Raw genomic sequence first — 124,226 nt, forward strand, 5'->3', positions numbered from 1 at the left:
ACGTCTTGAACTTCGGTAGTTGTGACTGGTTTTATGTAGATACTATTTGGAGAAGGGTTACGTAGTGTCCCCTGGGCCCCACCAGGATCGAAAGTGGTCCTACTACTAATTTCAGATTTAATTTTTGGAGCGATGTTTGAGAAGTGATCATTAAATTTTTCTGCTACTGCTGCCGGAGTGCTGACTTGTCCGTTTTCGTCCGACAGTTTTATCGATGTAGGTTTGGCTGGTTTCCTATTCAGAAGTCCGTTAATCATCTGCCACTGCTTCTTAGAATTATCTTTGTGTTGTTCAAAGAATTTTTTTATTTTTTTTTTTAATTTTTTATTTTTTTTTTTTATTTTTTTTTATTTTTTTTTTTTTTAATTTTATTTTTTTTTTTTAATTATTTTTTTTTTAGTGTATGTTTTTGACTTTGTCAACGTGTTCGGTGCAAAACTTTTTCAAACGGTCATATTTTAGCTGGTTCCTATCAACTGGTTCCTTAACAAAATCATGATATGCCTGATTTTTACGTTCTATAGCTTCTTCAAGCCAGGGCAGTATCCATGGTTTGGGATTAACACGTTCATTTTGTCTGCGCTCGGACTGTCTTTTTGTCGGGTAGGCAGCGTTATAAATCCTGTTGTAAGCCGAATTTAAACAATCAAACTGCTGGTTAGCATCAGGGGTATTTGTTAGTATTACAGACCAATTTTCTTCCATTATTAAATCTCTAAATTTATGGTTGCTGGCCTCATTAAAACTACGTACGTTGGTTTGTGTTGGATTTTGATTATAAGATGCGGAGCGGTAACTGCTGGTGGATGTATTATCAAGATTAATTGTTGTAACTATCGCTAAGTGATCCGACAGATCTGTCGTTAATACGTTGCAGCTTATTGTATCTTCAAGATTGTTCGTGTAGATATGATCAATAAGCGTGGCACTGTGGTCTGTTATGCGAGTTGGACGTGATACAATTTGGATGAAACCGTAAGAGGATGCAATATCTATAATGCTTTGACATGCCTGGTTGCTACTGTGCTTCAGTAAATTTAGATTAAAATCTCCATGTAACGTCATATGTTTGCGAGAGTGTCTTCCCAGGTTGTGAAGCGTACTTTTAAAAATTTCAAGAAATGCTTCAGGTTTTCTAGCGGGAGAGCGATAAACATTTCCAATTATCTTTATTCTATTATATCCTTTACACTGGTGGATCTTGATAAATTGAAATTCGCCGCTAGTATTTGAGGGTTCAGGGTTGGGATTGAAAATATCAATTTTATCAGAGTCAGCTACACGTTTGTGTATGTATATGGCAAGCCCCCCACCTTTACCCGATGTGCGGATGGGATCTTGGATATACGGTTCATGGAATCCATTTAATGTGATGTCGTTTATTCCGTTAGGCAATTTTTCTAGTGTGCAGTTAGTTTCGTTAAAACACAATACATCATACTTATCATATATTTCTATATCTTCTCGTAGTTGATCAATATTTTTGAAAAGGGATCTGATATTCATGGAAAATGTTTTAAGTTGAGAGGATGTCGACCTTTTTACGTTACGTTGCTGTTTATACTGACAGTGAGTTAGGAAAGCCGAAATGTCACTCCATGTTGAATCCTGGTGCTCTTCATTGGTCATGGCGTCTCCAATAAGATTACATCGACTATTTTGAGCGTATGGATTATAAATAGCGCAATTAAGCTTATTGTAGTCATCGTAAATTTCATAGTAAGTCGCGTAAAATCCAGGAATAAGACTTTCACAACAGCTTGTACAACCTAAATTTTCCTTAAAACATTTGACGTGGACGTTGTTTTGGCACCATGAACAGCTGCGGATGTTTTTGGAAGAATAACACCAGCCGCTACAGCTACCACATTTTATTTTGATTTTATGACCAGAAGTATCAGTAACATTTCCATTCGCTGCCATTTTAAGTTAACTCTTATGCTTGTGGAGGAATTGGAGAATAAAAAATGTATAAATTTATAAATAACGTAAAATATATCTATACTAGTGCAAATCAGATTCTTTCACGAAAACCGGAGGTCCTGTATGCTACAGAATCGTGATCTGAGTCTTATCTACTTATTTGTTAAAAATATTCGCTAAATCAAATGTTACAATATAGTGCCCTTATCTCGATTTTCGGGCTTATCAGTATGATAATATGACTTTACCTAAAGTGTATATTAAGTCGTTGTGATTTGTATGTGTGAAATTGTTTCGTTGTGTAGTTTTGTGTGGTGATTTTTGCTATTTAGTTGTTTGTGAAGTTTTCGAAAATACTGTACGATGAGCACAGCTGTCCTCATATAGCTGCTCCACTTCTGACTTCCAGTTCACTAACATTCAGTTCTCTTTAAGTTTAAGTTCTTTGTTTGGGGGGGGGGGGGGGGGGGGGGGGTGGATTAGATATTAACTACAGTACAGCTGCACTTACACTCACATTCACAAGCATGCTAGCTCACCTGGTCCAATGAGCGGTAATCGGAGAACAAGCTCTGGTGACGTCATAGTCACGTGACCTCAGGCTCATAATCACGTGACCTCAGACCCAATCAACTGGGTTCTGGCCTGGTCAGCTCCCTGTTACCCGATCTTGAGGCTGCAAATTTTCTCATGCCAAATTCATAAGATTCTTAATGAGTTGTGCGAGATGACAAATGATACACATAGGCCGTAGAATTATGAGGACTACCAGATCCTGGTGAAACCTAAGCGATCCATGATATCACGACAGGCCCTACCCCTTCAGCCCAGACAATTACAGAGCGTTAGCAGTTGGCAGTTGTATGGATAAGTTGTTCTCTAGCAAGCATTATACTTGAACGTCTCTTACACTTCAAAAAGCTCTACTGTCCTGACCCAAAAGAACAGCTTGGACTTTCGAAGGGTGCCCAAACTAACGATCACATTTTCACCCTCAAGACAGTCATTGACAAATACACAAAAAAAGCTCGTCTTTATGCATGCTTTGTTGATCTAAGAAAGGCCTTTGACACTGTATGTATGGACCTCCTTCTGTGCAAAATTGCATTCCTTGGAATAACCGGTAACTTCTTCAACTTCTTCAACTGCTTAAGTGATATTTACAAAAACTCAATTGCCCATATAAAAATTTCCAAACTCTTGTCGCCTAAAATTAATATTGGCAAAGGAACGAAGCAAGGACACCCCCTATCACCAGACCTTTTTAAAATCTATATTAATGACTTTTCATCTCTCCTGAAATCTGCTGGTGACTACCCAGCTCTTGCTGATGTTCTGATATCACATCTGCTCTGGGCTGACGATCTTGTCCTTCTTGCTCTAAGTCCCAAGTCAATGTCAACATTTTATTTAATTTCTGTAACTCCATGGGCCTTGAAGTAAATATTTTAAAAACTGAGATTGTTATATTCAGCCCTCCCAAAAGAAAGCAGTCCTGTGAAACATTTGCATTGGGAGGTCAGCCCATCCAGCACACCGAAAAATACTGCTATCTCGGCATAATATTCCACAAAAATGGATTATTTACAGCAGCAAAACATAAAATTTGTTGGCCGGCAGTGCAACATGAACAATATGAGCTATTGTGCTGCAGCTTTGCTTTTTTTACTTAGATCTCATTTTTAACAGCTACTAATATAATGGGAGAAAGCTCAGACGAACAAAGTGATCTTCTCCAAAAGACGGACGATACTTGGACAAGAAAGGATGGGACAAGAAAGGATTGGACAAGAAAGGATTGGATTCTTCTTTTCTTGGGACTGCTCATCAATGTCGGGGATGGCATTGAGATATATTTACCAGGTATTTTGGGAATTTGACTTTGAGCTTCATAACAATGATAACTTTGAAAAAAACTGAATTAAAATTAACAGATTAAGCAGTTTCTTATAAACATTTTACATTACGCTACCATTATCAAGGATTTTGCATGACTCTGAAATTCTGCAGGTGTTTTAACACAATATGTGGCCTGCGAAATTGGAGTTAATGATTGGCAGGAAGGAATTTTGGGCTGCATTCTTTATTTAACAATGGGGATTACTACCTTTGCTGCAGCTCCCTTATCTACTCGGTAAGAGCTTCAGTGCGATTGTAATATTTAAATACTGAACTGTGAATACGAGGACTGGAAGTCCTCCACTCATCTTACCTCGCTCGAGGTACCTGTATACTTGTATACAGTGTACCTACTGTATACTTGTATACACTTACAGCGTACCGTTTATCATACTTCAAATAGCCAATTGTCTACGCGTACTGACTACTGAGCTGCGTGACGCGCTTAACTTGTTTTACAACTATAAGTAAATAGGCGGGCGCTACTGCAAGCGAGAGGGTTCTGGTTTGAGCCACGTTTATACTATTACTAATACTAGGCAACATCATGGTTTGGTGTTTAGTTGCTCATTTTTGGTTGTTGAGAACTGTTCAATTCCCTCAAATTATCCTAATTACAGATTCGGCCGACGAGAAACCATCCTCCTGTCCCTCTACGGTAGTATAGTGAGCACCATCGTCTGTTCTGTGGCGGGGAACTACCTGACTCTCCTACTCTCAAGGGCCCTCATCGGCTTCACTGTGGGATTAAACATTTCTGTCACCTACGTGTTTCAGGCCGAGAAAGCTAGCAGTAAGAAGATTGTGAATACTTTGATACTGGTTAGCAGCTTAGGTTACTCTGTAGGCAGTATCTGGATTCCAGTTATCGCGTATTTCAGTCTAGATCTGCTCGGCTGGAGAACTTTCCTGCTTATCGCCTCTCTTCCAATTTTCATTCCTCCAATTTTGATCCTTCACATTTTCTTAAAAGACAGCTCCAATTTGGAAACGATCACCCAAGCAGAACCAACTGAAAGTGGAGAAGTAGAAGCAGAACCAACTGAAGATGGAGAAGTAGAAGCTGTGGAGGTACCAAATTTCAAAATGAGACTATTTAAACTGTGCTTTTTTGCCATCATTAATAGCTACCAAGGCTGGGGGACTATTCTACTCTTACCTTCATTGATACGACTTTTCAACGTTAAAGAAGTTGGAGGAGAAGGTACCAACTGTGAAACAGTCACTCAAGGAAATCAATTCTTCCTCCTAGCATTTGTCGCGGGAGCAGCAGGACTAGGAAGAATTGCATCCCCGATCATCAGGAAGAAGATTAGATTTAGAATTTTGTACACCTCGCTTGCCGTGCTAATTTTAGCCAGCTACACGATGTTGCTGCTTATCGAAGAAAACCTAATCGTTATTGTGGTCACGACATTTTTAGGGAAGTTGGTATACGGGATGATCTCGATGGAAAAGAATTACATAAGCTACGACGTTCGATATTTCGGAAAAAATGGGATGGCTATTGGATCTGGCTTAATGCAAGGTGCAGGTTCGATGGCAGCGGTAGCAGGCACCGCTTTGGTTTCTTTTGCTTCACCTCAAATTGCTATCATCGCTGGCTTGGTGCTAAGTGTTGTTCAGATCTTAGTAGTAAATTCTATGGAAGAGCAAGACCAGTGGTAACCAAACCGGAAACTTTGGAAATCCGATTTAAAACTAAGGGCAGCCTTTATAATTACATTGGCATTGCGATGGTAGAAAAAACAGTGGATCGACTTCGACACAGCGAATTATTAAAGACAACAACATTTCAATTTCATGCATGATATAAGTGATAAATTTGTAAGTATTTTTAACTCTTCAACTACATTGTATTGATGTTCTAAATAACTTAAGGGTCGTTCACATATTACGTAATCAATATTTTAGCACTTTTCTCATACATGAGCAGTATGAAAAACATGGAACGCCTCATTTCTCATAAAATCTCGGAACAAGCAGCAGCTAATTTTTAAAAGGCCTAACTCAAGATTCCACCCCAAAATTAAAGTCATCAGGCGATCCTACGATGATTCTGGAAATTTCATGAAAAAATGTTGAAATATTGAGTTGTATTGTTTTGAGCGCAATCAGTTGCGTAAATATCGCGAACTGAGATATGGGCGATTTTGTTCATTTTTTGCGAGTATTTGTCATTTGAACACGATTCATATTAGACCAATTTATGGGCCAAATCGATCAAATTTGGTGCGTATGCCCAAATATGGGCATATAGTTTTTAGCTTATAAAATTCATGTACGAGTTCAGGGGACCAATTATTAATTAATTAATTAAATAGCTAGAAGTAGAGCACCTAAAATCTGGGTTTTGGGTTTGTTCATGGTATTTGGCTAAATTGGGCCTAATTTGGTCCAAATATGGGCGTGGCAGCCCCGCGGGCCGTGTTGGGCAGTTGGAGTCCGAGACCCCCTTTAAAGTTCTCCCCTAAAATTCGGTCACCGGTCCTAGTTTGTTGGTCTATCTCTATTTATGTAAACTTTTAGCTTTGTAATTTTAATTTTAGTTCCTACCTCAGTTGTCACTGATGATATCATGGTTTTGTATCATGATTGAAACATTTGTCTGACTCAACCGGTCGTTTCAATTTGTATCTAGATCTCGGCTTGCCGATTGAGCACTGTCAGTGCAGACGACGCCACCCACAATTACTTATTTACATAATATATATTATATACATACTAGTGTAACCCGGCCTTCGGTCGGGATTTCACTGCCGCAGTTAAAAAGGGTAGGAGTAATTACCCGCTGAGTCAAAACTTACCTGGGGACCTCAGGCTATTATGTTCATAAACATAATAGAGATTCGGCGGAATGACAGGCTGAGCGAGGCCCAGTAAAGTCAAAACCCGCATTAGGTGACCCAATAGTATCTGAAACAATAATCTCATAATCAGTTCATTCTTCTGGATAATTAAGTCATTATTAGCCATTAGGCACCACATTCCATGATCATAAGGTCTGAACACCGACTATTAGGGTCTGCCCACACTACGCCATGTGGCTACGGGCCACATTTAACCTACTGTGCCACTTTACTTGGCGTGGATTTAGCAAATCCGCGCCTCTATTCAGAGGCACGGATTTCCTGCCCACACTACGCCATGTTGCGACGGGCCACATGGCGTGGGTCATAAGGCACAGTGTGTTTAGAGCTCCCGCCACTAGTCACCGGAATCACACAACGAGGCGCGTAGTGTGTTTAGAGCTCATCGCCACATGGCGTAGTGTGGGCAGACACTAATATTTGAAAACACGCATAATATTGTCGTATGAACTCTCTCTCTCTGCAGTCCAAACAGACCCCAAACACTAACAGTCCCCCTCCCCTAATAAGCTTATGGTATAACATTACATTCGGAAATTACAAACAGACAGACAGACAGACAGACAGACAGACAGACAGAAAACACACATTCTGAGATTATTAAGGTGATATATACATAATTTAGTGGTTAACTTTATGTCTAGTGGTCAAGTTTTATGTCTAGTGGCTAACTTTATGTCTAGTGATCATGTTTATGTCTAGTGGTCAAGTTTTAGAGAAATTTTAGGCTAACAAGGTTACGTCCGCGGGCGAGTGGGTTCAGAAATGCTGACGGTTATCTCTGAAAGTGGATTCCTGGAAACCACTTTTCTCCACGGTTCATGCTAGTGGCTACCCTGATCATTATGAGCCGAACATATTATTTTCGGTTTTCTGAAGTCCGTACCTTATAGTACCTTCTCCCCGATGTACAATTTTGGCCTCGAGGCGTACCTCTTTTTGCGATACGAGCTCGAAAGCAGAAAGCGGGAGCCCTTCCTTCAGAGGTACGTATTGAGAATGACTCGAGTCAAAAATATTTTCAAAGCCTTTCTGGAAACTACATACTTTTGTTCACGTTTAATGCTACTCAGATATTTGGCCTGAACCGGGTTCAGTCGAATATACAGTCGGTTCCTATATATATACTAGTCCGAATCTACATTCGGACGGCTATGATTGGTTCCATATATTTATATAGAACGTGGTAATATTTTGGTCCCCAGATTTAAAGGAAAACACGTAGTACGTGCCGCGATTTTCGTTTGTCCTTGATTAAATGAGACACAATAACACGACTACATTGCTTTTATAACATAGACAGGGGCTACATCACGTCTTCAACCCAGGGGGGGCAAGGGGGCGAAGCCCCCTGTGGGGTCCAGGGGGGGTAGGGGGGGTAGGGGGGAAAATTTTTAAGGAAATTAGACAATTTTGACGCATTTTCCAGTACTTGAGGGACAAGAATTTACGTTAGCAGCAGGGGGGAGGGGGGGGGGGCTACACTACAGTGCAGTGGGGCTACAGAGCAGTGGGTGTATACCATAGCCGTCTGGTTTAATGTTATGTTGAAGAATAAATTTTCATGTTTTTGTAAACTTGTCCCCCAAATCCCAGGGGGGCAGCTGCCCCCCCCCCTGCCCCCCCGGTGATGTAGCCCATGATAGACCAACGAGGCAGAACCAAAACACTATTCAGTTAACTTTATCTTCTGAAATAGTACACTGAGCACGTGATGCCCATATTAGGGCACACTGAGCCGAAACTTACACCCTAGTCTAGCTAGCTGATCAATAGCTTTTAAAACTAACATATAAAATGTAAAACTGTGTGCTCTACTCCTGCAGCTACACTTGCTGCTTCCTTGAAATGAACTTATATTGGTACAGACAAAGATATCTTGATTACATTTTAAGGACATTATACTGATACAATACCTTTCCAGTCAACTGTACATTTGCTGGTCATTACCAACTCTTGATCTGAAATCAAACACCCATAATTGTTTATTCTACCCGATTGTTTATTCTACGACCTGACCATTGCAATGTTATTATAACTCTGCCAGCTCACAAAACTGATCACGTGACATTATCAAATCAGGAAGCAGAGAAACACTATTAATACATTGCCCGATAGGTCAGCTGAGACGTGGCTTATAACGGTGTATTTCAAGGCGGTATACAGATCACGTGACAGTGTGATGACGTCACGTGACAGTGTGATGACGTCACGTGACAGTGTGATGGTGACTTGTGAGTGGTTGTTGCCATGTTAACGAATTGAAAGGCGACTAATGGGTTCGTTGTTCCGTGTCGTTAGTTATATTTTTATAGCTTCAACTTCCAGTGTACTGCCACCGCTATAAATTGCTTGCTGTTGATAGTATCTCAGTGTGCTCGTTTGACAACATCTCTTCAGTTCACTCACTTCAGTTGCTTTTATTACTGCTATATAAGCTTCATTGGATTCAAATGAATTATACATTATTTAGATTTAGATTTCCAGGTTGGTAGGCTGAGACATTATGATTGATGCTGCATACTTTGTAAAACATTCAACGTTTTAACTGCGTCTTACTTCGCTATCTTGCTTTGTTCTTTCCAAATGTTATACAACATCTTTGTCGCATATAGCGGGGTAGTAAATACTGTGCTCCGTTTCGTTTTGTCAGTATGATATATATAGTGTATTTATATCGAGAAGGGTAAGAAGGTATTGGTTGCAGCTAAGATTGATATTTGCTTATTTGATACAGATGTATAATATCGTCAGTGATGTATTTTTCTGGTTTTCAGATTATAATTCAGTGTTTGGTTATCACAGTGCTGGCAAGCGCGATCACCGTTTTTTATTCATTTTTACAAATGTTCGATTGAAAAAATAAATTGGTCACATTAAGAGCATTAGTTCAATCTAAAGTAGTGTACTGTGTCTAAGTAGTGAGTATATCAATTGTCATATAGGTACTCACTACTTAGACACAGTACACTACTTTAGATTGAACTAATGCTTTTAATTGCTCTACAATGAGGTAATACTGATACACATGAAATAGAGTCACCCTTACATCTGAGCTGCCGCAAGATAAAATGTTAAGGCTAAATAGCTCCACTGTTTCATTGAAACACTTTTTCGAATCTTTATCACAATTCGTTCCTTGTTGTTCTCGAGTTACTTAGCTTTGATCCTTGGAAGAGGTAATTTCTGTGAAGTAAATCAGTAATGGAGTCGCTCCTCAACCATGTAACGAAACGTGGGTAATCCAAATAATATCATCATTCATTTCACAATAAATTCTTAATTTAAAAAGTTCAAAATCTGTCGCGAGGGTAGGTATTGTTTTAAATTTTACATTAGACAAAGAAACAAACAGCAAGCATATCTTTTCTATCATGAAATATTTTTCCCAACTTCTGTCTTTCCTCTTCCTTTTTTGATCTTCTTCTTCATCTAAAACTTACTGTGACTATATAATCTAACTCTAACCACGTGATAATCTTATAAGGAGTGTTTATATAATCTGTACCATATTTAGAAGAAACTGACGGTATGGGTAGCTGGAAACAACCGCTGTGGGGATGCTTCAGTGACATTGGTGCTTGTAAGTAGACAATTACTTGATAATTTTCTTAATTATATAATACTTACAGGCAATGGAAAGATAACATATTTGCTTGATCATTTTCTTAAATATATAATACTTAGAGGCAATTATAGAAAGATAACATATTTGCTTGATCATTTTCTTAATTTTATTATACTTGAGGCAATAGAAAGATAACATATTTTGCTTTTAAAATACAAATAACACTATATCAAAACTATAACGATAACCATTTAATAATAACGACAATAACTACTCTACAGGTTTGATCACCTACTTTGTGCCCTGTTGGACCTCTGGAAAGTTAGCTGAATCAGTCGGCGAGAACTGCCTGCTTCAGGGAATCCTCTCTGTTTGTCCTATCGTATACGGATACTTCAGGTACAGTTTATACGATATACTGACCTTATCGGTCGTTATTCGAACGGACATTGATATGAACGCTAGGGGTTCCAGCGACTAATTCATGTCCGTTCAAATAAAGTCCGATAAGGTATATTACCTGTAAACATTAAAACAAGTGATTTTTATTTAACTTCAATTTGTCTGAAAATTTCTCAAATGTATCGCTTGTCCAGTTAATTGCGACATTCTATTTTGAAATTAAGAAAAATTACCTCTCACATTCCTCCTTCCCGCAGAGCCCAAATAAGACAAAAGGTGGTTAAAAAGGCGGGAATAGATGAGAGCTTCATGATAAGCTTCCTCATATCATGCTGCATTCCTCTGTGCGGAGTGTTACAAGAGGTGTCTCAACAAGGTGTTAGTGTCATGCCAAGATCTTAATGGTCATAACATTTCGCTAAATTCTGGTCTATTGTCTTTTAAATCTGTTAAGAAAGGAATTAACGGACATCATCTACACGAATAATGAGGACTTTTCGATCGCTTTCATATAATTGGTGTTCAATTGAGTTCGTTCTCAGATGTACATGTTGTTGAGTAATGAGTTTGGAGTATCAAATCTTGAGTTTACAACATTCAATTTATCATTGTGATTCGTAACAAATTAATTATATTTTGAAAATTTCCGGTGTCAAACTATCATCACAGTATATTTTTTTATTTACTTCTTTTCTTGCTGCATCTGGAAGAGAATGCAGGATATCATGTGACTGATAACACACCATTCCACTAACCACCATGTGTGCATTTTGTAACCATTACTCTAGTAATTAACCATTGCTCATCAAATCCATTTACACGTGTCTCTGGATTAATGAATATTAATTGATGTACAAATTACGATTTCCTCTTTAAATTAAATACTTAAATACAATCAAACGGAAGAAATTGAACATAATTGTTGCGGTAATGTATAATTATATCTTTATATCTCATTAAATGAGAATAATATTATGTACATTTAGAGTCACCACCATGCCAAATTTCTTTAAAAGTAATTATTTAGTCATCAAAAAAGCCTCTCGGAATGGAATCACCCTCATCATCAGAACCACCAGAATCACCTACACCATCTTCAGTAGTGGTGTAATACATAACGATATCGGTAATTGGTTCATCTTTATCACTATCACCAAAACAATCCTTCGTCTTTCTGACCCTCATGTCTGCCGCTGCGTCGTAGTCATCGAATGAGAATGTTCTGGGAACGTCATCATCTCCTTCTTCTAGCTGAAGGCCCGTCCCGTACTGTATATTCACCTGGAGATTATTAACACATGTTATTTGGAGGCTTATAAAACTAAAGATCATGTCTCATCACCTATAAGATCCCTCCAGAAGCATATTGCACTGTAATATAAGATACATGATCATTCTATCTGTTATTAATAAAACAAATATAATAAAACAAATATTTATTTCTACGGCACAATCAAACAATATCAATAATAAATAAATCAGGGGAGGTTTGAAGAGGTTTGAAGTGCCGAAGGCCACTGCTTATCTTTAGGATTTGAGAGTGACCTGTGCTTAAAACCCCCTCAACCATCCACTACGTCAATATACTTATTAAGTTATTATACAAATATAGAAAAATATAATAATCTAAAATTACTTATTGGTTTAGTTTGGTGACACAGATTATAGATAATCCTATTGAATATGATGATAATAGCTACCTGGATGCACTGTGGTATACGGGATGCAACTCCATTGTGGCAACTAATCTTTCCTTCTCCTATCATCCTGCGGTGAAGCCAACGTAATTAAAGATATAATTGAAGATATAATTCCCAAAGGAATCCCTTTTGTGGTGAATTAGGGCGGTAACTACCAGAAACCATAGCCACTTATATGTCTGCAAGATAACACTAATAGGAAATTATGTTTGTTGACACTATAGTTATTATTATAAACTAGCAACTGAACCCCTCTAACTCTGAAGGTGATGCACAATTTAGCCAAAATTGGACAAAATATGGGCTTGGCTGTGCCGCGGGCACCAATGGGCGTCCGGAGTCCGAGACCCCTCAAAAGTTCGGTCGCGGGTCGAAGTTTGTTGGTCGACTGCCATCTCGATAAAGTTTCACAAACCCCCTGAATAAGGACTATAGTACAACAAACATAATTAGTAATCTGTAAAATGAAGAGAGTTACGTTTCGATGTCAAACAAAAATTATAAGTATAACCTCATGAGTGTTTTTATTCAGTTGATAAACAAGTAAACAGTCTACACGGTTATTATGCCGTTATTTCACCTGTATCCTGTATAGCACTCTATGTTGTGATATTTCCCATGTGCAATGATCTTTGTGTTGGATCTTTTAACGTATACTCCTCCACAAGGTCTTAGTGGCCGTGGACATCCCTTCTCCGTTCCCTCTGAACAATTATTTAATTAGCTTGTTAATTGGCTAATTAATTGGAGAAGCTGTTCTATAAAACCTTATTTCACCTCATTAAAATACAGCCATGCATTGCCGCTAGTACTAACAGGCTTTAAGACAAATTTTTATTTTAAAGCATATCCGATAAAATAACTAAATTAAAATGAATGTCTTAGTTTAAATTGGTAATTTTGCCTAATAGTTGTTCAATCAGTGGCACGAAGGGTTTAACTGTAAAAAGATGATAAGAAATCAGAAAAGAGGGAATCATTTTCACGGACAGCTTATTTTATAAATTTAAACATTGTACTACTGGATTAATGTGCAAACTAATAAAAACCTTTACTTACTAAAATTAGCAGAAACTGTACAGAAAGAGTACGCCAACTCGAAATTGACCTTGTCGTTTTGGAAATAATTCCGAGGAGGCCCGACGTCAAACCACTTAAACTCGTTTTTGAGGTTCTGATTGCTGTCGGGGTATCGGCACATCACAGTGTAGTCCTCTTCACCGTACCCAAAACCATCATTAGGCTGGTCCCAACCCTTGCCTGGAAATTGTTGTTGTATACGTTTATACTTTAACTGTAGATTCTTGATGTAATTAGTCTAATTATTAATTAATAAGATTACTCGAATTAAACACGTTAAGACCTTGACCCTTATATAGATTGGACCTAAAAAGTACAGTCAATAGTTACTTGTTTTGTGATAAGCCCAGTTAGTGTAGGTCACATCTTTACCGTTCATCCACTTCCAAATACCGCTAATCGCCTCATCAGTAAATCCTAAATAATATAAACAGATGTGTAGAGATTATGTAAGGTTTGACGCTATTACTGAATTTCAAAAAAAAAGTGAAGCCTCGATACAGAACCATGGTGAATAAGAAACAATGTTCTCGTATCTTCGTATGAAAATTACGCTCACATAATTAGAGCTGTGGAATGATAAAAGCTGCAGATAAATTTAATGAACAATTTAACTTTGCATCGCAAATGAACTAAAAAAGTACTCTAAGGAGTCTAAGGAGTCTAAGGAGTCTAAGGAGTCTAAGGAGTCTAAGGAGTCTAAGGAGTCTAAGGAGTCTAAGGAGTCTAAGGAGTCTAAGGAGTCTAAGGAGTCTAAGGAGTCTAAGGAGTCTAAGGAGTCTAAGGAGTCTAAGGAGTCTAAGGAGTCTAAGGAGTCTAAGGAGTCTAAGGAGTCTAAGGAGTCTAAGGAGTCTAAGGAGTCTAAGGAGTCTAAGGAGTCTAAGGAGTCTAAGGAGTCTAAGGAGTCTAAGGAGTCTAAGGAGTCTAAGGAGTCTAAGGAGTCTAAGGAGTCTAAGGAGTCTAAGGAGTCTAAGGAGTCTAAGGAGTCTAAGGAGTCTAAGGAGTCTAAGGAGTCTAAGGAGTCTAAGGAGTCTAAGGAGTCTAAGGAGTCTAAGGAGTCTAAGGAGTCTAAGGAGTCTAAGGAGTCTAAGGAGTCTAAGGAGTCTAAGGAGTCTAAGGAGTCTAAGGAGTCTAAGGAGTCTAAGGAGTCTAAGTAGTACTTACCTATAAAAGCACATTGTTGGCTGGCTCCTCTCATGAGCATAACTTTAACAGCTAGCAGGTTATCCACCTCTGATCTAATGAGATTATCAACAGTGATTACCTGTGATACCGACGGCCAAGCCCCTTCATTATTATGGGTCCCACGGAGTCGACGGAGATCATATCATGTCACCAATAAGTGACGTCGTAACTGTTAAATCGCGTAATCGTAACTGTTAAATCGTTTAATCGTAACTGTTAAATCGTTTATTTATTTATTAGTTGATTAAACTTTCAATATATAATTCTAGCGTGTTTTCTCTGTATTGTATTGTATTATCTCGTACGATCTCCGAGAGACACCTTCATATTTTAACACTTAACTCACGCATAGAAATTATGCAGCGTCTGCCTATTCTCCAAGTAGTGGTTCACGGCCGGTTCTGTGGTGTGGGAGCTACGCGGTAGGGCTTATATAAGGGCTCCTTTTAAACTTTTTCATTTGTTATCCAGCGTACGTATCTCCTCATATTATTGTATCCGCTAGTTTTATAATATTGTATCCGTCAGCTTGATTCTATTGAATTTATTAATGAAATTCTTGCCACATGCAGTCGTTTTCCAGTTAAGGTAACTCATTATTTATAAAATACCCCCTCTCATTATAACACCTGTATAATACCGAATTCGAGAGACCAGTTTTTTTCTTCACGTGAGTTCTTTATCACCTTCACCTATTTAATATGTTTTATAGGTATTTTATCAGGGTCTGTTTGACTCGTCCTGAATTTTTGTACAGTACATTTATTCATTATTCAAAAGTTTAAAAAAATCTTTATAAAGGCTATGCCAATAAACAAATTAAAAAACTTTTGCTCGGTGTATAACTGGTTCCTATAAAAGTATGAACATTATGATATAGTTGTTATCATTTTTATTTTGTTCTAGATTTTCTGATCTTCTATCTGCTACATTTTCGGGTAAACTGTCACAACTTCTCCTTGCGACGCGTTCACTCATGTTTCCTAGATACAGTGTGTTTTTCACCTTGTTACCTCGTCACTTCGATAATTGGTATTACTATTATCCCGATAATAACTGTTATAATAAGGGCGGGGCCAATGTAGGTTGTAGTACAAACAGGCTGTATTATTGTAGAAATTATTTTTTACGATCGTTTTCCGTGTTTCTTTTTTTGTCCCCTTTTTTTCTGTGTTATTGCCATTATATAAACTCATTTTTTTCACGACACCATCACCTTCATTTCTGGGGTTTAATTTGGGGGGAGGGGGAGCTACACCAAGTAAGGGCGGGGCCATTTCCAGATTAACAATGACTCTGCAAATTAACAGCAAATGCGAGAGGAATGAACCCGGGGAGGGCCTCATTGCTAATACTCGATCCCTATAGATACGAGAACCCCTAGGGACTACCGGTGGGTGATGAATAATTGAGAATCCAACAGGATCTTGTTCTCTTTATTATAGTAGAAGCTCTTACGGGCATTGTCTGCTCGATACGCTAGGGACCCCAGATACACCTTACTAGACGTATTTTTGACCGTAGAATCGATTAAAAGTGGTTTTAAGATGATTGGACTGACTTTTTGGGGGTAAAATTGCAAAAAACCGATTTTTGGGCAAAAAATAGGCCAAAAAACCATGTTTTTTGATATTTTGAACAAGTTAATTTTGTTGGCATGTCGGCAAAACTTGCATGGAGATAGCTAAAACACAGCCGCACAAGATGATATAAAAATTTTTAAAATCCCTCTATTTTTTTGGGGGTAAAAATCCAAAAAACTGGTAAAAATTTTGACTTTTTTGCTTGAAGTTTGAATAATTTTTGGCAGTTGTATTAAATCAATCCAAAAATAGTCACATCGTGTTTGCCTAAATTTTTCCTTTCCGAAAAGTACCCATTTCATATACTTTATCGAAGTTTGAATATTGTCACTCCGCAAGCGTTTTTGCCAAATTTTCGACGCGCACTACGCGCAAAAGCATTTAGTTGTTATCAATTGGCACCCGCGCGTTCATCATAAATTTCAAACAGCTATAACTCAGCGAGATTATGTCCGTTCTAGCTCATATTTTCACACCAAATAGAAAATAATGTGATCTTATTGCTGACAAAATATGAATATAATTACTCTATTTGCCTTAGAGTAATAGACTGTCAAAGTTTAAAACGCGCATTGGTATAGCACGTGACTAATAAGGCCAAATTTATACTTCTTAACATATTATCAATCCTTAGACATCATACTATTGTGTCCAATTAGCGGTTAGGTCTCTAAACTCGTAGCAGAAAACAAGTCTTTTTGCCCGTAAGAGCCTCTACTATTATGCTGATTCCGGGAAGCATTCGTTTTACGCTCTAATCCTATTAAAAATCGAGATATCGGTCATTGAAAAATGAATAATTATAGGCCTGTCAATGATTGCAGCCCAATTAAGAGCTGATCAGTTGCAGCTACTTGTGCCATATAAGGGATAATTGACTTCAGTTAACTGAAGTCACGTGACCGCCAATCCTATCACGTGACCTTGATTCGTAAATCCTTGGTCACGTGATCACATTCGTAACGTGTCGAATGCTGACTAGGATATCTCGTGACGTCACCAGAGCTCAAGCTTCCTGACCAGGCCTTATATGGAATAATATAGTGTATCAAGTGTAATTGGATCCAATTAAGATGAGCTGCGCAATTATCGCAGCATCTCGATCTGGTATCACCTTTTGAAACTCAGCAGGCAGCTGGGCCAGAGATTTTAAAATAGAAGGATTTTTGTTGATGAAAATCGAAGCGAAAATCATGTAACCCTATGTTTCCGAGGACGCCGAACACGATAAAACTGGTTATAATTATCATACTCAAGGGCAAATTGCTTTAAAATGCATTTGAATGTCGTAGATGTTATTATAAGCTAAGCGCCTGAGCGGCTTATCGGGTGGCACCAGTCTCTCTGCCGAATCTCAGTAATTGTAAACAACGACGCTACTAGTTCTCAGCTAATAATCGGGCTTATGAAGGAAAGATCTCAAGTTCAGAAGACGAAAGAAATTTATTCAAATATTTGCTTAAGATTAACGAATACGGATTTCAACCAATATCGAAAAGGACTACCAAGGATTGTATCGGGACTTCTATAAGCGGTATTTCAAGTCTTTATAACGGTTTAAGGATGAACTAACGGTATTTAAGGATTGTGCTAGGGCTACTTACGGATAAGTTGACGCTCCTTCATGAGAATGGTCCCCTTCCGTTGTACACTACTCATTGCCTTTTGCCTCAAATTTAAAGTTAACCTTACCTTTTACTTAGCATATGTAGTTAATATTACCTTGTATCTTACAATTAGAGTTAACCTTACCTTTTACTTAGCATATGTAGTTAATATTACCTTGTATCTAACAATTTGAGTTACCATTTACTTGTGCCTTAAAATCTAGAGTTATAATGTTACATTATACCTTATATATGGAGTTAACGTTCCATTATACATTACATCTAGAGTTAACATTACATTATACCGTACATCTAGAGTTAACGTTACATTATACCGTTAACGTTACATTATACCTTACATCGTGATTCGTGAGTTAACATTACATTTGTTGAACGAGGATATCAACGAGGTCTTCATTAATTTCTTCATAACTCTTCGCTGACAGAATCAGCATCAAAGAGGTCGAATAATAACTTCATAGACCATAGTTCGTAACTGACAGGATCAGTATTAATGAGGTCGAATGATTACTTCATAGCTCGTCACTAACTGGATCCTTATCTAGATGTAAGATATAATGTAACGTTAACTCTAGATGTAAGGTATAATGTAACGTTAACTCTAGATGTAAGGTATAATGTAACGTTATAACTCTAGATGTAAGGTATAATGTAACGTTAACTCTAGATGAAAGGTATAATGTAACGTTATAGCTCTAGATGTAAGGTATAATGTAACGTTAACTCTAGATGTAAGGTATAATGTAACGTTATAGCTCTAGATGTAAGGTATAATGTAACGTTATAGCTCTAGATGTAAGGTATAATGTAACGTTATAGCTCTAGATGTAAGGTATAATGTAACGTTATAGCTCTAGATGTAAGGTATAATGTAACGTTATAGCTCTAGATGTAAGGTATAATGTAACGTTATAGCTCTAGATGTAAGGTATAATGTAACGTTATAGCTCTAGATGTAAGGTATAATGTAACGTTAACTCTAGATGAAAGGTATAATGTAACGTTAACTCTAGATGTAAGGTATAATGTAACGTTATAACTCTAGATGTAAGGTATAATGTAACGTTAACTCTAGATGTAAGGTATAATGTAACGTTATAACTCTAGATGTAAGGTATAATGTAACGTTAACTCTAGATGTAAGGTATAATGTAACGTTATAGCTCTAGATGTAAGGTATAATGTAACGTTAACTCTAGATGAAAGGTATAATGTAACGTTATAGCTCTAGATGTAAGGTATAATGTAACGTTAACTCTAGATGTAAGGCATAAGGGAGTTATGTGCCTCGCCGGGCTAAAGTAGTGGATGACCTTGCTGTACGGCAAGTTAAACAAGGATCTGAAACTACTAGGTTCCGTACAGACTCAACTCTGCACCCGTGTCAATATGTTCATTATATGCAAGCCTCTTGATTTATAATGTAACGTTATAGCTCTAGATGTAAGGTATAATGTAACGTTATAGCTCTAGATGTAAGGTAGAATGTAACGTTATAGCTCTAGATGTAAGGTATAATGTAACGTTAACTCTAGATGAAAGGTATAATGTAACGTTATAGCTCTAGATGTAAGGTATAATGTAACGTTATAGCTCTAGATGTAAGGTATAATGTAACGTTAACTCTAGATGTAAGGTATAATGTAACGTTATAGCTCTAGATGAAAGGTATAATGTAACGTTATAGCTCTAGATGTAAGGTATAATGTAACGTTAACTCTAGATGTAAGGTATAATGTAACGTTATAGCTCTAGATGTAAGGTATAATGTAACGTTATAGCTCTAGATGTAAGGTATAATGTAACGTTATAGCTCTAGATGTAAGGTATAATGTAACGTTAACTCTAGATGTAAGGTATAATGTAACGTTATAGCTCTAGATGTAAGGTATAATGTAACGTTATAGCTCTAGATGAAAGGTATAATGTAACGTTATAGCTCTAGATGTAAGGTATAATGTAACGTTAACTCTAGATGTAAGGTATAATGTAACGTTATAGCTCTAGATGTAAGGTATAATGTAACGTTATAGCTCTAGATGTAAGGTATAATGTAACGTTATAGCTCTAGATGTAAGGTATAATGTAACGTTATAACTCTAGATGTAAGGTATAATGTAACGTTATAGCTCTAGATGTAAGGTATAATGTAACGTTATCGCTCTAGATGTAAGGTATAATGTAACGTTAACTCTAGATGAAAGGTATAATGTAACGTTATAGCTCTAGATGTAAGGTATAATGTAACGTTAACTCTAGATGTAAGGCATAAGGGAGTTATGTGCCTCGCCGGGCTAAAGTAGTGGATGACCTTGCTGTACGGCAAGTTAAACAAGGATCTGAAACTACTAGGTTCCGTACAGACTCAACTCTGCACCCGTGTCAATATGTTCATTATATGCAAGCCTCTTGATTTATAATGTAACGTTATAGCTCTAGATGTAAGGTATAATGTAACGTTAACTCTAGATGTAAGGTATAATGTAACGTTATAGCTCTAGATGTAAGGTATAATGTAACGTTATAGCTCTAGATGTAAGGTATAATGTAACGTTATAGCTCTAGATGTAAGGTATAATGTAACGTTATAACTCTAGATGTAAGGTATAATGTAACGTTAACTCTAGATGTAAGGTATAATGTAACGTTATAGCTCTAGATGTAAGGTATAATGTAACGTTATAGCTCTAGATGTAAGGTATAATGTAACGTTATAACTCTAGATGTAAGGTATAATGTAACGTTAACTCTAGATGTAAGGTATAATGTAACGTTATAGCTCTAGATGTAAGGTATAATGTAACGTTATAGCTCTAGATGTAAGGTATAATGTAACGTTATAACTCTAGATGTAAGGTATAATGTAACGTTAACTCTAGATGTAAGGTATAATGTAACGTTATAGCTCTAGATGTAAGGTATAATGTAACGTTATAGCTCTAGATGTAAGGTATAATGTAACGTTATAGCTCTAGATGTAAGGTATAATGTAATGTTATAGCTCTAGATGTAAGGTATAATGTAATGTTATAGCTCTAGATGTAAGGTATAATGTAACGTTATAGCTCTAGATGAAAGGTATAATGTAACGTTAGCTCTAGATGTAAGGTATAATGTAACGTTATAGCTCTAGATGTAAGGTATAATGTAACGTTATAGCTTTAGATGTAAGGTATAATGTAACGTTATAGCTCTAGATGTAAGGTATAATGTAACGTTATAACTCTAGATGAAAGGTATAATGTAACGTTAACTCTAGATGTAAGGTATAATGTAACGTTATAGCTCTAGATGTAAGGTATAATGTAACGTTATAGCTCTAGATGTAAGGTATAATGTAACGTTATAACTCTAGATGAAAGGTATAATGTAACGTTAACTCTAGAAGTAAGGTATAATGTAACGTTATAGCTCTAGATGAAAGGTATAATGTAACGTTATAGCTCTAGATGTAAGGTATAATGTAACGTTATAGCTCTAGATGTAAGGTATAATGTAACGTTAACTCTAGATGTAAGGTATAATGTAATGTTATAACTCTAGATGTAAGGTATAATGTAACGTTAACTCTAGATGTAAGGTATAATGTAACGTTAACTCTAGATGTAAGGTATAATGTAACGTTATAGCTCTAGATGTAAGGTATAATGTAACGTTATAGCTCTAGATGAAAGGTATAATGTAACGTTATAGCTCTAGATGTAAGGTATAATGTAACGTTATAGCTCTAGATGTAAGGTATAATGTAACGTTATAGCTCTAGATGTAAGGTATAATGTAACGTTATAACTCTAGATGTAAGGTATAATGTAACGTTATAACTCTAGATGAAAGGTATAATGTAACGTTAACTCTAGATGTAAGGTATAATGTAACGTTAACTCTAGATGTAAGGTATAATGTAACGTTAACTCTATACGTAAGGTATAATGTAACGTTATAGCTCTAGATGTAAGGTATAATGTAACGTTATAGTTCTAGATGTAAGGTATAATGTAACGTTATAGCTCTAGATGTAAGGTATAATGTAACGTTATAGCTCTAGATGTAAGGTATAATGTAACGTTATAGCTCTAGATGTAAGGTATAATGTAACGTTATAACTCTAGATGAAAGGTATAATGTAACGTTAACTCTAGATGTAAGGTATAATGTAACGTTATAGCTCTAGATGTAAGGTATAATGTAACGTTATAGCTCTAGATGTAAGGTATAATGTAACGTTATAACTCTAGATGAAAGGTATAATGTAACGTTAACTCTAGATGTAAGGTATAATGTAACGTTATAGCTCTAGATGAAAGGTATAATGTAACGTTATAGCTCTAGATGTAAGGTATAATGTAACGTTATAGCTCTAGATGTAAGGTATAATGTAACGTTATAGCTCTAGATGTAAGGTATAATGTAACGTTAACTCTAGATGTAAGGTATAATGTAACGTTATAGCTCTAGATGTAAGGTATAATGTAACGTTATAACTCTAGATGAAAGGTATAATGTAACGTTAACTCTAGATGTAAGGTATAATGTAACGTTATAGCTCTAGATGTAAGGTATAATGTAACGTTATAGCTCTAGATGTAAGGTATAATGTAACGTTATAACTCTAGATGTAAGGTATAATGTAACGTTAACTCTAGATGTAAGGTATAATGTAACGTTAACTCTAGATGTAAGGTATAATGTAACGTTATAACTCTAGATGAAAGGTATAATGTAACGTTAACTCTAGATGTAAGGTATAATGTAACGTTATAGCTCTAGATGTAAGGTATAATGTAACGTTATAGCTCTAGATGTAAGGTATAATGTAACGTTAACTCTAGATGTAAGGTATAATGTAACGTTATAGCTCTAGATGTAAGGTATAATGTAACGTTAACTCTAGATGTAAGGTATAATGTAACGTTATAGCTCTAGATGTAAGGTATAATGTAACGTTATAGCTCTAGATGAAAGGTATAATGTAACGTTAACTCTAGATGAAAGGTATAATGTAACGTTAACTCTAGATGAAAGGTATAATGTAACGTTAACTCTAGATGTAAGGTATAATGTAACGTTAACTCTAGATGTAAGGTATAATGTAACGTTATAGCTCTAGATGTAAGGTATAATGTAACGTTAACTCTAGATGTAAGGTATAATGTAACGTTATAGCTCTAGATGTAAGGTATAATGTAACGTTAACTCTAGATGTAAGGTATAATGTAACGTTATAGCTCTAGATGTAAGGTATAATGTAACGTTAACTCTAGATGTAAGGTATAATGTAACGTTATAGCTCTAGATGTAAGGTATAATGTAACGTTATAGCTCTAGATGTAAGGTATAATGTAACGTTATAACTCTAGATGAAAGGTATAATGTAACGTTATAGCTCTAGATGTAAGGTATAATGTAACGTTATAGCTCTAGATGTAAGGTATAATGTAACGTTATAGCTCTAGATGTAAGGTATAATGTAACGTTAACTCTAGATGAAAGGTATAATGTAACGTTATAGCTCTAGATGTAAGGTATAATGTAACGTTATAGCTCTAGATGTAAGGTATAATGTAACGTTAACTCTAGATGTAAGGTATAATGTAACGTTATAGCTCTAGATGAAAGGTATAATGTAACGTTATAGCTCTAGATGTAAGGTATAATGTAATGTTATAGCTCTAGATGTAAGGTATAATGTAACGTTATAGCTCTAGATGTAAGGTATAATGTAACGTTATAGCTCTAGATGTAAGGTATAATGTAACGTTATAGCTCTAGATGTAAGGTATAATGTAACGTTATAGCTATAGATGAAAGGTATAATGTAACGTTAACTCTAGATGAAAGGTATAATGTAACGTTATAGCTCTAGATGTAAGGTATAATGTAACGTTAACTCTAGATGTAAGGTATAATGTAACGTTATAGCTCTAGATGTAAGGTATAATGTAACGTTATAGCTCTAGATGTAAGGTATAATGTAACGTTAACTCTAGATGTAAGGTATAATGTAACGTTATAGCTCTAGATGTAAGGTATAATGTAACGTTATAGCTCTAGATGTAAGGTATAATGTAACGTTAACTCTAGATGTAAGGTATAATGTAACGTTAACTCTAGATGTAAGGTATAATGTAACGTTAAAGCTCTAGATGTAAGGTATAATGTAACGTTAACTCTAGATGTAAGGTATAATGTAACGTTATAGCTCTAGATGTAAGGTATAATGTAACGTTATAGCTCTAGATGTAAGGTATAATGTAACGTTATAGCTCTAGATGTAAGGTATAATGTAACGTTAACTCTAGATGTAAGGTATAATGTAACGTTATAGCTCTAGATGTAAGGTATAATGTAACGTTATAGCTCTAGATGTAAGGTATAATGTAACGTTAACTCTAGATGTAAGGTATAATGTAACGTTATAGCTCTAGATGTAAGGTATAATATAAGGTTAACTCTAGATGTAAGGTATAATCTAAGATGAGAAGTACGAATGAGTCGGACTTTTCAATTTACTCGTATCGTACGTACTTTTAAATTCTACTGAAAAGTTCTTCTTCTAGAAATCGATGGAAGAGTTCTAAATCGCTTGTTACGGACTAATATAGAGCGTTTTCAAAAACTTGTGTTTCTATATTCCAATCTTCGATTAACTTAGAGTTTAACTTTAAAAGAAACAAGCTGTTTAAATAAGTAAATTGTCTAGTAATTTAGTAGAATTTTTGTTTTACTTTTAAATGCTTGCCTGGCCTAAGAATTCTGTGTTTAATTTGTTCGCGAACGGTATATTTTGTCTAACATCGGCAATTAACAATTACATTTTACAACGGCCCCGATGATAATAATTCAAAAACAAAAAAATTCTATCTGAATCGTACGTCGTATGAGTCGGACTTTTCAAAGTTGCGTACAAGTACGTACTTTTCCCCCTAAACGAGTCCGTACTTCTCATCTTAGGGTATAATGTAACGTTAACTCTAGATGTAAGGTATAATGTAACGTTAACTCTAGATGTAAGGTATAATGTAACGTTATAGCTCTAGATGTAAGGTATAATGTAACGTTAACTCTAGATGTAAGGTATAATGTAACGTTATAGCTCTAGATGTAAGGTATAATGTAACGTTATAGCTCTAGATGTAAGGTATAATGTAACGTTAACTCTAGATGTAAGGTATAATGTAACGTTATAGCTCTAGATGTAAGGTATAATGTAATGTTATAGCTCTAGATGTAAGGTATAATGTAACGTTATAGCTATAGATGAAAGGTATAATGTAACGTTATAGCTCTAGATGAAAGGTATAATGTAACGTTATAGCTCTAGATGTAAGGTATAATGTAACGTTATAGCTATAGATGAAAGGTATAATGTAACGTTATAGCTCTAGATGTAAGGTATAATGTAACGTTAACTCTAGATGTAAGGTATAATGTAACGTTATAGCTCTAGATGTAAGGTATAATGTAACGTTATAGCTCTAGATGTAAGGTATAATGTAACGTTAACTCTAGATGAAAGGTATAATGTAACGTTATAGCTCTAGATGTAAGGTATAATGTAACGTTAACTCTAGATGAAAGGTATAATGTAACGTTATAGCTCTAGATGTAAGGTATAATGTAACGTTAACTCTAGATGTAAGGTATAATGTAACGTTATAGCTCTAGATGTAAGGTATAATGTAACGTTATAGCTCTAGATGTAAGGTATAATGTAACGTTAACTCTAGATGTAAGGTATAATGTAACGTTAACTCCAGATATAAGGTATAATGTAACATTAACTCTAAATGTAAGGCACAAGTTAATGTTAATTGTTAACTTTAGATGTATAAAGGCACAAGCTAATGTTAACTCTAGAATATGTAATGTATAATGTAACGTTAACTCCAGATATAAGGTATAATGTAACGTTAACTTTAAATGTAAGGTACAAGTTAATGGTAACTCAAATTGTAAGATACAAGGTAATATTAACTACATATTATGATAGGAAAAAGTTTAAGGTTAAAGGTAAGGTTAACTTTAAATTTGAGGCAGAAGGTAACGAGTAATGTACAACGGAAGGGGACCATTCTCATAACAGGAGCGTCAACTTATCCGTAAGTAGCTTTGAACCGTTATAAAGACTTGAAATACCGCTTATAGAAGTCTCGATACAATCCTTGGTAGTCCTTTTCGATATTGGTTGAAATCCGTATTCGTTAATCTTAAGCAAATATTTGAATAAATTTCTTTCGTCTTCTGAACTTGAGATCTTTCCTTCATAAGCCCGATTATTAGTTGAGAACTAGTAGCGTCGTTGTTTACAATTACTGAGATTCGGCAGAGAGACTGGTGCCACCCGATAAGCCGCTCAGGCGCTTAGCTTATAATAACATCTACGACATTCAAATGCATTTTAAAGCAATTTGCCCTTGAGTATGATAATTATAACCAGTTTTATCGTGTTCGGCGTCCTCGGAAACATAGGGTTACATGATTTTCGCTTCGATTTTCATCAACAAAAATCCTTCTATTTTAAAATCTCTGGCCCAGCTGCCTGCTGAGTTTCAAAAGGTGATACCAGATCGAGATGCTGCGATAATTGCGCAGCTCATCTTAATTGGATCCAATTACACTTGATACACTATATTATTCCATATAAGGCCTGGTCAGGAAGCTTGAGCTCTGGTGACGTCACGAGATATCCTAGTCAGCATTCGACACGTTACGAATGTGATCACGTGACCAAGGATTTACGAATCAAGGTCACGTGATAGGATTGGCGGTCACGTGACTTCAGTTAACTGAAGTCAATTATCCCTTATATGGCACAAGTAGCTGCAACTGATCAGCTCTTAATTGGGCTGCAATCATTGACAGGCCTATAATTATTCATTTTTCAATGACCGATATCTCGATTTTTAATAGGATTAGAGCGTAAAACGAATGCTTCCCGGAATCAGCACAATAAAGAGAACAAGATCCTGTTGGATTCTCAATTATTCATCACCCACCGGTAGTCCCTAGAGAACCCCCCTTTACTTCTTAATGCACAGCTATGATATACAGAGTTGACATGTGAACTCTACCCTGTATCTAGCCCATTTCTAGGTCAGTTAAATTCTACTGATGGATCACATCACTAATTATACGTCACTAATTGGTGACAAGGATTTCAAGGATTTTAAAGGATTTCAAAATAAAATGATCATTACAATAAACATTGTGTCGGATCTAAATTGGTGACATGATCTGATCCCTTGGGACCCCTAATAATGAGGGGGCTTGACCTGAACGGGCTTCATTACCTGAACCTCTTGATTAAAAATAAATTCAATAACCAATTTCTAAAATCACTCGGTATAATTTTGAAAATTTCAAGGTCGATTGAATCTACTCACAATATTATACAAATTTACAATTAAATGACCCAGGCTGAAATAGTTCAATGAATGGTGATTGGTATTTTCAAAACATAGTGGGTACCTGATGGTTGCAAGATTTCCCCCTTGACTTTGACAATAAGCTCTTGCATTCTCCAAACTCTTGTGATGGGGGACGAAGAAGTTGACTTCTGTAAAAACGTATTGTAAAATATATTGTAAATATTAACTGAAATTTCCTAAAACTTTGTGAGCCCTATCAAAAGCAATAAGTTGGCAACATTAAAATACATTTAACAATACAAATTTCTCCATCATCTAAAAATTAATTTAATCATTAATTTATTTGTTAATTAATTCTATTTATTAATTAATTTAATCAACATTAGCACCGTTAGTTTTCAGGTCCTCCGTCTGATCACTGCAATCCTTGGACCAGTCCTCATCAGGATCATCACAGCCGAATGCTTTATACTGCAGGTGGTTTAACTTTAACTAATTAATCAATTATTTAATTAGTTGATGAGTTGATTATTAAAAAAACTGTCTAAACACGGTGGTTCAGCAACGTGCGAATATACAAACATATTGATTTTAGTTAATTATGTTGAATAGTTTTGATTGGCATAATTTAAAATACAAAAAGCTTAATACTAATATGATAGTATTATTGCGCATAAATATTGATAATATGAGAAAAACCTCGTTATCACAGTTCAACACAACGTAGTCTCCCTCTTTCAGAAGATCAATGCCATTAACGTTATCATACCCGTACAAATCGTGGTTAGACTGAAATGAAAAGGCGATTTTTGATATAGAGAAAAGTGGTCTAATATAAGGAACGAATAATTTTGAATTCAAGACTCGCCCGTCTCTGTTTCTGATTTTCGATCAGTGATAGGTAACATTATTTTAGTAACATAAAGGACAAAGTTAAATTCTACAAAGTTACAAAGTCACCATTAAAGCATTAAACCTTAGAACTACCAATAAATTTTTACAGAATGAAGTTCATACAAATGGATTAAAAGTTATCCAAAAAGAACATCATTGCAAGACTTTTGAAACACCCTGTACAATAAATCTAACACTTACAGTTCCTATATTCTTAGTATCGCCGTAAAGGGAATTATAGTTGGTTGGCAGTTGCCAGAAGCCTGGAAAGGAAGATGCAGTCGTTAATTCGACTGTGATTCAATTGTGACAATTAATTTGTTCATTAAACACACTGACTAGGACCATGTATTATTACCTTTATCAAGAAAATTAGACAATAAGTACATCTTTGATTGACGAATCAAATCAAAAAACGAACTTGCAGAATTTAGACACCCGTAACCACTGTCATGAGGACATCTTATCAAGTCATGTCCACTTTTACTACAGCAAATGTTCGCATCGCAGTTGTAATAATTCTGAAATAATTAAAATTAAATCAAATGATTAAAACAATCAATGCTACTCAGTTAAACTTTAACGTCATGGAAGGTCCTTCCTGATTTCTTACGTAACCAATAAGACTGGCAAAGTTTATATATATATAAGACTGCCGACTGGCAGAATCTGATAATCTTCCACAGAATGGGCAACAAAATATGTGGCAAAAATAATCATAGCAGACTATAAGACTATTAGCTTATTACGAAGCCCAATAAAATGACAGATTCTGCGTTAAATGGTGGCATCTGCAAAGTACGTGCTTATTGTAGAGCTGAAAGGTACTTACCGAGTTAGCGTACTTACCGAGTTAGCGTACTTACCGAGTTAGCGTACTTACCGAGTTAGCGTACTTACCGAGTTAGCGTACTCCTGTTTATATTGGACCCAATTGTTGATGTAACAGCACCAGCTCCCCCCGTACATGGAGTACGGGTAGTCTTGCGGACACGCTACGAAAATTATAGATTTGAACTAAACATGTTAAATTAGCATAGTATAAAGAATAAGATTGGGTCTCATTAAACAATCATAAGCAAAAATATGTAGTAAGCTTTTTTAATTTATGGACAGAACGAAAATCTCACGCAACGAATGATTAAAAAAATTTAATTCAAATTGTTGTAAGTGATAATTCATTGAAGGTGCTGTGGAAACATTTAATTATAATCACATAATCACATAATTAATGCACTACAACAGCTCATTTATCTAAAAATATGAATATCCAGTACTCACATGATTTGGTGACTGGTTTCATCATGTCGGGTGTCCATATTGCAACAGCACGGCGTGTCACACGTGGTGGTAGCTTGCAGAAACCGTCCGGTCCCGTATCACCGCCTGGAATTAAAGTAAGGCCAAGATACACACAATTCTTTTAAAAGATAATATTCTTTTAGTTCTAGGAATTTAACTTATTATAAGCGCTTACCACTAGGAGGATCTTCACAAACAATCTGATAAACGGTATAAGCGGAGGGTCCTCCCCTTCCGTACCCGCTATAACAGTTGTTTGACTGTCCGTATCTCTTGTACGTGTTTCCGGCATCTCCAGACGTGACGCATTGTGTGTAGGACTGGACAGCAAAGAAGGAGTACTCCTTTTGTACTGCATATTTCTGGCATTCCTCGATCGGGTTGTCAGAGTTGAATCTTACTCCGCCAGATATTGCACCCGCCCACCAACAACCACGACTTACTCGTTTACATGTTTCTGGAAAAATTAAGGTTCCGGTATCAAAACATGCTTGTTTGTGAACTACCCTAACCCTAACCCTCACCCTTATACGTAAACCAAACACTTATCCTCAACCTCATCGCAACCCTCACCCTTACCCTCACATTTAACCAGAGGTCCCCGACAACCCTCACCCTTACCCTCACCTTTAACCAGAGGTCTCCGACAACCCTCACTCTTACCCTCACCTTTAACCAGAGGTCCCCGACAACCCTCACCCTTACCCTCACCTTTAAGCAGAGGTCCCCGACAACCCTCACCCTTACCCACACCTTTAACCAGAGGTCCCCGACAACCCTCACCCTTACCCTCACCTTTAACCAGAGGTCTCCGACAACCCTCACCCTTACCCTCACCTTTAAGCAGAGGTCCCCGACAACCCTCACCCTTACCCACACCTTTAACCAGAGGTCCCCGACAACCCTCACCCTTACCCTCACCTTTAAGCAGAGGTCCCCGACAACCCTCACCCTTACCCTCACCTTTAAGCAGAGGTCCCCGACAACCCTCACCCTTACCCTCACCTTTAACCAGAGGTCTCCGACAACCCTCACCCTTACCCTCACCTTTAAGCAGAAGTCCCCGACAACCCTCACCCTTACCCTCACCTTTAAGCAGAAGTCCCCGACAACCCTCACCCTTACCCTCACCTTTAAGCAGAGGTCCCCGACAACCCTCACCCTTACCCTCACCTTTAAGCAGAGGTCCCCGACAACCCTCACCCTTACCCTCACCTTTAACCAGAGGTCTCCGACAACCCTCACCCTCACCCTCACCTTTAACCAGAAGTCGCCGACAACCCTCATCCTTACCCTCACCTTTAACTGCAGAAGTCCCCGACGTTCTTTAAAAAAATTAGATCTCCGAGCGTGAACCACATATAACAACTTATTTTCAGGAATGTACTATTACTATTATTATTATTAGAGAACTTTAAGTTCTACATCTTGCTCAGGGCGTGGGAATACGTTGAATAATTTATTAAAAGAGATACGTACCGAGTATTAGTAGTAGGACAAGCTTATTAGTGACTTACTCTGTGACTCAGTGACATATTTAGTGACCTATTAGTGACTTACTCTGTGACTTAGTGACATATTTAGTGACTTATTAGTGATTTATTATTGACTTAGTGACATATTTAGTGACTTAGTGGCTTAGTGGCTCAGTTGGTTAATCCGCCTGGTATCATGCTTGAGGTACCAGGTTCAATTTCCGACTCTGTCACTAGCCGTGGGGTGAGCGTCGTCGACGCTCAGCTAAGGATCCTGAGTGGTCTATGCAGCCCCCCGGTCCACTCAGCCAAATACTCGAGAAATCGGGTGTGAGGGTTAAATGAGGAGCTGCCCATTGCAGCAAAGTCTCGGGCGAAGAAAGTATGGTACACACTACCTTAGTACCTTAACCGTCACTGGCCTAATGTATAATTGAATCCTTCGTCTTCCTGTAATTGGCTGGTTACACACTTGTGTAACAATGTGGCTGTTGGAATGTCCGAAGTAACATAAGTGTTGAGATTTAAAAAAAATTAGTGACTGACTCTGTGTCTTAGAGACATTTTTTTATAATTTTTTTATTTTTTTATTTATTTTCTAATTTTATTTTTTTTATCTAGACACTTATTTTACTTCGGAGTATTCCAACAGCCATATTGTTACACAAGTGCAACCAGCCAATTACAGGAAGCCGAAGGATTTGTTTTTAGCCAGTGACGGTTAAGGTAGTGTGTACCATACTTTCTTCGCCCGAGACTTTGCTGCAATGTGCAGCTCCTCATTTAACCCTCACACCCGATTTCTCGAGTATTCGGCTGAGTAGACCGGGGGGCTGCATAGACCACTCACGATCCTTAGCTGAATGTCAACGACACTCACCCCACGACCAGGCAGGCAGTGGGATTTGAACCCGCAACCTCACGATTGCAAAGCTGGCTAACCAACTGCGCTACCTGGTCGTATTTAGTGACTTATTAATTACTTACTCTTGGTGGGAGTAGAACCGCTGACTGGTCTCACAGATGAGACAGCATCATTGTGCTTAGCAGCATATGCCACATTCTCAATACGAGTCCATTCAACAGGTCCAGTAGCTGTAAACAAAAGACGGCCCCCAAAGTTTGGTCCGTCATAGAACTCCCATTTTCCGTTACCATCTATTTTATACCGGGACGCTATGTTGTTGAAGTTTCTCTGTGTTAGATCCTCCACAGGACCACTGATTGAGAGGGTTCTGTCCCCTCTTTCTGCAGATGAGTAGTGCATACCTAACGTCAGTACGCCTGAGATGAAGCGATAGTTATATTACGTTGAGCTGGTGAAACCCTTAAATTAATAATAGTAGGATAGTAATAGACTTGATCTGAGTCAGCCCAGAGTCCAGACTTACTCGCCTGAATTTTTCGATCAAAGGAAATCAAAATATGGAGTATACGATTTGACCAAATTATAAAATTGAAGATAACTGACTTGCTTGAGAACAAGTTCCACTAGGACATTGTACGGACACTCCCGCACAGCACAAACTGTCTCTCTGAATCACACTGCCGTCACATTTGTTACCCTGTAGATAGCTGAACTGCTCCTTGTTCGAGTCACAACAGTAATGTCCGTTGTAGTAAACGTTGGGATGGGAAGCAGGACATTGAGATTCTGAAATGTAAGCAATACATTATGTTTTTATATATCTGTATTATAATTCAGAGGTGTTTGTTTTAGTATGCCCGCCCACATTGAAGCATTTCTTAAATCAAAATTTAGTCTTATACTGACACACGACAGTGCTTTCTCGGCAGGCTTAGAGCGGAATATAAAATGAAATGATGGGTTACGTAAACCAATTGTTTCAATCATAAACAAAGCATGATCTCTTTAGCGACAACTGAAATAGGAACTAAAATGCGAAAGTATAACTGGTTTCATTTGGTATTCCGCTCTTTAAATATATTGAATTAAAAATAAACCTACTGAACAACTTCTGATGAATCTAAATTATTAATTTAAAAAAATAGTTAATGATCTATGGCAATATGTTAAAACCAAGCAATTCAAATTTTGTGACGGAATCCTCGAATGAGTAGATAGCAGTATGTCATCTGCAAAGCAACAAGTCTCAAATATAAAACACGGCGGTGGTGTAAAACCCAACGTATGTACACTGACTTTTGCCTCCCTCCTGTATATTATGTAATAACATCTATAAACGAATTAAGAGCACATAAAGAGGCTCAGTGCTGGCCTATTTACACTTTCTAAGACTCCTCCTTTCAATATGTCTCATAATTATAGAAATTATCATTAAATTCCAGTATATCTGAACAATAATTAAATCACTTACTGTCTGCTCCATCAGCAAACGACAATGCAAGGAAAAGAAAAGCTAGAAACACCGAGACTCCCGTCATTGCTAGCAAAATATCAATAGACGACAAAGCGAAAAACCACTAGAGACACGTCAAATACATGGTTTACTGAGGGTCAACATTTCGAAAACCCCGTTAAAAATGAGAATAGGATATTTGTTATGTCTATGTTGTGAGTTTGTTTTTGGATGAAAGTCTTAAACCGAGATGGTTGGGAAGTTTGTTTGAGATATGAGTTTAAACAAAGTTTAACTTATTCACACAGGTAGTGCATAATCTTTATACATTTTGGTGATTTTTTTTATCGAAATCTTTCAAATCGATCAATTACATACAAATTTACACTATGAATGAACAACATTAAATATTCTCAAAAGTATAAGACTCCGATAAAATCAGATTTTCTAGGACGAAATGTATGTAATCAAAGGACCTGAGGGTCACCAAAACACAGATGTTGAGAGCAAAAAGCACCTCCTGCACAATTCAATCAATAACTCATGGTAGAGGATAGTTGTAGTAGTAACGACAAATAATAGGCGGTTATAAAATCGTTCAATGTAGTGAGGTTCAAATATTTCAGATTACACCAACTGATACATTTCTTTGGAATACAGGGATTTCTGGTTTCCTATCTTCATTCTTTCCCAACATTCGGCTAACCCTTATAATATTCTGCAGCTACTCACTTCTTAATATAGTATGTTTCTTAGCTCTCCCCCGATCACTCTATAAGAGCTCGAGTCAGCTCAACAGTATATATTTAGTTTAGTCAATGCACCAGAATTCGCGACATAAAACTTGAAGATAATCGCAGTAGGAATGTGTTTTGGGCTCAAGGAGGATGTGAGAGAGGAATAATAAAATGAGCTTGATTGGGAACCGGAGTGGAGGGCGGAGGACACAACTAGGGCTTCATCAGACTATAGTTAACTGCCACGCTTAGGAGTTGTGCGAGAGAATAAATCTTTCCTGACAAAGCTAATTTGATGAATTAGTACTGCCGCTGGCAATAGTCTGGTACATCAGATAGCGAGGTTGTCTCAGTGATATATCAAACAGTTAAACTAGCAACCTGTCCTATAGTTTTAGTATTTTCCGGATCAGTCATCTGATTAGGTTGATGAACGTCACGAACAGGAGGTTCAAGGAATCTTCGCAAATTTAATTGTCAGATGAGCTAGAGTCTGTAAAAGGAGATGGTGTCGTATTATCTTGTAATGACAAACTGGTATAACTTCAGTCATAAGTTAATAAAACAATAATAAATGGATTGGTTTTTACCACATTTATTTTTAGGCTCTAAGTCTAACGACCACTAATAAAGTTATAATACATAGGTATTATGATATTGTGTAGAGAATGATTGCTATAACCTTATTATTGTTTATATAATATATAGTTGTAGGTATATATCGTATTGTGATTTGTGTCTATTATAAGTGTGTCATCCCGAGATGGTTCCACGCCCAATTCACTATACAAAATTTAAGCGACCCAAGAAGTTGGTGACAGCAAATCCGCTACTTATTGGTTAAACTCGTTCCTAGTTAGTTCCTTATATCTAGTATTGACTTTAAATTTGACACGACTTCAACAGTCAACACCTCAAAGTTGTATCCCAGTTACAGTACCAGTGAGGCTTCACCTACCTCTATTTCTAACAACGACCAATCACAGCTTCATACATGCAAGTCACGTGCCACCCCACCCATCACTCACAGCTCCGTCTGGCCTACGTGGAAAGTTTTAAGACAAGTTATTTTTGTTACCGACGAGAGTTAGTTTTAAGACAAGTTATTTTTGTAACCGCACAATTACCGCCTTATTCTGACAAAATTATTCTGAGTCACAAATCAAGCCCTCGTTTTAGCTCGAAATCTAAAATAATGTTGTCTATTGATCGAGCCGTCAAGATCCCTGCAGCCCCGACATTTATGTAATGTGTGATTAAAAAGTGTTTTAAATTTGTTCAGTCTTCTCCAGACCAATGTCGCTTTGACATTCAGCTATTCTAGTTTTCATGTCGATTGCTGGTATTACTATTGGCGGAAAAACAAATTACTGTCAAAATCTATGCACCAATTAAATTATTAGAATATCGTTGTCGTAAGATCAAAAATCTGAAGAACACTTAAATTATCATAATATTTACAAATGAGATAACCAAATTACATCATTCTTTCAACGAAGTAAATTTTTGGAGCGGGAAAATGGGTGAGATTAGTCTGCAAGTGGGTCGAAACTTTATTCAAATTTTAAACTAATTACAACACTACAAATCTATTACATTTATTGAGCAATGTAAGGAGTTATTGCAACGTCTCGTCCATGACAACGTCGCGTGTGACGAAGCGTCGACAACATTTTATTTATAACACTCATCTTGCCCCAAATAATCGAATTTATTCAAATCAACACAAAATTATCCTTATCAAATAAACTTCGTGTCTCGCTCAATCGGCATCATTCGTGTTCTCGTATTACATTAAATACAGGGAGACCGATTCATAAGAATAAGATGTTTCTAACCCGCCCTGTAGTAGTTACTAGTATTACTATTAGTATTAGTAATTAGTATCGTCATTACTTTTATCAGTGCGTATTTAGGCTGATTTCCTTTTAACAATCTAAACAACCTTTCGTATAATTTGTATGTTTCAAGAACCCCCCCCCCCCCTGGCCCCTTCACGATTTCCTCACCTTGTCAACGATTCTGCATGATATTTTAACAGCGTCCCAGCAACATCACCAATTAGTGTAGTTTCCTACTGTAATATATAGCTGTAAGCTACATTTTGTCGAGGGACTTAATATGCATGTTAATAGTCTATATACTAGCTTACTAGGTATATGTAATATTTTATAGCATAGTCTGTGAGCTCTAACTTGGAAATTGAATATGTTTGAATCAAGTTCAGCTATTAAAAAACATAGAAAACATTTGGTTACGAAGCCACACTATTATCATGATTAAAAAGTTGGTAACACGATCGCCACCCAAGCAGAAGGACCGGGTTCAAATCCGGTCGGATGCAAATCGGTCAGTTACCAAGCTGTGATTTGGTACAGCTTCGGCTGGTGATACACACTCTCTGGCTCGTATGACTAACCCCCCTACAGCTAGTATAGTGCCTCGGCACAGAGTGGCTTAGGGTTACTGAAAAGGAGATAAGAACCTCAGGCCATCCTTGTATCTTGTATTGTGTTGTATAGCGAACAGTAACAAAGTGAGACAACGATCCTAGCCTACTAATAGTAGTAGTGTCTCACGTTGTCTCACGTTGTACTATAAGTTTAATGGCAGATAACAAGGGTAATATACTATATAATGTTCCATGTCTAATATTATCCTTTAACATCACACCCAAAAACCATAGAAATAAGTTGTGAGTCTGTAAATGATTGCCACAGCAACGCCCCACGCCAGTATTGAGCTTACCATATTTCTGTCGATTACTAATCCTCGTTAATTTCTGTACATCAATAATAATCACTTTTATTGTGACACTTTCCCTGGTTTGTGCTTTTGCCTCCAGTAATGACGGACTGGAGGTCCGAGCTCTGTCATTTGGTCGAACAACAGCAGATTATGTACAATTCCAACCTGGTGATATGTATCCGTTCTTTACTTCCTTTAGGCTTTATCATATGCTCATGGATGAAGAGACTTCATGATGCGAGTACACCGATAGTGTTGCATTACTATCCAGGAAATGTCATCGTCGGAGACAACAGATATTATAATTATGTTAACATGCACCTAGATCTAAAAAGAAAGTTCCCAGAAGCTAAACTTATAGGTATGCAATGGTATATTATTCGTGATGGGTAAAAATTATAATTTATACTCGGAAAAAACCACAAAAATGTTTGGAACGATGATGATTGGCATTGATAATATTCAGGATTGAAACTTTATTAAAATTCCCTCACCACTAGCCGAGATAATAGGTTTATAATTAGGTAATGGGTCCATTTCGGGTTCATACAGGGTTAGAAATGCTGCAAATGCAATGGGAAACAATTACAAAAATGCTTGAACGGCTGCAGATGATTGATATTGATAAGATTAGGGTAGGACTTGAACCTGCAAGAAGCTGGGAGTTTCATACAAATCAACTTAACATTCTATACAGGTCAATTGCGGCCTAACAATACCTGCCCCTATTAGTAGTGATCATTCGTTTTGTCGTCAATATTCTTTTGTAAACGCGTCTAAGATTGGTGCTGGTAGTGATTCTCTTGATTTTTTCCTAGAAATCTTCCCAACATCGTTACGGGTTCATACTTGCAATATACTTTACACCCCAGTTCCATGGCCGGATATTATGCCAAATTATTAGACGGAGATCGTCTACTGATAGTTCTCCGGATATTTCTCCGGATTGCAGTTTCACGACCGGAGACCATCTACGGTAATTTTTTTGATTCTGTATGATTCTGTATGAATTAATCTCCGAGAAATTCCCGGAGAGCTTCATCTCCGTCTAATACAGTAGACGGAGCCGGAGAATCATCTCCGGAGATGATCTACGGGAAATGGACCTCCGTCTAATAATTTGGAATAATATCTGGCCATGGAACTGGGGGGTTAGACGCACTCAATAAGTTAATTATGAACATGATGACTGATGAGACACAACTATAAATATTATCAAAATGTTGATGACTGATGTTATTGATACTGTGCTAACTTGCTAAATACTTAAATAGTTATACAATGTGACCAGCTCTTTATACTTGATATCTCAATTATTTTACCTCGATCAATACCTCAGTCAATAACTTGAATAGAGAGTAAGAAAAATTGGTTTAAAAAAAGTAATACAGCGAAGAACAGCATGTGATAATACTAGTGTGCTACTTATTCCGAAGTAGAACAACAAGCAGCAAGGAAAGTTGGAAAACTATAGATTTGTTCATTTTTGAAATGGCTGATTTGTAATTTTTAATCGGTTCGATCCATGTCTATTGTCTACTGTAAATTGTGATTAGTGTCGACTGTCGTCGCAATAAGTGTTTTACATTTTCATTTACGATGCACGATGACTCACTCAGTTTCAAAATGCGTATTCTGATTTTTAAGATATCCCGCTTTCATCCTGTTTTCTGCTAAGAATCATTTATAAACAAAAACCTAATTTGTGACGATTCAATTAGTACACGGATCATGGTTGAGGGAACTTATGAGTGTTACAAAACTGCCCCAAGAAATCCATTTAATGGCCTTTAAAATTTAATAAAGTGATAAGGTCTTGGTAATGACATTTTAGGATATTACTCGTAAGATCATTGCCCGAAATATGGCGTCGAAAATCCAAACATTCTGCAGCCGTACAGGGTGGCTGACTATTGATGGAATATTCTGATATTGTGATTTTCTATTAACCGTTAGAAGAGGTCATCAGGTTGATCTTCAAGTTGGAGTATGGAATATTCTTTGATCGACTGTTCCAGATATACATACATTTCATTTTAAAAGTTGCATTGATTCTAGTCGTGTAAATTACCTGCTGTATTATTATTTTAAGAATCTAAAATTTATAGTTTGTTGATTTCAATGATGAAATAAGAATCAGTAGAGTTTAGGATTGCAGGTTGCTCGTAGAACTTCACCACGTGTTACTTCTCTTCTAATTTTTGTTTAGAATTTATATTAAAAGATTATATAATTAATAACCAAAATAATACTAGGACGTGACATAAGTCATAACTCTGTCTTCATATGATGAGCTGCTCTACCCTTTATTTAAAATTATGTAGGTGATAGGTATGGCTTATAAGTCATATTAGCGCACGGCAGTTATCATTACACTAGATACTAGAATTACTATTGTTCATGAGAAATAGTATATTTATCAAGGATTAAATCTTAAAGGATTACATCATAAATTTCGATCAAATTATCGAAATAAACCGATAACGATTTGACCCAATTATCTGCAGGCAATATTGATGAAATGATTAATTACTGGATCTTCTTCTGCCAATAATTAACTATTCTTAGCTATTTCGCGTTGAATGGCGTGACTAACTTTCTAACTTTATATAGGGCCGCTTCATTTCTTATTTTGACTGACTGATATCTTCACCAGAGAGCCGGAACAGACCGGCCGCATGTCGTAATGGCTCACATTTTGCAGACAGTATTATTTCTCTCCTTTCTGTTCATCGCAACCTCAGGTTAGTCCTTTTCTCATTTGTAATTTTAACGCAACTCGCAAACAATTTGTGTATTTCATTTGTTGTGAGTTGGTTATGAAAATTGTTGAAAGAATGTTAAAATGTGGAGAGTGAGTGAAGGAGTGGTAATTTAGTTGCCCGGTAATATAACCTACTATTATAATAAGTATAACAGTTAACTAACCAATCAATCAATTAACGAATAAAAAATCAACCATTTGTTACTTAGCTTTAACCTTATTTGTAGAATCTTAAACGGTTATTCAGTAACCTTACTAATACTATAACTTACTCTATAATAAAATCTCTACAGATGACTACACCCTACACGCCCGGCTTAAAACAGTGACACTAACCCACGAAACTGGCCCTGGGCGCTGGGACGGAAGTAGAGAAACAGACTTTTACTTCACCCTGGTGGGCACTAAAGCTGAATCAGAAGAACAGCTCTGTCATGCTAACCGAGACCGGGGCTCTGCTGGTACTGTCATGATATTTATTACTGATATTTATTACTGATATTTATTACTGATATTTATTACTGATATTTATTACTGATATTTATTATTGATATTTATTATTGATATTTATTACTGATATTTATTATTGATATTTATTACTGATATTTATTACTGATATTTATTATTGATATTTATTATTGATATTTATTACTGATATTTATTACTGATATTTATTACTGATATTTATTACTGATATTTATTACTGATATTTATTACTGATATTTATTACTGATATTTATCACAGATATTTATTACTGATATTTATTACTGATATTTATTACTGATATTTATTATTGATATTTATTACTGATATTTATTACTGATATTTATTACTAATATTTATTGCTGATATTTATTACTGATATTTATTACTGATATTTATTACTGATATTTATTACTGATATTTATTACTGATATTTATTACTGATATTTATTACTGATATTTATCACAGATATTTATTACTGATATTTATTACTGATATTTATTACTGATATTTATTGCTGATATTTATTACTGATATTTATTACTGATATTTATTACTGATATTTATTACTGATATTTATCGCTAATATTTGTTACTGATATTTATTACTGATATTTATTACTGATATTACTTCACACATCTACGTTAGTGTTCTTCTTGGTCATTTCATGTTTAATTCATCTACTTCACATCTACTTCACGCTCTCACTACAGGCACCTGCACGTTTGAGTTCGACGCTAAACTGGGGAAGTTGCTGAGAGTAAAGATAAGAAATGCGGGAGATAACCTCTGGGCGGTGGTTAGCATTGATGTTGATATTAACGGGAGGAAAAGGGGAACTTGGGATGGGTTCAGGAAAGTGATGAAGTTTAAGACAGTTTCCATACTTGTGGAGTCGATTGAGAACGAAGAGTTTGGTGAGCTTGTGTTTGGACCAGCGCAAGGTGAGTAAACTCATTTGAGAGATTCTATTCAGTATCGAACTTTGTGAAACTGTACTTCATGGTAACCACTTCTTGGTTTATTATATTAACAGGCTAACAAAAGGCCAACAAAAATAGTATCATATCGATTTAATAATAGGATCTATTACGTGTATTTCTATTCTAGTTAAGGACCATCACCAATATTTATATAGAAATATACTTTATATCTAAACTTAAAGTATGGCAAAACTTGATGTCCATCACAAACTTTCTAAGCCACTTGAAAAAACAACTTTGCAAGGAATGGGTCACTATAAGCGGCAACTATAAAAGTATAAAACACTAACTCCGTACCCAAGATTCCCCAGTTTCGTGTGTGGCGGGAAATTACGCGTTGAACGGGGAGTGCGTGGAGTGCGGAGAAAACACCTACAGTTGGGAGGGGTCTTACGCTTGTACTGAGTGTCCGGAGGGAATGTTCTCCGCTGCTGGCTCTACTGATGAGAGTGATTGTGAATATGGTAGGGGTTTGATATATTCTTGTTTGTCGAATATCTTTAGTTGTGAACATCGTAGAAGGCTGTGAATTCATTGACGGTGTTTATTTTATGATTTATCATTAAGTATATGTCAAACAATTAACTATTTGTTGTGGCTTCTTGACACAGTTAAATATCCCACTTCCCAGAACTATGCTCAGCCGGCTATTACTGGACCTTGGCTGGATGCCAGCGATGTTGGAAGAACACTTACAGTGAGGATGGAGCCTTCCTTTGTACTGATTGTCCTGATGGATCGTTTTCAAAGCCTGGCTCTACTTCTCTAGCTAACTGTAGATATGGTAAGAGTTAAAGAGTCGATTATTGGTATTTTAGTTCGAATTTGTATTTCACGGACAGGTCTGTATTAAGCTTGTTACGTGGATTTTAATTTTTCAGCCTTAAAACAACCTATAATATATATTTAAATATTTTGGAAACTTGGGAGCTCGTTATTATTTTTTCTGAATGGATAAATCATCAAGTGATCAAATTCAATAGCTTAGATAAACTTATTTCATAGTAATTTTTTTAATGAACATTTAATTGGTGTTTCCGTAATTTATTATTTTTACTGATGTTCTAGACTTCTTAGATTTGTACGGCAAACAGTATTGCATGTGTATTCTACGTTTTAAATTCTTTATCATGCAATTCTTGTAACTATTCTTTCAGTTTAAAATCGTTTAAAAAAATCTTAAATTTAGAAAAAAACAGAAACAATTGTTTTGTATTCAACCACATCCTTTTAAAATGTTCAAAACATATGACTGCTAAATCAACTCTTAATTTCAGAATAAATAACAGCTAAACCAACTCTTAATTTCAGAAGAAATAACAACATATGACTGCTAAACCAACTTTTAATTTCAGAAGTTATAACTACATGTGACTGCTGGACCCCGGAATGCGGCTACTGTGCCAACCCAAACTGTACCATCAAACAAGACCTTCAAAACTCTGATCACGGCATCGAGATTTTAGTCCACTCCATCGTTAAATGGAGGAGATACAGCTCAATTGTGTTGTACGACGAACATGGACGAGGGATTGGGAAGTTCCAGTGGAACATTGGCAGATTGTTTCTGACTGGCTGTGTTCAGTGTCGTACCCCTCCAGCCTTGAGGAAGGCAATCGTTAGAAAGGGGGAGACATCATGGGGGCTGTTCATGAAGGATGGTGTAATTGAGGTTAGCATTAATGGAGTGACTCTTTACAAGCAGGAACTTGTTGGTGAGTGTAAGGAAGTTTACGGGAAGGTGAAGAGGTTTGCTTTCTATGATATGGGGTGTTCTAACAAGTTTTCTTATGTTCCTGGTGAGATGGAGTTGGGGGACAAACTGACCAGCACATGTTCCGGGAGGTGTAACCAACAAGGGTGATACTTCCACTTTTTATGTAGGACTTCTTTATAATGAACTTTACCATTAAAATGTTACCATTAAAAATGTGTTTTTTTATGATTTATTCTTTGGGAATAATCGTTAATTTTAAAACTGTATCATATTTCAGTTTCAGGATTTGCATTGGATTTTTGTAAATTTTTGTTTGAAGTAATTTGTAAATAAAAAAATTATAGTGACCATTTCCGAAATAATGAAGAAACTTAACATAAAATTAATCTATACGGTAGTGTCTACATTTCATTCGCGAACAATCCTCAATTACGTAACGTATATGCGTGCAAATAAATGGATTTCCCCAGCCACGTCAACTCATGACATAAAAACCTTTCATAAGACCAATAGGGCTCCCTGCTCCCTGCTGTATTAATCAGCAATATTTCTTTATGAACCGGCCACAATGTCATACGTGGTATATTACTTTTCTTGGCCTTCATGCTGGATATGACGTCACAATAATGAATACTCACGTCATCCACACGTGTTGGCTGACGAACGTGCCGCACGTGATGTCACTTGGTTGTCATATTGGTACCTACACGTGATGTCACATGATACCTGCACAATAGGCACATGCTGTAGTCCTCTTCCTGCGGTCCCTTAAACCTATATTAAGATATTACCTTCTCACGTCAGCCCGAGACAAATCTTAAACTTTTAAGGGGGGGTTCACCCTGATTTTTTTGTGAAACTTATTTTCGAGACCAACAAACTAGGACCGCGGCGACCGAACTTTCGATAGAGTACCGGACCCCAACCGCCAAACGGTGCCCACGGGGCAGCCACGCCGATATTTGGTCCAAATTAGGCCCAATTTAGCCAAATACCCTGAACATGCATAAAACCCAGATTTTATGTGCTCTACTTGTAGCTTGTGGTCCTCTGAAGTCTGAACTCCTATATGAATTTTCATCAAGATTGGACAAAAAGTGGTTGAGTTATAAGCCAAAATCCATCGATTTTGGCCCATAAATTGGTCAAATATCCATATTTTTGAATGGAACTTTATATGGAAGGTAAGCCTATACTACACATTCTCTATGATTATCAGCTCAATATCTACCTAAATGTGGATTCTGTGTTCAAATAATCGCAAAAAATGAACAAAATCGCCCATATTTCAGTTCGCGATATTTGCAAAACTGACTTCGCTCGAAATTTGATTCTACGTTGATTCTTAAAATTTCATGTAAATATATTGAAACCCTATCGAGTTCTATTGTTTTGGTCACCGGTCCTAGTTTTTTGATCAAATCTTATCTCGAAAACAAGTTTCACAAAAAAATAAATTGCACCCACTTTAATTAATAACATATCTTAATTGAGCAAGATGCAATAACAAAACCCAGTATAAGTTATAAAACTTAGTGATCTTGTGACTAAGTAGGCGTTAACTAACGCAGTGCAACCCTAAAAGCCTTCAGCACGTGTACCAAATCAATAAAGTGATTCGGTGACAGCCGAGGTTGCCCGGCACCACCATGACTCCATGATGTTGCGATATCAATAATAGATTTCTCCCTCCGTCGTCTTTTGGAAAAATGACGTCATCAAATCCGAGCTGATCGGTGATTGGTAGAAAAGTGCTGACGTCACGTTATCGGCTGACTCCCATTGGTCTGCTTCATGACGTACATTACGTCAGTTAGATTTGTCAGTTCCTAGGACAGGTATTATAACTTTAAGTGTTATATAACTTTATGGTTTTATTGCTTTCATTATACTCAAATGCTGGCTCAAGTAGTGCTCCCTCCCCCTCTCTCTCTCTCTGAAGGACTCACCGTGTGTCAGGGGAGACCGTGTGTCACCAGGCTTTCCACTTCAATATCGGACATGTTATTAGTGCACTGTGTTCTGGTGTGGGGTAGAGATTATTGGCAGCTGCTTTTAGTCAATTGTAACGTGATTACTGTTCAGGGCTCACTTTCTACGTTCTGTACCCTGTTTTACAATTAGTAGATGCTTTGTAAGGTTAATTGGTGAAGATTGAAAATGGAATTTGAACTTGTGTTGATTAGTAAAATGGTTTACAAAAAACAGCATCTGAATTTCAGTATTGGGCATCTTGTGCACTGTGCAGGTATATTATTAGTGTTGGTGAATGTTGAGGGATTGGAGACGGATCGGAGAGGGATTGGAGAGGGATTGGAGAGGGATTGGAAAGGGATTGGAGAGGGATTGGAGAGGGATTGGAGAGGGATTGGAGAGGGATTGGAGAGGGATTGGAGAGGGATTGGAGAGGGATTGGAGAGGGATTGGAGAAGGATTGGAGAGGGATTGGAGAGGGATTGGATAGTGATCGGAGAGGAATTGGAGAGTGATTGGAGAGTGATTGGAGAGGGATTGGAGAGGGATCGGAGAGGGATTGGAGAGTGATTGGAGAGTGATAGGAGAGGGATTGGAGAGTGATTGGAGAGGGATTGGCAGTCGCGTGGTATTGTTTACTGTCGTGTGTAGTGTTCCGTGATACTGATGAAGTGGTTGAGGGTTTGGCTTTTACATTGGCTAATTTTTCCCGATTAATATAAATGTTTCACATGCTTATTGCTTATGAAACACTGTTTATTGACTTTAATTAAATGATGAATTATACGTGTTTTGAGTTTATAATCTTCGGCTGTTCAATTACATTGAATTATATCGCGGTTGATACTTATAGAGCATTATTTCTACACTCTCTGCATTAGCAACATCTATTTCTTCATTGTTTATATAATTTATTTGTTAATTTGTTGATATAACACTGATAACGTCCATTATTAGATCACAAACAAACTGGCTTCCTCACCTAACCCGGCCCGCCGGCTGCTCATCCACATTCAGGTAATTATTATTAATATTCAGGTAATTATTACTAATATTTAGATAATAATTATTGATATAATTATCAGTAATGTTTCTAAATCTTTTATCAGAATTTATCATAATTTAATTTTAAATTAAAGATTAAAATGAAAATATGATTTTTTAATAAATTGTTTCATGCTTTACAATTCCATAAACTCAAATGAAGCGAACATTTATCAAATTTGAAATAAATTAAAATAAAGTATCAATAAGTTGTATCTAAAACTGCTGATAAAATTTGACTCTGCAGTATTTTAAACTTCTTATTTACTAACAAAACACCACTTCAATTATGACGTTTATGTTTAATTGGCTTACCAATTTCAATCGTTCATCTGCGATTAATCGAAAAGGTTACACTTAATAAACCGAAATTTCTGTTTTGCTTACAGTTACACACAGTACTAAACAGTAAAGAATCAAATTATTCATCATTCATTACATTTAGCTATCTAGTGTGTTTAATTTGTGTTATCGCCTTACATTTGAATGTAGAGATATCATATATTATTCTGAAAGGGCCCCGATATTTGAAACCAACTTGGATGGACAGTCCTGATACCATAGTCCCGAATCACCCCACATAGGATCAGCGCTGACGAATGCTGATTGAACAGTTATGATCAGGTGCCCATTTAAGGAAGTTATGATGATTGAACACTGAAGTTATGATCAAGTGACATGCCCATTTAAGCAAGTTAGGCCGAATTTTTCATTAAGTCATTAGGGTAAAAGTTTTGGCAGACATATGATTGGGCTATGGATTAGATTTAGGGGCGTTCGTTGGTTAGGCACAGCTGTGAGCGTATATATATAGTGATTGATCATCATTACTATAATCTTATAATGTCATGTAGGTGGCATCAAAGTAAGCTGGGTTGTTAAATGTCCTCGAAAAAAACGAAGGTTTAGAATTAATTTCTTCATGATTGATTGGTCTGGACCTTTGCAGCTTGTTGAGTTTCTAAAGATCAAGCAAGAAGTAAGAATTAATACCCTTTCTTTTGGTCGGTATATACCTCCAATGTGGAATCATTTGAGAGTAAATCACCTGTTAAATATTTTAAATGTAATATCGCTCCAACACTTTTTGAGAGTAATATGGAAGCAAAAGTAGAAGTATGGCAGGGCAAATTTAGAGCTATACTAGGCGACAAGTTCTCAGCTGTTAGACTTACTAGTACTGTCACTGTCAGAAACTTTTGATCTTTATGATATTTTTGTTGATCTTCAATGAAAAATATGATTGGATTTTGAGATAGCCTGTACCGCTTGGTAGAAAGAAGACGGATGTCATTAATATTTGCCCTACAGTTATACAGGGTGGGCCAAAAGTCAGTACCCATACGTTGGCCTTTATAGCTCAGTCACTGAGTGCCCAATTTAAATACTTCTTTCTGGTATGACTTAGTACCACCACTGGTTCGAGGAATTTGTCAACTCGAAAAATATTCGCGTTCATTTTTTTCAAATGGAGGTTCATTTTCACATTTATTTGATAGTTTGGATAGTCGGATCAAGCTAAATGTTATTGAATTGTGTTCGGCCATTCGAATTACGTTTGTCCTGAAAGAATTAGAACTGCAGCTTCTCAGATGACCAAGATATGAAGCATAACGAGTTTGTTCATTACGTGTGATCAGGTGATTGGTTTACCTAATCACGTGATAAGGTGCCCCCGTTAACTACCCCGTTAAACATTATGGGAATTGTTAAGGGTGCCCAATTAAGGTGTCGTGTCACGGTGTCACATAATCACCTAGTCAATTTTGTTAACGAGATACAGAAAATGCTTGATAACTTCGTCATTTCTAATCCGTTTTGCATCATATTTTCAGATCATATGCAACATTTGATAATCTACCGTCTCTGAAAAATTAGGCGTTCAGCATGTTCAGAGAAAACAATATAGGTGTTTTAATATTGAATGGGCGTGGTCTAAAATATTCGAATTTTCAAATTTTGACGACGGAATCCTCGAACCAGTAAGTACAGTATGCCATCTGCAAAGCAACAGCTCTCAAATATAAAACACGGCGGAGCTATTAAGGCCAACGTATGGGTACTGACTTTTGGCCCACCCTGTATAATACTCCAACCCTAACACCTAAATGTGCACCGCCTAACAGTATACCCTAACTGAAGCCCCTGACGTAACCATGGTGACCAAAGATCACATATGCGCGACACCGGGATCACTTTTATACCGTTTCTAATGTGTCGTTAGAGCTATATATGTGACTGGTGTCTGGTATGTGTGACTGATATGTGTGATTGTAGTCTAGGAAAGCTACCATATACAAAAAAACCTCGTTCGCTAACCCTTGTCCTTGACTCTTTTGTGCCTTCGGCACTTTGAGTCATGGATCGGGAAAAAATCTAACAATGAAGAAAAGGTTATGAGTTATTAGACTTCAAACACAAGAAAAAAAATTTCCCTAGCAGTGATTGCCTGCGTATACATGAATTGGATGATGATAGTTATAATCTAAATAACTGACTATAATTTCATAACATTTGCAATTTTTATACGTGTATAAGTATAACAGTGCAACAGGGACCACAGTAATCAGTCCTTACTTCAAGCGTCCTAAATTTAACATTATAAGTCCACATTATGTATTCATGCTAGTATAATACCCAGTAGCAAGGTGCAAAGGTCAAAGGTGACGGTTTAATTCTTCCAACTCCCCAAACCTTCTTAAACGGAAATCTCAAATATCACGCCACTTCTCCCCCGAAAGTTTATAACTCTCAACAGCAGCCCCCTCACCACCAGAGTCCTCCTATTAATAATCTCGACCCCAGCAATATCTCACCCTTGACACATGTCAATATTATGCACTGACGTTATACCTACAGTGTACCGGCGCTTTCTTGGCAGGGGAGGTAATCCGTTTTAGATGGGGCAGTCACGTCGCCTTTTTCTTTAGCTTCGTGTGAGGTGCGTCTGAAGTACAAAGAGGGCCGTCCTGCGGAGTACCGTTCTGTTATATCAGTATTATTAGTTATGATATGTTTTATTTGTTGCACGTTTTGTTTTGGTGCTATTATAATGTGTAATAGACAATGTATATGAGAGCTAAAATGCCGATGGTTGCTGGATTGTTTATGCTTTTGTAGTAACGCGCCGCTGTGCAGTTGGAAATAGTGAACTCTGATAATAATAGACCGCCCACGTTCATGATCATGCCAAATATTGAATATCTAAGTTTAGACTTAAGCTTGCTATCAATAATAGTTGACGACATATTGTACCACGAAAAGAAACAATTTGTAGTCGTGAGAGCACTTGCAAGTTCTTGACAGTGATAATCAGTTTAACGGGCGGATTCGTTTAAATTATCATTATTATCCTACCTCCATGTGAGGGCCAGGTAACTTTATTAATTCATCTTGTTGCTTTATGATTTAAGTTCTGTCGCACGATTTTGGTTTATAATTTGTTCCTTGCAACTCTCCTTTTTACAGTGAAACGTCGATTTACCGAGGCCCTATTTGACACTTAAACCTTCATATACCGCGGACATTTCACCCACTCCTTCCCCCCTCCCCCCAAATTCCGAGGTAAATCGGGGTTGTACTGTACTAAACACTTATTGAGATAAACGCCGAAATTTTAAGATCAAAACTCTCGCTCAGTCATGTTATCAGTACATTAAAATTATTTATTTTTGTTGCTCATAAGACAAAAATAAAATGATACTTATATTTTACATCGAAATGAATGTGAAATGAAAAAACTTAAAGAATAATAATCCTAACTCGTATAAGCTAGCTAAATTAATCTACATGATACGAATATAATAAGTTCAAAGCTTAAGATTCGAAATAGAATCATTTAAAACATTTAATTATAGTTATTGCAACAACCTTCGCCAATTTCAGGGTAAAATGGGACGATCTCATTCTACTGGAATAGAGAAACGAAAAAAGCTCTACATTTCTTACAACGAAAATATCGAAACTGTGAGAAATTAATTTATATCAGTTTTTCATCATAATTGAATGGTTGATTAATTAATTAAGCGAATCATATATCTGCCTATTTCAAACGACGAGCATATAATTTAAATTGTTTTGTTTAAATGAAGTCAATGCTCTGAAAATGATATTAAGAGATACACAATGACCCTGATTTACGGTAAACTCGAATTTATTTTCCCAATTCACATTTTCTTCCAAAATGTTTTAAAAATAATTAGCGCCGTTGAAACCATATCATCAATATACAATATCATATATTTATGAGTCATCAATTGAAAGAGGCTCAGAATTATCCAGTTACTCTCTCCTATCTCAATATTCCCGCCTCCCGGGTTGTCCTGGTCCCAGCCTAAAAAATTGGTCCCGGTTGATCCTTACCATCTAATTAATTATCATAAAATCAGCAAAAAAGTCCTCTTCGTCATGTACCTCAATACTCCCCCTATTTTCAGATAGCATTTTCTCCGTCCTGTACGTCACACGATGTGAAGGAGTTACTTATAGCTGTGTGCTGTGCTCCCCACAACAGTTCCCTGAAACTGGTCGACCACCAGGGACATCTCGTACCCATCTCACCTACCCTCGACTGTAACTCCCCCGAGTAGGTGTCACGTGTAGGTGTCACGTGTAGGTGTCACGTGTCACGAGTAGGTGTCACGTGTCATCACTACTCACAAGAGAGTTTCACTTTTAGGAAATTATTCCCATGCGGGTCAGAAGGCGACAATGAGAAGGGATAACAATGATTTATTATAGTTACAAGGTTTTTGGGCAATAAAAGCGATTTTCCCAACTATAAGCGACAAAAATGTAACCTTATCCTCTGCAGTAAGCCGTATCAGCTTCTTGTTACGACAGCAAGGAGAGACTCAATAATGGAGATAAAAAGACTTATGGCAAATATGGGGGAAATATTTGAAAGGTACGTTCTTCTTTCTTGGTTATGTTGTACAAGTTAAGTATTATAAAAAACTTTGACAATGCAGGACAGCAAGATACTATGTCATTATAGTTGTTGAGTGCCAACTGCCAATGGATCTACCAAAATAGGTTTCTCAGTAGACCATACAGAATACAGATGTTTGTTACTGTAGATAGGTTCCGACAACAAGAGTGCTGCGGCAAGTATAATATCCGTTAGGTTACTTCTGTATTCGTATTTGCTACTAAGTTATCTTATTAGAGCACTGTGTCGGAAGAGAAACGAGCAGAATACTGAATCATTATATAAATAACATGGAAATTTTTGTTAAATTGTTAATGATATTTTATTCATGGTTATGATAAATCATCTCATACTTTTAAGTTTTAGGGTTGTGGAGTGCAGTGGAAACCATGACGATCTGATGAAGAAAATAGAATACCTTGAGTCACAACTTCAAGGTGAGTACTGAGTATTTTCCTCAAAAATGGCTCCCGAAAGTAAATAACAAGATAACATAATAGGAAAATGACGCACGTGAACTTAAAATTACAATAATGGGAGAGGGCTTATACATTTTCAGAATGTTACAATTTTACCTAGCTCGATAACATTTTGATATTAGTTATTGCAGTGGAAGGTTTCCAAGCTATCGAGTTGGAGAAGTGCAAGAATGATCTGATGAAGTTAAAGTGCAAAATTTCAGACGAACTGTGAGTTGCGAAATTATTTTTGTTATAAAAGATGAATTTGACCGTACACAACAACATAATATTATGCAGTTTACACATGTTGACTAATTATGACCATCGACTTGGGATTGTTGCTAGTAATACTCTGTGTATCATTTCGTTAGATTTCTGTTTACCATAGTCCAGTACGATCCCCAGGACGGGATTGCACGTGACTACCCCAGTTAGCGCTAAACGAGACGTCCCGCTGTATCCCAAGGTAAAATAATGAGGTATTTTAGTTTACCAAGGTAACATAATGACGGCATTTTAGTTTACCAAGGTAACGTACTGATGGCATTTTAGTTTACCAAGGTAACGAACTGATGGCATTTTAGTTTACCAAGGTAACGAACTGATGGCATTTTAGTCTACCAAGGTAACAACTTGATGGCATTTTAGTTTACCAAGGTAACAACTTGATGGCATTTTAGTTTACCAAGGTAACGAACTGATGGCATTTTAGTTTACCAAGGTAACGAACTGATGGCATTTTAGTCTACCAAGGTAACAAACTTATGGCATTTTAGTTTACCAAGGTAACATAATGACGGCATTTTAGTTTACCAAGTTAACATAATGATGGCATTTAAGTTTACCAAGGTAACAAACTGATGGCATTTTAGTTTACCAAGGTAACGAACTGATGGCATTTTAGTTTACCAAGGTAACGAACTGATGGCATTTTAGTCTACCAAGGTAACAACTTGATGGCATTTTAGTTTACCAAGGTAACGAACTGATGGCATTTTAGTTTACCAAGGTAACGTACTGATGGCATTTTAGTTTACCAAGGTAACGAACTGATGGCATTTTAGTTTACCAAGGTAACGAACTGATGGCATTTTAGTCTACCAAGGTAACAACTTGATGGCATTTTAGTTTACCAAGGTAACAACTTGATGGCATTTTAGTTTACCAAGGTAACGAACTGATGGCATTTTAGTTTACCAAGGTAACGAACTGATGGCATTTTAGTCTACCAAGGTAACAAACTTATGGCATTTTAGTTTACCAAGGTAACATAATGACGGCATTTTAGTTTACCAAGTTAACATAATGATGGCATTTAAGTTTACCAAGGTAACAAACTGATGGCATTTTAGTTTACCAAGGTAACGAACTGATGGCATTTTAGTTTACCAAGGTAACGAACTGATGGCATTTTAGTCTACCAAGGTAACAACTTGATGGCATTTTAGTTTACCAAGGTAACGAACTGATGGCATTTTAGTTTACCAAGGTAAGTGTAACGAACTGATGGCATTTTAGTCTACCAAGGTAACAAACTTATGGCATTTTAGTTTACCAAGGTAACATAATGACGGCATTTTAGTTTACCAAGGTAACATAATGATGGCATTTAAGTTTACCAAGGTAACAAACTGATGGCATTTTAGTTTACCAAGGTAACGAACTGATGGCATTTTAGTCTACCAAGGTAACAAACTGATGACATTTTAGTTTACCAAGGTAACAAACTGATGGCATTTTAGTTTACCAAGGTAACAAACTGATGGCATTTTAGTCATCACATAAATATAAAAAACTCTGCATATCCTTCAAGCTTGAATTCAACGTTTCGAGAGGTTTAATCGATTGCACAGTTTATGAAACTGTCTTAACAAACTCTACCCAGTACGTCCTGTCGGGAGAAACTATAGCCTACCTAAAACAGCCTACATTCGACATGTGGAACTGGGAACCTAACGAGATGCTGGCCCTGCTGGAGCACATGTTCACCGACCTCAACCTTACTACTGAGTTTAAGATCAACAACATGGTTCTCAAGAAGTGGCTTGTAGGTCGCTTTTTACTGGTTTCATTTAATTTTAGGTTTGGATGAGGTTTAGAAATAGTCTATTCTTTTATTATTGTCTGTGAAGGATGATTCTCGGATTATGAATTATGTTTGTATCCTGCTTCGATTGTAATTCCAACTACTGATACTTTTATATTCTATTCTACATTTTAAGTTGACTATATTACGGTTAGAGTTAAGGTTATAATGCTGTTATAAAATATGTACTATAGTGCTATCGTAAAAAAGTGCGGGAACCTTAGACCACGTTATTCTTCAGAAAGCAGTGCAGAACAAATACCGCAACAATCCCTTCCACAACTTCCGGCACTGTTTCTGTGTAGCTCAAATGGTAAGCGGCCGTTGTTAATACTTAATAAACATCAGTACAGTATATATTTGGCATTAATAACTATCAATATATAGTAATAAGTATCTATATCTTATATTACTTTACTCGGGAATATTATGACTGGGATAAAGTGGTGGGATTTGGAAAATTCCGCCATATTTTTCCCGGTCAAAAATTTTACCAGTCATAATAAAACCTGCCGAGTCAGATTATGGGGTTTTAAAGGGGTGGTGATCATCATATTTTACCTGAAGTCTCATATGTGCTAGAGAAGACTTTTGAAGCAGTGGATGGAGGGCTGTAACTTTATTGGCTGTTGCTACCATAATTTCGTTATAAAAATCACAATTTGGTTATAGAAATCAGATTTCAGGATGGACCGTGATTCTCATTTCTCTTGCCCATGAATCAGTGAATCGTATAGACGTGTCTTTTTTTCTATTTCTGAGTAATATCAATAACTGTAAATTGAAGTATCTTCTTTAACAAAATATAACAAAAACAGAAATTTCGATTGAAAATTTGTTGACCTCTAAAAAAATTAAAAGGTCGGCCACCGGTAAATTCATGACCGGGATAATTTGGCGGGTTTTGGGAAAGTCTGCCATATTTTTCCCGGTCATTAATTTTCTCAGTCATAAATTAACCCGCTATAATATTCCCGAGTAAGGTATATAATAATAAGCAGCATCAATATAATATAGTGATAAGTATAAATGTATAGTGATAAGTGATGAGTATAAATATTAATACATTTAAACCCATATTTACCGCGAACCCCGATTCACCATCACAGTTGTTACAAAAACAGTGTACCATACCTTACTCGGGATTATTACGACGGGTTTATTAACGACCGGTTGAAATATGGTTCGGGAAAAATATGGCGAAATTGCTCAAAACCCACAACATGTTCCCGGTCGCCATTTTACCGGTGTCCAACCTTTCAATTTTAGATTCAAAAATTTTGTCTCAGATGTAAATTTCCTTATTAGAGATAAGCAAGTTTAGAAATTTTCGCATTGCTAAAACTTGTGAAACAAGTCGAATTATCAATAATTGTTGAAAGTAGACAGAAATAATGACTCGTGGTTAATCAAACTAGATGGAAAATAATTTTTAACATTTGAAGCGTAACAACCAGATCGATATTAAGATAAAGGGAGAGCTGTTTAGTCTTCCAATAAGTTGTAATCATCTTCGTTATCTTCATCTGGATCATCCCTTTCATCAGTTTTAATTAATTCAAGTTTTAATTTAACTGTTACTTTTACTTTGAGTCCTATCTCATTATGTAGAGATAGTCAATACCTAAGAAATTAAAAATTGGCCTATTTAAATCAAATTTGACAATAAGGATATATGACAAGAATTGGGCAAAAAGGTGAATTTTTTGCAATTTTAGCCAAATGAAGTCGAAAAACCTACAACAAGTGTCCCAATAGTCTTCTTTAGTGAATATAAGACAACGATTAAAATATGAGCACCCATACCCCTTGGGAACCCTAAAAGCTGAGTAGGCGGGTTTATTAACGACCGGTGAAAATGTGGTTCGGGAAAAATATGGCGAAATTACCCTAAACCCACCACTTTATCCCGGTCATAATAATCCCGAGTAAGGTATTCAGGCAAATTTATTTTTACGACTTTTGATAAAATTATCATAAGCAGATAATTTTACTACTTACAGATGTATGGAATGGTGCACTCATGTAACCTGCAAAAGAAGCTTAGTAGAAAAGATCTAGGAATTCTTCTTATTGCTTGCATCTGCCACGACTTGGATCATCCAGGCTTTAATAACACGTAATAATTAACAAATTACTTATTATTTAATCTAATTAATCATCGATTAATTAATTATCTCATCATATATCAATTAATTGATGAGTTTATTACTTATTCTATCAACAAACTTCAATCTGGATCAAAAACGCAAAACAATAGCTAGTCAACTCACCAAAATTATTAATATTTTTTGATGCAAATTTATAACCTAACATTGTTTTAAAAATAATAATACATCCTAACTTTATAGTTTATATTTTACGCCCCAGGTATCAGATAAACGCCAGAACGGAACTAGCAGTGAGATACAACGACATATCGCCTTTAGAGAATCATCACTGTGCTGTGTGCTTCGAGATACTTTCTGATGTAAGCTTACCAATCTTAGAGTTTTAAACTAATTACACAACTACAAATCTATTACATTTATTGAGACATTGAGGAATGATGTAATTGAGTTGATATATTTTAATATTGTTTGAGTTAGTGCTGTCAGGGTCAATGGAATGGATACAGGTTAGTTTGATGTCTACTCGGGTACTGGGCAAGGTGATATACAGGGACCACCAGTCTTCAACGTTTGTGTGAATTTTTCGGCATACCTTATGGAACTGAACAAGGTCATTAGTAAGGGGGCTTCATTACATATGGCAGCCCCCGGGGTAGAAGAGAAACATCTCTTGGACACTGATTACGCTGATGACATGGCCATGTCTGATAATTCAAAAGAGGGGCTGCAGGAAACCACTGACCTTCTATGCAAATACAGTGCCTATGCGGGACTGAAGATGAATGCTGGCAAAACACAGAGCATGGTTGTCAGTAAAAGTGCATCGCAGAGGCCGTATTCTAAAGACGACACTATGGACATCAATGTGGAAGGTCTCCCAATACAGCAGGCCAGCAATTTCACTTACTTGGGTGCTATCATCAGTGCGAATGGAACAATTGACAAAGAATTATCAGCTCGAATTCAAAAGGCCTCTGGGGAATTCTATCAGCTTAGCAGTATATGATACAGTCGCAACATCAAGACACCAACTGAAATCAGGATTTACAAAGCTTCTGTCCTCAATATACTGCTTTATGGAAGTCATGAGGTATGGAATACCACACAGACGTAGATGAAAAGATTTGATCTGATGGTTTGGCCATGTGGTGAGGATGCTAGAAGAAAGAATACCTAACTATCTTCTGCACTGGATCCCAAAGCATGGTAATAGGTCAAGAGGTAGACCTCGGAAAAAATGGTTGTCGTGTGTCCGGGAGGATGCAGCAATCTTCACAGGTTTCGATAACATATATAGAATATAGAAAGATAAAAATGGAAAGATAGAAGATACAGAACAACAAACAGGGTACAAACTGCAAAAATAACACGAGTGTATATGCCTGGAGTTGCGTACCGACTATGCTGCGGGGAAATATGTACCGAATGGACCGTGGCCGCACCGCAAAAGAAAAGGAGATCGGCCCCTCGATCTTAGCTTGCTAGGTTCGCCATTGTTGTTGTTGTTGTTGTTGTAATATACCGGAGAAAGGAGTTACTATGTGGTGCAGGCCACTCCAACGACTAGGAGGAGACCTTTTCAAGTACAAGTAAGTAAGTATTGTAGAAATTTGTAATCTACATCCCTTCCACTCACAATAATGCGTAGCAAAAAAATAAAATCTCCTTTTCTGATGTTAATTTCGCAGCCAGAGACAAACATATTCGCAAACGTGGACAAGACCGAATTCAAGGAGATACGACAGGGCATCATTGATCTGATCTTAGCTACAGATATGGCTAGACATGGAGAGATAGTGACACATTTCAGGACTATTTCCAAGTGTTTTATATGGGAAAATCCTACACACATCAAGCAGGTGGAACTGAAACTGAAACGCGCGTTGCATTTTACAGACACTTTCTTGCTTGCCTCCGAGTTTTGTTTTTGTTCTTAGCTGTTAGTGTTGTGGCTTCAGTATATCTTGTTGATATTCATGAATCAAATATGAACATTTCTTGAGTGTAATCTACAAAACATTTTTCAATTCAAATTAATTAAAAAATATTTCAGCTGCAGTCTATCATGATTAAGTGCTGTGATATATCCAATGAAGTGAGACCATTTAGCGTTGCGGAGCCCTGGCTTGAGTGCTTACTGGAGGAGTACTTCACTCAGGTTTGTAGCTTCCTGTTTCTCTTTCATTCTCTTTCATTCTCTTTCTTTTGCCTCCATACTTATGTACACAAACCGACGGCTTTTTCCTGTAGCGATCTTCTTTTACAATTAGTATTACCTTGGCTCAGGCTGGGCCATAACATAAAATTAATCACTTGCTACATCTTCGTGTTTCTAAATTAACATTCTTTCTCGATAGAGTGACCGTGAAAAGTGCGAGGGTTTGCCAGTCGCTTCGTTCATGGACCGGAGTAAAGTCACTAAACCAACAGCTCAGATAGGATTTATAAAATATGTTCTTATTCCTCTCTACGAAACGTTATGTGAGGTAAGGTTCATAATCGGTCGGGTAATTGGTAGATAATTGATTTATAATTGGTCAAGTTTCATGGTGCACAAAATGGTATGTAATAAGAAATGAGCCTTATTTATTTACCCTTATCTGTTTACTTATTTTGCCGTTCATACTCTTTATCGTGCTCCAATCATATATCACCGACATGAGCAATTCATTATCCTAGCTGTTCCCGGAGATCGAAGGAACAATGTTACAACCCCTCAAAGATGCCTATGTGTATTACGAATCAAAGAAGCTGGAAGATGACCTGGCTAAAGATGACCACAACAGAACCAAGGTATATAGAAAAGTAGTAGTTTGCCGAGGCAAGCTTTAGAAAATTAATATGTCGATCCTTATCAACGTCAAGAACTTAAGGAATGTTGATTAAAAATGATAATCCTTTAACCGATCCTTTTTTTAGACATGTCAGGCGCTTCTAAATGAGAAACTAGAACTAGAGAGGAAGCTGGCTGGAGCGGAGAAGACCATTTCAAACTTGGCTGTAGTAGTCACTAACAGGTACACAAGCTTATGTACACCATTGATTTTGATAAACTAAAAGCGATATAAATAATTAGGTATATAAATTATAATATTTGGCGTCGATGACGCCAAATATTATATACTTAATACCGCGCGCGTCATCCGAAATTCGAAGATTGGGAGGCCGATATCTATTTGAAATACCGTAAATAAAATTTGGAATAAGTAAATGATTGTAAAAAATTTTGATCACGAGACGTGTTATTCAATCACCCAAAATTAATGACAGATGACGGTATTAATATTATTATATAAATAAAATCAAATTTCTCACTAGTTTTAAATGTCTCCTTTTCAGTGACAACACCACCACAAAGATTCAGTAGTCAACTAAGACGGCACGTGCCTTATCACACGTGTCATATCACGTGTCATATCAAGGAACGTGAATCAAAGACTGTACAATCTGATACAGCTATTATTAAATGGGAGATCTTGTGTTTGAACTTTTTGCTGTTTTCTGATCCCGTTCGAGAAACAATCATGTTGCTTCTATTCGACTCTGATCTGATAACATCAGAAATCGTGATCACGAGAAGAATGTTTTAGACAATTCTTATGATAACGTTGCAATATTTTAAGCACACTGAGTGAAATAGAACTTATCAGCGGCATGATATTTCCTTCCCAAATGTACGGACTATACTTCAAATTTGAACGTTTTTTAAGAAATGAAATGCTTACTAATATTACAAGTTTTTGTTAATAATTTTTCGAGCAGAAACTTTTTGTTCTTTGCGTAAAATAAATTAGACCTCTTTTATCCACAATAAATATTGGGTTATCATTTGAAACTCAACGATAGATTCAAGCATGTTGATGTCACATATTTTTTTTCATGAGCAATACACTGTGATTCAGTGATTGAGAAGTAAACTGACAGAGTTTCACCAAGTTTTGAAGGCCCGTAAAAGCGACCAATAACACGCGGGTATATTGTTATGAATGATACTGATAGCCAAAGGTTAGTAAGAAAGTTAGGCGGATCTTGCCACTCATATGTAAATTTGGTTTCTTGGAATACTTTTGTGAGTCATTGAATCTTTCAAAAAAGTGCTGTCGACATTACGGCGATGAAGGGTGGGCGACAATCGACCCCCGACAATAATTCACCTACATGCTATTCTCCCTTGTTTACAGATACACTCCAGAGAGGGTTCCAATGACCGAAAAATAATCCTAAGCAAGCATAAAAGGCTCTTCATTGTACACTAATATATAACCCCTTATGTTTAAAGACTGCTTCTTTCCTTACCGCACCAATTTACCAAAATGAAGCTACCTGACCATGTACAGTGCACACTAGATCATATATCTGAAGTCCTTTCTTCTCTCCTTAACTTCTTCGGGTACATTAACTATCGCCTTGTCTGCCGACTCAACTAAGAAAAATGCTGCCAAAGCACAGAGAAGCGAAAGGACAGCGAGGAGAATCCAGGGAACTGCTCTAGTTGTAGCTGGACCCAAGTTGTTGAAGATATAGGGTCCGGCAAAGCCTCCAAACTTAGCAGCTCCTGACCCAATAGTGAAAGCAAACCCTCGATGAGATGTCGGAGCAAGCTCTGACGTCCACAGGTAGATATTATAAAAATTCCCGGTAACGATCGTCAAACCTACCAGAGAACAAACACTATCCAATCCCCAATCGTTGCCTAAATCCACATCCGCTACTGCAATCAGGAACACCAGGGCCGAAAGAATCTGGAAGATAATCATGGCCCTTCTCCTTCCCATCCATTGTACCACTGGTATGGTAATCAGACACGCTATAGTCTCTCCAACTGCTGCCATCAGATATCCAGAGTAAAGGTTCCAAGGCAGAATCATGTCACATGCAAAGTTAAACCCGTAGTAGAACAAGGTGATGAAGAACCAAAGAGGTACCAGGCATAGGCCCTCCTTAAGAAGTACAGGGTAAGTCCACAGGTCTTTCAGCTGCTGGATGGCAGTCTGTTCCCTTGCATTCACCTTCTCCGTATCTATAATCTCAATTCCATCTACGTCCAGATTAGCTGTAGTTAGAGCAGCTAGCGCTTTCAACGACTTCTTTGCTGCTTCCATATCGTTATTGACGAGGTGAAACCGCGGTGACTCGATCAGAAACACAAATACGTGAAGATTACAGACAAGAGCTACGATCAATTGCCGTTGTTAGGAACATGTAGTTCCAATCGGTATTGAAATATCCGATCGCTACTGTGATTGGATAGCCAAGTGACCATGATAGGCCCCCCAAACCATTAACAAGGGTTCGGTACTTGACTGACGTCAGTTCCATTTGTAGTATGTATGTTCCAGTGTAAGTCATGAAATCTCCGAAACCAGTGAAGAATCTGATCGCAAGGAGGAAACCGTAATTATGGCACCACGTTCCCAACAGATGCGCAACGATTGTGATACAAATAGCAAACATCGCTGCCCTCACTCTCCCGATATGGTCCCACGCGTAACCTCCAACTATGAGTCCAAACAGAGATCCTACGAAGAACATGGAGGCTACAAGTGTTTTTCGTGCACTTCGGGATCCAACATCGCAGTACAAATCAAACTCTGCTGAAAATGAGGTGCGCTCAAGATGCCATATTATGTCCGACGGTTCAAAAACCAACTCTACGTTGCCATCCACAATTTTGGTGATGTCGCAAGGAAATTCTTCTAGTAATGTGGGATTAGCAGTCGTCATAGACTTGCATTTTTCGGATTTGCAGGACCAAATGTCGCCAGGCTCCGGATCAATTCCTGAATTTACTCGGTTAAGTAGTCATTATAGCAATTAAGTAATTAAGTAATTAAGTAATTAAGAAATTAATTACTTAATTACTTAATTAATTAATTAATTAATTAATTAATTACTTAAGTAATTAAGTAATTAAGTAATTAAGTAATTAAGTAAATAAGTAATTAAGTAATTAAGTAATTAAGTAATTAAGTAATTAAGTAATTAAGTAATTAAGTAATTAAGTAATTAAGTAATTAATTAAGTAATTAAGTAATTACGTAATTACGTAATAAAGTAATTAATTAATTAATTAAGTAATTAATTAAGTAATTAATTAATTAATTAATTAATTAATTAATTACTTAATTAATCAATTAATTAATCAATTAAGTAATTACGTAATTAAGTAATTAAATAATCATTAGTCGATGGAATGATTATAATTTTCATAATAGCAGATAGCTTATCACAGTGCTGGCAAGCACGACCGTCGCCCTTATACTCAGTACTCACCATACTATTATGCCCTTTTACTGTTTTTCAGGCATTAAGACTCGCCGAAATTAGTTCAGCAGGCATATTTTAAGTTCAAAACATTATAATTCAATGTCAAAGATGGCAGGAATAAGAAATAGTAAAGTTAATTTTTAAGAAATTTACGCAAAATACGCGCCAGCACTGTTATACGAAATTTGGTAAAAACCCAAAATCTCCATATTAAGGTGCCTTAAAAACCATGTTAAAATTGAGTTAGAGATCTGAAATTTTGCAGGGCAGCTAGATGTTGACCAAATCGATTGTAAAAAAGTTTCAGAAGTATCGGGAAGTGGGTTTTCTGGAACCTCTGTTTTACAACAGATTGTCGTGACTCGTGAAGTATATGTATCTAATATCTATGTATCTATGTATCTATAAGCTTATATATAAGCGAGCGACCGATTTCATTCTCGGTATCATTTTGCATTTGCCGACGGTTATTCAAATTAATATCATTTCCTTTTGTTTGGGAAAGAGAGACACTGCCAGCGGTCCACTCTACCCATGGGTTTTGGTCAAATTTAGATAAAATTTAGTTAGACGTGCGCGTGATTGTAATGATAATTGAGAGTAATGCCAGTACCTGCGAATGAAGTAAGGTAGGCACTGGTAGAGGAGTAAAACTGAGTGATACAGATAGACAGGACCAGAAATGTATATTTCCATGCCCGGTGCCGAACCAGCTCCTCGATAAGATCGTCAATCCCCCTCTGATTCTTCTGATTCTTCTGAATTGGGTCCACCTCCACCAATACCATGTTTCCTGGTACAAGATTTTGCAACGTTAAAATGACAAAAATGGACAAAACGTTAAATTATAGCTTAAAAAGTGAACAGTAAATGTAATGTGATGGTTGTAATTCACAATTTGACTTTGAGTTAGACATGGTCAGACTGCAGACATCGATTATGCGACTAATTTTTGAGATCTATAATTGGGTACTTGGATCTGGAAAATAAAATCATAGCGGTTCATTCAAAACTTATAGGTATCGACTCATAATCGCATTTCCACCTTATTGTGGGAGGCGATTTGGTGGCCACATAGTATTAGTATATTATATACTAAAGTATAACGTTACGCCACTGGTTGTCTCACGTCGTGACCCTCATCGTCATTTTATTAATATGTAATACAAAAGTCATGATACGGTCTACAACGTGAGGCAAGCCACTGGCATGCATTAAGATGCACTAATTGCACTGAACAGGTTGTTACTTGTTAATCTACTGGAAATTGGAATTCTATGCTTTCAAAAACTGGTCATAACAAGTACAATATTGCTTTTTAAAATTTGTAAAACTTTTTATTTCTCATGTAACAAATATCTTCCATATTATGTCGGACAAATTTACGAAAGTCCACTTCCAATATCTAAAACATGAACATGTTAAATGGCGGATGTTTTAAAAATTGTACAAAGACAAACCTATAAAGCTATAACTGATCACGCGCACATACAAATTTATGGCAGTGTTACCATGGTTACATAACTTTATAATATGGCAGTGTTACCATGGTTACATAATTCTTTATAATATGGCAGTGTTACCATGGTTACATAACTTTATAATATGGCAGTGTTACCATGGTTACATTACTTTATATGGCAGTGTTACCATGGTTACATAACTTTGTATGGCAGTGTTACCATGGTTACATTACTTTATATGGCAGTGTTACCATGGTTACATTACTTTATATGGCAGTGTTACTATGGTTAGTGGTTGCATTACCCTTACTATAATAGTTACCATGAACCGAGCTTCGCTCCTAATCAATACTTAAGTAAACATTTAAAAATTAACATAAAGGCACATTTAAATGAAGGCTAAATATAAAGTGACGTGTCGAAACGTTGAAGAAGAATCGGGAAGTTCAAAAGAAAGTTAATCATGTTATAAATTGGAGGTCTATATTGGCTAGTATATAGTAGTAAGTTTTAGGGGGTGCACGATAAAAATAAACTTGCTCGGATTTTCAAAAAATTTTTGTACGTACCATTTTCGTACCATTGTTTTCTAGAGACTGTGAAAATTTTCACAGCACCAAATTTGTTATACCTTTTTGGAATGATCAGTAAGTTTCGCTTAGGTGCCATATTTGATGGTGCGCGGCTTTTGGAGCAAAATTAAGTGTAAAAGTCGCGTTATTTGACGAAATTTGTTGATTTTTGTCGTATTATTCTGTCATATTTTTGGTCCCTGGACATGAATCATGCTAAAAATTTGTCAGAACCTTCTAATCATATTTACCTACCGAACCTAATTAGTTGGGAGAGATTGGCTTTGATTAAAAGGTCTAAAAATGACAAAATAGGTATAAATTCGTTGATAACTCAAATTCTGACCATCGAAATTACTCAAACTAATTTAGGTTCAGTACATAAATGTTTACGTAAGCTGATCAAATTTCAAAAAAATGTTATATGGGAATTATTATAACTTTTTGATTGTTTCCAAAATAATGTGCTGGCCGAAATACGAGCTAAAAAAACCATTCAATGTTCAAATTCAATATTGTGCAATGGTCAGCGCGCGCGTTTTACGGTCGATGGCGCACGGCCTAGTAAGTTTTGTTCGTGAGCTGGATGTCATCTGTAGCCCATATCTAAAAACATGGCTGTGCGTGATTGAAGCTTTAACAGATAGCTGTGTGCAGAAAATGACTTCTTCAGAATAGGTCTGAAATAAGCTGAGCGGCTAATTGGGTGGCATTGGCAATGTTCACTCCGCCAAATCACCGACAATACAACAGGCGACAGTTATAGACAACCTCGTGTAATGAGATCAACAGGTATCACGTCCTTTTAACTTTAGATTATCAATCCCAGCCGAAGACAAAACCGGTGATAGTGTAAAACACACTGAACACAACGTAATGACAATATAAACCATCATAATGTCGTGCCAATAAAGCCGTCATCTTTGCATGACAAACGTGCATTTGTGCATTAAATTGCCGTACTTACAACGATGTAAATTCCAAATTTCAGACAATGCGTACACGTGAATGCTAAATATTTGGCAACTAACAGCAAATTAAAATGCTCCTGCATTTGCTTAGTACTCGCACAGTAAACAAAAGCAACTCTGAATTTGCAGTTTGCACATGGGCGATCGCAGGGGAAAACTTTGAATTATAAGAGTGACTCATTCTCGAATAGTAGTTTTTAATATTCTTTGATTTTTTGATATTTTGATATTTTTTGGTATTCTTAAGCCATTGACTGGACCAGTGATTAACGGTCGAGGGCCATCACTAGGAAAGTGTTGCGGGCCATTTTCCTCTCACGCCCAGCACTTATTGATAAAATAAAACAATCGATTGAGAAATGGGGAATCAAGATGTTTACTAGTAGTTAATACCAAGTTTGAAATAAAATTTTCGAATTGTTTTAATTTATAAATAAATCTCAAAATTGAAAAAACATATTGAATTTTCAAACGTAAAAGTTGTATAAAAAAGGCAGTATCCAAGAACCCGACCATAGGTATTCCGCAATCCGCGATAACCCTTACCATAAACATAACCATAAACTTGCATGGAATTCCGCTTGTTGAGCTTCTTGGGTAGTGCTAGCGCCTGCACAAGTAACTCACACTAAATCTAATGAAGAACAAAAGCTCGGCGTGCCTCCGCGTACGAGGCCCCTCTAAAGTCCCTTGCCATGGCTTCCAGCTCCATGGCCCTTCGCCGCTCCAGTAACTGAGGAAAGTCCTGTACCTTCTTCCGCTCTTCCCTCCTCAAAGTAACCCGTGGAACTGTACCGTACCGGGCCATCCGTCTCGCCAGGTCCTCCACCTGCTCCTGAAACTGCACCACACCATACCCCAACACCTGGTCCACTAGCCCTGTATCCACTGCTGTCTCCGCTAGCACAGGCTCTGCTGTGTCCAACAGTTGACTCGCCTCCGCCTCACCCAACCGCTCAGCCAGGAAGTAGGTGTGGTACTCTGATCCAGTGAGATGCATGCGCCGGTAATGGGGGTTCAGTATCACCCCCTGTCGTGCCACCACCATGTCACTCGCAAGTGACATCATGAAACCCCCCGCTCCAGCGTTACCTTGCAGAGCTGAGATTGTGATCTTGCTGCTGGTTGCAATACGGCGCACGACGTCGTTAATAGCGTTTATGTTACTCCACGACTCACTTACTGGATCGGACGAGCTTTCAATCGTGTTCAGGTTTATTCCGTTACTGAAGAAGTTGTACCCACCCTTAAGAACGATAACTTTGCAAAGACCACTCTCTTCAACTCGTCGTAGAATTGACTCCAAATTCTTGGCCTGGTAAGTGCTCATGGCGCCGTTGTAGAAGTTAAAGTTAACAAAGAACACTCCGTCTGCGGTCATGGTAACCCAAATTTCCTGGAAGTGGAATGTTGCTGGGGTCTGACCGTACGGCACTAAGGGAAGAGGTGCCCGGCTGTCTGTAAGTATGTTCTCTTCCAGGACTGGGATGTGGTCACAGTGGGGGTTTTTTCTTCTAATCCAAGTCATAGCAGGGAGCTTGATTAGGTCACATTTCAAATGCGAGAGCCACAAGGCTCCCTTGCCACATTTTACCAGGATGGCGTTATCACGCTGTCCTAAGATTTGCCCCGGCTCTCCCTTTAGGTTCCTCAGATCCCCCGTCTCCAGATGTGCCCCGAAGGCCCGGAACAATTCACTCCAGAACGGCTGGCTATCACTAGTCAGTTGAAAGCTGGCAATGGCGCCCGGAGAGGAGTCAGACATTTTTACACGCAGAGCCACACTCTCCTGCTCCTCGTTCCAATTGATGACACGGTCCTGTCGTCGCATGTTGCGTACAAGTTCACCCTGCACTTCCGCTCTGCTGTAGTCCAGGGTCCGAGGAGGGGTGCTGTTGGTGAAGTGCTCTATGGCTTGGGTCATGCAATGAGCGGCTGTGTCCGTAACTTCGTGCCCGTATACACTCGCTTTAGTCAGGGTATTCTGGTCAGGACGGTTCATGGGAAAGTTTCCCGTACTCCAAATGGGACCATGATCAAACTGATCATCAGCCTGTAAGACGGTGGCACCCCACTCAGCCCTCTTGTCTTTGATAGCCCAGTCCAGAGACGTGGCTCCACGGTCCCCCTCTATTCCCGGATGCAGGATCAAGCAGGGCTTCCTACTCCATAGTTCCCTGGGGATCCTCGTCTTCAGGAAGGGACAGATAATCAGATCGGGATTTTCTCTCTGCTCAGCGGATATCATGCATTCTCTTGTTTGAACTTCCTGGATTTTGATGTTGTAGTTTTTCCGTTGGAGTTCCAGTGCAATTCGCTGACTGAGCGCGTTGTGCTTGGTGGACATCAGCAGTATTTTGAGCGGTTTGGTATACTCGATTCTCGTCAACATTTCACTGCGATGACATAACATATTATGAAATAAGAGAGGTATGGTGGCTCAGACCCGCCATCGTTTTAAAATCGATTAAAAAACTGATGTCAAATCGTTTTCTATTTTAATATTGAAATTGAATTGGAATTTTATGGCTCAAACCCGCCATGCCGTTTTAAAATTGATTTGAAAAAGAAAAACCAATGTCAAATAAATTTCGATTTGATACAGGGTGGGCCAAAAGTCAGTGGACATACGTTGGCCTTAATAACTCCGCCGTGTTTTATATTTGAGAGCTGTTGCTTTGCAGATGGCATACTGTACTAAATGGTTCGAGGATTCCGTCGTCAAAATTTGATGGAATATTTTAGACCACGCCCATTCAATATTAAAACACCTATATTGTTTTCTGTGAACGCCTAAGTTATCAAGCATTTTCTGTATCTCGTTAATTTAATTGACTGGGTGATTATGTGACACTGTGATACGACACCTTAATTGGGCACCCTTAACAATTCCAATAATGTTTAACGGGGTGGTTAACGGGGTCACCTAATCACGTGATTAGGTAAACCAATCACCTGATCACACGTAATGAATAAACTTGTTATGCTTCATATCTCGGTCATCTGAGAAGCTACGTTCTAATATTTTTCAGGACAAACGTTATTCGAATGGCCAAACACAATTCAACAAAATGTAGCTCGATCCGACTATCATAACTATCAAATAAATGCAGTTTATTAACAAGTCAGTAAGATTGAAGATGTGATAATATACGAAAACAACCATACCCGTAGCCAGGGAAAGCATTGGCCCACTGGGGCCGGGGGAACGTGATCTTCCCTTTGGGACAGGCACTAGGCAGGGAGCACTGCTCCCTGCCGGCCCTTGAGAGCACTTTTCTGAATTGAATTCATTAAAAAAAAGCGTAGGCGCTAGGATTAAGGACAATCTAGAACATATGGAAATACGGTCAAATTTCACATTGTATAATGCTCTCCGAGCTTCTAGAAAGCCATTATCTAGCGAAATTTTCCGGGGGCTTCGTCCAAGTGCTCCCCTCTTTCCAAAAAGCTGGCATGAAAACAACTACTCAGGTTTGGTATACTGGGGACTACGAACCTCCACCAGCTTATGAGTTTTTCGATCGTTTTGATCGGTTTTTTCGTAATTTCGTTGTGTGGAGTTACCTAAGTGTTTTCCGGTGTTTTATATACAATTATCGGCTATATCTTCTGTTGTGATGAATATTTTTTGATACGATAAAAACTTACTATCAAAGAATGCTATTTTCTTCTTTCCTGTGACCACGGGCTTTCTACATATATATATATATAAAGTAATAAGAGTACTACTAGTATTACTAAGCACACTAGCGCTGTAGTATTAAACTGCCAGTCACTTATGGAAACAAATGTTGCTATTTAAAGAATTATGAATTACACTATTTTAGGCAACGAAAAGTTCGCAATTTTGCTTTTAACTTTAGAAGATAGTAGACTTAGACTTGTGGCAAAGCTCACACACTATTATAACAGAAGAACGACGACACTAAAGTTCGAGAGATGCACCAGCCCAGGCGAAAAGCAAAAAGGACGGTAATAGTTTTGACGTATTAAATTAGGTGGAGTGGTAACTGCAGGTGAATTGCTTCGTTTAGGAACTGCAGTATCAGAATAAAGAAAACAATGTAATCATAATAAGGGAGGAATGCAGGTATAGTACGAGGGGCAATTTTTATTATTAAATTATAAAGAGATTTCTCCCGGAAATCAGATAAATCTAAAATCAACTGTCACCAAGATGTAACACTCCTAAAATTTAGGGTACTACCATTTTCATGACAGGAGAGATGTACGTGACGGAGAGATGATTTCACGACTGCGGCAACTAATAAATATAACAAAAGAGGCTGAAACTTTACTGGCATTGCAGACAGAGAACTTCTGTTGATCCAACAGATTCAAATTGAGTCATTTTAGAAAATCACAATTAGATATTGTAGTTAGCAACAGTTTATTGTTTAAGCGTGTACCTACAATTTGTTGGAATAAAATTTGTGTAAGATAACACAACTATTATAAATTCCGTGTGTTCAGGGATCACTTGAAAGTCTACGCGGTGTTTTGTTAAATCATGCTAGATATAAATCCAGACGATAAATATTATATAAGATAACTAGAAAACCCGTGGTCACAGGAAGGAATCTAATATTGATATTATTCTTTGGCAGTCTGTTTTAATCGCGTCAAAAAGTATCCTACACAACCGAAGATACAGCTGATTAAAATGTTGCTCGCACTAAACACAACGTAATATCAAAGTATCAACAAAACCGATCAAAATGACGTTAAAACAATAATTGCACGTGCACGTGCGTGTAACAACCCCCGTTACTATGGTCACTATGGTCACTATGTAACTTCCTATTACTCGTCTAATTTGCACGTGGGCGGTCGTACAGACTTTCTACAGACAGCATAAATAATTCTCTGAATTACAGTAGAGACTAGAAAACCCGTGGTCACAGGAAGGAATCTAATATTGATAGTAATCTTTGGCAGTCTGTTTTAATCGCGTCAAAAAGTATCCTACACAACCGAAGATACAGCTGATTAAAATGTTGCTCGCACTAAACACAACGTAATATCAACAAAACCGATCAAAATGACGTTAAAACAATCATTGCACGTGCACGTGCGTGTAACAACCCTCGTTACTATGGTCACTATGCAACTTCCTATTTCTCGTCTAATTTGCACGTGGGCGGTCGTACATACATTCTACATTCTACAGACAGCATAAATAATTCTCTGAATTATAGTAGAGATGACAGATATATAGATATAGATATATATATGTTATTTAATAAATATGTGCTAATTGCAGGTTAAGATTTTGATAGTCTTTTTTCGCTCTTATATGAGTGGGTCAATCATTTATTTTGAATTGTAGTTGACGAAGTAAGAGTCTCCACTCAGTGTAGTAAAAACAAAATTCTTTGTCGACGTTTGATAACTTACGTTTGATAACTTACATAGCTGCAAAATTGCAATGTTAAAATAATCTATCAATACTACGACATATTACAACAACAAATAAAGAAATAACATCTTAAAACCTAACCAATCAAAAAGTAACAACACGAATCAACCACGTACTCATCACAGAAAATCCACATAACCCAAATACAACCGGCAAAATCACGAAACAACGATCACAAACTTCAAAAGAAACATAAATAACGGCTAAAAGAATCCACACCGCACCAAGCCGTGAAACTGAACAACACAATGAGATGTGAATTATTACTTCATAAGTTCATATATACCTCAATATATTGTTCCCAGCCCGGCACGCCGCAGACCCCCTCCCCCCCCCCCCAACCGCCACTCCCGCTTCTTCCAAATTCCGCAACTATCATCTCACGTCACCGCCAGTCACATCCGAATCATATAGACCCCCTGCAACAAAATCGTTAAGATTTTTATTTGTTAGAAACCAGTTCAGATTCGGATATTTTACATAGCTCACGAAATTTCGTATATTTTGCTGCTCTTTACTTTAGTGTTTAGACATGCTATTGTCAAAGCATAATTTAAGAATGTTCCAAGCCCGCGTTTGTCGCCAAAATGTACCTTTAACTTAACCAAAAATATATTTTTCGGGTGTTCCTCTTTTATAGCTGCTGGTTTCTTGAGTTCATATATAAATTTTATCAAAATCTGACGAAAAATGACTGAGACACAAAAACTTAATAGGTCCTGTCGTGATATCATGGACCGCTTAGCTTCCACCAGGATCTGGTAGCTCATAATTCTGCGGAGTCTTTGTGTCGTCATTTCGCACAACTCCTTAAGAATCTTAAGTCATTGGCATGTGAAAATTTGCAGCCTTCCAGACATTGATTGGGTTAACGAGGTGTCGTACGTCACCTCGAGATCAGGTAACGGGGGACTGGCGTAACGTTGCCTGTTAATCGTCCTTTTATCTTAACGATAAGGTAGAATCAAAGAATCAAGAATGTAAGCTGTAAACAATACGTCGAAATAATCAACGAATCGTATCAGAGTCCATCAGCAGTTAGTAACAGTGAAATGATTTTTGAAAAATATTTAATGGAATTTAATTATATTTGGACGGACCTTAAACGGCGGACATCATTTGAAATTGAACGGACATTAAGATGAACGTTAGGAGTAGGGCCTCAATTAATGTCCGTTCAAATAATGTCCGATAAAGTAACTTACAAATGAATATCAGGGTGTTACGCAAAATTATCTCGCCGAGAATTTTGATCTTAGGCGTCATCTCAACGAGTCTTTTAGCTTTTTAGGTAATGTTTGAGAAAATTGAAGAATTTTTCCACATTATCCAGCATCCTGAACACAGAAATAGCTGTAGAACCTTATTTTAGCCTTGAAAACATAAACATGTTCGCTTTTTGGGAAATATTGTCAGGGTAGGCAAGTCGATATTGTCTAGGTAGGCTAAAAGTCCCATTACTGGCTACGTGGCAGTGGTTTTGATGTCTGATCCTCAACCAAGCAACATTATGTCAACGCAATTTGCAAATCAAGATATTGTACTAATAGAGTAATAGTAATGTAATGAGGATTGTAGGTGATGTGCTAGATACTACATATTACAGCTTACATACTTTATATTATTATCCTTAATTGACCGGAAATTGCGTGAACGGAAAAAAATTACACAACGAAAATCTATAAATGATAAAATTCAATAAAAATTACAGTATAATAGTTTTTGCACATGATCAAATTAAAGATCTTACCTTATCGGACCTTATTTGGACGGACATTAATTGAACGCTGGAGGCCCTAACGTTCATCTTAATGTCCGTTCAAATAAAGTCCGTTTATTTAAGGTCCGTCCAAGTTAAAGTCCGTTGAATTTTTTTCAAAAATTTTTCCACTTCGAACATTTTGTCCAGAATATGACAACTATGAGAACTTTATTGTGCCGTAAATTAACGACGGAAAGGTTCTCCTTGGTCTGCCAGAGGCACAGAAAACTCTACTAGTGTCTAGTATATGATGTTTTCAAGGGTCACTTGGTGGAAAAAGTCAACGAAATTATGGCACTCAACAACATAGTTCATGAGCTAGTCCCCGCCAACATGACAAACTTGTTCCAGCCTCTAGATATTACGGTAAATCGTGCTGCCAAGGACATTGTCCGACGTTGTTATAGTCTATATTACTGAGGGGAGGTAATGGAACAGTGCTAGGAACGCTCCACGTGATGTTAAGGTTAACCTAAAGTTGTCTAAGATAAAACCACTTCAGAGGGTAATATTGCTCATTATACCTCACTACATACTTAGAGTAGTTTTAAAGTTATATACTTATAACTCAGTTTGGTTGTAAAGCTATATTCACTTTATAACTCAGTTTGGTTGTTAAACTATGTATATTGTATATTCACTTTATAACTCAGTCTGTTTTCAAAACATTATAACTTTTCAACACCATTAGAGTCGGTTCATTCAAGCATGCATGAAGGTTGCCGCTCTAACTTTAAATAAAGTACTTTAAATAAAAAGAAATAGGTGCAGAATATACGAGCATTTTACCATTGGTCAACTGCTCTGTTCGGAACTGTGCAGTGATCTGAGATTAATTGTTTTTCCTGTAGGGATGGAAACAATTGCATTATAGTACTATACTAACTGTCAAGATAAAATCACGTGACTAAGAACATGCCACCACGCTCCCTCCATTAGCTGTACCATGACCGTAAATTAACAAAAATCTAATTAAAAAAAATGCTTTTTGGGAACACGTTCTGGTCCGCTGAGATGGTATTTAAGGAATGAACTCTGTTCGGAACCGTGCAGTGGTCTGAGATTAATTGTTTTTCCTGTAGGGATGTAAACTTGCATTAGTACTATACTAACTGTCAAGATAAAATCACGTGACTAAGGACGCGCCACCACGCTCCCTCCATGTTAGCCGTGCCGTGACCGTAAATTAACAAAAATCTGATTAAGAAAAAATGCTTTTAGGAACACGTTCTGGTCCGCTGAGAAGGTATTTAAGGAATGTCCTCTGTTCGGAACCGTGCAGTGGTCTGAGATGCATCAGTGGTTCGACGGACAAGTATTCTAGCATCCGCCTTCATCAAGAGAATTTTACCTGTTCGAAATATAACTCGTGTTCTCTCGCCACTTCTCGTGCTCTCTCGCCACCTCTCTTGCCAGTTGCCGTTACTATGACACTGCTTACTATGCTACATGACAGTAGTTGCAGTTACCATAGCAATGATTGCACGCAAACAAACTCTGTGTTATTACTTAAGTTAAGACGAAGTTAGGAGAGTATTAATTTCTACCATTTGCTATTCCTTACTTTCCTAATTAGATGTTGAGTGACTCTTAGCGGGGAAGGAATCTCACTTTGTTCTAGAAACTACTGTACCTCAGATTTTGAAGTTCTACCGTTGTTTTGAAATGTCTCCTAGTATCATCTATATTGTTAAAACCGTGTTATGTATTTAGACCGAGTTTTGCTCTATGAACTAGTATTGAACTATTTTCATGTTGTTTCTTATATTAATTCGATTTTTACTTTAGCCATGGAATCGACAAGCCAGGAAAAGAGATATACGTACGTTAATTAGGGGCAAATCAAGTTCCTTCGCAATAAGTCAACTAACAACGGCAAACCAATGCAAATGTTTGCCGTTGTAGGCGAGCACACTAAGGTGTGTTCATACTTTCCTGATGAAGAAGACCGATTCGTGGTAAGTCTTAGTGGATATTATATTTTTTTAATACATGATTCACAAATATTGACTTTATTTATAATAATAATAATTAATCCTTAAATAAATATAAGAAACTTTAATGAATAAACAAATCTTCATCTTAGTCAGAAAAATGTTATCTATGTTGTATCCTACTGAGAGAAAAGAACATGTTTTCTCATGAATAAAAAATTTCAGAACGGGGACCTAATTGAAGGCATTGCCGCCACTACGAATGGGTATGTAACCCTGAAAGTGTTCGAAAAGCAGCCTGTCACTGCCCCGGCTATAAAAAGAAAAGAACACCCCGATTACCCGCAGCTACTGCTACCACTAGCAAAGGAAAGTCCCTCGTGAGTAACTAATTGTTTTCTTTCTAAACTAGTTTTTTCATGACTTTGTTACAAAGCACATATGTATATACACAAGTAATACTGTTATATTGACGTTTATTCAGAATGAGTTGAATTTATTATAATTCAACTATAGTATACTTATTTCAAATAATATTGTTAAACCCGGTTATATATTTCAGGATCTCAACGCCTTTTTGGACATTGATTTTTAGTTTAACCCCGCTGCCGTATCCCGCTGCCCTGAAACAATCGTCTACAACCCTGTTGCCGAAGTTGTATCCTATCCTGCTGGCAAAGTCGTATCCTGCTGCCCGAAACAATCGTCTAAAACCCTGTTGCCGAAACTGTATCCTATCCTGCTGTCAAATTTGTACCCCGCTGTTGAAATATTTGTTTATAACCCCGTTGCCGAAGTTGTATGCTATCCTGCTGCCATCGAAGGTTTAATCGTTACTATTATTTTGTCTTAAATTAAAGGCAAAACTGCAGTCTTTTTTATGTTTTCCCCTTTCAAATGACGAGAAACAAAATAATAATAAAAACTAAAGATAACAACAATTGCAAACTGATTATTGAAAATATAAAACAAATGAGTACGGCTAGTAGCTATTGAATAAAAATAAATAAACGAATGCACTCAGCATTTCTAATTCTAGCTGCTACCATGCGCGTGTTTTTTTTGGACAGTACTTTTCAATAAACATTTAAATTTAAAATTAATAAATACATTCTATGACACCTTCGAATTAAAAAAGTACGACTAGTCCGTACTTCTCATCTTAGATGTCACTAGTATTCAATATATCATTATAAGTACACGTATCAAGCTACTCAGCTCTTTGACAAGTACTGCAACTCACACTATTTGCATATACAAAATTTGACCAAAAACCATAATAATGGGTAGGGTGCTGCTGCTGAACTACTTTCGACGAGTCTTAATGGCTGAAAAACAATAACGGGGTATATAATAGTAAAGGGGGTATAATAGTAAAGGGGGTATAAAAGTTAAGGGGGTAAATAATAAAGGAGGTAAATAATAAAGGGGGTAAATAGTAAAGGGGGGTAAATAGTAAAGGGGGTAAATAGTATTGTGAATATAAGAGGCACGGTCATGCATTGTGATGGCGAGCTGGAGGCCAGTCTTACAGGTAATAACGTATCAAAATTCAAAGCTATTTCAGCTAGTGAGTTGTGTCCAATTGAAGGTTAAGACTGGATCTGGACGAGTCATTTTAGAACCTACGAAATAATTTCCACCTGTATTTTGTCTAATCAAACATCCTACGTACCGTAGGGTTTTATGCGGACGTATCAGAGGTTTTATGCGGACGTATCAGAGCTGAAGACGAGTTACACATGTATTTTTAAAGTTCCTGCTAAAAAAACAAACTTCTCGTATCTCTTATATGTCTTAAAACAAATCCCCCTCCAGGTATCAGAGTTGCTTCAGCTCGTAACTTTCATCGAAAAAATTTAGAGCGATCTGATAATTCTTTGAAGTAAATCCATGTCTTCCATCACGTACATGTACTTGTTAATTCAATAGCGGCAGTTATGACTTATGATGTAGCGATAAACGAGAGATAAGAGAGTTATGATTATCAAATCGTAACAAAACTGCATATTATCTGTATTCCTTGTATTCCTTGTATTCCTTGCGGTTTTTTGTATTTCTAGCATTCCTTGTATTCCTTATATTCTTTGTTTTCTTTCTTTTCTTTGAATTCCTTGTATTCCTTGTATTCCTTTTATCTATTGTATTTATTTTTGATTGTACACTGTTAAGTATTCCTTGTAATCTTTGTTAAGAGATGGTATGGAAAATGATGATGTGTTCACTCAAATAACTGCGGTACGTTTGATTACATATTTTCTGCTCGATGAGATTTATCACTGAATTGTTTTTGACTTATATATATCCTTATAACTACAGCTAGGGTGCCTAGCTCTTACTTCTTAAAAAGTTGTACATAAATTAGCTATCCTTTTTCTCACAATACAAAGACATCGTGTATCAGCTTATGTATAATGTATAATGTATAATGTTCTATGTACTATGTACAATGATCCTAGACCTAAATGAAGAGATTGTAATCTTAGATTTCATATTTTTTAATTTCCTAATAATTCATTTAAAATTTAAACAGTAATATGATGCACTGGGGCACTAATCTGCTATCAGTTGGAAATTTCCGTACATATTTTAATACAGGCATACTTGCATGTCCTAAATGCTTTTAAAGACCGCAATATGAAGTAAGCCGAAACTTTCACAGTGTTATCTTAGACGTCATCAAATACTTCTGTAAAGTTTCCAAAACTGCAGTGCCAGAAAGGATTGATATGAAAACAACTATAATCAGTAATATCGGAAAAACCTTGATTACAACGCGATAAGAAATTGAAATTGAGCAAATTAATTCACATGCCGTACCCCAAAAATGGTGTGGCACATGTCCGCTTGTAATTACCTGAAAGTCATACCGTTTACAGAAACAATTAGATTAAGGATACTGCACCATGCATTTGCAGAGGACCAATCATGTGACCCCTCACTGCCAGTCACGTTATAAATCAACTTAGCAGCACGTCGGCAATGTGATTTCTGTGGAGGGAAAACTTTTTGAGCCACCCAAGAACTTGTTTTGTGAACTCTCTCTTTTGCAATTAGACTTAGGTCTTTTCACGGTTTTATTTAGTATAACCGTGCGCAAAATTAACTGTCTTGATACCTATCTGAGCCTTCCAGTTCAAATAATTTTACCATGGTTGATGGAATTGTGAGTGCCAGCTTTGGATTTATTTACTTAACCTTTAAATTTCTATTGACACTGTCTTGACTTTCAATGCAATTTTAAACAATTTTGAAACAAAAGGTCTGTCAATTACTTAACATCAGTCAAAAAATGAAGCCATTATTGATTTAAAATATGCTTGGTGAATAAATTATTTGCTCAGCTTATCATATCAGCCCATGTTTTATCCGTGAGTCAATTGTTATTAAGTCACTTATCATTAATACACGATCGTTCCTAGTCACGATAGTCAGTATTCAAAATATTGCAACTGTCAGTGTTCAAAATATTGCAACGTTAAAAAATTAACGTTAAAAACGAAAACTTTCGTTAATCTTTAGATATTTTGCTTGATGATGCTTGGGGTATGTTTTTCTTAATTTTGGTTGCCCATGCTCATGAAAATAATCGCTCTTCGTATGAATCCAAACAGAAAATTTTAAAAGTCACGTATTTATCTGAGAATATAACTGTTTGCACCTTTAACAAAATTACTAGAACCTGTGACTTCTGATATGGAAAAGTTTAAATTACATGTCTTATAATCTATGATTATGACCAAGACCTCAGTTATATAATACGAGTATTAAGTTTCCACTGTTATCGAGCTAGACTGTATATCATATCACATGATGAGTTAAAACTGTGGCTGTGTCTTCTGCGATAATAATAAAATGTTTTACTGATAACCAGGGACAAAAGAAAATCGCGATTATTTTGCCCAAAAAATCGTGATTCCGCACATGCCGCGATTTCCTTTTTTCCCTGCTGATAACTGGACTAAACTATAGGATTTATTAGAACATTAAAATTCACTGATAATTAGACTTAACTATAGGATTTATCAGAACGTTAAAATGTGAAAGACAAGTTTGCTATGCTGGGGGACTACGAACCCCCTCCAGCCAGTTTCAAGGTTGTCGTCCTGGTTACACTGTAGTGTGGAAAGTATTAAAACAGTATTATATTTCAGAAGCTGAAGCGTGTTAGTCAGTCAGGACGTGATTTAGAGATGGAGTATGAGCTTGAAGATGAGTACGAATCTATTGAAACTTCTCTCCTGGAGGGTGAGTATGAGTCTATTGAAGCTTCTCTCCTGGAGGGTAAGTATGAGTCTATTGAAGCTTCTCTCCCGGAGGGTAAGTATGAGTCTATTGAAGCTTCTCTCCTGGAGGGCGAGTATGAGTCTATTGAAGCTTCTCTCCTGGAGGGTGAGTATGAGTCTATTGAAGCTTCTCTCCTAGAGGGTACTCCAACAGCAGCACATTTTATCCCAGATTAATGATAAATTAGCGATACAAATGTCACAATGCTCTTTATTATGCTTTACTTCTTCACATTAACACTCCTGATTTGTAAAAGTTTTCCTGGACAGGGAAATCGAGTGTTGATCCCGGAAAAATGGGGATATTCGCCACCGCACTGTTCATCGTCGGAGAAATGACTGGATCTGGAATTTTAGGTAAGTTGTATGACAACAAATATGTTTCGTGGTTGCCAGACATCTGAACATGATTTTCTACATTTTTTCATAAATGTTTACATTTAAATTCTTAACTGTGCACGATAAATTATGGTTACATTCACCAGGCATGGCTAAACAAGTTTGAGTTGCTTGAAATCTAAATCTTAAACCCATCAAATAACACAAATATCTCAAATAACACAAATATAACAGAAATAACAGAAATAGCACAAAACTTGATCTATACCCTCCCGTCTATGCAGGAGTGCCGCAAGCATTGGCCTACTCTGGGTACTCCGGATTCGCCCTAATGTTCCTGTGTGTAGCTGTTGCCACCTATACCGGCCTTACTCTCAGTAGAAACTGGATGCATGTCAGGGATCAGTGAGTGTTCAATGTGTTTAAAATATACTTAGAATATGTTTCAAAATTAAAAAAAATAAATCGCGATTTTCTGGAATACATTTCAAAGTTCAAACGAATTGTTTAATCAACTATCCCAGAATCGTTGAAGAATTGTCTGATTCAAAATAAGTTTTTCTTCAGGTATCCTCGCTGCGCGAAACCATACCAATGTATCGGAAATTCTGCGTTTGGAAAGTGTGGCGAAGTTGCTGTACAGGTTAATACTTAATTATAATAATTATAATTATCCAGTTGAACTTATCTGGTTGAGAGCTTCAAATCTAATAATTACACTGATTTTAGGTGATGTTTTAGATGATGGTTTAACGTTGGAAAATCAAAAAAAAATACCGATTGTTTGGTTTAAGACGCTTATTCTCTGGTTCATAAATTATGTTCATATTCGGATAAAACCTACTATTTCAGGTGTGCGCCAATGTTACACTAGTTGGCGGATGTTGTGCCTATATCCTCATTGCTGCACAAAGTCTGTCCCGATTTCTTTTCATTGTAAGTGTAACTATTTATGTTTCTGAGTGGGACATTTTGTTTTGATTATAACTACCCTTTTGAACTTCGAACTTTCTTCTCCATATTCAATTTTATCTCAACATTTAACCTTATTTTCATAGGTAAAATTAGAGTATAACATGACAGAGCCCACCTCAAAATCTAGATATAAAGGACAAGAACAAATAATATTGAATAAACTGATGTTCGACAATATTACATATAGCTTTTATACTCTTTTTTACATCTTTCAGGAGTTTGAGGTGGATTGTATTGGTTACCGGACATGTGTTGCTATCATGGCTTTGGTGTTCCTTGTAGTCATTCTCTTTGGTATGCTTAAAATACAGACTTAATTTAGTTTAGGGTTCTGAATAATTCAAAACTCAATCTTTATTTTTGAGATGAAATACATTATCTAAGTGCGGAAGTATGTGTTCTAAAACTGCAATGAAATATCGCCGTAAAAGTAAGCATATCTTTGTTAACTAAAAGCTAATTAACTGCTAATTATATGATATTTAATTTGCTAATTAATATTGTTACTCACTTTACTGACAACTTTGACAAAGCTAATTAACTGCTAATTAACTGATATTTAACTTGCTAATTAATATTATTAATGACAACTGTGACGAACCTTCCTCACAGGGTCCGGAGGGGACTCGCTCCTAGTCCCTGTACTAGCTACAGTTCTCTCAGTTACATTTACCCTGCTTATCATATACGGAATCTTCCAGACTGGAAAATCACCCAACTTCCAACCGTACCAGGTTTGAAGTTTTACTATTTAATTACTATTTAATTATTGTGAATCACTATTTAATTACTAGTTCTTTCATTCAAATTCAAACTTTTAATTACTGTTTAGAGATACATATCGGGATGTGATCCTAGCTGAGACTTGGTGATTGCCTTTGATGGCTTGCAGTTATTACTGATCACGCTATCTTAATTTTGAATTAAAATCTTCAATTCCATTCAACATATAGAAGTCACTTTTAGAAATGAATATCATTGTTACTTTCAGGTAACTGCGAAATCATGGTTCCTGAGTTTCGGGAAGTTCCTGTTTGCGTTTGGAGGACACTCAGCGTTTCCCAACTTTCAGAAAGAAATGAAGAAACCCAGGGACTTCCCTGGATCAGTCATTATCGCTTTTCTGATAAAACTTGTCCTCTATATCCCTGTGGGTATAACCGGGATGCTGTTCTTTGGGGATTGTGTGAAGCCTAATATCCTGCACAACATTGATCCTCAATTTAAAGGTTTTTAATATATTTTACATTTTATATACAGGGTGGGCCAAAAGTCACTGGACATGCGTTCCAGCCTTATAATAGCTCAGCCGTGCTTTATATTTGAGAGCTGCTGCTTTGCAGATAGCATACTATACTGTACCTTCTGGTTCGAGGATTCCGACGTCAAAATTTGAAAATTCGAATATCTTAGACCACGTCCATTTAAAATTAAAACACCTATATTGTTTTCTCTGAACATGCTATGCTGGACGCCTGATTTTTTCAGAGACGGTAGATTATTATATTAAATGTTACATCTGATCTGAAAAAATGACGTGAAGTCTTCTGTATCTCGTTAACAAAATTGACTGGGTGATTAATTGACACCGTGACACGACACCTTAATTGGGCAGCCTTAACGATTCCCATAATGTTTAATGGGGTGGTTTAGTTAACAGGGTGACCTTATCACGTGAGGTAAACCAATCACCTGATCACACGTAATGAATAAACTCGTTATGGTTCGTATCTCGGCCATCTGAGAAGCTACAACTCTAATTTTTTTCAGGACGAACATAATTCGAATGGCCAAACATATTTAAATAAAATTTAGCTCAATCAGACTATCCAAACTATCAAATAAATGCAAAAATGAACCTTCATTTGAAAAAAATGAATTTCTCGAACCATTGGTGGTAGTAAGTCGTACCAGAAAGAATTATTTCAATTGGTCACTCAGTGACTGAGCTATTAAGGCCAACGTATGTCCAGTGACTTTTAACCCACCCTGTATCATAACTCTACTCACGTCCGAAAATGGCATTTTTATATATAGACACGCGGCACGCAAACTTATCAATATCTAATATTTCAGATATGTTGATCAGTGTAACTTTAAGGCTTCCCTCTCCCTTTTAAAGTAAGAAGTCAGAAACCGTTGACCTTAACAGAGAGAGAGAGAGAGAGAGAGAGAGAGAGAGAGAGAGAGAGAGAGAGAGAGAGAGAGAGAGAGAGAGAGAGAGAGAGAGAGAGAGAGAGAGAGAGAGAGAGAGAGAGAGAGAAACAGTGTAACAGTGTAACAGTGTAACAGTGTAACAGTGTAACAGTGTAACAGTGTAACAGTGTAACAGTGTAACAGTGTAACAGTGTAACAGTGTAACAGTGTAACAGTGTAACAGTGTAACAGTGTAACAGTGTAACAGTGTAACAGTGTAACAGTGTAACAGTGTAACAGTGTAACAGTGTAACAGTGTAACAGTGTAACAGTGTAACAGTGTAACAGTGTAACAGTGTAACAGTGTAACAGTGTAACAGTGTAACAGTGTAACAGTCCCTGTTTCAGCTCTGAACGCATGTATCCTACTGCTCGTGGCAGTACAGGCAATAATGTCCGCCACTATCCTCGGGAACCCTGTAGCAGCTATGATAGAGGGAGCAATTGGAGCACCACACAAACGTCAGTGTGATTTTTATAAAATGTTGCTATCAATCAGTGCGATTTTAATGGAAACATTCTAATCGATTTCTTTCTTAAGACCATGTAGTTTGATTGCCATTATTAATATTATACTATTATAAGTAATTCCACATGATTCTCTTTAATCTTGCCGTTCTTGCGCTTAACCAGCTCTGGATTTCAATATTTCAATATTTTCAATGACCAGTAATTTGGGGTGTGACGACCCCACCCTGACTAATAACTCCATATCCCGTGCTCAGAGCTGTTTAGTGCTAAACGTGTGGCAGTCAGGATAGGCTATGTGGCGGTAGCAATAGTCGTATGTGAAGCTATCCCCAGGTGGGTTTTACAATTTAAAATCCTGTCTGTATTTTAAATACTTTAAATACTTTTAAATAGTTGGTCGTTTAAAAGTTTAGTTTCGGAGAGGGCAAGATATAATAAAATTAAACATTTCATCACAATATATTTGTGACATTAAATACCACTTTATCATAATCGTGGGTTGGGTTAGTCAAGTATAGCACTGGTTATGTGATTTAAACGAAGACTTTAAGTGCCTAGTAGAAGCAACTTATTGAGTTAATGCGACATTATGTAAACGATAAAATCAAGTACAGCCGCCCAGATTGGTTCAATGTGGTTATATAAAGATTTGCTACTGACCATGACTTATCTAAATTAACAACAATCTGAGTGTAGATCTCAAAACACAGGCCTGATGATGAGCAACCATAATACTAATAATTTCCTTGTGTTTCAGATTTGACCTGATAAAAATTTCCTTGTGTTTCAGATTTGACCTGACAATAATTTCCTTGTGTTTCAGATTTGACCTGATAAAAATTTCCTTGTGTTTCAGATTTGACCTGACAATAATTTCCTTGTGTTTCAGATTTGACCTGATAATAATTTCCTTGTGTTTCAGATTTGACCTGACAATAATTTCCTTGTGTTTCAGATTTGACCTGACAATAATTTCCTTGTGTTTCAGATTTGACCTGATAATGGCGCTGATTGGAGGGACTACCATTAACACTGCAGTATTTATCCTGCCTAGCCTCTTTCACATCAAACTCGCAAAGAAAGACAAATGGTTAACTTTTAAGGTACATTTCAGATTGTTCAGCTATAACAGCGTTAATAAACTGATCCTTCGTGTAAATTTGCGTTTTCTAACAAAGTTGCACTTCGAAATGAGGTTTTTAAGAGGATTTCTCATATTTAAAAAAAAAGCGCCGAGAAAGCGCCCAATAAGCGATTATCAGCGCCGATAATAAAATATCGTTTATGGAAACTTGCCAATTTTTGCATTTTGAGTTCTCAAAAGGATGCTTCTGGGGGCCGGAAATTAATTATGATGGTTTTCATGGAAAGTTCTAGGATAAAAGAATACAAAATTTCAAAACGGAATTGAAGTGCCTTTGTCGGGAGACGGCAGAAGTAAAACGGTAATTACATTTGATTTGTACTATCGTAATCTACCGATCATAGCTAGCAAGCACCATTTACTCAGCCTCTAATTTTGTTGGGCATCATTAAAGCTTTTATAAATAGTTGGGAGGTCTCAAGTGGCTACTTTCATTTTTAAAGATCTTGATCATGCTCCAAACTGTCTCGCGCTTGCAGTACCCACCTATTGCACAACTGCGCGGGCAATATAATATACTTTCAGGATTAATAACCTCTCCGTCAACGACGTCTTTGATGAACAAAAAATTAATACAAATGCCATTTGTCAACTTCAAAACACAAACTAAGCGTCTTATTGTGCCCGAGGAACTGGACAAAACCGGAGTGACCTAGTGACTATAATTCTCGTCCTGTTTTAGCACATAATATTCTTGGAGGGTTGCCACACCCGAGAGGCAGGCAGAGCATCTTCATTCTTCATGCCATCCTTATGTTATGTAAGCCACCTCATTTGTTTTAACAATTTGTTCGTAAAAACAAATGCTCCTATATAAAAAAGGTATATAACGTATTACTATCATATATTATTATCATTTAACGTATTATACCCCTCCTCAGAAAACTCTAGACGCACTCTCGATAACCTTTGGAATGGGAGCTGGGATTGTGTGCACATACGCCTCGGTGTCTCACATAGTGGACGAGATGAACATTCACACAGCTACTTTCAACAGTTAACTGTTGGGATTGTGTGCACATACGCCTCGGTGTCTCACATTGTGGACGAGATGAACATTCACACAGCTACTTTCAACAGTTAACTGTTGGGATTGTGTGCACATACGCCTCGGTGTCTCACATTGTAGACGAGATGAACATTCACACAGCTACTTTCAACAGTTAACTGTTGGGATTGTGTGCACATACGCCTCGGTGTCTCACATTGTGGACGAGATGAACATTCACACAGCTACTTTCAACAGTTAACTGTTGGTATTGTGTGCACATACGCCTCGGTGTCTCACATTGTGGACGAGATGAACATTCACACAGCTACTTTCAACAGTTAACTGTTGGTATTGTGTGCACATACGCCTCGGTGTCTCACATTGTGGACGAGATGAACATTCACACAGCTACTTTCAACAGTTAACAACACGCTGTAAGGGAACTTTTATAATTACATTTTTTATTTACCTTCTACATAAAGTACATTTACAACACCAAATAATTATCATCAAATAATGCATGGTATTGATATAATATTCTGAAAGTTTTTTGTACCCTTTTGAGGAATTATTGTTTGAAGTGTAATTTTGACAATTTTAAGTTAAGTTTTGTTTCAATTTTCCCAATTTCAATGAATGATTAAAATTAATATGTACAATTGTTATCACTGAATTCATATTTTTGACAAGATCGACAACGTTTACAATGTTTAAAAGGTTAACAAGATTAAAATACAAGTTGAGTAAGCCTCCAAAAGTTACAGTCTCACTCGAATAATCACATTCAAGTTTCATTGTTCAACTGGGTTACGAGTAGAACACTTTTACACGGCACGGCACGGCACGGGTAGAGCACTTTTAAACGGCACGGCACGGGTAGAGCACTTTTACACGGCACGGCACGGGTAGAGCACTTTTACACGGCACGGCACGGCACGGGTAGAGCACATTTACACGGCACGGCACGGCACGGGTAGACCACTTTTACACGGTACGGCACGGCACGGGTAGAGCACTTTTACACGGCACAGCACGGCACGGGTAGACCACTTTTACACGGTACGGCACGGCACGGGTAAAGCACTTTTACACGGTACGGCACGGCACGGGTAAAGCACTTTTACACGGCACGGCACGAGTACTAGTAGAGCACTTTTACACGGTATAGTTCTCGTGTCAATTTTTCGAATCCATTGTGCATACCACAGTCGCAAAAAGCTGTCCTTTTAAAGTTAGACCTTATAGAGCTATAGTATAGCTTGACGGTACGTATAAACGGATCACGTAATCGATTAGGAGATGTGTTACCATGGTCGTTATACGTACCGTTATTTTAGGTGTGATTCTATTGCAATTTCAAGCATATTGTGGCCAGCTTTTCGCGCGGTTGTGTTATGATATAATTATGATATTCTCGAAGAACAAACTCAATTTGATTGCATTGACTAATGCCTTGATCTTCGGAGTTCGGACAAACAAAGACATTCTGTTAATTGTTCATACTTATTGTTCATTGTTCGTACTAATTGTTCTTTGGTCCAATAAAGTCTTAAAATGTTGATTTGCTTTTCTGATCAAGAGTAATTAAAATTTGACGTTGCTTTGACTGTGATGGGCAAAGGCGCACTGATAGTCACTAATAGTCACTAATTGTCACTGATATTCGCTGGTATTCACTGGTATTCACTGTGATAATCACTGCTGCAGTTACTGATATAGCTACTGATGGGGTGTGTTCGTGACATCTAGCTCTAGAGCTGCTTCACTGAAACTGTAAACAAACCTTCCCATACCCTGCCGTCTCTTTAAGATATTCCTGCTGTAGTAATACCTGGAATATGAACCAGGTTACTGTTGGTTACCAGCATCATTAACTGATAATAGAAAGATAGAATTGACTTAAAATTATAAAATTTTATTTATAAATTCTCACCAAGAGGAAGATCAAGATCATATACCCGATGTAAATTAATAGTGTAGATTTCTATAAAGAAATATGCTGGAATTTTCTAGAATTCATTATCTTTATTGCCATCTTAGAATTAAGTTTCGGGGTGGTACACAACCATTGACTTACTAATCAACTAATCAACTAATTAACTAATCAACTAATCAACTAATCAACTAATTAACTAATCAACTAATCAACTAATCAATTAATCAACTAATCAACTAATCAACTAATCAACTAATCAACTAATCAACTAATCAACTAATCAACTAATCAACTAATCAACTAATCAACTAATCAACTAATCAACTAATCAACTAATCAACTAATCAACCAATCAACTAATCAACTAATCAACTAATCAACTTATCGACTAATCAACTGATCAACTGATCAACTGATCAACTGATCAACCAATCAACTACCTAATCAACTAATTAACTATTCAACTAATTAACTAATCAGCTAATCAACTAATCAACTAATTAACTAATCAACTTATTAACTAATTATTATCTTACCTGAGAGCTCTACATAGACTGTCCACGTTGATACACCCTCGTCCCTTGTACTCACTCCATAACTTAGCCACCTAAATAGAACATGATGTTAATATAAATGCCAGTTTTAAGACTCCTCTAGATTCATGGATAACAAAAAAGCTTCCAGTAATAACCAATAAAATCCCAAGATCTCTGTCACGTGTGAAAACAAACATGCACTTCACCGTCACCACTCCTGGAACTAACAACACTGAATACAGAACCGCACTCCAACACACCATCGACAACATTACCAGTGAAACGATCACCTGCTACACAGACGGGTCTCTATCAGACTCCGGAAGTGGGGCTGGGTACATCATCACGACTGACAACAACAACACCACCCTGGAAGAGAGATCATTCAAGCTCCCTGATTATTGCACTGTCTACCAGACAGAGCTCACTGCAATCATTGAAGCCTGCAAGTATCTCTCATCCTACACCAATTCACACATCATTATATGGTCTGATAGTCTCTCCTCCATACAAGCTATTTCCTCGCTTTCAACGAGGAGCAGAACTACTAGAGACTGTTATGACACCCTTAACGCACTCGGATCGAACAACACTCTAGAGATCCGATGGATCGCAGCCCATATTGGGTTGTGGGGAAATGAAAAAGCGGATGAGCTGGCCAAGCTTGGCACGACCAGCGAACACGTTTTGAAATGCCCAATCCCTCAATCTTACATCAAACGACAAATCAACAACAAAGTCCACAGACTGAATCAGGATATCTGGTTAACGGATGGTCCTAGACACACCAAACTAACACTTGGCCAAAAGCACACCAAAATAATCAATAATATAAACACGTCACTCATCAACAATAGACAAGACTATAGAACCGCAGTCCACCTAATCACGGGCCACTGTGGCTTAAACAAACACCTCCACACCATCCGCAAATCAAGCACCAGTGCTTGTCCTATGTGCGGTGACGGAGAGGAAACTGTCTCACACTTTCTTGGACAGTGCCCAGCTATTGCCCAACTAAGAGGTCAATACTTTCGGGACTACTACCTCTCGGTCAACGACATATTCGACAACCACCACATTACCACAATCGTCAACTTCACAAACCGCACCAAACGCTTAATAGTACCAGAAGAACTGGATCAGACTGGTGTAACTTAGCGCATTAACACATTACATATGCAGCCTTGCCTAACTGATTTATAAACTCATCTGGTACCAAAGCGCGGTATTCCCATTCAGATCATTACCACCACCGTCCTCCACAATTCACACTGTTGTCTCCGATAAACCCCCCCCCCCTCATCCCAGAGGTAGGCAAAGCATCTTAATGCTATCCTCTAGTCCGGGCTTTCTATGCCCAGCCTCTCTAAAACAAAAAAAAAAAACATGTTTCACCTCTTCACAAGAATCTAAATCTATACACGAACTAACCTGTTGTGGATCAGTTAGAATGAACTCTGGGGGCCTCTCCGTCCAATTGATGGAGCTCTCGTTAGGATTCCGTATTAACTGTAACAGGAACTGCCAGAGATACAACTTCCGGGGTCCTTTACAGGTTCCTGACTCTGAGGCTGTGGAATAGAAATATTATAAAGGAGAATTATAAAGGAGCATTATAAAAGAGCATTATAAGGGAGCATTATAAAGGAACATTATAAAGGAGAATTATAAAGGAGCATTATAAAGGAGCATTATAAAGGAGCATTATAAAGGAGCATTATAAAGAAGCATTATAAGGGAGCATTATAAAGGAGCATTATAAAGGAGCATTATAAAGGAGCATTATAAAGGAGCATTATAAAGGAGCATTATAAAGGAGCATTATAAAGGAGCATTATAAAGGAGCATTATAAAGGAGCATTATAAAGGAGCATTATAAAGGAGCATTATAAAGGAGCATTATAAAGAAGCATTATAAGGGAGCATTATAAGGGAGCATTATAAGGGAGCATTATAAGGGAGCATTATAAAGGAGCATTATAAAGGAGCATTATAAAGGAGCATTATAAAGGAGCATTATAAAGGAGCATTATAAGGGAGCATTATAAAGGAGCATTATAAAGGAGCATTATAAAGGAGCATTATAAAGGAGCATTATAAAGAAGCATTATAAAGAAGCATTATAAAGGAGCATTATAAAGGAGCATTATAAAGGAGCATTATAAAGGAGCATTATAAAGGAGCATTATAAAGGAGCATTATAAAGGAGCATTATAAAGAAGCATTATAAAGGAGCATTATAAAGGAGCATTATAAAGGAGCATTATAAAGGAGCATTACAAAGGAGCATTACAAAGGAGCATTATAAAGGAGCATTATAAAGAAGCATTATAAAGAAGCATTATAAAGGAGCATTATAAAGAAGCATTATAAAGGAGCATTATAAAGGAGCATTATAAAGGAGCATTATAAAGGAGCATTACAAAGGAGCATTACAAAGGAGCATTATAAAGGAGCATTATAAAGAAGCATTATAAAGAAGCATTATAAAGGAGCATTATAAAGAAGCATTATAAAGGAGCATTATAAAGGAGCATTATATTCATAAAGGAACATTATAAAGGAGCAGTATATTTATAAAGGAGCATTATTAGTATAGTGGCCTAGTTGGGTTAAATATAGCTCCACATGCATGTTATGGTTTTTGACTGATCTTTGAAACAAATTGCCACTGGTCATCGATAAATTATGCCGATGAGACAAAATTCGTAATTTGCAGTTGCCCTAAGTATCAAATTCAACAACTTCACACTTATAACCACAAAGGGTGCTATAATAGAATAATAAGAATGTTCTAGAATGTTAGTCTAGAATTTTCTAGAATCTTGTACTCACATTCGTATCTTGATTCCGACTGTTGGTGGACTTCCTGGTCTGAATCTTTATCAGATTCACTATCTTCGTCAGCATCTTCTGAAAGAGACACCAGATTAGTGCTGAACATTATATAAGTTATGTGAACTTGGACATGAAAATGGCCAGGAGTAAAACTTTAGTAACCGTTCGTGACCCCGTATTGAAACAAATCACGTAACTTGATCAATTAGGTTGTAAGCGTCAATGGAACCAGCATAGCTGTTGCCTTAAATGGCGATAAAAGCAAAAAAAGGGCATCGTCAATCCTTTGGATCAAATTAAATCATGAATTTACATGACGCCGCATATAATGGTTAAATGCAGTCACGAATGGTTTCTCCCACGACTTGTTTGCAAGACTGACAAAACAAGCAGAAAAATATCATAGTTAGGTACATATTATATAGGTATAACCATGAATAACTGCTATTTATAAACTAAATAACTGCTAATCTAAATAACTCACATCAATTATGTATAACAATTATGTAACTATATTATTATTTGATTATGTAACTATGTAATCATCAACTAACCAGGGTGGAATTGAGCGTAAAGCAGATCGCCAGAGTAAGGGAAAATGCTCCTGAATAGAGCAGGGCTGAACTCTGAGGGCATACTGCTGCCCGGCCACTGTCCTGACGAGGTTGACCTGTTTATCTCGAACTCTCGCATGTACTCTCGTAGCCGTCTCTGTAATTTAATTATTACGGTTATCTATTTAAGTTTTGTGTTATAGTCTGTCTAAGGGAATGATGGTTTGTTACAACTTACATTGCTGAGCGGCTACGTTGCTGTTCATGTCACAGCCGCCTTAAGCGGTTTAATTAAAAACGTGAACTTGTGCTAAGTGTTGAGTGTTCAAAGATGTCTTTGGTAATCACGTAGATACGAAAAATGAAACTGCTCTTTTAGGTGGAAGATTGAACATCAACGTTTTAATGTTACTGACTTCATCCTATTCGCGTTCTACTTCTAATATCGTGTATTTATTGTTCATAATACACATTAGTTTTGAAACTATCAAAACTTAGTACTTAGTCTACCTACACATTAGTCAATCAAATATCAAGGTATATGTTAATGGAAGTTAACCGATCTTAATAATAATCGTCACAGGGTTATATCGGCAAAAACCACTTAAACTTAACGAGTATTGTGACAAGCATAACGTCACGATTACCGAGTCCCCCAGTTTGAAGTCTAAATATGGTATTAGCATTAGCACTTAGCTATTATTCATTAAGTTGCACCTTTGAAGCCCACACATGTTTGAACTTTCGACAGCGTCGTTAGCTATAAAATTTTGTAGCCTTTTTAGTTTTTAGCCATATTCGGAGGTGGTCACCAACGAAAACACGGAATACTTCAGTGTTAATCTGTCTCATGAATCTGTGCCCCCTCAGTGCGGGGGCGGCCCATGTTTAAGTATCATTCAATTTCAAATTGGTACGGTGAAATATAATATTAATAACACTAACAGTATATACGTACGCTTTAATTTGAAGTAGATTATAATCTTATTTAGTAGTACCAGACAGAACGTATTAACAGAACATATTTACCGTGTCCTGATTTATCGCAAAACCCAGTATACCGCGGCCATTTACTTCCCCTGATATTCATAAGGTAACAAACAATACCCCGATTCACCGTGTCCTGATTTATCAGGCCATTTACTTCCCCTAACATTTATAAAGTAACAAACAATACCCTGATTTACCGTGTCCTGATTTATCACAAAACCCGATATACCGCGGCCATTTACTTGCCCTAACATTTATAAAGTAACAAAAAATACCCTGATTTACCGTGTCCTGATTTATCACAAAACCCGATATACCGCGGCCATTTACTTCCCCTAACATTTATAAAGTAACAAACAATACCCTGATTTACCCTGTCCTGATTTATCACAAAACCCGATATACCGCGGCCATAATTTACTTCCCCTGACATTCATAAAGTAACAAACAATACCCCGATTTACCGTGGCTGTTCCCTTCCCCCAAACTTCGCTATAATAATACCTTCCAAATTGAAATTGGAAATCCTACTTCATTATGAATATGATGAAACTTTTTAATTACTTGAAGAAAAATGTAATTTAAGTTTATAATGGTAGACGCAACTAATACTTGGAGCAACATTATGATTAACCTTAAAATTAAATATGCTCTTAAATTTTAATAGCTTTTAACTTCAAGCAAAATTTAATCCAAGGTTATGATACTGGACGGAATCGTATGTGACCCTTCTAGTTCTAGGTGGATCATTTAGAATTTTATTTTCAAACATATTGTGTCTCAAATTTAAAGTGAGGTGATGCTCGAATCAAATGACATAATGGTTTGGAGTCCCGGCCGTAGGCACAGGTTACACTAATACTAATTATAATATAAGTTTAGGAGCAAATACGTATTGTTATGTCTTGTACCCTACTTGAATTAGATTAATTTTAAATATATCAATACCAACTGTTAGATAACACATATATCAAATAATGATAATAATAATAATTTATAAATAATAATCTATAATCCCTACCTGAGGTGGAAGCTCAACTTCAAAATCGGGTAAAAAAGAGGAAATAGAGGGAAGCATCAGAAATATATTATCACAAAACGTCTAGTTAAAATAAAACTAAAGCTAGCTCAAATAATTAGAACTATAAGCGACTAAACCGTCCTGATTTATCGCAAAACCCAATATTTACCTCCCCTCCAGGTTATGATACTGGACGGAATCGTATATGATCCTTCTAAGCTTCTAGTTCTAGGTGGATCATTTAGAATTTTATTTTCAAACATGTGTCTCAAATTTAAATTGAGGTGATGCTTGAATAAAATGACATAATGGTTTGAAGCTCCCGGCCGTAGACACGGGCTACACTAGTACTAATTATAATTAGATTTGATAAAGCAAAATAGCAAGAGAGCGGTATACAACTCGTTTAAATAAATCGATAGAAAATGTGACATTGGAACTTTTGCTCCAAATTTAATCATTTGCTGAAAAAAAAAACTAAATGTTAGAAAGCACATTCCACGTAGTTCCTTTACTTTAGTACTTTATAATTGAATTAAATTTGATCGTTCAAGTTATATGGACACGTTCATTGAAGTTTGAGGAAATTGGTAAATTTCTAAAACAGCGTTTTTGACGATAGTGGTTTAATTTTAACATATTAATCTAGCGTGTTCATAAGTTCTGAACATTAGCCACGTGACCCATACTCCCATATGCACTGCTCAAAAATAAAATGTATTGCTTTTAGGCACTATTATGTAAAAAATGTCACATTTTTTGTGACATTGTTTACCATAGCTGCCCAATTAGCATTTTTTGGTCTAAAATATAGTAGATTAGGTCAATCTAACAATTATGATACAATGTAGGCCTAAAGGGCAGTGATCAAACGGCTTTAAGGCAACATTTTGTAAACTTTGTCACACTCAGAATACGAGACCTCTTTTCTACTGTGAGGTGTCCATAAAACCCTTTCAACTCATTATTTGATAGTTCTTCTGCCAGTCATAGCCCTAAAATATGTTGTTTTGAAAAGTTAACTTGAAATACATGCACTTGGCTATTGGGAAATGATGTAAATTCTGTCACATTATATGGAATTTAAAATTCTGGGTGAATTTCCGAAATCATTTATATCTGATTTTGGTTTGGAAGGCGGGAAAACTCTATATGAGGACGATACACGGATACAGTTGATTGAAGTATAGCCCGGCAGTTGATGTAAACATCGTCACAAAATGATACGAAATCGTAAATGGACACGTTCATGTTGAAGTTTAAGGATATTGGTAAACCAAAAAAATAGCGTGTTCAGAAGTTCTGTACATAAGCCACGTGACCCATACTTCCATATACACGGCTCAGAAATACAATTTATTGTTTTTAGGCACTATAATATAAAAAATGTCACATTTTTGTGACTGTGTTAACCATAGCTGCCCAATTAGTATTTTTTGGTTTAAAATATAGTAGATTAGGTCATTCTAACAATTATGATACAACATTTGGCTAAAGGGCAGGGATCGAACGGTTTTAAGGCAATATTTCGTAAACTTTGTCACACTCAGAATACGATACCTCTTTTCTACTGTGAGGTGTCCTCAAAATCCTTTCAACTCATTATTTGATGGTTTTTCTACTAATCATAGCCCTAGAATATGTTGTTTTGAAAAGTTAGCAAATACATGCACTTATTGGGAAATGATGTAAATTCTGTCACATTATATGGAATTTTAAATTTTGGGTGAATTGCCGAAATCATTTATATCTGATTTTGGTTTGGAAGGCGGGAAAACTGTATATAAGGACGATGCACGGATAGAGCTGATTCAAGTTAAGGGCAGTTGATGTAAAAATGGTCACAATAATAATAAGGGCAGTTGATATGAAAGAAAATCTATCTAACTAATGCAATGGCTGATGTGACGAAATTTACATTTCTTGACCCTATTTTGAAGAAACATGCCTCGATTAGAATTCAATATTCTTCCAGGAATTATTAGTAGGTTATTATTCAGCAAATCAGAACTCAAGTTTAACAATTCTGAGTTTAATTTTACTAAGTTACCGAAATGTGACGAAATTCACTTTTCCTGCCCCAACAGTATAATTTCAATGTGATGAAAAATGGTCATGGGTTTCTATATTTCCTTATCTCTGAATTAATAATTTCAAACTATAATTAGGACTGTTGATGTGAAAGAAAGTGTATCTAAATTTTACAATGACGTATGTGACAAAATTTACATTTCTTGACCCTATTTTGAAGAACCATACCCCGATTAGAATTCAATATTCTTCCAGGAATTATAAGTAGGTTATTATTCAGCAAATCAGAACTCAAGTTTAACAATTCTGAGTTTAATTTTACTAAGTTACCGAAATGTGACGAAATTCACTTTTCCTGCCCCAACAGTATAATTTCAATGTGATGAAAAATGGGCATGGGTTTCTATATTTCCTGTATGAATCCATTCCAACTATAATAAGGGCAGTTGATATGAAAGAAAATCTATCTAACTAATGCAATGGCTGATGTGACGAAATTTACATTTCTTGCCCCTATTTTGAAGAATCATACCTCAATTAGTATATAATGTTACTTTATCACCATCACTATGTCGATAAATAAGTTATTTTGCCAACATGGAGCAAATAAAGTTATAATTTTTTTTTGTGACGAAATTTACAAATTTTTACCCTGTTCAGGTGTTGAAATTTATCCAATGTTAACATATCACTGCCATATAATAAATTATATGACCGGCGTATGGTTGAAATATTGTTAATTGATCCATAGTACGTAATATAGGGCGTTTAAGTTGGTATACTAATATTTACTCAATTTCACACATGTTGAGATATCATACAAATTTATGTGACTAAATTTACCTATTTCTGCCTTCTGTATTTGTATTTGCGTATAACAATGAAATATGTGAACAATTCCAAACACATTCAGCTCACAAAATAATGCTAGACTATTCGGCATTTCTTGTCAGGATGTCATAAACATCCCTCATATAAATTTCTTAAATGTGTGACGGAGTTTACATGGTGCTACCATTTAAGGAAAAAAGTCGCTAAATATGTAGATAATAGTCATATACAGCTATTCTATGAATTGGAAATTCGAAAATTTGGTCAAACACGGCAACAAGGGGTCCATATAAACTCCGTCACGTTTTTATAGTGTGACAAAGTTTACAACTCACTGCCGGCCGCATTTAAGCGATATCTTATCGTCTGATAAAGATATCGTTATGCGACAAAGTTTATCTAGATGATGAAACGATTATCTTAGGGTTAGAGGGTTTATATAGTTTCATAGTGTGACACATTTTACATCATCGTGCCATTCAGTAGGGTCACTAATATTTACCAATATCCTCAAACTTCAATGAACGTGTCCATATAGATGAAAAGTTTATATCAAAATCAAAGATATTGAACACTCAGATATTGAACACTCAGGTCATTATTATTTATTACTATCAGGTTCTACCTTGGTTTGTTCGTTAATTACTTAATTATCAAGTAACAATATATTAATTACCTTGTTAATTAATATTAATTAATTAACGATAATTACCTTGGCCAATTCCCGTTGATCTGACTCAGTTTGGTCCTCCTCTTCACTCTGAGCAGGCTGTTGTTCTGTTCTTTCTGCTGGCTGTGGTACTTCTACTGGTGCCTCTGTAGCCTGCAGGGTAATTGATTGTTATATGTAATTTGTTATTTGTAATTATATTCCATATTTTCAGCAGAATTATAGAAACGCTGCAATATACACTACTTTATAGTTTATAGTTTATCGATATGCAGTTATAATTATCCTTTATCGAACAAACAATGTTGGTAATTATCAACAGCTTAATACACATTACCAAATTGCCATCCCACGAAGAAATTATGCAAAAAATTCGATTTTGCAAAAAAGTTCAATTCAATATGCATTAACCAGTCAAACTGTTTAGCTTGTCCAAATTCTAATACAAGCCTAGTATATTGAATATAGTGGTTCTGGTACCATCTATAGCGGTAAGAAAAGTAAAAGTTTGGTCTATTCTAGCTGCTATTTTTTGTAATTTCATGGCTAAAAAGATACAAATTAAAGATGGTAAAATTATTTATCCATGTCCGGCATAGACATAGTTTACCTGGGGACCCCATGCTATCATGTTCATAAACCGAATAGAGATTCGGCGGAATGACAGACTGAGCGCCGCCCAGTAAAGACATAGTATGTAAATATGGGCGAAAGATTATAATATTTGGACTCATTTTATACAAAAATAAAGTAAAATTCATATACGTAAAATGCAATGGCTATACTATAGATTTTTGACAAAATAACAACATTTTTAGTTTTGGCCAATTCTTAAACGGAGTACAAATACAATAAATACTCAAGTATTCTGATAAAATGTATAATTATTCCAGAATCCAGGGTAACTGTGACTACTCAATTATCTTATTCTCAGTAAAGCCTAATCATATGTAGCAACATAACAATATTATATCGTTGATATTATGAATTTGATAATTATGTTAAACTGTTCGGAGAGTTTATCTAAACCCAAACACCCGGTACTGAATACTTATAGTGTAACTAATTATAATTAGTACTATATTATAATTAGTACTATATTTGATAATTATGTTATAATTATGTTATGATTAGTACTAAATTTGATAATTATGTTAAACTGTTCGGCGTGGAAAGTTTATTTAAACCCAGACACCCGGTACCGAAAGTTCAACTAATAAAATTAGTTTGGTCAGGAGATGTGCAACTTACCTTACTATTACATATTAGATACATGAGGGGCACTCAGAATTAAATTGCGATCTGTTTGGACTGAGCGAGTTCATACTGTCGAACTGTTTTAACTACGAAAATGTAATGCGTTTTTTTTCGAATATTATAATAGGCGTGTTTATACTTTTGTATTTCAACTGCGATATATAGTTAAGTCCCGGCCGTAGGAACGGGTTACACTACTACTAGTTCTAATTATAATATGTATAAGTTTAGTAGCAAATACGTATTGTTATGTCTTGTACCCTACTTACATTAGATTAATTTTAAATGTATCAATAGTAATACCAACTATTAGATAAAACATACATTATAAATAATAATCCATAATCCCTACCTGAGGTGGAACCTCAACTTCAAAATCGGGTAAAAGAGAGGAAATAGAGGGAAGCATCAGAAATGTATTATCACAAAGGGTCTAGTTCAAATAAAGCTAAAGCTAGCTCAAATAAGAACTATAAGCTTAACCGACCGTACTATTCAGTTCGTACAAGTGTAAAATAAAACAAAGTAAACTAAACGTAAGATAAGATCAACACCCTACCTCAAGCTCGATATCAGATAAAAGGGACGAAATGGAAGGTAGCATCAGGAAAATGTTGTCTTCAGAGTCAGAGTTTACGATTCTTTGTTCGAGTACGCCCAGTCCGTATACTTTCCCAAATTGTACCATATTCCGACAACCAGACCACACCTTTGCTGTAACGAGAGGGAATTGTGTAACGGACTTGTGTACGACACAAGCTTTAGTACGGCAACAAACACAGAAACCACCAAATGAGCAAGTGCAGTGCAGAGAAATCTGAACTGAGCGATTTTTGACCGACTTTATAGGCATGCGAGTTTCATGATGAGGCAGAGCAGTGGCTTTAGCAACACCATGTAAGGGCACCGTTCTAATGGCAGTAATGGAATAATGCCTGACATTGACGCCACAGCAAGAGAGGGTTACCGTATATGGAAATGATAGTCTTGATGGCTCCGTGGTCGCTGACTAGGTAAGAGGTTGTTATTTATGTGGTGATAATGTCCAGATCCAAATAGTCGGTAAATTAACCTATATAAAGCAGATGCCGGATAGGGACTATATTTAGTTTAATATCTTTAAAAGTTTAAATTTGGTTTCTGGTTTGTCGTATTTAAGTTTGATATGTCGGTCATTTAAATAGATTTGGTTAGGCATTGAGAAAAGCGTTTATTAGTTAATGCTCGATAAATATAATCAATAATCATGGCAGGTTCATGATAGAAACGAAACTATTTTCAATCTATCAGTTGAAGAAGCGAGAGTTAAATTTAAACTATGTCTAAAAGCTTCAACTATTTAGTATTTATGTTATTTCTACTTAAAGCCCACGAAGCTGGGAATTCGAGAGGTTCTTTATAATTGAATAATTGGAGAGGAGTGGTGGGAGAAATCTATATTTAGCCTGAATTTCTGGTGAGATTCTTTATCTTTCTAGGGAGGGGTTTGAGACAATCTAATTTAAGCTTGTATTCAATATAGGAGACTCTTTATAATTTTAGGGGAGGGGTGGGATGGGGGACCTTCCAATTTTAACCTCTATAATCTATATGGGAGTACTATTGGAACCCGGCCTTCGGCCCGGATTTCACTGTCGCAGTTAGGAGTATTTACCCGCTGAGTCGAAATCCGCATTAGGTGAGCAATTCTATTCAGAGTGCCTTCACGTATCCAATAGTATTTAACTTTATAAATATAATCAACGAATATTATAGGTTAGGGGCAAACTCAATCAACGTATCTAGCAGTTATTAGCACCATTTCATCACACCTTAGTTCCCCCTTGAGGATAATTACGTCATCACACTCCTTGATTATATTAAGATCCGTTCCTCCTGTACCCTGATCGACTGTGAGCCGGCTGGAGTATTTGCAATCATTGGATAGAATTGATCAGTCCAAACGGTACCGCGACAATTGACCCCCGACAATCGACCCCCCGACAATTGACCCCCCGACAATTGACCCTCATGTAATTACACTGGGGTCGATTGATCGGGTCAGGGTCTGAGAGTCAGGGTCAGGGTCAGGGTCAGGGTCAGGGTCAGGGTCAGGGTCAGGGTCAGGGTCAGGGTCAGGGTCAGGGTCAGGGTCAGGGTCAGGGTCAGGGTCAGGGTCAGGGTCAATTGATCGGGTTAGGGTCAGCTGGTGTGAGGGTCAGGGTCAGGGTCAGGGTTCTGGGTCAGAGTTAGGGTAAGGGTAAGGGTAAGGGTAAGGGTAAGGGTAAGGGTAAGGGTAAGGGTTAGGGTAAGGGTAAGGGTAAGGGTTAGGGTTAGGGTTAGGATCCTGGGTCAGGGTCAGGGTCAGGGTCAGGGTCAGGGTCAGGGTCAGGGTCAGGGTCCTGGGTCCTGGTCAATTGATCGGGTTAGGGTCATGGTGTGAGGGTCAGGGTCAGGGTCCTGGGTCAGAGTTAGGGTTAAGGTTAGGGTAAGGGTACTAGGTCAGGGTCAGGGTCAGGGTCAGGGTCAGGGTCAGGGTCAGGGTCAGGGTCAGGGTCAGGGTCAGGGTCAGGGTCAGGGTCAGGGTCAGGGTCAGGGTCAAAAATTTGAGATGAAATATTGTTTGACTTTGAGTGAGAACTGCCCTTTTCATGAACGATTAGCAGTTAGGGTTCTAAAAATAAAACGAAGCTACTCATGTTGAAACGATTCACCATTATAACACTTAACAGAATAACAAATAAAATGTGAGATCCATTAACAAACTTTAAGTTCGTAATATCATGATCACCTCGTTCATTCGTGGGAGGCCATGACTTGCACTAATCCGAATCGTTTACTTGATCGGCAGTTGAATTAATATCACTTACCTAATTTTAACAAACTTAACCGAGTTGAAGTTGAACTAAAGCGGAGCATGGTTATCAAAATTGTACAGGGATTATTTATTAAGCGGGGAAAACAGCGGTGTTAATCAAAATATTTTACTTTTAGCCACCTAAAAAGTAAAAACCATCTTGTAGTTGAGAGTTGGCGCGTGGCACCTAAATTGTAAATTCATACTCTTGAACCACAGCTGGATCTTCTTCGAGATAACTCCATCATTATAAAAAAAAGTAAGTTTTGTAATTATCACAGTTACCAAAAACGTTTATAAAGACCTGGCTGGAATTATTGTTTTTGTCAATTTCACTATATTTTTCCCGGAGAATTTTAATGAAACTCACTTCTTACCTCTGTTAAAACTTTATTACCAAAACGTTTATAATACAGCAAGCTCTAAATAATTGTCGCACAGTTAGCTGATATAAATTTCAGTAATACTTAATTAATTAGATATTATGCAGACAATAGGCCTATAAGTAAAATTAGAACCCCGAATTTATAATCTGAGAAGTAAAAAGTTCGACTTCCAAGTTGAAAATGTTTAAATCGCGGAAGTTTTTATTATCATGAATACAAATGTGGATGCGCCTTAGGCTTATATAGAGCATAAATAGAAATTATTGCTGACGTAAAAATTTTAAAATTAAAAGTTTTTAATCTTTTAATCTCTGATTTCAATGAATTTGGTACCAAAGGTTGCTTCAAAGTCTGAATAATATAAATTCACTGGAAGCACAATTGTGCAAAAGTAAGCGCATGTGGCGATCAAACGCCATTTTTTTCCAACTTTTGGTGCTAGATTTATCAAAATCAGAGAGAAAAATAAACACTTGGCGCTTATTACATAGATTATAATAAGGTATGATTGTTGTACCTATCAAATAATGCTTCTCGCAATCTTCAGTAGATCGGCGAGATGCACCACTAGACTGGGCCTCGCCGAGCTGCGAAGGATTGACATCGTGAATCTGATAATGATATAGATTAAACCGGTCTAGCTGGTGAGAAGGCTTACCTGGGGACCCCAGGCTATTATGTTCATAAACATAATAGATTCGGCGGAATGACAGGCTGAGCGCCGCCCAGTAAGAGAAGGCGTGTTCAGTGGCAAGTGGGCTATAGTTGCACTTGCAGACACAGTGATGCATGTTTTTAAACTTAAAGATGTAAGAATTAAAAAGGGAAATTCAAAGTGTGTAAATTTTTTAGAGAACAGAATTTTTCACGAAAAAATAAGTCCGTGTACTTTTACTATAAGTATACTGGGCAGAGCTGAGCCTGCCATTTCACCGCAGCTTATATTTATGTGTTCATGAACACTATCAGCCTGGGGTCCCAATGTAAGCGTACTTCAGCTTCACCCACCATGTGCTTACGCGTACTACGCGACGCACTTGGGCTCTGGTTAGTGAGGGTTCTTGTAGTTATTATAACAAGACTTCAGCAAGACTTCAGCTCAGGGGAGCATATTTTGAAATATAGGGCCGGACCGGGGAGGTTATCTTTCCTTATTAATATTACCACATCCTTAACTTCAACATTACAATAACATTAACACTGCTTAAGTAAGTCATCATTATCTGGCATATAAAATCATAAATAAAACAAATTATACTTTACATTGTAAAGAAACGTAAGTCCATTTGTACGGCGATGGTACAAGGTTATCCTAGGCCCTTCTGAAGATGGTCATAATGTTATGGTGCTGCTTTAATCCACGGTTAATAAATGTCTACGGTCAATAAATGTCCACGTTAAGAATCTGAACAGTACCTCATAAACACAGGTTTTCTTCATCAACATTATAACACGTGTCAAGATAGCACAATGAACTTGTGATAAAATAGTCAAAAGTGCGATGTTAAGAACTCCATTTAGCACGGAATAATCTTCCTCATTCTCCTCAAGTCCAAAATAATTCGTTCGGACGGAATGTTCTTCACATGAATTGCAGCAGCGTACACTAGGGCCGAATTGTTTGACCCTCCAACTTAAGCCGAGATATCCCTCAAATAACATTCCAATCTGCTCCTCCAAGCAGCTTTATCCGCTGTATATTCGCATTATATTCACTGAATACCAAACTGAAAACTATCAAGCAAACACCTCAGGAGACTCATCAGGGTTCGCATTGATTTTGTCGTATGAACCTGGTTGTTTGGTTTCTGAGAGGACGGGGAGTATCCCTTTCTTCCAGTCCCACTTCGTTGTGATAGCTTCATCTACTTTGTATACCTGTAAAATAACAGGTTAACTTATAGTTATTAACTTAAAATATTAAATTAACTTAAAGCTATTAAATTATATTACAGTGCATATGGAGAGCAGATTTCAATCCCGAAATAAAATCACATTTTCAATATTTTAAAGCCAGTTTGGAGAAAAACTAGCTAAAACATTTCCTTGTGTTTGGAAATTGACAAGTACTTACCCCCTTATCTCTGTTATGACGCTTAAAGAGGATGCACCCAATGAGAAGGACTATAATTATCACTAAAATAACTACTCCTATGATAATATAAGGAAGATTGCTTTTCTTGTTAACTACCGGCTGCGCCTGAGGAGTTTAAATGTGATGTCATCTACCTCATAAAAATCAATTATTATGGTATTGGATAACCGTTTTGGAAAATGTTACCGTATTACGACTAGATAAAGTAATTAATCATTGTGAACATATGATTGAACTAAAAAAGGTGAGGCTAAATTAGGAATGAAGTTAACCTTCTGAAGTATGGCACAAATAAGGGTTTTGATTCTGAATAATATAACAAGGCTTATTTAGTTTTAAACTTACAGTTGACATGATTGGCTGCGTGGTGGGAGGTTTAGTGGTGGGTGGAGGGGTGGTTACTATATCAATATCACCCCACAGGAACGGCAACACCGCTGAGCACCCGTCGTCATCTATTTCTGTAAAGATTTTAAGTATGTTAATGAGAAGTGAATCGTAGAGTTTAACTGAAACCTTTTCTTTAAAATCAAAACTTTTATTGTTTTTATCTTTCAATCTCACTTCCACTTACCCTCCATAATCATCTCTCCTCGCGCAGGCAAACTTCCGGTTGCTACGGCAAAGAGATCGTCTCTGTTGAATACAGCATCTGGAACGTTATAAAACATATTATTATTAAGTTATTAGAATAGAATATAACTATAAAACATGTTATTCATAGAATATAACAGAATATAATAAAATTACTTAATGGTGGTTAGATCTAGACCTTGAAATAACTCATCGATACATTTTTCCATGACTGCGTAATTAACTAAATCCACAAATCAAATATTACATAATCATTAATAAATCATATTAATTTATTGTAATCAATTATACATACCAGCCATGCAGCCTTGAAACAGATCTCCCGTCAAATAATGGCCCAGAATATACTCCTGTGGCTTAAAGAACATCACGTTATCTCCGACTGAAATAGTTGTTAATGATTAGTTGTTAGTTGGTCAGGTTAGTGGGTTCTATTTATACTCACTTAGCTAAAATCTTGGTAAAAAGTCACACGTATGTCTCAATGTCTGGATATCTACAACTTTCAGAATATTTCAATAATTCCCGTTAAAATGGAAGGTAAATTAGGCGACCTATTAGGCCGTTTAACATTCATATCCCTAATGTAACCACAGACAAGTCAACGATTTAAGGTCACACATTATACTACCCAGAACTAACTAGCGCTATTTAAAATGCGTAGAAAACTTACTCTCAGTGAAATTAACAGAAATCTTCTCGATAGTGTCCACTCCGTTGATTCTCAGTAGGACCTTGTGGTTCTTCCTCAGTATCTGTATAGTAGAACTAGTTCCCAGAGGGAGGACCTCCTCACTGACAGTCTCAAACTCTGCTATGTTGTCCCCGTGTGTGAGGTGCATTATTACTTTTACTGTCCCGTTTACCTGAGGGCAATTTTAAATAAATTTTATGGGTGATGATTTGAAGTTATTTGTGGTAATCAATTATTCGTTTTGACAGCTGTTGCACGTGCGCTTGTCACGTGACGCTTTAATTTTACAATTTTACCTTCATTATTTAATGCACGTTAACAAAACCTACCAGTGAGATATCCCAGAAGTTAGCTAATTCAGGATCATCCATCAACATCCCTCCTTCTATTCGTATCAACCTGAGTGCAAATTAAACTTTAAACTTAATGTTTCTATTACTGCCGTACCGGCTACGTATTATTAAATTTTGAAACATTTCTCACATTGGAAGATAAGTTTAACTTTTTAAATGACTCAATGGACGAAGTATAATCAAGGCCAGTCGCGTAACGCGTTAACAATTACCTAGCATTGAGAGTATCAGGCTTGATGGTCATGGATAGTTTGTCAGTGTAAGTAGACTTGGTTCTCTGCAGGGTGTACCTCATTGCGGAGTGCTGGCTAAATGACACTGCAGCAGCTGGAAAATAGATTGAGTTTAGTAAAAGTTAAGTTGTGTCGTGTTTTGCATAAAAATAACACTTTGTTCATTAAATAGAAAGTGTATTTTTACGGAAATGAAAGGAACTGCAGTCGAAAATAAAATTGATAAAAAATCGAATTTCGCAATAATTGGAATATTTATAGAAAGAAATATTGTAGTCGTAAAACTGAATAATCAAAGGACAAAAGACCAATTTAGGTTAAAAAAATCAAATCGCAACATCTATTTTTTATCTATTATTATACTCTAGTAGCAGGGCATAGTTGAGTGTGCACTTCGATGTATACGATTTCTGACAACACAGGGTTGTTTGTTAGGTCATTATAAACCAGAATCGTTTAGGTGGACAATTTGTTTCGCTAGAGACAACCCTACAGGGCAAATTTTCTAAATTACCCTCAGTCGCGTATACGGGATTTTTGTATTTCGGCTCCTGAAGGTCATGGAGACTTTATTTTTGGCGTAAAATTACCGCAGTGGCCATATTTATATACAACTTATTAATCAATGTATGGTCTAAAATTGTTTTTTCCCGAGATATCTGCAAAAAACTAATTTAAGCTCAGGCGTAGGCACAAATTTCATCAAATTTGTATCTCAGCTTCTGAAGTTCTTAGCGACTCAAACTTTGGCTTAAAATGACTGCAATGCACATGTTTATATTGACACTATAAAGGTCATAAAGGTCCAAAATGCTTGCTTTTGGAAAAAATCCAGAAAAACTGATTTTCACTGTGGCGAGTGAAAAAAATCTACTCTAGAAGCTAATTGAAATCGAATATGCAGTTTGGTGTCTACAAATTTTCTAGAAACCAGGTCCTTTGTAAGGTCATTCTGGATCAGAATTTATAAGGTACGCAATTTCTATCAGTAGTTCCAACCCTAGGGGGAAAATTTTAAATTACTCTCAGGCGCAAATATATGACTTTTGTATCTCGGCTTCAGAACGTTGTAGGGGCCTCTCTTTTAGCTCAAACTGACTGCAAAAGCCACATTTACATACAAGCAATAAAGCAACATAGGTTTTATAGTGCTTAGCTTTGGAGATATTCATTAAAAACTGTTTTAACTTTCGTGCATCCTAAAATAGTAACATCAAACATGTAATTAATTTTGGTATCCTGGTCTAAAAAAGTCTTACAGACACTTTACTTGCAGCACAGCAAAATTTTCAGCATGAACACATTCAGATAATATTTATGGAGGGTTTATGGAGCAACACAATTCAGTTTCAGAAGCTCCTTCCAGCTATCTTATCTTATCCCCAAATGTATACATCTAACCATCTCTCTGGCTACTTCAAACTACTTCAATCCCCAAATTTATACATGAACATCAAACTTTCTCGTTATAGCTACCACAAGTTGGGCTCTCTCCAGTACTGTTTGACTATTATGGCTAATCAACTTCAATCCCACCTCATGAAGTAGAATCTACTTCTAGCTACCTATAATTCTGCTACCTCCAAGCCATGCCTATATCTACCTAGCTACCACCAGCACGTTATAATTTTAGTTCTTTCTAGCAACCTCTGAATGCTACCTCCTGCTCTTTACAGGTACCACCAGTGGGCAGAAACCACCAATTCCAGCTCTTTTCACCTACTTCGGCTACATCTATTTAGCTACTACTGCAAGGCCCCCTCTAACCTCTGCTCTTTCTAGCAAACTTAACTTAAGCTACCTCTTGCCTTTTATAGCATCGCCGGTCCGCCAGCAACAATTTATTCTGGCTCTTTCCGGCGGCCTCAGCTGCATTCAACAATTTCCAGCTCATCGAGGAAGAGGAAACCTGCTATTTCTAGCAACCTCTGAATGCTATGTACTTCCTGCTCCATCTAGCTTCCACCAACACCCACTAATTATTGTTCAGCTACCACCAGCACCTGCAAATTCTAGTCCTATCCAGCAAACTCAGACTACATTATGCTATATACAGAAAGCACAAGCACCCTCAAATTCTAGCTGGGGCCTGGAGGTAGCATGAATTAGGTAAAAACAGAATAGAATTTGCAGGTGCTTATAGTGGTAACATTTAAACAACAATTATTGGGTGTTGGTGGAAGCTAGATAGAGCAGGAAATAGTATTCAGAGATTGCTAGAAGGAGCTAGAGTGGAGGTAGCAGGATTGAAGGAAACTAGAAGTAGATTCTACTACATGAAGTTGGATTGGAGTTGATTAGCCATAATAGCCAAACAGTACTGGAGAGAGCCCAACTTGTGGTAAAAACGGGATCCCGGCTTAATCCCGATCCCTAATCCCGGTCCGGTCTTAATCCCGGTCCTGGCACTTTTTCCCAGTCCCAGTCCCGGCCAAACAAGCGGTCCCGGTCGAGCCCCGGCTTTAACGAGATGGAAGCAACCAGGGAGATGGTCAGATGTATAAATTTGGGGATTGAAGTGGTTTGAAGTAGCCAGAGAGATGGTTAGATGTATACATTTGGGGATAAGATAAGATAGCTGGAAGGAGCTTCTGAAACTATTTGTGTTGCTCCATTTCAATTAGCTTCTAGAGTAGATTTTTCTCACTCGCCCCAGTGAAAATCAGTTTTTCTGGATTTTTTCCAAAAGCAAGCATTTTGGACCTTTATGACCTTTATAGTGTCAATATAAACATGTGCATTGCAGTCATTTTAAGCCAAAGTTTGAGTCGCTAAGAACTTCAGAAGCTGAGATACAAATTTGATGAAATTTGTGCCTACGCCTGAGCTTAAATTAGTTTTTTGCAGATATCTCGGGAACAAACAATTTTAGACCATACATTGATTAATAAGTTGTATATAAATATGGCCACTGCGGTAATTTTACGCCAAAAATGAAGTCTCTATGACCTTCAGGAGCCGAAATACAAAAATCCCGTATACGCGACTGAGGGTAATTTAGAAAATTTGCCCTGTAGGGTTGTCTCTAGCGAAACAAATTGTCCACCTAAACGATTCTGGTTTAGAATGACCTAACAAACAAGCCTGTCTTGTCAGAAATCGTATACATCGAAGTGCACACTCAACTATGCCCTGCTACTAGAGTATTAATTATAAATTTTATTTCAACATGCACTACCGATTAATTGTTTTCTTGCAAATCAGCTGAAATCATATCATTCATGTAAAAATCGTTTTTAAACGTTAATATTTCAACATGAAGATCAAATAGAATACTTGATAATAACGGATGGTCTAATCCAACTTCAAGCGATACTGATCTCGATAAACTTTTGCTAATATTTAAAATGACAAAAAATGAGTTGCGTAGGGACAACAATTGATGAGACAACTTTAAGACATAAAATATTTGAGAATATAATCTGTTGATTAGCAGGAACATTAAGAAACTATAAGTCCTTCAGCGAATTTCTTCGGGAAACAATATACATTTTTATCTGGACATATAAATGTCGTTGAATTATTTGTTTTGCCTAACATTGAACTCACTACAGAAGGGCAAATAGCACTGGGATTGGTGGTACGCACACCCAAACGGGTTCTCTTCAAAACAATACTCCCCCTCTAATCGGTTAATGAGATAATTAACTTAATTAACTAATCTTAAAATAAACTTACAACAAGTTCTATTTTATTGACCTGTTCAACGCTTCGCCTTTAAAGGGCCTTTAAACTTTAAAAGGATAAAATGTATCCAAACAAAGCATATTGTAATACTACAACAAGCTGTATAATTACCTAATTAGATATGGAAGTTATCAGCTAATTTCGTAATTAATCAACTAATTACTGAAACTCACCACACTGAGGGATAGCACAGGAGTCCATGCCGCCATTCCCGCAGCTACTATCAGTAATACACCAGGGGCCGCTATCAGACATGTCAGGATTACGACAGAAGTTTGATTCCAGCTCCGCGTATGGGAACACCTGAGTTTAATTGACTTATTATTTGATAAGTCAATTATCCAATGCAATTAGTGGCTAAAATCTAACTATTTAACAGACCCCGAAGCTATTGACTTGTAGTTTACCTCCACATATTATGTTAAGCAAAAATGGTATGGGTTGTATGATCAAACCACTAATCATCTAACGACTAACTACGATTCAACTCTAACTATGTATGTAATTAGTAATTACCATGTAATTAGTAATTACCATGTAATTAGTAATTACCATGTAATTAGTAATTACCATGTAATTAGTAATTACCATGTAATTAGTAATTACCATGTAATTAGTAATTACCATGTAATTAGTAATTACCATGTAATTAGTAATTACATTATCAAATACCTCAGGGTAGAAGTGGTGCTGAACAATACTCTGATCAGACCAGGCTAGACACGGACACCCGGACACGGAAACACTCTTCGTTCCCTGGTAGTTCAGCCACGTGTCGTGCTTCTTCTTGTGACGACAAGACAATGCTGAAAAAGTACACGCACATTAATATTTAATTGGTTTTTAAACGAGTGGTTATTTTATGTTTGAAGAGCTGATTGATCAAGGACTGTGTTGACTGTTGTGTGTACGTAAAAACCTTTTTAAAAGTTTCGTGATTCATGGCATAAGTAAAAGTGAAAATAGTTGTCAAAATTGTTAAATTTATTAGATTAATGAAATTAGAAGTTGTTAAAGTGAAAGGTAAAAGTACCAGGAGCTCTAGTATCTTCAGGTATGGGATCAGGTAAGCAGTACTTATTGGTGTACTGAGGACTGTCAGATCTCATCATCCAGTTCTGAACTGTTCGGCAGAACTTCGCATCGACACTTCCCGGACATTTAGTCTGGAAACAGAAACCGTCGCCATCGTAACTTACTCTGAAAGTGAAAGTGAAATTAAATTCCAAGCGAAAATCTGAATGAAGATTGAAGAGTCAAACAATTATCTATTTCGATGCAAACGCTAAAAATACACATTGATAAGGTTGAAGTAGATGACTAAAATTGAGAATCGTGGCATAATTTATTTGAATTTGTAGGCAAACTTGCAATGGATGTTGGTAGAAGAGAGTGACAGACTTGAAAAGGTGAATACTGTTCTTAATCTGTGAGCAGGCGAGGGGTTGTAAATGAATTTGAAATGGAATGATAGCTGCGGTGAAGAAACTTTTAAAAGTTCAAAGTGAGAACGAAAGAATAAAGGGTGAAAGTGAAAGTTGCTAAAGTGAACATGCACCTATTTACAGGGGCACACAGATCCCAGTTTCAAAGTAACAAACCCTTACTTCTTGGCATCCCGTGCATCCTTGATAAACTTAAAAAGAGTGTGCTCTGCTTTCTTGGAGGTAACAGCGTCCAGACCTAGGAAACAAATCCCCTGTGTCTTGAGAATGTCGGCCGTGTAGGCACCCTGGTAATGGAACTAGTTTGAGACCAAGCAAAGTTATTAGATATCAACGCGTCACATTTATCTGACGGATCATGAAATCCATTAATAAACTCATCAAATCAGACACATATCTATTTAAATCAGTCTTATTGCTGATAAGAGATGCTCAGTATTATAAGCTTACCTTTATGCCCCATCCCCGACCTTCGTAGACAATACCAGTTTTAGCTATGTAAAAGTTACACAGCACGTCCTTTTCTTGGTTATTATCCCACGCATCTTTTTTCAGCTGCTTCAGCTTCAACCTTTTTAAAAGTGTAATGAATAAGTATTCTGTATTGTAACTAGTTGTCGACCAAAAGTTTAAAAAACAAACCATGCCATCAGCCATGTCTGAAAACGAAAGTGAAAGTAAACATGGACATGAAAGTGAAAGAGAAACACTTACCGACAGTCGCTATCATCAACACAGTACGCATCAGACGCCACGTCAACAAAGAAAGTAGCAATGGGGAAGCCTCCTTCGATGAACTCTGCTTCCTCACTCACTACATCCCATACTTTCTTCGGTACGATTATCAGCCCCCGGGATGGATCTAGGAGGAAATTTAGTTTGATTTATGATGTAAAGTTGAGGCTTTTAGCCCTTCAGCCTTGACTCAAAATCTCAAAACTACTTTTGATGATCTGAAAATATCTCTTCTTGCCCTTTATAATTATAATTCCATTCCTGATAAGAGCCTTTTCAGTTTTCCTTGTCGCATCAAATGGGATCAATAGAAATTTACCCAAGAAAGCATTTCAACTACTCATAAATAATATTCCAATCCGGATTTTACACTTTAGTTAGTACTTTAGTTAGTACTTTAGTATAACCTACCAACACAGTAAGGGGAGTTGATAGAGAGGTCTCCCCAAGCTCCGCTTACTTCACAGGTCTGTTCGTTCGTTCCAATCAGTTCAAATCTGGGATTTTAATTCTAAGAATAATACTTAACTTTTGAAATACGTATTGTTAAGATTTAAGTTAATGATATCTTGAAATCAAAAGCGATTGATAAAAATTAATTTCTAAATTTAACTAACTAACTAACTAACTAACTAACTAACTAACTAACTAACTAACTAACTAACTAACTAACTAACTAACTAACTAACTAACTAACTAACTAACTAACTAACTAACTAACTAACTAACTAACTAATTAACTAAATAACTAAATAACTAACTAACTAACTAACTAACTAACTAACTAACTAACTAACTAACTAACTAACTAACTAACTACCTACCTAACTAACTAACTAACTAACTAACTAACTAACTAACTAACTAACTAACCCGTCAAGACAGAAGTAGGTAGCCTTGCTGCCCACATCGTAAGAAGCGTACTCCACCCGTCCGTTAGAAGGGGGGTCCAGCTTACCACACCCACACGGTCTGTTAACATGAAGGGGTTGCACTCCAGCTGTAAGAGGTTATTAGATAAGAGGTTGTTTAAAGATAAGAGGTTGTTAGATAAGCTAATAAGGAGGGGGATCAGATTAGGGTTCTTAGTATTTTAACCATCACATTTTAATAATAATTTCGTAACATCGTTTTCCAAAGAATTTTTTCCATTTCGGACAAATGGGATGGGGGTGTTCTAGAAATGATACAATGAAAAGTTATTTAATTAATTAACTAATTAAATAATTATCTAATACGACTTACGGAGAGGTTCCCAGTTGGAGATATCATTGTAAGTATCTCCCCCAGGACAAGAAGGTCCCAGTATCCCAGCTCCGCTTTTTAAGGCTGGTACACATGTAAACATCATACAAAACTGTGAGTCTATGTTGATTCCTTCCGCTTGGTAACCCTGTGAAGTATAAATGTAGTTAGTTACTTACATAACTTAGTAAATTGTTGAAAACATGGAATAGCTGATGCATTTAAGTTTAATGGTGTGTAAAAGACATATTTCAAAGAAAACGTTACAAAGCTCAAAATTCATATGAAGATCGTATGGATTATTAAGGTATTAATGATCAATTAATAAATTACCAATTTAATGATGTCTAGGATGGCTTGTTTTGCTCCAGCAGATATTCCGGAACTGAAATCCCCAAGATACGCTATTCCAAGTGCGCTGCTAGCGTACTTTGACGTGAAACTTCCCTGCGAATTACCATTTCATTAATTAATCTTACGAATTATTAAAATCTTTAATAGCTGTTCATCGGTTAACTGCTTTGATGTAGGGCTGCAGGTGATTGTAATTTTGCATTTAAAAGACGTCATTTTTGCGATTAACTACGATAGTAAATAAGGTACCCGTAGTCAAGAAACTGTGCGGAGTGCAGCGCTTAAAGTAATTAACATTAACCTTTTTAATTTTTACAGGACGTGTATTAATTTACATTCAACTATTGAGTATTGACTACAACTAAGTGATCGAATTAGGAAACAAATCCATCCAAGATGTGCTCCTTTATCAATCAATTAAACTACAATTAAAACAACCATTAACTATAAGTATAACGTACCTGTCTGGTCCACCCCACACCCTCATAAACATCCCCCATGCTGCTCACATAGAAGTTGAACTTCAGATCCGGATTTCCAGCTCCAATATCTCGCTGTTGAAGCGACCGGAGAAATATCTGACAAGCTTCCATTGTGGTGCACTCAGCGGCTCCTGGGACGACTGTTGTGTAATGTTAGGGTTGAGAAAGTGCGACCTTTGTCACGTCTACTTATTTGGTGGGGAAGTGGTTAGTGGTACCCAATCTGTGGGCACAGGGGTCTCAAATTTCTTCTTCAGTTATAACTTCATGTGATTAAGATATGCGGATGATATAATGGATAATTGTTGTTGAACTTGTTGGAAAACCACTGCCTATATAAAACGAGTCAATTTTAAATTGCAGTTCTCAGATTGTGAAGTTTAACAAGAAAGCAACTAACCCTCATTTCCGATAACGATATCAGTTATCCTGGTTAGAGATACCCCGGCAGTGTCGGTAGGCTCAGCTCCCCAGTCGTATCTTTTAACAATATCCAGAGAGGAGGATAGAGGGAGGAGGGTTAGCAGGGCTAACAGTATCATGTTGTACTAGCTACTGAGAGATGGAGAAATTTATTCTGCGTTTCATCAGGAGACAAGTTATAATTATCGGCTAATATAAATAGTTGTCAGACGCGCTGCCACCTATCAATTCTCGACCTTAGTGTAAGTAAAAACCAAAGAGATACGAGAGCTGTAGACAAACTAAATAGCACGAACAGTAATACAAAATGTGTTCAATTGAGCGAGATAGAACATTGGTAAATGACATGTCCTAGACCAGAAACTAGAAAGTGACTAATCCTACACCGTCAGACCAGATTAATGACGAAATATCCTCGGTGGTGAACTTTCATTTAGAGTAGAGATCCAGATATGATTAATAACACTCTCTCAGTAAGCAGCTGTAATATTAATCAGCAGCCATCACACCCGACCCCCCCCCAGGTCTGTAGCAGGAGCTGTGTAGTGTGTATTAATCAGTGACATGGCATGTCACGTGGCATGTCACGTGGCATGTCACGTGGTATGTCACGTGGTATGTGGTATGTCACGTGACACGTTGCATGTCTCCTTTTACCACATGTTAAACCACACATTAGATCATTTTCACGTGTGAATTGGAGTTGAGGTGTTGGTTTTGATTGTAATGGAGATTAGCATTTAGATTTGCGTCATATAGTTCAGTGGATGTTTTTTATTTGAAACGAAGGGTAAAAGGAATAAGGCAAACAAGTTACTGAAATGTGTATGAATACAAGAACCATTGGTTGACCCTAACAATAGGGTGTAGTTAGGGTGGTTTACTAATCAGAACTCCAAGGAGGTAGGGTTGGGTCTCGATTTAGTAGCTTGCTAAAACAAGGTTAGTGGATTAATACGTTTCCCTACGCAGGGGGGTTTAAAACCAACAAGTGTGCTACGTTATAAATAGTACAAATCCAACTATCAAGGCGTAAAAAGTGAATAAGTAATAAAAAAGTAAAAAAATCAAGATGATTGGAACAATAAACCTATACGAGCAGATCTGTGACAAATTAAAGATTTTATCACAGCTTACAGCTCCTGAAATTTATAGCATACAACTGTTCAGGTACATTATAAAAAATGATTCGAACACAGCTTTCATTAAGTGATACGGATTGCCAGGTTTTCATATGCTAACTAGCATCATGAATTGTAATCACTGTCATAATCAATCCCAGCTTACTCAACTGTCTCACGGCTATCTCAGATTTCTTCAATTTTCAATTGAACAGATTGTGAGAACACAGATCAAAGGCCTTGATTGGCTACTGGAGCGAGCACTCCGATTGGGTATTCAGTATCACGTGATGGTTGTACCGCTCTCTGATTGGTTTATCGTATCAGGTTGTAAGAGCTCTGATTTATAGGGAGGATTGAAAACTATAAAACACCTTGTAGCTGAGACACATGAACGTTTCAATGAAATGCATTATGGTTGAAATAGAAATATAATGCCGTTCATTGTGAGACTAAGATTAGAAATCAGATTTTGTAACTAACACAATCATGAATCTCACAGGTCGTTCACGAAAACACGTAGAAGTGTACTAGGACTTGTAAAAAATCTGTAACACAGATTAACAATTCAAAAGGAAAGAACTTATGTGCGCATAATAGTTTCTAAATTCATAAGGCACATCAAAAGTACCCATAGTACAACGACAAGTATTACCATCCAATACGTGCATGACAAAATCGGAAAAAACTACATCATATCATCCAAACTGACAGTTTCTAATCAGAGAATAATACTAATATAATTCCACGATGAAGCAAGATCCTAAATTAGCAGTATAAATCAAGCATGCTGCACAGTGCACAGTAAGTACAGATCATGATCATTATCCCTCACATTTCTCTTTATTAAAATCTTGCACAACAGGTAAGAAACGTGCAAATGTGTTGTAAATGGCAAGCAAGAGACACAGGGACCCACACTAATCTCTCTTTGCAAATATTGTAGATGTATTTTACTGTTGATCATGTGCGGTTTTGTGGGTCCCCGAGTGCAGTGCTGCCGATGACAAGGTGCAAGGTTAATGGTGTGATCACAGACAAGCAGTAACATGCAACCAAAATTGGGGGAATTATACTTGATAAAACTTGATGTATTGAAGCGGATAAAGGTAACCGTTTATGAGGGATTATTAATGAATGTTGTGGCGATGTTCGAGGAATTATGTGTATAATTCAGGATATTTAAAATAATAATACATGCTCGCATGGTGGACATGTCTGATGGCAACAAGAACAGATGGCATTAATAAGAACAACCATGTCGATAGTCAATACACGATAGAATCTAATGATTAAAAGAAAATGTTAAACTGATTTAAAGCTTATATTGTTTTATCTAATAAGCGTTCCCTTATATAAATTTTAAGGAGCGCTGATTAGAGAAAATACCTCTGGTTTCACATTGAATCCCGGAAATAGAATCAGGGCTATCAGGGTTATGTCTTGGACAATACCGGGTCCGATTTCAAAACCGTAGCGGGAACTGATTAAAGTTCTTTGGCAGTATAATGAGTGTGAGAAACCAGAAGATATAACTTTACAAGGTTTATTTCAATGGTAAAATAATGTTAAACGACCAATCTGTCTGAAGCATAACGAGTCTCACCGATCTCACTGATATCACCTATCTCTACGCAGATCTTTATAAATAGAATCAACGGAACTGTTTTAAGTTTTCAAAACTGACAGGAAATATAAAATAATGTAGTTCAAGTTTCATTTCACATTAGGTGACCGGATATTACTATTAGATTTAGCCTTAGTCCAAATCACTGGGTTTTGTAATGTTTTAAATACCACATTATTTTACTGCAGCCGGGTAAATTTGTAATCTTTTTGTGCAACACTCCATCATTTTGGAACTGAACTGTGAACAAAAACCGTTAACCTAAAAAGTTGGGCAAGGTGAAATCCGGAAATTCAAGAAGCTTCAATCGCGATAAAAGGCAGAAACGAAACACGCGGTCAGAAGTTTGAACTAATGTCATATTCTCCCTTGCGCGCGGTATATGATAATTTATACATGCGCCCACGTGCGGACACTCATTTATTCGTTTTATTAATTAGAGTGTAAGATTCAAGATTGAAATGCCCTCTATTAGCTTAGTGCAACCCTGAATCAGGACATAACATCAAACATGCAGTTTATTTTCCCCTCAATTTGAACTGTTGTTCTTGTTAGTGTTACTTAGTTAGTTAGTTGGTCAGCCCTTGCATCTGGGACCTGGGTCGCTACATAACAAGAATATCGGCCGCCGTCAGGGAGATTGCTAAAATTCTAGAACAATCGTCTAGAAACAATCAACAAGCCATGTGCAGTCCAATAAAACCGCTAGTACTCCAATAACAAGGTCATCTACAAAATAATAAGCAATAATCCTAGGTTGACTTGTCCGCCGTAACTCACAACTCAAGCATGACTCTTTTCTTACTTGCTATAAGAGTATATGAAAAGTGTATATTGGATAATGATACTGGAAATCAAGCATAAAACACATAATTCGATTTAATGCTGATTTTATTCAATGACACCAAATCAAACGTGGACAAGTCTGACTCGATGGGATTGAGATCGATAATAATGATGATTATAATGTATTAGTATATTTTAGGAGACACATTTAATTTTAATTTTAATTTAGATATAACAATATTTGGGGATCTTTCGACAGTTCGACTGTCCCACCAAAATTTTCGTGACCGTTAATTTCTCCGAACTGTTTGAGCCATTTTTGGACCTAATCATAGGGGAAGAAATTTTCCAAGGCAACAAAATTAATTTGTATTCTAGATGATGTTCTAAACCTGAACTCTTGAGAATTCACAGCATGGTGGAAACAACATTTTGTACAGCAATCTGAAATCTAGTGAATTTCTATTTCTTGGAAATATAATGAACAAACTGATCCTATATCTCCATATGATTATAATGGAACAGGAACAGCTCTTTATGTCGTTATAATGGGAAAGCAGGTGAACACTGAACTGCTGTTGGTTAAATATGTCATGTCTGGTTCAACTCTCTCAACTTGCATGAAAATTTGATGAGCAGTCTCATGAGTAAATCGCAAGGGTTCTTGTACAATTTTCGTAGGAATTACCTAATTTATCATTGAATCATTGAAAGTTTGAATTGAAGGTCAGTGAATTAATGACTTCCACTTACGTGGTTTCAGTTCGAAAAAATTCAAAATGGAACAATTCGTGATTTGGATCCACTATTTGTTTGATAACTATGATAATAATATATAATTAATAGATAAAATATGAAAGTTTGTGTTTTGAAACTCCTCATGTATGCATGAGTTCAAAACATTCGAGACATTTGAATAAATAAAATATTCCTCAAAAAACGAGCCTATATGTCAGTGGAGTATGCGCCTAGATCGAAACTAATCTTGTTAAAAATGCTATTTAAATACGCTGAAAATGCGAATATGCTGAAAAAGCACGTGATGACAATGAATGGTTTAAAATTAAAAACTGGATCATTCTCCATGATGACTGTAAAATTTGAGTTTAACAAAATAATTACATCACAATTTGTGTTAACAATTTAAGCACCAATTAAGTAACAGTAACAGAGTGTGATAATCGATAATTAAAAGTTTAAAGATTTATCAAAAGAACGTTGCAAAAGAATTGATTATTTAATATCTCACAAAGGTAAGCGCCTAGATCAGATCAAATCTTGTTTGAAAGTTTAAAGTACAACTAAACAATAAAATTACATCACTTTATTCAAAGTATGGCTTATTATTTTAGCACCAACACAGTGTAAGAACAGATAATTGAAAGTCTAGACTGCGAGCCAGCGAGCTACGGATGTGATGGCGGAAGATTAGGTTGTAAAGGTGCTAAGTTTTAGTGCTTCGCCTGCAACAAGAGTTGCAGATTTATCAATATAAGTAAGGTGGGGAGGTGGTTTATCATTCTAAAGAGAGGTGACAGAGGAGATGGAATATTGGTGGGAATATTGGTGGGAATATTATCCTGGATATTATTACGTAAGGGACGTGGGAAAATTTGCTTTTAAGTTGAGTGAGTTTGGTTAATAAGTAATAGTCGTCCTGCACGGATTAAAGAATTAGTTATGACAGTTCGAAAATTCAACTGCAAATTGTTTAACAAATCAAATACACAAGCTCAATTGAAACTTGTCTATTGGTTCTAGAATATGTGGGGACGTGTTTGATATCGTGCAATATCAAGGTATAAAAAGGTACTAGTGCACTGAAAAGTACAGACGGTACGAATTCCTCATCGGACAACAAGAATGAAAAAAGATTTACCATAGAATATCGGTGATCATGAAATTTAGCAGGATGAAATCGAGTTAACTAGACTATAACCATACATTCAAAGGTTCAAATAAAATAAACCTACAGAAAGCACTACAACTATGATATCGGGGTCTTGAACGGAACTGAATGGTGTCGTTTAGGATCTTTAGTCTGATATACTGATACCAATCACATCAACTTTCTCAGTTTGGTCACTGTATGACGGCAGTGTGTTAGATGGTATAATCTACTATCTACTTATCTAGTTTAGGCAGCCGGAATTATAGAGATCAACGAAACCAGCTCTTATGCTTGGCCTGACCAAGATATTATATTATACAGCACAAATCAGAGTTAACTATAATATGAACGATAGATAAGTTAAACGAGACAGAAGTAACCTTGTGACCTAGAAATTTAGTCCGAACAAGAAATGAAAAGTAGAAAGTCTCACTTGGATTGGACATTATCCAATTTCTAGACAGTAACAACACGAGCTAACTGATCCAGAGGGCTACTAAATGATTACTGAGTTACACTGTAACGACCACATGGTACCCAAACAACAGTTACAACGTCTCTACAGATATACTGACTAAAACCTACAATTGTATAATACTCTATATAATAAGAGTGAGGGAGATCAGATTATTAAAAATATCACAAACACGCTCAAAACACCAACAAAGAAACTAAATCCAGGGTGCCCGAATGATTAAATGTTATATTATTTAAATGGAGCCGGGAGGGTACACCTAGCGTGGCCACATGGTGCACACTGAACACTGACCCCGGCCCACTCTAGGCTCTCAGATCACAGGTCTCAAGCTAAACTCGTTAAATCGTAACTCGATAGTGCGATTCTAGCGCCCACCGTGCGCTAGCCAACCATCTGTTCCCCTGGGAGGTACCAGCCAATCAGAGGGCTTGATTTAGTGTCACGTGTAGGAGGTTGGAGGATCAGGGGGCTGTGATGCGGGAGGTTGACCACTGAGGGTTCAAGAGGGCACTGTCACGTGGCTGACTGTGACCAATCAGGGGACACTTGGCAGGCTCACGGTACATTGTGCGATAAGTATACGTTGTAATTTCATGAAATTTTAATGTGTTAGAGTCCGAAATGGAGTTTAAATCACCCTTGACAGAAACCTGATACGTTGGTTTACTCTGATGATGTAAATCGTCGGTGGATGATGTAAAGGGATTCGCTAATCAGGTCTGATATTCTGATAACAGAATGACACAATTAGTAGCTGTTTGTGCGACTGTGTGACCATATATGGTCATGCGACGTACAACGCCCAAGTGTGTCCTCAGTTACCTCTAGGCGGTCCTAGAATTACTCCTACAATTGAGTGACGTATGTTTAAGAGTTGAGTATGTACCTGATACCTACAGCACGATATGACAACAAGTTGGGGCTCTAGAAGTAGAAATAGTACTTTAGAGTATTAGGTTTAGACCATAACTATACTCAGTCTCATGTGAATCATGATCTGTCATCTGGAATGGAAATATTTCGTTTTAAAGAGGGAAAATCTGAAGGACTCACGACAAAGAATTTTTTAATTTTCAATACTGAACCCCATAATCAAAATACAAAGAACTAACAAATCACTAGTAAATTTTAACCTTATTATTTGAGATAAAAGTACCTATTTAGCCATTTTAGGCTAATATCACGACATTTAGCTGGTGTAAGGAATGCTAGAAACATGAATTCACAGTTCACACTACTTTGAAATTTGAACTTTTTTCTTTTTATCATAATGACCATTTTGAGAATAATCCAATCAAAAAGTCTTAACTAGCAACGGAAATGTTGCATTGTTACTATACGGACATTGTTACTATACGGACAGAACGAGGATATTACGTGTAGACTAACGTATAAATTGAGAAGAGAACTCAAGCCAGAGATTATAACGTAAAACCACAACTCCTACAAAACCATTCACACAAGATTAACAACAACTTCCCGCCATTCCACGACCAATGCACTGACTACAGCTGCACAAACGACAGGAGACTATGTAACAAGCACTGTAAATGTACTGCTCTTACTTTCTCTCTGTTTCGTTGGTGGCAGCACCGTGGTGAAGCGTTGGGGTGGGGCCCACTATGTGTTTAACACATGTGGTCCACCACCATTTTCCCTACCTTTTTTATAGGATTGAGATCATTAGGACACCTATAATTGCTATTGTGCTTATTATATAATAGGTGCATACTACAAAGCGGAATAACTGAATAAGCTAATATAAGTACAGCTTTGTAAAGTAAAAACTCCGTTTTTTTGGTTTTCGCAGCTGAAAATAAGCAAATAAGAACTTCTAAAAAGTTGCAGCTACAAGACCTATGATCCAGTATTGAAGACAGTAAAATGACAAGTTAAATTGCTTCACCCATTTCAGGGGATATTCATAATAACTTGAGTCTTACAGATCTTTGCGGGCCGCGAAAGATGTCAAAATAAAGTAACAAAGTCTTTAGTGTTATAGACAAAATGTAGGTCCCGTCTTGATAGCCAAGCCACACATATAAAAGTTCACTTTGTGATATCACTTGGATCACTCAAGGGGGCAGTCGGGTTTAATCATGTGACCAGGATTTTCTCCCTGATTGGTTGGTATTAAAAATGGAGTGATCTGATTGGGTGTGGCTTGGAGTCCATTACTGCCCCCTTACTTAGGAGCTATGATCATATTGGTACCTTGAAAGCTTTGAATTACGGTCATGTGGTGTTGTTGCTAGTAGTAGTATGTTACAGTGTGTACATGGTATATCAAAGGAGTTTTGATGGTTCAGTGGAAATGTGGTGGTTGCCAGTCCATAGGACTCTAGGAAACATGTATTAATATGTACTATGTAATTATCACGTATATTTTTAATCAATACGAGTTACGACTGTCAGATACTAAAACTAAAAGTAAGTACAGAAAACAGATTTACGGTTTAAAGTATCGAATGTCAAACTGACAGTTGATTTTCGTTTGGAGATGTGTAAGCTACACTTTATCACGTGTATCTTTATTTCTTAATAAAGTTTCAGAAACGAAATTTAATCACACAATTTAGGTCGAGATACGACAAAGGATCAGCAAAAACTCGAGTATCATCACAAGGTTGTAGATTGTAGAAATAATGACAAAGTCGAAACCTGAAACTCGCCCCACAAAAATAAAATGGCACAATGGCAGTCGGAGTGGCTCGATTGCGACAAGGTGCACTCTGTCCAACATAGTCTATCAAGCTCGTGTGAGGGTATGTCACGTGATCACTAGTCTAATAATGGGCTCACAATACCCCCTCTCAGTATAATATACCCGCATAATACGGGGGCCAGCTCTCCAAGTACCTGAGTTTACAGGGTCTCTGAGCTTACAGGACACAAAGCAATATGGCTCCACTGTGTAACGTGACTCGGCGCTAATGGGTCAGATTGCACGGTCAATAGGATATGAATCAAAGAGGGTTAGATTAAGTAGATTGAGCGTGTTTAAGGTAGTTTCTTGTTTCTAAGAACTTAAGTACACAGTGGGATTAGGGAGCACTTGTATTGGGGGGGGGGGGGGGGGGGGGGTTTGGCTGAGATTAGACCATGTCGCAATGTCGGATTAGTAAATTTCTGACGAAAGTTATACTCGCCGAGATTTAACAAATTGAAAACAGCTGATGAACATGGAAGGTACTATAACAAGTACATATTACAATCATTATAGAGTTATAGTATGGTAAAGTACTACTATACAACTGCAGTCTGCAGGTACCATACTGCTATACTGGTTGTCTCTTGTCTATCCAAGAATATAAGCAAGTTAATACCAAGATTTACAGTTGCTAGCTAGTAGCAATAGAGACATTTATTGGAAATAAATTGTTGTAGTTACTACTTATTACAGTAATGTGCTTCTAAAGGAGTTAATACTTCAGGTCAAATTCCGAGTGAAATAGTCAAAGAGATTTCATAACAAATTGCAGGGAACGCGCTTTCGTTAGGCAAAGGCCAAAGCTAATAGTATAAATGACGTTTTTACGTCCGAGATAAAATAACTAATACTCTAGTAGAAAAAAGGGTGGAGTTTAATGAACGAATGAAAAAACAATCATGATAAAGTAGTAAGTGGATCATACTCATTACTCATGTTAATGAAGAACAATAAAAACATGAATAGTGTAGCTACAATTAAACAAGAAAAGAAGTCCGCCAATCCCCACTTTGGAAATCAGCTACTATTCAGGTAGATCTCCACCGGTCCATTTGTTATCATTACTTGAGGCCGTGCTAAATGGTTGCTTGAAAGCTGCTTCAGTTTCGAGGACCACTGCCTATTACCGGAACTCTGACCGCATACCACGTGGCTTTACAATATGTACCACGTGACATTTTCACGTGGTACACCGCTAAGTCACTGGTGCAACATCAAACCTCATCCAACGCGAAAATTAAACAACGTGACCTAATATTGTACCACGTGATCATGTTAAAGGGCAGAGTTTGAGTTTACACAGCTAAACGAATGCTTGATGCTACAGAGAAGGCCGCTTTGATATATTATTGTTTGTTATACAAGGACCGGCCGCTTTTATAGAGGGTGATATGTTATTATAGTCTGTTACAAAAACCACCCAGTTCAACGCGGGGTGAGCAGGAACCATACCAACCCAAAGCTGTGACAGTTATATTGGTTCAACTAGCGGGCTCGAGTAGTAATTCTTAATCTGTGGAGAGTCTTGCAAATGGCTGTCTGAACTGTCTGAAGGTTGTCAAAAGTTTGCCAAAAGTTATTGACTGTCAAGTGTAAGTATAACGTGTCAGCTCGGACTCCAGGCTCTTAGATAGTTTAATTTAATCAACAAAATTAAAAATAGGCTTGCTTATGTAATCATATTAGAAGGTTGTTTATACTTTCTGGTGCAATAATCAGACTATGAATACAACATTTGGACTCGAGTCTTGAAACACTGCAGCTGTAGTTATTAAATAAAAAGGAATCGTTTCTCAATGGTGAAATGAAAATATAAAAACGATTCATGTTAAAAAACGACAGCAGTGGTTTTGGTGATCCTTTTAATTTGAATACTTATTTTTATATTTATAACTTATAACTACACACTAAATGCTTAAAACTGGGATAATGGACAATCGTGAGGAGTAAAAATACAACAAACTGTAAGCCGCACCATGCGATTCTGATATTATATTATAAGCCTTTAAAAGTTAAAATTATGTGAAAGTCAAAAAGCATTGCTGTAGCAGCAGACTTACTGATGGAAAGCAGATGCATGCGATGCGGCAAAACAATCGTGCAAAAAATCCGGAACTTGCATATCTGACTTACTATCAATTTTCTGGCCTGTTTTAAAAACTTGACTCAAAGATTTGAAACGTTTTGGCATGTTTTAAAAACATGGTTGAAAGATCTGAACATTTTTGGAACATAATGACGAGTTGATTTAAAATGAGAACATTTGTGACATGGTTACTTAATCGTGTTAATGTATGAAAAGTTTCGTAAGACAAGAAAGTATCATGCAGGTATACGGGAATTCTAGCTATAATAAGATAAAATGGAATTAACAAAGGAAAAGCTATCGAAAAATTTAAAGTGAAATAAATTCTATCTAAAGATTCACGATGTATTAAATTTCACTGTGAACCGCAGATTTCGATACTGTGCTGCACGAGCATTAAAATTTAGGCAACAAGCAATTCTTCAAAATAAACATGAACCTCAATTTAAATGAGACTACACGATGATGATGGCGCGGGGCTGACGTATACAAAATGTAACAAACTGTATATCAAACGAATACATTTAGATAGTCATAGCAAGGAACGCAATCTAATAATCACTACTCCACTCCTATTGGCTCTCCCCCTCAACTCTTGCTTCTGATTGGCCGGATCGGCGGGACAATAATATGATTGGTTTTGAGAGAGAGTAATGTTTGTGTTGGCCGTCACGGGTTTTCGGGTCGGTCTGCGTGCTGCCGGCTTGGTTTATAACCATGATCGAGCTCCTTTAATCATAACAAATTAGCATGAACCTTGCCCCTAGAACAATAGTAGAGGGTGTTGGAGGGAGAGTAGGGAATGATAGGGGTATTAGGAGGAGAGTGTAGCCGTAGGGAGTGGACTAGGGGCTTAGGGGGAGAATGACACTGAGGGAGGGTTCTTTGTTCCTAATCAAACAAGATCTTTCCATTGTGTGATCAAAGGAGATTGCGGTGTTTCTACTTTTGGAACCAGACATGCATAATCGTGTTTAGATATCAAATAATTTGTTGACGCCTGTAGTTTTAAGTTTGCAGGTGGTCAATCATGAAATGCCTATCATTTCATCGAACTAAATAAACAGATATTAGAGCCAAAAATCACTGTATCAATGCAAGTAACAGGGGTTCCGGAAACATAGTATCAATGCTAGTAACCCCCCCCCCCCCCCCCCCCCCCCCCCCAGTCTCCACTACAACAAACTACAAATAACTAGTAATTACAACTACAAGCTCCACAACCCCCACTACGATTACCATCGTCCGAACTTGTTTACAGCACTC

At 36.8% G+C, this 124,226-nt stretch overlaps 10 protein-coding genes across 20 annotated transcripts; 5 read left to right on the plus strand and 5 right to left on the minus strand.

Annotated features, from left to right (window-relative positions):
* Nucleotides 1-3,616: 3,616 nt before the first annotated feature.
* On the plus strand, nt 3,617-6,437 carry LOC134822408 (putative transporter svop-1). The gene is made up of 3 exons (XM_063833454.1): nt 3,617-3,786; nt 3,934-4,057; nt 4,443-6,437. Exons 1-3 carry the CDS (start codon nt 3,624-3,626, stop codon nt 5,488-5,490), a joined length of 1,335 nt encoding a protein of 444 aa, XP_063689524.1. The 5' UTR covers nt 3,617-3,623; the 3' UTR covers nt 5,491-6,437.
* Nucleotides 6,438-9,800: 3,363 nt separating this feature from the next.
* LOC134822111 (uncharacterized) lies at nt 9,801-11,317 on the plus strand. The gene is made up of 4 exons (XM_063833008.1): nt 9,801-9,927; nt 10,210-10,275; nt 10,542-10,659; nt 10,920-11,317. Exons 1-4 carry the CDS (start codon nt 9,897-9,899, stop codon nt 11,062-11,064), a joined length of 360 nt encoding a protein of 119 aa, XP_063689078.1. The 5' UTR covers nt 9,801-9,896; the 3' UTR covers nt 11,065-11,317.
* Nucleotides 11,318-11,537: 220 nt separating this feature from the next.
* LOC134821881 (uncharacterized) lies at nt 11,538-33,349 on the minus strand. The gene is made up of 17 exons (XM_063832689.1): nt 33,217-33,349; nt 32,349-32,531; nt 31,865-32,161; nt 29,578-29,859; nt 29,382-29,486; nt 29,001-29,095; nt 28,522-28,621; nt 28,302-28,363; nt 27,906-27,995; nt 27,596-27,677; nt 27,307-27,394; nt 14,607-14,680; nt 13,773-13,859; nt 13,422-13,622; nt 12,943-13,066; nt 12,363-12,429; nt 11,538-11,943 (listed from the first exon to the last, which is right to left on the minus strand). The coding sequence occupies exons 1-17, from the start codon at nt 33,281-33,283 to the stop codon at nt 11,686-11,688; spliced, it is 2,262 nt and encodes a 753-aa protein (XP_063688759.1). The 5' UTR covers nt 33,284-33,349; the 3' UTR covers nt 11,538-11,685.
* A 5,994-nt stretch (nt 33,350-39,343) lies between these two features.
* On the plus strand, nt 39,344-42,922 carry LOC134822056 (uncharacterized). 2 transcript variants are annotated; one of them, XM_063832903.1, is made up of 6 exons: nt 39,344-39,427; nt 39,741-39,908; nt 40,647-40,877; nt 41,219-41,380; nt 41,548-41,700; nt 42,272-42,922. In XM_063832903.1, exons 1-6 carry the CDS (start codon nt 39,370-39,372, stop codon nt 42,778-42,780), a joined length of 1,281 nt encoding a protein of 426 aa, XP_063688973.1. In that variant the 5' UTR covers nt 39,344-39,369; the 3' UTR covers nt 42,781-42,922. The 2 variants fall into 2 exon arrangements, with proteins under 2 accessions (XP_063688973.1, XP_063688974.1); XM_063832904.1 differs by having other exon boundaries at nt 41,228-41,380.
* A 2,646-nt stretch (nt 42,923-45,568) lies between these two features.
* On the plus strand, nt 45,569-58,999 carry LOC134822457 (high affinity cGMP-specific 3',5'-cyclic phosphodiesterase 9A-like). Of its 2 annotated transcripts, none has more exons than XM_063833553.1 (17): nt 45,569-45,624; nt 49,537-49,617; nt 50,088-50,236; nt 50,465-50,557; nt 50,948-51,018; nt 51,192-51,270; nt 51,436-51,508; nt 52,928-53,089; nt 53,370-53,441; nt 55,132-55,247; nt 55,499-55,598; nt 56,928-57,098; nt 57,293-57,397; nt 57,597-57,725; nt 57,919-58,032; nt 58,159-58,256; nt 58,579-58,999. In XM_063833553.1, the coding sequence occupies exons 2-17, from the start codon at nt 49,543-49,545 to the stop codon at nt 58,604-58,606; spliced, it is 1,635 nt and encodes a 544-aa protein (XP_063689623.1). In that variant the 5' UTR covers nt 45,569-45,624; nt 49,537-49,542; the 3' UTR covers nt 58,607-58,999. The 2 variants fall into 2 exon arrangements, with proteins under 2 accessions (XP_063689623.1, XP_063689624.1); XM_063833554.1 differs by lacking the exon at nt 45,569-45,624 and adding an exon at nt 48,377-49,025.
* Nucleotides 59,000-59,582: 583 nt separating this feature from the next.
* LOC134822262 (solute carrier family 22 member 15-like) lies at nt 59,583-62,294 on the minus strand. Its single transcript, XM_063833168.1, has 3 exons — nt 62,120-62,294; nt 60,519-61,019; nt 59,583-60,412 (listed from the first exon to the last, which is right to left on the minus strand). Exons 1-3 carry the CDS (start codon nt 62,292-62,294, stop codon nt 59,583-59,585), a joined length of 1,506 nt encoding a protein of 501 aa, XP_063689238.1.
* A 2,852-nt stretch (nt 62,295-65,146) lies between these two features.
* LOC134822263 (hydrogenase maturation factor HoxX-like) lies at nt 65,147-66,904 on the minus strand. Its single transcript, XM_063833169.1, has one exon. The coding sequence runs from the start codon at nt 66,902-66,904 to the stop codon at nt 65,147-65,149; it is 1,758 nt and encodes a 585-aa protein (XP_063689239.1).
* Nucleotides 66,905-75,731: 8,827 nt separating this feature from the next.
* On the plus strand, nt 75,732-84,638 carry LOC134822314 (uncharacterized). 3 transcript variants are annotated; one of them, XM_063833293.1, is made up of 13 exons: nt 75,732-75,868; nt 77,785-77,878; nt 78,187-78,273; nt 78,540-78,660; nt 78,823-78,898; nt 79,108-79,191; nt 79,446-79,524; nt 79,843-79,964; nt 80,222-80,459; nt 81,775-81,888; nt 82,152-82,230; nt 82,886-83,000; nt 83,923-84,638. In XM_063833293.1, the coding sequence occupies exons 1-13, from the start codon at nt 75,833-75,835 to the stop codon at nt 84,040-84,042; spliced, it is 1,365 nt and encodes a 454-aa protein (XP_063689363.1). In that variant the 5' UTR covers nt 75,732-75,832; the 3' UTR covers nt 84,043-84,638. The 3 variants fall into 3 exon arrangements, with proteins under 3 accessions (XP_063689363.1, XP_063689365.1, XP_063689364.1); XM_063833294.1 differs by lacking the exon at nt 75,732-75,868 and adding an exon at nt 76,704-76,796; XM_063833295.1 differs by lacking the exon at nt 81,775-81,888 and having other exon boundaries at nt 75,794-75,868; nt 83,923-84,138.
* Nucleotides 84,639-85,751: 1,113 nt separating this feature from the next.
* On the minus strand, nt 85,752-96,073 carry LOC134822264 (ETS translocation variant 2-like). The gene is made up of 7 exons (XM_063833170.1): nt 96,053-96,073; nt 95,485-95,595; nt 89,900-90,056; nt 89,343-89,420; nt 87,939-88,078; nt 86,505-86,575; nt 85,752-85,863 (listed from the first exon to the last, which is right to left on the minus strand). Exons 1-7 carry the CDS (start codon nt 96,071-96,073, stop codon nt 85,752-85,754), a joined length of 690 nt encoding a protein of 229 aa, XP_063689240.1.
* A 5,057-nt stretch (nt 96,074-101,130) lies between these two features.
* Nucleotides 101,131-112,395, minus strand: LOC134821783 (uncharacterized). Of its 7 annotated transcripts, none has more exons than XM_063832551.1 (22): nt 112,239-112,389; nt 111,818-111,969; nt 111,336-111,449; nt 111,003-111,150; nt 110,631-110,757; nt 110,169-110,254; nt 109,737-109,884; nt 109,473-109,593; nt 109,185-109,309; nt 108,945-109,004; nt 108,611-108,777; nt 108,250-108,383; nt 107,751-107,880; nt 107,440-107,514; nt 103,870-103,984; nt 103,634-103,703; nt 103,284-103,476; nt 102,906-102,992; nt 102,591-102,668; nt 102,362-102,477; nt 101,996-102,121; nt 101,131-101,799 (listed from the first exon to the last, which is right to left on the minus strand). In XM_063832551.1, the coding sequence occupies exons 1-22, from the start codon at nt 112,378-112,380 to the stop codon at nt 101,659-101,661; spliced, it is 2,655 nt and encodes an 884-aa protein (XP_063688621.1). In that variant the 5' UTR covers nt 112,381-112,389; the 3' UTR covers nt 101,131-101,658. The 7 variants fall into 7 exon arrangements, with proteins under 7 accessions (XP_063688621.1, XP_063688620.1, XP_063688623.1 ...); XM_063832550.1 differs by having other exon boundaries at nt 111,818-111,978; XM_063832553.1 differs by lacking the exon at nt 108,945-109,004 and having other exon boundaries at nt 112,239-112,395.
* Nucleotides 112,396-124,226: the final 11,831 nt, after the last annotated feature.

Source organism: Bolinopsis microptera, chromosome 10 (assembly GCF_026151205.1).
Source record: "Bolinopsis microptera isolate Bmic1 chromosome 10, MBARI_Bmic_1.0, whole genome shotgun sequence".
In the NCBI taxonomy this organism is placed as follows: domain Eukaryota; kingdom Metazoa; phylum Ctenophora; class Tentaculata; order Lobata; family Bolinopsidae; genus Bolinopsis; species Bolinopsis microptera.

Bases quoted from the DNA above. Each gene is read 5' to 3' on its own strand.
- LOC134822408 (XM_063833454.1), top strand. From the start codon at position 3,624: ATGGGAGAAAGCTCAGACGAACAAAGTGATCTTCTCCAAAAGACGGAC. The intron at 3,787-3,933 runs GTATTTTGGGAA...GAAATTCTGCAG, and splicing joins CATTGAGATATATTTACCAG to GTGTTTTAACACAATATGTG. The intron at 4,058-4,442 runs GTAAGAGCTTCA...TCCTAATTACAG, and splicing joins GCAGCTCCCTTATCTACTCG to ATTCGGCCGACGAGAAACCA.
- LOC134822111 (XM_063833008.1), top strand. From the start codon at position 9,897: ATGGAGTCGCTCCTCAACCATGTAACGAAAC. The intron at 9,928-10,209 runs GTGGGTAATCCA...TACCATATTTAG, and splicing joins CCTCAACCATGTAACGAAAC to AAGAAACTGACGGTATGGGT. The intron at 10,660-10,919 runs GTACAGTTTATA...TCCTTCCCGCAG, and splicing joins ATCGTATACGGATACTTCAG to AGCCCAAATAAGACAAAAGG.
- LOC134821881 (XM_063832689.1), bottom strand. From the start codon at position 33,283: ATGACGGGAGTCTCGGTGTTTCTAGCTTTTCTTTTCCTTGCATTGTCG. The intron at 29,860-31,864 runs GTAAGTAATTAA...TAATTTTTCCAG, and splicing joins CGGTTCTACTCCCACCAAGA to AAACATGTAAACGAGTAAGT. The intron at 11,944-12,362 runs GTAGCTATTATC...AATAATCTCCAG, and splicing joins GTATACCACAGTGCATCCAG to GTGAATATACAGTACGGGAC.
- LOC134822056 (XM_063832903.1), top strand. From the start codon at position 39,370: ATGGCTCACATTTTGCAGACAGTATTATTTCTCTCCTTTCTGTTCATC. The intron at 41,381-41,547 runs GTAGGGGTTTGA...CCCACTTCCCAG, and splicing joins TGAGAGTGATTGTGAATATG to AACTATGCTCAGCCGGCTAT. The intron at 41,701-42,271 runs GTAAGAGTTAAA...TTTTAATTTCAG, and splicing joins TCTAGCTAACTGTAGATATG to AAGTTATAACTACATGTGAC.
- LOC134822457 (XM_063833553.1), top strand. From the start codon at position 49,543: ATGGGACGATCTCATTCTACTGGAATAGAGAAACGAAAAAAGCTCTAC. The intron at 50,237-50,464 runs GTAGGTGTCACG...TATCCTCTGCAG, and splicing joins CTCGACTGTAACTCCCCCGA to TAAGCCGTATCAGCTTCTTG. The intron at 57,726-57,918 runs GTAAGGTTCATA...TCATTATCCTAG, and splicing joins TCTACGAAACGTTATGTGAG to CTGTTCCCGGAGATCGAAGG.
- LOC134822262 (XM_063833168.1), bottom strand. From the start codon at position 62,294: ATGGTATTGGTGGAGGTGGACCCAATTCAGAAGAATCAGAAGAATCAG. The intron at 61,020-62,119 runs GTACTGGCATTA...GAGTAAATTCAG, and splicing joins CTACCTTACTTCATTCGCAG to GAATTGATCCGGAGCCTGGC. The intron at 60,413-60,518 runs GTTTGGGGGGCC...AATTGATCGTAG, and splicing joins GTACCGAACCCTTGTTAATG to CTCTTGTCTGTAATCTTCAC.
- LOC134822263 (XM_063833169.1), bottom strand. From the start codon at position 66,904: ATGTTGACGAGAATCGAGTATACCAAACCGCTCAAAATACTGCTGATG.
- LOC134822314 (XM_063833293.1), top strand. From the start codon at position 75,833: ATGGAAAATGATGATGTGTTCACTCAAATAACTGCG. The intron at 75,869-77,784 runs GTACGTTTGATT...ATTATATTTCAG, and splicing joins TGTTCACTCAAATAACTGCG to AAGCTGAAGCGTGTTAGTCA. The intron at 80,460-81,774 runs GTTTTTAATATA...TCCCTGTTTCAG, and splicing joins CATTGATCCTCAATTTAAAG to CTCTGAACGCATGTATCCTA.
- LOC134822264 (XM_063833170.1), bottom strand. From the start codon at position 96,073: ATGATAGCATGGGGTCCCCAG. The intron at 95,596-96,052 runs GTAAACTATGTC...ATTACCCTGCAG, and splicing joins TGATAGCATGGGGTCCCCAG to GCTACAGAGGCACCAGTAGA. The intron at 85,864-86,504 runs GTAAGATAATAA...TTCATATTCCAG, and splicing joins AGTCTATGTAGAGCTCTCAG to GTATTACTACAGCAGGAATA.
- LOC134821783 (XM_063832550.1), bottom strand. From the start codon at position 112,380: ATGATACTGTTAGCCCTGCTAACCCTCCTCCCTCTATCCTCCTCTCTG. The intron at 103,985-107,439 runs GTGAGTTCAATG...TCTATTTTCCAG, and splicing joins GTGCTATTTGCCCTTCTGTA to CTGCTGCAGTGTCATTTAGC. The intron at 102,993-103,283 runs GTAAGTTTTCTA...CAACTATTTCAG, and splicing joins TTCTGTTAATTTCACTGAGA to TCGGAGATAACGTGATGTTC.